General features: G+C 34.2%; 4 protein-coding genes and 1 long non-coding RNA gene across 16 annotated transcripts; 2 read left to right on the forward strand and 3 right to left on the reverse strand.

Moving 5' to 3' along the window:
* Positions 1–2,285: 2,285 nt before the first annotated feature.
* Positions 2,286–29,216, reverse strand: LOC110611796 (probable ADP-ribosylation factor GTPase-activating protein AGD14). Of its 8 annotated transcripts, none has more exons than XM_021752276.2 (16): positions 28,972–29,214; positions 28,466–28,572; positions 27,765–27,809; positions 10,161–10,205; positions 9,742–9,803; positions 9,480–9,567; positions 9,315–9,376; positions 9,141–9,237; positions 8,538–8,990; positions 6,400–7,038; positions 6,150–6,314; positions 5,956–6,063; positions 5,766–5,846; positions 4,745–4,919; positions 4,620–4,662; positions 2,286–2,761 (listed from the first exon to the last, which is right to left on the reverse strand). In XM_021752276.2, exons 2-16 carry the CDS (start codon positions 28,562–28,564, stop codon positions 2,623–2,625), a joined length of 2,301 nt encoding a protein of 766 aa, XP_021607968.1. In that variant the 5' UTR covers positions 28,565–28,572; positions 28,972–29,214; the 3' UTR covers positions 2,286–2,622. The 8 variants fall into 8 exon arrangements, with proteins under 8 accessions (XP_021607968.1, XP_021607969.1, XP_043810789.1 ...); XM_021752277.2 differs by having other exon boundaries at positions 28,466–28,575; XM_043954854.1 differs by lacking the exon at positions 28,972–29,214 and adding an exon at positions 28,666–28,940.
* Positions 29,217–41,666: 12,450 nt separating this feature from the next.
* Positions 41,667–67,909, reverse strand: LOC110610305 (probable ribose-5-phosphate isomerase 4, chloroplastic). 4 transcript variants are annotated; one of them, XR_002487186.2, is made up of 10 exons: positions 67,653–67,909; positions 66,145–66,272; positions 64,642–64,711; positions 60,701–60,805; positions 60,256–60,351; positions 60,116–60,172; positions 54,782–54,899; positions 54,581–54,647; positions 43,507–43,645; positions 41,667–41,963 (listed from the first exon to the last, which is right to left on the reverse strand). XR_002487186.2 is itself a non-coding variant. In XM_021750166.2 (9 exons), exons 1-9 carry the CDS (start codon positions 67,797–67,799, stop codon positions 41,882–41,884), a joined length of 870 nt encoding a protein of 289 aa, XP_021605858.1. In that variant the 5' UTR covers positions 67,800–67,909; the 3' UTR covers positions 41,667–41,881. The 4 variants fall into 4 exon arrangements, 1 of the variants encoding a protein (XP_021605858.1); XR_002487188.2 differs by having other exon boundaries at positions 54,740–54,899; XR_002487187.2 differs by lacking the exon at positions 43,507–43,645 and having other exon boundaries at positions 54,740–54,899.
* A 2,080-nt stretch (positions 67,910–69,989) lies between these two features.
* On the reverse strand, positions 69,990–70,930 carry LOC122723185. The gene is made up of 3 exons (XR_006350131.1): positions 70,880–70,930; positions 70,464–70,706; positions 69,990–70,383 (listed from the first exon to the last, which is right to left on the reverse strand). It is a non-coding gene; the product is annotated as an uncharacterized LOC122723185 (long non-coding RNA).
* Positions 70,931–81,824: 10,894 nt separating this feature from the next.
* Positions 81,825–82,316, forward strand: LOC110610458 (protein BOLA1, chloroplastic). Its single transcript, XM_021750386.2, has one exon. It carries the CDS (start codon positions 81,969–81,971, stop codon positions 82,284–82,286), a length of 318 nt encoding a protein of 105 aa, XP_021606078.1. The 5' UTR covers positions 81,825–81,968; the 3' UTR covers positions 82,287–82,316.
* A 45,908-nt stretch (positions 82,317–128,224) lies between these two features.
* LOC110610880 lies at positions 128,225–129,694 on the forward strand. Of its 2 annotated transcripts, none has more exons than XM_043954601.1 (2): positions 128,225–128,470; positions 128,610–129,694. In XM_043954601.1, exon 2 carries the CDS (start codon positions 128,662–128,664, stop codon positions 129,523–129,525), a length of 864 nt encoding a protein of 287 aa, XP_043810536.1. In that variant the 5' UTR covers positions 128,225–128,470; positions 128,610–128,661; the 3' UTR covers positions 129,526–129,694. The 2 variants fall into 2 exon arrangements, with proteins under 2 accessions (XP_043810536.1, XP_043810537.1); XM_043954602.1 differs by having other exon boundaries at positions 128,251–128,514.
* The last annotated feature ends 14,485 nt before the right edge of the window (positions 129,695–144,179 follow it).

The raw sequence follows: 144,179 nt of genomic DNA on the forward strand, positions 1-144,179 counted from the left end.
GCCACTCTCTTTTAACACATGTGGACGCGTAATACAATCTTAGATTGCGTAATGCCTGTATGGCTAAATTGCACTTAGGCTAATTTTATTATTTTGATATTTTAGTATTTTGTGAAATTTGTTGTAAAATAATTTGGTATAAATTAGAAGCCAAATTCGTGCAGTCCATTTAGGAAAAAAATTTCTCCTTAGGAAAATGATCTTTAATGTAATACATTTCCACACTGGAATTAAGGTTTCGAAACTATAAAAATACTCTTAAAGTGATAGCCATAGGAGAATAAAGAGAGACGATATTATGAATAATATTTTGATTCTTTTTCATTATTTTGCAACTTATCAAAGTTCTACCTTATAGTATTCTAATATGGATCTTTTCCATACTTAATTAATTTATTAAGAATTTCTTGTAGTGTTCTCAATCCAAAATGTCTTGATTATCTATATTTGTAATCACATTGGTTGGTTAGGGGTGTAGCAGAGCAATCTTCGCTCCATAATTTTCGTTTCTAATCATATTGGTTGGCTAGGAGTGTGGTAGAGCAACCTCTTAAAGATATCTTTGCCTCACTCGTTGTCAATTTGTGTGACGTTATTTTTTATCACATGTTGATCATGGGTTCTGCATCAGTTGGTATTAGAGTACAGTGATAGATTAATTTCTATTTATCTATTTTTATTTGTTTTGTAATTTTTTATTTTTTTCGGTTTATTTTATTATTTTGTTATTTCAGTTTATCTTATATTCTCTCTTAAAAAAACATAAAACAAAATTTTCGGTTATATTTATGTAAAATAAAGAAAAAAAATATTTCAGTTGTATAGGATTTGAAAAAAAAAGTGAGTGAAAAAAAACAAAAGAAAAAGAAGAGTGAAGAAAACAAAATCATTTTAGTGGTTTGATTAAAAAAAAGAAAGGCAAGATTTCAAATAGTGCTTCAATCGCACATTAATGTTGTTAATAATTGCACTTACAGATTAATCTGGTTGTAAATGTATCTGAGTAAATTTGAGAGATTTTCTCAATACCCAATTCTTATTTCAATATTATTTGAAGAGAACGAGGAGATTAAGTCATGGAATATGAAGTCTCCTAAATTTTAGGATCTCTTATAGAGTAAAAAAATATATATATAAATTGTGTTATATTAATTTATATAATCTGAAAATTTTTTCTATTACTATATAATTGAATATAATTTAAAATTTTCATTTGTTATTATAAATTTTTAATTTATGTTTTTTTCATTAGATATAAATAAATATTATTATTTTTTAAAATATTATTGTTTTAAATTTTAAATTATTTTATTTGAAAATATTTTAATATTATTTATAAAAATAAAAGCATTAGTTTTAATAAAAAAATAATATTATTTATTTAATAACAGTTAAACCTTAATTAAACCACGATCGAATTTTAAACTCTTAATTCTTTACCTCCACCAGTTCATTAACCGTGCCGAGTTTAAAAACCTTGGTTAAAATAATATAATATAGAATAATATTAAAATTGCAAAACCAGTCCAAATACACAAGTAAAAGTCCAGCTTAGACTTACCCAACCGGAGTAGAAGCCCACAGCTCTATATCTTGAAACCCGAATCTAAGCTGATACAATAGCAAAGAAGGGATCAATATTGCCGCTTTTATCGACCAGTGAGGAGTATTTGTCTTAAATTTTAAGCTGATCAAAAGAGACACTTATGTGGCCAGTAAAAATAATTCTTCTTAATTGATCTCAAGAAAGACAATTATTTTCTTCCAAAGGACGAATCCTACTCTATAACTAAAAATATGCGATGCATCTAGTATATTCTATAATTTACGACTGACAAACCCAGCTCTTATAGAAAAAAACCATATTGGTTTGGCTTCACTTCTAATGAAAAAAAAACTGCTAAAGGATAATTAATTGGATTGTTCAAATTATTTTATTAAAAAAAATATTTTGCTAGAAAACGTATCATTGGAGAAATTTTTTTGTTTAATATATAGAAACGACACCGTTATGAAATCCCAAGTTTAGAAAGATCTCTGAAATTTGCCCTACTTTTGCATGGGAGGTAGCCTGCAAACACTACAGGGCTCAGCTAGTAGATAGGTCGGCTAAGGTCGTTGAGGGCAGAAGCAAAGGAGTAGCATCAGCAAATGAGATTAGAACAATGTCCCAAAAAAAAACAAATAAAAAAAAAAAAAAGTAAAAAATGGAGATCCACCCATGAACGGCAACAGAATGATGCAAATATCACATTATAGTTAAAATTCTAGAATGAAAAATCATCTCAATTAAGAAAATATATGCATAAAAACTGTTTGTAATTGTTCCACAAGCTTTTCGGACTCAAACAGCTCACTACAACACCAAGAAATTACAGAATCATACAAGAAAATATAAACATGTCTACCCTTATAATTTATAAAACTGCTCACTCCCTCTCAAATCAATTTTCAAGGTTGATATGGACATTTGACCCTAGCACTTCATAAACATGTGCACTGTTTAATTTGGCTGTGATGATTCAAGTTAAATAATAAAACCAAAACTTTCCGCCCAGCAAATTTGAAGGAGGCAACAAGTTGAAGCTCTATAATGAGGACACCAATGCGTTTTATATGTGCTCATCCAAAAGGGTTACCTCCAACTGCAGAGAAAGGCGACGAGGTAGCAGGGGCTGTGAATCTACCAGCCAACTGTTGATCCATATTTATGGAACCTAAAGCACCTCCCTCGGTGCCAAATCCTCCTACTCCCTGGGGCCTGCAAAAAAATTTTAAGAAAATGTGAATAATGTATATGGAGACTTTAATAAGTAGCATTCAAGACTATTTTTTGAAGTTGAATTATACAGAAACCTACACAGTAAAAAAAAAAAAGGAAAATGACTATTTAGTCCCTGCGATATGAAAAAACTCATTAGTTAATCCTCAATTTTAAAAAATGCCTTAAAACATTATTGAGATTTTAAAAAGTTTACTAATTAATTACTCCATTAATTTCAGCCGTTAAGTATTTCATAAAAGTATAAAATGAAAAAGTAATTATTAGATATTTTTATAAAACTGAAGAACCAATTAATTAATTTTTCCATACCATAGGGATTATATTCTAACCACCTAAAATTTTATTATAATTAAAATATTATTTTATTGATATTATGTTTTTGAGAATTTTTAATTTTAAATTATTAAATGAGTCATAGATTTGATAAATTTCTTTCATACTATTTATTCATGATTATATCATTTTCATGTTTAAACTATTGATTTTATTAATTCCTCATTCTAAAAGAGAATTGATGCGGAACCCTATGGCACAAGCCTCAAACCCACTGAATACGAAATCCAAAGATTTGATAAACCCAACTCCTATGGCACCTCAAATTTAGAGAAGCTGAAACACCAATGATCGAAGGATTTAGATGAAAATCCGACAAACGTCACAACGAATAGTTGATAAGTTAGCCAAGATTCCTGATGCAATTGATGAAAACAAATCATCACTCTCACTCAAAACAATACACGCCAAAGGTCTGAAAAAAATTCTGAAAATTTAAATTCAAAATTGCCTCTTACAAGTGTTTCTTATATAAGGAGAGAAAATAAAACCCTAAGACACTCTTTTTAGGTCTGGTCGAATTACACACAAGACCCAAGTCCAATTACAAGCTAAAATAACACATCAAATACATAAGTATTAAAACATAACCCCAAAACATGGCCCAACACTCTAAAACTTAACAGATAAAATATGACCAGAATACAAGCCCAAATAAAGCTAAAATAAAACAAGTGTTTAAATAATCAAACATAGTAAGCCCATCGTAACAAAGCCGAATCTTCACTTTAGCCTTTCTTGATCTTCACTTTAGACTTCTTTTTGTGTAGTTTTAGTTCATAGATTTGATTAGGCTCCCTAAGTCTATGATTGCAAATGTTGCACCAAATTTGCCCCATGTGAGTTGAAGCACACCCCAAATATATATGGATCATATGAATATGATTTTGAACTGTTTTTAGATCAATTTGAATGATGTAAGTTTACTCCACACCATTATTAGAAATTTTTTCTATTGGATCCGTATTAAGAATGGCATAAAAACTTTTTTTTTGTTATTTTATTAGTTATTATTTTGTTGGTAAATAATGTATTGTAAACGTAATGATGTTTTATTATAATTATATTATTTTAAAGTAGTTTTAAAATTTGGTAACACTTAATTAGTTTGCAGATTTACTATTTCATTCTATCGTATTATTTATTATGCATGAGTATTTTCGTGGTCTTAATTTTTTTAATTTTAATATCTTGAATTCCATTGTTTTAAAAAAATCATTTACATATTTTAAGTGATTATGTAATAAATAAATTTAGAGAGTTAACTAAATTTTTCAAAAATATAATTCATAACACAAAGGGTTTTTTTGTGAGATAAAGTAAGTAACAATGTAAATCAAAATTGAATTTGAGATTAAGATAGAACAAAGAGAGAATATTTGCAGCCAGAGAACAACTCAAATCAGATGACAATAAAGGGGGAGGAGGGAAGGTAACTAGCTAATTTTCAGGCTGTAAAATACTATTCAAATAGCAGATACACTTTCAAAGGAGTACTTACCCAGAAAGCGTCATGTTACTTGATACTTGTCCCATATATGGCCCTGAGATTTAAAGGACAAAATTAAGGACATGGCAAGAGTGAAGAACAGTAAATAAAGGGAATTTTACAAGATGTGATTTTACTTGGTGGCATAGCTGGTGCATAAGATGGGGGCTGGGAAGGCAGTGCTGATGGATGAGGCAACGACTGGGACGGCGTCCATGCTGATGAGGGAGCACCAAGACTTGAGGTGTGCTGTAAGCCTGAAGATGGTGGCATATTTGGGAGAGCACCTTGCAGAGATGCCATGGAAGGAAACTGCATCAGAAGGAACACAAGTCATGAAAGCTAGAAATCTAACAAATCCGGGCAATCTATATTAATTGCAACTGACAAAAATCATAGGCCCCATTTCGTTATTAATTAAGAAGACCAAAACAAAATGTCAAACTAAGCAATCTTTCTGTCTGTCAAGTTCAAGTAATTATGTCCACTCATATGTGATAAATCTTTAGAAATGCATACTTGCATACTTGTACTTTACTTTAACATTTTTTCGTATCAAGACGTCTCAACTTTAATCGTGACCTAATACACACCTAAATCTTAAAAGAACATTACTTTTAAATACCTAAACTTTAAAAATATATTATTTTAAACACTTAAACTTTAAAAAGTATATACTTTTAAACACAACTTTAAAACTATGGATTTGAAAAATTACTTTTAAATATAACTTTAAAATCATGGATTTAACCATAGATTTGAGAAAATACTTTTTAACACAACTTTAAAACCATGGATTTCGCAAAATTGAGTTTAAAAGTAACACTCTTTAAAGTTTAGATACTTATTAGGTCATAATTAAAGTTGAGGTATTTAACAGGTAAAAATAGTAAAATATAGGTATGCAAGTATGCATTTAGCTTGAATCTTTATGTTAATCCACTGCTAGTTGCTATTGTTCTTTCCACCAATTTCCATATGCCAACTATCATACACCATGTAGGCATAATATTTAATTTCATGACTTCGTCAACATGTTACATAAGTACTTACTTTTCAATTTTTTTCCTAAGCAAAATAAAATGGCAAAAATATTGAATCAAACAAGACCAAAGAAGTTGAGAAATGCATTTAAGAGAAAATCAATTAATCACATACGGTATGGCCTTGGACAGAAGATGGCTCACTGAGATCAAATGGGTTTGTTGACTTGGATGGCTGGATAAAAGTAGGCATGGGCTGCAGTAAACAGATTTATAATTGTAAGTAATGTGACAAAAAATGGTGCATGCAAGCCTGCAAAACAAGACAAACTCATTGATTTGTCATGGTTGGTTGATGAACACACCGCCGCAGCATTACTGTATTGCATAGCAAACCCCATACCACGGGATGGACCAGTTTGCCACCCTGGAAAAGCTGCAGGGAAAGATGGATAGGTTGCAGCAAAAAGATCCTGCACATTATTCAGGATCTGTAAGGGCACGCATTATCAGATGGATCGCCACAAGATATGAAAGAAATCACTATCAGGTCCATTACCGCAGGCAGTTCTTTTCTTCCATTCGATTTTACTTCCATAGCTGGTGGCTGTGATATACCAGCCGAAGCAATCCCTGAGGCAGGTGTAGAGATGACTTGAGGCGGTCCAACAGATGTTTTACTCAAAGCTGCTTGCACATTGGGTGCCACTGACAAATTCCATGGCTGCCCAAAAGGATCCAGAGCAATGCCATAAACAACTATCATTTGACAACATAGATGCCGTACAATATTAAGAAAACCACTGTACCTGATTAGTTGAAGCTCCATCAAATGGCAGTGTAAATTGTTGAGTAGACTGACCACTAGAAGAAGGGAATAGTAATGGCTGCTGATGCTGCACACTAGGCCGCCATTGTCCTGTTTCACTAACTTTGACAAATGAAGTACCACCATTGACAGGTATTACAGATGCCAACCCTGGGGCAGCTTCTGAAACACCACCGGGATGAAACATTATAGCACAAGTGGGCAATATATGTGCATTCCCAGCTGGCGCAGTAGGTAGAGCAGTTGTACTTGGCAAATTTACTGCATTGACTACAGATACTGGAGCACCAGTACCACTAGGCATTCCAGATATGTGACCAGGTACAGATGCTGGCACCGACAATTGGGAGAGAACAGACTCCAATGGATTTGCATTTGAAGAAGCTTGAGATACCTTAACCTCAGGTGCAAAATCAAAAGAAGCCCAATTGTTATCATTTGTTGCACTTGCAGGTTGTGCAATGGATTGAGACACAATTGTTTGTTGTGCTTGAGGAACTGCAGTAGTAATGGGCTGTTCTGGATCAGCATCAAAATCAATTAAGCTTGCAGCACTCTCCACTTTAACTTCTGTCAGATTCCCATAGTTGGATCCCAAGCTGCTAGACGATGCAGTTCTCTACAAATAAAATGCAACAAAAAGGTTACACCACCATTTTCCTCCAATCCAGAGAGAGCAAGAGAAAGATTAAGAAAAGAGAAATGAAGCAGGGATTGCCAATTGCAGATTCTTATACAACAGGGATCAAAACGCAACAATCAGAGCTACATATACAAAATGTTTGAACAGAAAAAGGATATACAGATAAATTAAATACCAAATTCTACTATTTTGTTTTTTTTGTGCAAGTGAGAGAGAATTAACTGGTCCACTAATACTTAAAAATCACAATAAGCAATACAAATACGAAACAAATTACTACTTACAAGCATGGACAATTAAAGCACAAGGTCAAAGGTAACCAGTAAAAGTATGTCTTGAGTTTTTCTTCTTACTTCTTTTAAAGTTGTTTCAAACTTATTACTTTCTCAGCCATCCTAGCGAAAACCAAATAATGCATCTGTTGTTGAAGATTTATAAAGTCAGTGGATGTTCCCAAAATAATATGGGTTCTCTCATTCAATATAGATGTTTGTTAGTATTCCAGCCTTACTTCTCATTTCAGGGCCTGCCTACATGAATGCTTATAGCCAGTATGAGAACACAAGTAAGCAAACTGGCCTTTTGTAAATCAAGTTGTTCATGTTGTCATGGAGATTCTCAGAGAAGTTTCCAAATAGAAAAATCACGCCCCCACTTTCCAATTACGGCATTAGACTTGGTCATTTTAATTGATATCCACCCCCTGAGGGGGTTCTTTCTTTTCTTTTTGGTTGAATAATTCCCCTGGTGATAGGAACTAATTATTTTTTCCAGTTCATCTGTTATTTTTATGCTTTTATTTGCCTCATTTCAAATGTGTCATTTGTTCATTTTGAATTTTGGAGATCTAAATTGCACTTAGATTTTTAAACTGTGTGTGAATGCTTAGATTCTAATTTAAGTTACACGTTTGAGCAACTTGATTAATGTTCTCAGTGGTTACGATCTCAATGATACTGAGAAGCAAATTTAGAAAATTAAAAGTACTGTGGTCTCAAGAAAAGCTGAAGTCCATGCTTATAGTAACCTGGAATACTGATTTTTGGAAACAACCAACCCCTGAATTTTTATATTTCTTCTCACTTATGATTGGGTCCTATTACATTTTGGTGCAGTTCAGTTAAAAAAAAAAAGTGAAATTCAGTGTTTTAGTTCCACAAAGTTTCTTACAAACTGAACAGATGCTCTACCCTAACTCAAATGATGTGATGTGGAACATAAATTGCTGCCAAACAAATTGGCACATTAACTGGCAAGAAACCAACCAGAACATGGATCAATCCAGTAAACAGCTACATGTTGTGTTGTATGCCACAAGGCAATGTCTTTGCAATTTCAAGATTGTTTTTTATGAAGATTCACCAGCTAGAAATCCATAAAAAGTTGAAAACAGGAAATATCTATCCGAAAAGAGGCAGAGACGAGAACACAAGTTTAATAGTCATACAAGCAAATGAATGAAAGAAAAGTTCTACCTGTGTCAGGGCAGAGCCATTGGCAGCTCTTACAGAATTGGTCTTAGGAGGTTCACTTATTCGAAGAGGCACTACATTATCTCCCAAAATTTCTCTAACAGGCCGTACAATAGGGGGACTAGAAGCCCCTGGATCTTTCAGCCGCTCAGGTGACCTGCGTTCCATCTTTGAATCTCCATCAGATGCTCTGCAGTCATCAGCCCTCTTTCCATTTCCAAATCTATCCTCCCGACGCCAATCATTAACCATCTCAGCACGAGCAGGACTTGTCTCGTAACCATTATACCGTCGATTTTCTTGATCATATCCAGGACTTCTCTCATCATAACCATATCTAGAATTTCTATCATCACTTCTTCCACCAGGACTAGACATTTCACTGTGTCGGCGTTCATATGTATCTCCATATGGTGGACTTCGTGACCCTCCTTGGTACAAGTCCTCTTTGTCACCCTGCATGATGTTTCATTAATCAGAAGATTGAAAATTTAATTAGAGATATAAACATTTAAGATCAATTTAAGAAATATTAAAAAGCACTCCAAGTTAATCCCAGCTATAAATGAATGAATAAAACACCAGCAGGATAAATGGCGATCTTACCAACTTTAGACCTGAAGGCTTTCCACAGTTTCTCTCACCAGTGTATCTTCTGTCCACATAGACATGTTTAATAAAGTCCCGAAGCCTGTCAGCATTACTGGAAGCAAAAGGACGAATCAGAAATGCAATCATTATTAAAATATAAGGTGAAATACATTATAAACGAGTAACAACCTGCCATCTGGGGCAGAATGATGCTGTGGGTCCCATTCTTTGAGATAAATGTCTCTTGCACGCTGTGAATGAAAGATAGAAGTTGGTCAAAGTTCAAGACTGAATAGGTAACTCCCAGAATACACAAGGCAAGCATCCAAAGCACCTGTAGGAGGGGTAACACACCTTGTTTCCTCCTCCTTGCAGAGCAATAACTTCTTGTGAATTAAATTTAGCCATTGATACTGATTTTACTCGGTGTGTAAACTCCCGACTACAAATAATGTCAAAAGGTTATGACAGTGCATACAACTTGATAGCTCTCACCAACACATAGAATGGAGAAACATTTCAAGAAATACTCTAAAAAAAATGAAGATAATCATAGAAGAGAAAGACAAGCTTCTGAAAAGAAATAGGAAGATTATGTAAACATATTCATACTTACTGTATTCCACTACAGTTGGTGCAAACAAAAGTCCAGAAATTTGTGCAAACATACTGTGGTCCCTGCACAGCAAAAAAAAAAAATTATCACCATATCAACAAATTAAAAGCCAGCTTTTTTCTAGTAAAATGGTAGCACATCAACTCCAAGTTTCATGATATGAGTATCTTGACCACTTAGTTATTACTTCAAAAAATTATGCAGTTAATACCAACAAAATTTTGCTTCAGATCATTTGTAATAGGGAAGAAGCATAAGAGCTCATTTTTCCATAGTTTGCAATGGTGTAATGCACTACAAATAGAAATTCAGATAAACTGGCCACAATTTTTTTTCCAGATCCACATCTATTCAGTCAATCAAATAACCACATTAACTACAGCAATCTATGATCTAGAACAACACTTAGAAAACATAACCTCAAATCCCTGTATCTCTATGACAGCAAAAAATTGCAACAAAACCTGAAATGCACGAGAAACCTTACTTAGTCCAACATTAAGGAGAAAAAATTGGCCTAAATTTTTTCCCCTTAATGCAAAACAGTTTTTACAGCAAATAAAAGAGAAAAAACCACTGATATTCTTCCAAGACAACAAATCAGTACAACCATAATCAAAGCTTCCGTTTCAATTTCTGTTAAATTTGGGTCAGGATTAACTTACCCCAAAAAAGCTAGCTCTTTTTTTTTTTTTTTAACAATTGGTCTATGTAACTATTTATACACAAAAAATTATATCTAAACAGAAAGCAAATAATCAAATAATAATTACAGAGATAATTAAGGATCCTAATCAAATCAAATCATATCCTTAGAATCAGTTAGGATCAGCAAATAAATCAACACTCCCCCCTCAAGTTGGTGCAAAAATGTCGCACATGCCCAACTTGCAAATCAGATTATGGTAGGTCTTGTTGTTAAGCTCTTTAGTAAACACATCCGCAAGTTGCCCAGTAGAAGTCACGTGAACTAGGCTCAAGACACCGTCTGTTAATTTTTCTTTAATGAAGTGCCAATCAATTTCAATATGCTTCGTCCGGTCATGTTGGACTGAATTTTGTGCTATAGTTATAGTAGTTTTATTGTCACAATACAAAGTTATCTTATCTCTCTGGAGCAACCTCAACTCCTCCAATAACTTCTGTAACCATAAGAGTTCACACACACCTTAGGTCATTACTCTGTATTCTGCTTCAGCACTTGACCGATCAACAACATTTTGTTTTTTGCTCCTCCAGATGATAAGGTTCCCTCCCACAACTGTGCAGAAGCCAGAGCTGGATCTCCTGTCATCGAGAGATCCTGCCCAATCTGCATCTGTAAAAACTTCAACTCGGAGGTGACCATGTTTGGAGTAAAGAAGCCCTTTTCCTGGCGCAGACTTTAGGTATTTTAAGATGCGAAGTACAGCCTGCATATTAGCCTCGCGAGGGTCATGCATGAATTGGCTGACTAAACTGACAGCATAAGTTATATCCGGTCGAGTGTGTGAGAGATAAATTAACCTTCCTACCAATCTTTGGTATCTTCCAATATCCACGGACTCACCAGTTTCTGCTTCCAGCTTGTAATTACTTTCAATGGGAGATTCTGCAGGTTTACACCCCATCATACCAGTTTCTTAGCAAAAGATCCAGAGTGTACTTTCTTTGGGAGAAGAAAAATCCTTTTTCTGATCTAGCCACCTCGATACCTAGGAAATATTGTAGTTTTCCTAAATCTTTAATTTCAAATTCCTAAGCCAACAACCTCTTTAGCTGAGCCATTTCCTCTGTCATTGTCTTTCACCGCTATATCATCAACATATACAATAAGAAGGGTGATCTTACCCTTGTGATGTTTGATAAATAGAGTGTGATAAGCATTACTTTGTTGGTAACCAAAGAACATTAGGGCTCTGCTAAACCTGTCAAACCAAGCTCTGGGAGATTGTTTTAGCCCATACAAAGCCTTTTTTAATCTGCACACCTTTCCTTTTGTCTTCTCATCAGCGAATCCAGGAGGAATTTCCATGAACACTTTTTCCTCTAAATCTCCATAGAGAAAAGCATTCTTCACATCAAATTATTGCAAGTCCTAGTCCAAGTTGGCTGGGCAGGATAACGGAACTCTGATTGAGTTTATTTTTGCAACTGGAGCAAATGTCTCTTGATAGTCCACTCCGGTTTAGGTGAATCCTTTAGCAACCAATCTAGCCTTAAACTGTTCAATTGTTCCATCAGCTTTGTGTTTCATCATGAACACCCATTTACAGCCAACAAGTTTCTTCCCAAGTGGGAGAGTGACAAGCTCTCAGGTCTCATTTTTAGCCAATACTTTCATCTCTTCAATCATTACTTCCTTCCATTTAGGATCTGCAAGAGCTTTCTTCCAATCCTGTGGAATAGACACAGAGGAAATAGACAAGGCAAAGGCTCTATATGAAGGAGACAAGGCAAAGGCTCTATATGAAGGAGACAAGGCAAAGGCTCTATAGGAAGGAGACAAGGATTCATAAGAAACAAAGTTAGAAATAGGGTGTTTAATACAGAATCTGACCCTTTTCTTTGTGCAATAGGTTTATCTAAGTCATTGGAGCATTCAAGAGTTGTGGGTAACTCACCAGAAGAAGATTCTTGACTCTAAGTAGACTGCATAATGGCTTCTTCTGCCTTGTCTCTCTTCAAATACCTTCTCAAATCTGGCTTGTCCAAACGATCAATTCTCTCTCCCTGATTGGACATCTCCCTCTGTCTACTAGAACTCAAACTTTCTAGTTGAACCATATCATTTAGAATCACAGAATTCGGGATCACCTCTTCTTGCTCATTATTCTCCCCCTGAAAAGGTGAGCGGATGGTACTGAAGTAGGGTTCAGTTTCTCGGAAGGTAACATCCATGATGTAAGCACAACCAACAACACCAAAAATGCTGAGCTAGCATTGCCTCAAGGACCAATTACAAGGTTGAGATCCAAGAGGTTGAAGGAAGCACTTCAAGGATTCATGAAGGAATATGTTGAAGCTTTGCAAGTTCATTTTGAAGTTGAAGAACAATCTGGTCATTCCAAGTCAATTAGGTCGAATGTGTCCTTATTGACGATTCAAATTTCGTATTTATAGTGGGTAGTTATTTAATGGTGGGAAGTTAACTAATAGTGGATAGTTATCCAGTAGTGGATAGTGGCATAGATCATGGATACATGCAGAGTAGTGGGTAGTGGCATAGATCATGATTCCATGCATAGTAGTGGGAAGTGGCAAAGATCATGGGTCTTTATTTAGGTTTTTACTTATTATTATTATTTTTTAATTAGGCTAGACTGCCCTAGGTATATAAAACATCTCTTATCTCCCTCTGTCTACTAGAACTCAAACTTTCTAGTTGAATCATATCATTCAGAATCACAGAATTCGGGATCACCTCTTCTTGCTCATTATTCTCCCCCTAAAGAGGTGAGCGGGTGGTATTGAAGTAGGGTTCAGTTTCTCGGAAGGTAACATCCATGATGTAAGCACAACCAACAACTCCAAAAATGATGAGTTAGCATTGCCTCAAGGACCAATTACAAGGTTGAGATCCAAGAGGTTGAAGGAAGCACTTCAAGGATTCATGAAGGAATATGTTGAAGCTTTGCAAGTTCATTTTGAAGTTGAAGAACAATCTGGCCATTCCAAGTCAATTAGGTCGAATGTGTCCATATTGACGATTCAAATTTTGTATTTATAGTGGGTAGTTATTTAATAGTGGGTAGTTAACTAGTAGTGGATAGTTATCCAGTAGTGGATAGTGGCATAGATCATGGATGCATGCAGAGTAGTGTGTAGTGGCATAGATCATGGTTCCATGCATAGTAGTTGGAAGTGGCAAAGATCATGGATCTTTATTTAGGTTTTTACTTATTATTATTATTATTATTATTTTTAATTAGGCTAGGTTGCCCTAGGTATATAAAGCATCTCTTTTTCCATATTGTGGACAGAGATTATCAATTATTCAATACAATTGTGTTACGTGATTCTTCTATGAGAGCTTAAGAGAGATCTTGGTTCTTGACATTGCATCACGAATAAAGTTTGATACTAGCTTGTATAGTTCTTATTCTTGCTGCTCTTAAAATCAATCAGTTATAAGTGTTCTTAATTGCATGTTAATTAAGGGTGCTTTAGATTGGGAAATTATTTTTCTGAACTAAGTTCTTTTTACTAAGGTATGTGTCATTTCAGTCTCTAATAGGCTGGGGTTCCGCATCAATTGGTATCAGAGCTAAGCTTAGTAATAATTTCTTAACTATCCTTTGTGTCTTTGTATTCAATTTTGTTCATTATTGGCCGAAAATATCACTTTGGTTATTTGGTGTATTTTCTTCAATTTTTCGTGATATTTCCGTTTGGGATACCTATTAGAGTCGAATCCATTGTTTAGTTGCTGTTCAAATCGAATTTTACCCTAAAAACTTGTTTAGGTGGAATTACTATCTTTAGTGAGTTGATTTGTGCTTTCTGCCCTAATTCGTATGGTCCTATTCTAATACTCTTAGAATAGTATTTCTAGTGTTCTACTTCTATGCATATAAAAAAAATACCAAAAAGAAGAAAAAAAAAAAGAAAAAGAATTTCTGCAACTTGGAGTCAATTGTTCAAACTTCATTTTGATATTAATACCTACTGATATAAATCATATTTCATATACCTTAAACATATTTCTGGGCTTGGGATTCGAAATACATGTTTGGGGTAGGTTTAGGACAAATTTGGGTAATATTTTCACAAAACAGTTGTACTTAATACTTGCTGTTTTAAGTGTCTATTTTGTTTGCTTGCTTTGAATTGTTTTTATTGAGTCAATATTAACATCAGTTAACCTAGGATCGCATGCTTAGGGAAAACTTCGTGTTAAGCACATCCGTCTTGTCAATTTTTTATTCTTAGTTTGTCAATTTGGTGTCTTTCTGTCTATTGGTTCCTTACACTTAGTTTGACAAATTGCACATTGTTGAACATCTAATTACACTTAGTACACGAAATTTCACTTTTGTGTGCTAAATCAATCCGTTTGTTCATTTTGGTCAGTTTGCATCTAGTGTTGTTTCCTATCTTTTCTTGTTAGGTCTTTCTTTGCTTTCCTTGTTATTTGAATCATACAAGCTTGGCTTATTGAGTTTTTATTCTGAAGTGCACTATTGAGATACCAAGTGAGTGCTTGAAAGTTAAACACGTGAGTTGAGAGAATTGTGAATTTTTCTATAATGTCTGGGCATAATACTGGTGATACTTCTAACCCTACATTTGATCTTAAAGTTATGTATGAAGCTTTCATGGATAGCTTTCAGAAGCTAAATTTGAGAATGGATAACCTTGAGGACAACCTTAGATCTTCAAAGGGCAAGTCCAATAAGGGGGATGATGATACACACGATCCATCATATGAAGAGGAAAATGAGGCACAACCAACCCCTTTCCGAGCTAGAAGGTTCAATGATCGTGTACCCTATGTAGAGAACAATATAAACTCCATAAAGATGAAGATTCCAAGCTTCAATGGTAAGGCTGATGTTGATGCCTATTTAGAGTGGGAGCATAAAGTGGAGATAGTTTTTAACTGTCAAAGCTATTCCGACGATAAAAAGGTAAAACTTGCTGCCCTTGAGTTTTCAGATTATGCACTAATATGGTGGGATGAGCTTGTGAAATCTAGGAGAAGGAATGGAGAGTTACCCATTGCTAGTTGGGAAGAGATGAAGCGAATCATGAGGAAGAAATATGTGCCTACTTATTACCATAGAGATCTCCATCATCAGTTGCAAAGATTAACCCAGGGATCAAAAACTGTTGATGAGTATCATAAAGAGATAGAATTGCTTCTGATCAAAGCAAACATAGTGGAGGAGGAAGACCAGACTATGGCTCGTTTCTTTGGTGGTCTAAACAAGGAAATTGCTGATGTGATTGATTTGCAACCATATGTTGATTTGGAAGACTTGGTGAACATTGCCATTAAGGTGGAAAGACAAAGAGGCCGAAATAGATGGGGGAGTAACAGGGCTGCTCAAAACTCCAATAGCAAATGGGGTTCCAAATGGAACACCAAGACTGATCCTAAAAGGTTTCATAAGTCTTCAACTCAAAAAGGCATGTTACCTTCCAAAGAAATATCCAACTCTCATGATAAAAATGAATCAGCCCCTAAATCTAATAGAACTAGAGACATTCAGTACTTTAAATGTAAAGAGCGTGGGTATTATGCCAATGAGTGTGTTAATAAACGTGCCACGATAGTGAGGGGAGATGAGATAGTCTCCGAAATTGATTTTGATTTTGATGAAATACCACATTTAGAAGATTGTTCTGATGTAGAGATAGATGAGTATTCTATTCAGGGAGAGTCCTTAGTGATATTAAGTACTTTAAATGTTTCTATTAAATAAGAGGGACTTGAACAGCGAGAAACCATCTTTCACACTCGTTGTTTGATAGGTGTTAAAGTATGTTGCATGATAATAGATTCGGGTAGTCAAATTAATTGTGCTAGTACTATTTTAGTTGATAAATTAGGACTAGAAACTATTAAACACCCTAATCCTTACAAACTTCAGTGGTTGAATGATAGTGGCGAGGCACAGGTAACCAAGCAACGTAAAGTGTCATTTTCTATTGGCAAGTATGTAGATGAGGTTACTTGTGATATTGTACCCATGCAGGCTAGACATATTTTGTTGGGTAGACCATGGCAATTTGATAGGCATGTCATTCATGATGGGTATAGTAATGGGTTTTCTTTTACGTTCCTTGGTGTAAAGCATATACTTGTACTATTATCTCCTAAAGATGTATATGCAGATCAAGCGAAATTACAACAACCTGCTAAATTGGGTAAGCGAGGTGAGACAAGTAAAAAGAATGAGGGAAAAGAGGCCAGAAGTAAAAAAAAGGTTTCAAATGGCCCAAAGGAGAGTGACTGCACAGGAAAGGATAAAAATGAGAGGTGAGCAGGAGAAAAAACGTTAGTAAGTGTGGAGGTAAAAGGAGAGCTGAGTAAGAAGAGCGAAGAATTCAGCAAGTCTTCCTTTTATTGTAAAGAGAGAGAGTTGAAAAAAGCATACTTAAGGAAGAGAGCTTTGATTATGTTGCATTTTAGTTCCAATTTTATGATTGAGACTAACCCTACTAATAAATTGCCTAGTTCTTTTTCTAAGCTGTTGTAGGATTTTACGGATGTATTTCTTGAGAAGGAACTATCTAGGTTGCCGCTCATTAGGGGAATATAACACCAGATCAATTTTGTCCCTAGAGCTCAGATTCCAAACCGTCCAGCTTACCGGAGTAATCCTGAGGAGACGAAGGAATTGCAAAAGCAAGTTGATGAGTTGCTAGCTAAGGGACATATCAGGGAGAGCCTTAGTCCATGCGCAGTACCTGTTTTATTGGTTCCAAAGAAAGATGGAACAATGCGCATGTGTGTTGATTGTCGTGCAATCAACAAAATCACTGTAAAGTATCACCATCCTATTCCTAGATTAGATGATATGCTTGAAGAGTTATGTGGTGCTATTTTCTTTACCAAAATTGATTTGAAAAGCGGTTATCATCAAATTAGGATGAAGCTAGATGATGAGTGGAAAACTGCCTTTAAGACTAAATATGATTTATATGAATGGTTAGTGATGCCTTTTGGCTTAACTAATGCACCTAGCACATTTATGAGATTAATGAACCATGTTTTGCATGATTACCTAGGTATGTTTGTGGTTGTGTATTTTGATGATATATTGATTTATAGCCGAAGCTTGGATGATCATATTAGGCATGTTGAACTTGTTCTACAAAAGTTGCGTGAACATGAATTGTATGCTAATCTTAAGAAATGCACATTTTGTACTGATAGTGTCATATTCCTAGGATTTATTGTTAGTTCACGTGGAGTTGAGGTAGATACTGAAAAGGTTAAGGCTATCTAAGATTGGCCTACACCTAAGAATGCTAATGAGGTGAGATCCTTTCATGGATTAGCAAGCTTCTATAGGAGGTTTGTTAGAGATTTTTGCACTATTGCTGCACCTCTAAATGAGATCATTAAAAAGGTTTTAGGGTTTAAATGGGGTAAAGAACATGAACTTGCATTTAACACATTAAAAGAAAAACTTACTACTGCTCCTATTTTGAGGTTACCTAATTTTTCTAAAACCTTTGAAATCGAATGTGATACTTCTGGGATTGTTATTGGTGCTGTTCTTATGCAGGAAGGCCGACCCATAGCATATTTCAGTGAGAAGCTAGGCGGCACACATTTGAACTATTCCACCTATGACAAAGAGTTTTATGCACTGATTAGGGCTCTTGAGGTTTGGGAACACTACTTGCTGCCTAATGAGTTCGTGATTCATACCGACCATCAGTCTCTCAAACACTTGAAGGGACAAGGTAAGTTGAACAAGCGGCATGGTAAGTGGGTTGAGTATCTCGAAATCTTCCCTTATGTGATTAAATACAAGCAAGGTAAAGAGAATGTGGTAGCTGATGCATTATCTAGACCTTATGCATTGACTTCCATGCTTAGTTCTAAGTTGTTAGGGTTTTGAGCATTTGACAAACATGTATGAGAATTGTTGAATCCCACATCGGTTGTGGAAAGGGGTAATGTGCCCCTTATATGGGCCACAGGCACTCCTCCCCTTGAGCAGCTTTTGGGGTGAGTTAGGCCTAGCCTAAATTTAACAAGAATGATACTGATTTTTCTGATGTATTTAAGGCATGTGAACACGGGGCGTTTAACAAGTTTTATTTGCATGATGGGTTTCTTTTTAGGGGGAAGCAAATATGCATACCTAATTATTCAGTGCGTGAGTTGCTTGTTAGAGAAACGCATTCATGAGGGTTAATGGGACATTTTGGAGTGCAAAAGACTTTAGACATGTTGAATGAACACTTTTATTGGCCTAATATGCGAAAATATGTAGAGAAAATTTGTGCTCAATGCTTTGCATGTAAACAGGCTAAATCTAAGTCCTTGCCACATGAGTTGTATACTCCTTTGCCTGTACCTACTGAACCTTGGACTGATATCTCTATGGATTTTGTGATAGGTTTACTTAGGACAAAACGAGGTAGAGATTCAGTGTTTGTTGTTATAGATCGCTTTAGTAAGATGACACATTTTATTCCATGTCATAAAACTGATGATACAACAAACATAGCTGATTTGTTTTTGTTGACTTATTTACTAATTCTAGCTGATTCTAGGGATTTGATTTGATCTGATTAGGATCCTTAATTATCTCTGTAATTATTATTTGATTATTTGCTTCCTGTTTAGATATGATTCTCTGTGTATAAATAGTCATGTAGACCAATTGTAAAGATTAAGAGTGAAATACAAGAATACTCAAAATTTTCTCCAAAATTCTTTATGGTATTAGAGCCTTTTCCTGATTTTTTGGGTCCAAATTCAATTTTTCCTCTTTAGGGTTTCAAAACCCTAGATCTACCTTTTTGGTACTAATCCATTTAGGAGCCTCTCATTCTCTCACCGCCGGCACTAGGAGAACTGCTGGACTGCCGCCAGCCGATCGACCAGCTCCGACGCCGGAAAAGCCTGCGCGTGAGGGTCACACGCCACCCCTTCCCGGCGCGTGACCCATCGTCTGTCATTGCTTTGCTGCTTTGATCACTCCGGCGACGATTCCAATCATCTTTCCGGCCTTCCCGTGCTGCTACCCGATCTTTTTGGTGAATTGATTGGGCTCTCTTGTGTGTACAACCTTGGATACCTCCTATTCTGTCACAGTTTATAAACCTTTACCATGGCAGAAGGTAAAAGGGTGTTAATGACAGAAGGTCAAAGGGTGTCGATAGCAGAAGGTAAAAGAGCCTCGATTCCTAACTCTGATTACTCATTCTTTAGTGCCACATCTGACTTTGTAAAGTCAGGTAATGCTTCATCTCTTCATAATATTCCATGGATTATCGATTCTGGAGCGAATAGACACATGACAAGTTCTTCTAAAGGTTTTCTCAATTATTTTCCTTCCGTAACCAAAGATAGTGTCAAAATTGCTGATGGCTCTTTTACTCCCATATCCGGAACAGGTTCTGTTATTTGCACATCCAATATTAAATTATCATCTGTCCTCCATGTTCCCCACTTTCCTGTCAACCTTTTATGTGTTAGTGCTATCACTAATGCCCTTAATTGTAAAATTGAATTCTTTCCTGATCATTGTGTTATTCAGGATCTTCACACAGGAAAGAGGATTGGCAATGGTAGACTGCATGATGGCTTATATATGTTGGAGGGTGATCTAGGTTCTTCGATATCTCAAGCCTGTTTTAGAGAAAATAAGGATGTCAATCAGGAAATAATACAGTGGCACAGACGGTTAGGGCATCCATCATTCTTTGCCTTAGAAAAACTTTATCCTAATTTGTTTGCTAAAACTCAGTTTGATTCTCTATTTTGTGATGCTTGTGAGTATGCTAAACACACTAGAACATCCTATCCTTTGAGTCATAATAAAAGTCAAATTCCTTTTGCGACTATTCATTCTGATGTTTGGGGGCCTACTCAAACTGTCTCCTTTGTCTGGTAATCGATGGTTTGTCACCTTTATTGATTGTTGCACTCGAATGACTTGGGTCTATTTGATTAAAGCTAAAAGTGATGTCTTTTCTTGTTTTCAATCCTTTCATAAGATGGTTTGTACTCAATTTGATACTAAGGTGAAAATTTTGAGAACTGACAATGGAAGAGAATACATGGATAGTAGCTTTTCTGCTTATTTGGAGAGTAATGGGATAATACACCAGACTAGTTGTCCTTATACTAGTGCTCAAAATGGCATTGCTGAGAGGAAAAATAGGCATTTATTGGAGATAGCTCGATCTCTTATGTTCACCATGAATCTACCCAAAGCATATTGGGGAGATGCAATTCTTGCATCTGCTTATCTTATCAATAGAATGCCTCTCAAGACCCTTAACTTTATGAGTCCTTTGGCAGTTCTACAAGGGAAGAATTCATACGTTGTTCCACCAAAAGTATTTGGGTGTATTTGCTTTGTCCATACTAGGACGACAGGAAAACTGGATCCCAAGGCCCTTAAATGTGTGTTTGTTGGGTATTCTCCAACACAGAAGGGATACAAGTGTTATCATCCTCCCTCTAGGAAATACTTCGTTAGTATGGATGTTACCTTCCGAGAAACTGAACCCTACTTCAGTACCACCCACTCACCTCTTCAGGGAGAGAATAATGAGCAAGAAGAGGTGATCCCGAATTCTGTGATTCTGAATGATATGGTTCAACTAGAAAGTTTGAGTTCTAGTAGACAAGGGGAGATGTCCAATCAGGGAGAGAGAACTGGTCGTTTGGACAAGCCAGATTTGAGAAGGTATTCAAGGAGAGACAAGGCAGAAGAAGCCATTATGCAGTCTACTCAGAGTCAAGAATCTTCTTCTGGTGAGTTACACACAACTCTTTCTTCTGGTGAGTTACCCACAACTCTTGAATGTTTCAATGACTTAGATAAACCTATTGCACAAAGAAAATGGGTCAGATCTTGCACTAAACACCCTATTTCTAACTTTGTTTCTTATGAATCTTTATCTCCTTCCTATAGAGCCTTTGCCTTGTCTATTTCCTCTGTGTCTATTCCACAGGATTTGAAGAAAGCTCTTGCAGATCCTAAATGGAAGAAAGCAATGATTGAAGAGATGAAAGTATTGGCTAAAAATGAGACTTGGGAGCTTGTCACTCTCCCACCTAAGAAGAAACTCGTTGGCTGTAAATGGGTGTTCACAGTGAAACATAAAGCTGATGGCACAATTGAACGGTTTAAAGCCAGATTGGTTGCTAAAGGATTCACCCAAACCTATGGAGTGGATTACCAAGAGACATTTGCCCCGGTTGCAAAAATGAACTCAATCAGAGTTTTGTTATCTTGCGCAGCCAACTTGGACTGGGACTTGCAACAGTTTGATGTGAAGAATGCTTTCCTCCATGGAGATTTAGAGGAAGAAGTGTTCATGGAAATTCCTCTTGGGTTCACTGAAATTCCTCTTGGGTTCACTGATGAGAAGACACAAGGAAAGGTGCGCAGGTTAAAAAAGGCTTTGTATGGGCTAAAACAATCTCCCAGAGCTTGGTTTGACAGGTTTAGCAGAGCCATGATGTCTTTTGGTTACCAACAAAGCAATGCTGATCACACTCTGTTTATCAAACATCATAAGGGTAAGATCACCCTTCTTATTGTGTATGTTGATGATATAGTGGTGACAGGTGATGACAAAGAGGAAATGGCTCAACTAAAGAGGTTGTTGGCCCACGAATTTGAAATCAAATATCTGGAAAAACTGCAATATTTTCTAGGTATCGAGGTGGCTAGATCAGAAAAATGAATTTTCGTCTCCCAAAGAAAGTATATTATGGATCTTTTGGAAGAAACTGGTATGATGGGGTGTAAACCAGCAGAATCTCCCATTGAAAGTAATCACAAGCTGAAAGCAGGAACTGGTGAGTCCGTGGATATTGGAAGATATCAGAGATTGGTAGGAAGGTTGATTTATCTCTCACACACTCGACCGGATATAGCCTATGCTATTAGCTTAGTCAGTCAATTCATGCATGACCCTCGCGAGACTCATATGCAAGCTGTACTTCGCATCTTGAGATACCTAAAGTCTGCGCTAGGGAAAGGGCTTCGTTACTCCAAACATGGTCACCTCCGAATTGAAATTTTTACAGATACAGATTAGGCAGGATCTCTCGATGACAGGAGATCCACCTCTGGCTACTGCACAATTGTGGGGGGGAACCTTGTCACCTGGAGGAGCAAAAAACAAAGTGTTGTTGCTCGGTCAAGTGCGGAAGCAGAATACAGAGCAATGGCCCAAGGAGTATGTGAACTCTTATGGTTGCAGAAGTTATTGGAAGAGTTGAGATTGTCCGAGAGAGACAAGATAACCTTGTATTGTGACAATAAAGCTGCTATAAGTATAGCACAAAATCTAGTCCAACATGACCGAACCAAGCACATTGAAATTGATCGGCACTTTATTAAAGAAAAATTAACAGACGGTGTCTTGAGCCTAGTTCATGTGACTTCTACGGGGCAACTTGCGGATGTGTTTACTAAAGGGCTTAACAACAAGATCTACCATAATCTGATTTGCAAGTTGGGCATGTGTGACATCTTCGCACCAACTTGCGGATGTGTTGACTTATTTACTAATCCTAGATGATTCTAGGGATTTGATTTGATCTGATTAGGATCCTTAATCATCTCTGTAATTATTATTTGATTATTTGCTTCCTGTTTAGATATGATTCTCTGTGTATAAATAGTCATGTAGACCAATTGTAAAGATTAAGAGTGAAATACAAGAATACTCAAAATTTTCCCCAAAATTCTTCAGTTTTTCAGGGAAGTAGTCCATTTGCATGGTATACCTAGGACTATTGTTTCTGATAGAGATTCTAAGTTCCTTAGTCATTTCTGGCGTGTTTTGTGGGGGAAATTGGGTACTAAACTTTTATTTTCTATTACTTGTCATCCACAAACAAATAGTCAAACTAAAGTCGTTAATAGGACTTTAGGAACTATGTTTCGTGCTATTGTGGGTAGGAACTTGAAAACTTGGGAAAAATATTTGCCATATGTTGAATTTGCTTATAATCGCGCTGTCCATTCTTCTACTGGTTATTCACCTTTTGAGATTGTGTATGATTTTAATCCATTATCAGTAGTAGATTTAATGCCTTTACCTTTGAACGAGTTGTCTAATTTAGATGGAAAAGCGAAGGCTGAAATGGTTAAATCAATACACATGAAAGCGCGTGAGCATATTGAGAAGCGTAACAGGATGTATGAGAAACAGGCCAATAAAGGTCGCAAGAAAGTTGTATTCAGACCAGGTAATTGGATTTGGATCCATATGCGAAAGAAAAGGTTTCCGAATCAAAGGAAATCAAAACTCGATGCACGAAGGGATGGATCATATCAAGTGCTGCAACGGATCAATGACAACGCATACATAATTAATCTGCTCGGTGAGTTTGGTATAAGTGCTACCTTTAATGTTTCTGATTTGTCTCCTTTTGATTTTGGTACAGATTCGAGGACGAATCCTTTTCAAGAGGGAGGAGATGATGTAAGCACAACCAACAACACCAAAAATGATGAGCTAGCATTGCCTCAAGGACCAATTACAAGGTTGAGATCCAAGAGGTTGAAGGAAGCACTTCAAGGATCCATGAAGGAATATGTTGAAACTTTGCAAGTTCATTTTGAAGTTGAAGAACAATCTGGCAATTCCCAAGTCAATTAGGCCGAATGTGTCCTTATTGACGATTCAAATTTTGTATTTATAGTGGGTAGTTAAACAGTAGTGGATAGTTATCCAGTAGTGGGTAGTTATCCAGTAGTGGGTAGTTATCCAGTAGTGGGTAGTTATCCAGTAGTGGGTAGTTATCCAGTAGTGGGTAGTTATCCAGTAGTGGATAGTTATCCAGTAGTGGATAGTGGCATAGATCATGGATGCATGCAGAGTAGTGGGTGGTGGCATAGATGATGGTTCCATGCATAGTAGTGGGAAGTGGCAAAGATCATAGGTCTTTATTTAGGTTTTTACTTATTATTATTATTATTATTATTATTTTTAATTAGGCTAGGCTGCCTTAGGTATATAAAGCATCTCCTTTTCCATATTATGGACAGAGATTATCAATTATTCAATATAATTGCGTTACGCGATTATTCTATAAGAGCTTAAGAGAGATTTTGGTTCTTGACATTACATCACGAATAAGGTATAATACTAACTTGTATGATTCTTATTCTTGCTGCTCTTAAAATCAATCAGTTATAAGTGTTCATAATTGCATGTTAATTAAGGGTGCTTTAGATTGGGGAATTATTTTTCTAAGGGAAAATTACTTTTTAGTCCCTGAGGTTTAACGTAATTAACACTCTTAGAAAGCATCAAAGAGAAAAAAAAAAAAGGAATTTCACATTAAGAGAAGGGTATTTCTGGAAAAAATTATCACCTCTCACTTTTGACTCTTTGACTAAACGGTTTAAATGGACGGAAGGACTACGAATTTGAACGGAAGAAAAAGTGAGGGACTTAAGTGTTGGGTCGCCAAAATAGAGGGACAGAAGTGTTAATTACGTTAAACCTGAGGGACTAAGAAGTAATTTTCCCTTTTTCTAAACTAAGTTCTTTTTACTAGGGTATGTGTCGTTTTAGTCTCTAATAGGCTGGGGTTCCGCATCAATCCATATTGACGATGATAACATTTGTATCGCTTCTGTGTTGGAGAATACCCAACAAACACATATTTAAAGGCCTTGGGATCCAATTTCCCTGCCGTCTTAGTATGGATAAAGCAAACACACCCAAATACTTTTGGTGGAACAACGTATGAATTCTTCCCTTGTAGAACCGCCAAAGGACTCATAAAATCAAGGGTCTTGAGAGACATTCTATTGATAAGGTAAGCAGATGCAAAAATTGCATCTCCCCAATATGCTTTGGGTAGATTCATGGTGAACATAAGCGTAGATGCCTATTTTTCCTCTCAGCAACGCCATTTTCAGCACTAGTATAAGGACAACTAGTCTGGTGTACTATCTCATTAATCTATGATCAGTCCAAATTTAGACCATTTTATCTTATTGTTATTGATGTTAATTTACACTTTTTCTGCCTAATTTTGTAGTTTTGATCTTATTTTGCAGAAAATGGTATAAAGAGGTAATTTGGAGAAAATGCCCTTGAAACTGCCTAAAATGGAACAAAGGAGAGCAAGCATGCCAAGTTGCAACTGAAGAGAAGATAAACAAGGAAAGTAATTTGAAATTCAAATTTCAAATCTCCAAGAGCATTCAAAATTCAAGATTCAGCTTATTAAGGAAAGTGCTAAATAAGGAAAGTGGCAAATAAGGAAAGTGCAAAACAATTTGAAATTCAAATCTTCAAAAATCCCTTTCCTTATTGAAGAAGCCAAATCTCTAGAAGATGCACATTCAAATTTGAAATTCAAATTCAGCTTGTCAAGGAAGCCAAAGAAGACACACTTGCCCCCAAATCTTGCACATTCAAAATTCAAAATTCAAAAGAGAGGTTCCACCTCATCAATGCTCACATGAGCGGCGAGGGAAGGACTTGGGCAGCAAGCTAATCATACTTGGGCAGCAAGAAAGACCTAAGGCAGCACATAAACTCTATAAAAAGCCACCTTAAGGAGTCGGCCTCTCTCTCCACGCCTACTCCTCCATTCGGCCACACAAGGGTAGCAGCACCACCTCTCCTCCAAGGCTTCGGTCACTCATCTTCTTCTTCTTTTCTTTATTTTTTTTGTTTTATTTTAGTCATGAGTGGCTGAAATCTTTAATTCTAGTTGAAGATTAGGTGAAACTTTGGTTGTTTTATGGATTGGGAGACTTGATCATACATTGTTCATTTTTTGATTATTCAATATTTATGCAATTTCATGCTTGATTCCATTATTGCTTTGTTGTTTAGATCTACGTTGATTCTTGATTGCAAAGTAATAATTTGTTAGTTTGAGTAGTTTAAGTCCGTAATTGCTTGGATTATTCAAACATAAGAACACTTGGTGTAAAAACTAAAGAGATTGCATAATTTAGCAATATCATCATGCGTTTGCGTGGCTAGAATTAGATCTCTCTATCTCTTAATGCAATTGACAGTTGTTTTGATGCCAAAGGCCCAAGGACGTTCCTTGGCAACTTGTTGATTAGTGATCAATTAGAGGACGTTCCCTAATTGATTTATGCCTAAGGAGAGACATGGTGGTGAGAAGCGTCTGCCATCTCCATAACTAATTTATTGAATCAAACAAAAGGACCTAAGTATCAATGGTCAATCCCAACAACTGAAGTGAATCCAATTCTTCAACTAGAGCTTTCTTATTATTGATTTCTCTTTGTTTTTATTATTCGCTTACTTTATTGCTTTCTTTATTAGCTTAACTGAATCAATCTCAAAACCCCCCTTTTACTTTTATTGTCAATTTATTCCGCTTTCAGTTTAATTTGCTTTCAATTCTTTTGCTTTCAGTTTATTCTCTTGGTTTTGATAAGAAAGATAGGTAAGTTTTCAATTTCCTGTGGATTCGATCCTTTCACCACTATCTGCAGTAGTAATATTGTTGATAACTGAAAAGGTTATTTTTGACACCACTATCTACAGTTGTAAGATTGTTGATAACCAGAAATATTATTTTTGACCGGCTTCGACAATCGCACAGTCACTCTCCAAATAAGCAGAAAAGCTACTATTCATGTATTCTCTTCCATTGTCAGTTCTCAAAATTTTCACTGTAGTATCAAATTGAGTACAAACCATCTTATGAGAGGATTGAAAACAAAAGAAGACATCTCTTTTAGCTTTAATCAAATAGACCCAATTCATTCGAGTGCAACAATCAATAAATTTGGACCATGTTAAATTTGAGCCAGGCCTAACTCACCTCAAAAGCTAGCTCAAAGGGGAGGAGTGCCTATGGCTCATATAAGAGGCACATTACCCCTTTCCACAACCGATGTAGAATTCAACACACCCCTCACGCCCAAAATTCGCCCAGAACTTTTACTGGTGCGTGGTGCGTGACATATTTATATGAGGCCCAACATTGGATGGGAAAGCTCTGATACCATGTTAAATTTAGGTGAAACTTAACTCACCCCAAAAGCTAGCTCTTTTTTTTTTTTTTACAATTGATCTATATGACTATTTATACACAAAGAATTATATCTAAATAGAAAGCAAATAATTAAATAATAATTACATAGATAATTAAGGATCCTGATCAAATCAAATCATATCCCTAGAATTAGTTAAGATCAGCAAATAAGTCAACAATTTCATTAAAAGCTTTATCCTATTTGGGACATCATGAAATAATTACTTGATTCAAATCCACTTCATCAATAGTTGCAATAAAATAAAAATAGCCTAAATCAGGAAGCATACAACATCAAAGTATTACTCTATTATCTAGAACAACACTTAGAAAACATAACCTCAAATCCCTGTATCTCTATGACAGCAAAAAATTGCAACAAAACCTGAAATGTACGAGAAAACTTACTTAGTCCAACATTAAGGAGAAAAAATTGACTTAAATTTTTTCCCCTTAATGCAAAACAGTTTTTACAGCAAATAAAAGAGAAAAAACCACTGATATTCTTCCAAGACAACAAATCAGTACAACCATAATCAAAGCTTCCGTTTCAATTTCATTAAAAGCTTTATCCTATTTGGGACATCATGAAATAATTACTTGATTCAAATCCACTTCATCAATAGTTGCAATAAAATAAAAGTAGCCTAAATCAGGAAGCATACAACATCAAAGTATTACTCTATTCTCATTCTATAAAAAGGTGCAACACCCCTTGCTCAAGCCTACAGCCTAACTATGCAGTAGAGCAAAAACCCTCATCACTATCACACTGAATTTTTATTTCAATTAGATCCAAGAAGTCAATGAATACGTAATTCATAATTAATTCCGGTTATTCACATGTCCAGTGCTTCCCCTTTCAAAAGCTATCCACATAAATAAATCAACCGACTCATGGGTACTTCAGTTATTTCAAGAAGCACCAATGAAGCTTCAGGTTTGAGGTGCACATAGCTCCGATGCGTTGATAGTTCTGTAACATAGACACGCTACAATGCAGGGAAGTAGAAAGAAGAGAAAAGCAATGAAAACACTCACCAGACCGTTACAGTTAATGCATCTGCGATTCTCGGGGAGTTTCAAAAGTCCCCGAATTATACGTTCATTCTTCTCGTCTTCTTTCACTCGACTGGCCATTCCACTGCCTGCTTCATTTAACCCCACAAACGAAAAGTCACAATCTATCAAAAGCAAATAGAGAGCTACTACAGAAACTTAAATTGATTTGAAAGCGATACCAAAAAATCAACTAAACGTGAAATTGAGTTATATGCGAAAAGCCAAATGTTTTATCATTCTGACCGAGTTTTCATGGACTAAGCAAAATAAGCATATAAAATTCAAACATGACAATAATAGTTGGCCTTTTACTACAGTAACTTGCAACCAAACGAAGCACCAACGAAACGACAGGAAAACTACAATTCAAAAACATAAAACGACGGATCCGAGGAATCAAAACTGGCAAAACAAAGTGAAAAACTCAAAGAGTCCGTTTGGAATCCAAGAAAAAGAACAAGTACAAAAACGGAAATTAAACTGACCGGAATTTGTGTTATATGCACTATAAGCTTAGTATAAATAGAGATCCACCGTTTAGACTCTCTCTCTCTCTCTCTCTCTCTCTCTCTCTCTCTCTCTTGCTTGCTGTCTTTAATTTGGAAAACAGAGTTGCAGGAAACAAAAGGCGGAGAAAGACGGAAAGATTTGCAGATCTTTCAGGAGTTGGAAACTATAAGAGGCTTTTGTACAGCTAGGAGCTAAAACAAAGTCTACTTTTCCCAAAAATGTAGATTGAGAATAAGATTTAAAAAATTAGAATAAATTACTTTTTCAATTCGCATTATTTCATAATCCATAATTCGTTTCCTGATTCCCAAATTTAATGATTTAAATTTTATATTTTAACTTTATTAAATTAAAATTTGATATAATTAAAATATAAAAACTAAATATAGATTCCATTTCAAATAACTCTTTTTGTAATTAAATAATTTCAATATATTCTCACAAAATTATATATAATTTTAATTTATTTTATAATAAATTTTTATCATTTTAAATAAAATAATTAATAAAAAATCAATTGAATTAAATTATTTATAGAATTCTTAATTTCAACAGGCGATAGATTTTTTTTTTTTGAAAAATTAATGAGTATATATGTATTAATGTTGTTTTCGTATCGTAACTCAGAAATTAAAGGCAAGCTATCAAAAAATAATAATTAAAACAAAGAAAAGTATTGTGGTATCGGACACAGGGAAACAGTACCTGTCCCAACGGGTGTAATGAGCGTGGGTGGCCTTTTTTTTTTTTTCCAATGGTCTTATTTCGTTCAAAGTTACAGTCACAGAAACTGGTCTGAGGTCTGACAAGGCGACTGCGCCAGTCTGTTTTCATACTTAATTGCCCCATCCTTTTTCCATAATTACGCATTAGGTTTTGATTTCTGCTGCTAATAGCAATCTTGCTACTGTCTGTTTGAGACCACGGATGATTTTTCATTTTGATGACTATGTTTTAAAAAATAAAAAAATTACAATTTTGTTAGTCAAACTTGTCTTTTTATTAAACTTTCCGGTTACATAGCAATCGCTCTAAAATAATTTATGAAATAACTCATGAACTGTTACCACAAGATACGGGTCACATGGCAAAAATATGATAAGCGAAAAGCTTATTTTCGCCACATGAAAGGGAGAGTTGAACACTTTAATACTCGAATTATCGTTAAGACTTATCTCCTAATAGGCTGAGTTTTGGTACAAAGTTACTATTATTAGACACATTATCATTTTACTTATGATCACGGGATCACCAATCTATTAGCTGGCGATATCTATTATCGAGCAGGCAGCCACATCATTGCGGGATTTTCAGAAGACACTATATTTATTTTTATTTTTTTACAGTATAAAAGAAAAAGAATTCCAGAGTTAAAGGTACACTATCTCTAATACCACTCAAACTCTAAGTAATCAATTATGTTCTCTCTATTCTTCAAGATACTGACTTAAGCGTCGGAGTAGCTATCGTGGGCATCCACCACCACCTCACGTTTCCTCTCCTGCAGGTTCTAGCCAATCACGGCACAATGTCGCTTCAACCACGTCATCAATTTAATTTCAGCAATATCATTTGGTTCCGTTGCTGAAAAATCCATTGGATTCTCTCTAATCATTTGGGTTAGCAATAGGCTCGCATCCCTTTTCTCTTTCTAAAGAAGGAACTTTTCTTCTCTCTTCCTGGAAATGGTTGCAATTGTATATGTTATCATCGAAGGACCTAACAAGGATAAAGAAAAAAATAAGCGGGTAGCAGAAGATGTCCTATTTGTCCATTAAGAACCACAGACCAGGCAAGAGTAAGGTTCAACCCCACAAACAAGGTGACTGGATTATTCCAAAATGATCCGCTAGTCATCAAGATCCTCCTAAACTGGTACGAGGTAAGAAAGGTACTGGTGGATATAGACAGTTCAATTAACCTTCTTATCCTAATTGTTTTTAACTGTTAATGCATTTGCCTTAAGCCATTATCTTGGACTTTTTTATATGTCATTTTGGTTATAAATAAAAGCGGTATTATTATTACTATTATTTGTTTGCATGTTAGATAATAATGATTAAACATTCCTAGTTACTTATTATTATGGTGATGATAATAAAATATGATTAGTATAATTATTGATTGATAATTGTAACGACCCGAAATCGGACCGCTACCGGCGCTAGGATCCAGATCGACTTAAGGTCGCCGGGACCCGTAGCAAGCCTAACATACAACCTGTCATACATGATGAATCCCATACATGATCATACATTTACATAAAAACTTTAAACTTTTACATCTACCAAGCTTGACTTGTGCATGCACTGAAACTGAATACAAAAAAAACCCCACACTAGAGCCCTCATCAAATGCTCTAGTTGGGTCAACATTACATACATCAAGCTTGATTTACATCATATTAATAAAATATTACATAAAGATCATGTATCAAAAGGGATTAACCAAACACTCTAGGGTCAAGCACAATACTAATCCTCAATACAATTCTATACAATATCTTACATTACATTATCTTTCATGTCCACAACTAACTATTACATATATAACACTTTTACTCTTGCTGACTTCCCGATCTATCCTGAACCTGTAAAGTCATGCACTTTCGGGGGCAGGGTTCGGCGGCCGAAAGTCTGTCCAGAGCCGAAAGTCACCAACCTTCAGCGGCAGGTTCGGCTGCCGAAACTCCACTCCAGAGCTGAAAGTCCAAACTTTCGGGGGCAAGTTTAGGCGGCCAAACCACTTCCACAGGCAGGTTCGGTGGCCGAACATGGCTTCGGCTGCCGAACCCGAGTTCTTCCAGAATGGCAGAACTCAAGCCTCTCACACACATTCAGCCAACCAAACCTTCTCAACACACATCCAACTATGCTAAAACATGCATATACACATTCTTAAGCATATAGTGGCTTAAAACTAGCCTATACCCCAACAACATTAACATAGCAACACATTTAACATGCATTTAACCTTAAACTACCATAAACCCTATCATTTTTTACAACTAGCTTAATCATGCATCTTTACCCCATAACCCTTCATAAAACTTGCTTAAAACATCAAAGAAGGTTAGGATCGACGCTTATTTCTTGAAGATCGAGAGAAGGCGTGACCCAACTTGGAGATTTGGGGAAAATAAGTTCCAGAGGTCTCCAAGCTTCACAACTTCGATTTTGAGCTTAAAACTTCAAAATAAGATGAAAGCTTGTTAAAAGCTTGAAAGATTTGAAGGAAAACATCAAAACTAACCATGGAAGGGTATGGACTCACCTTTGTCCAAAAATAGAGAAGAAAACTCGTCCATTTTCGGACATGGGGCCTTTTATAGGTGGCTGGACAGACCACATTCGGAGGCCAAAGGTGCTCCCTAAACTTCACCATGTTCAGCGGCCGAACCTGGCTTTCCTTCCTTGGTGCTTTTCTTTCAAAAACTCAATTTCTTTCTTACTTAAAACCTTAAAACACATGAAAACATTTTAGAAAAACATGATTTTACTCTTCTAGGGGGTTCCGACATCCGAGATTCTGCCGGAAAGCAGGAGTTCTGATGCCGGTGTCTAGCCGGGTATTACAATAATCATGAGATGATTAAGTATATGTTGATATAATTCAATAATCATATACTTGTTAGAGAACAAAGTATTGGATGGACTCGCATTGAGATCACTACATGGGTTATTGTCATAAGTGAACCTCAAAGTAGTTATGTCATAATCCTTTGACTTGAGATTGTCATAGTTTCCAACATAATGACTGTTATATTTTGACATAACCAAACATTGTTTTTAATCGGATAATCATAAAGGTTATAATTGAGCAGAATAGAAATTATGTAGAGGATATTGAACAATTAAGATAAAATTTGTCCTTCTCTTTGAGAGAGATATCTTTTGGGCCCCTCGATAAGTGAAACTGAGAAATGCATTGTCGTGCTCAAATGATTTGATAGTGTGATCAATATCATTTGATTTTATCAGTCTACTTAGAGATCGAGAAATCATAAGTTTGAACATTATGAGTTTGACATTGACCATGACTTATGTTCAAACTTAATATCGTGTGATAAAGGGATTAATACATATTCTATTTATTAGGTTTTATCAGACTATCGATTCTCATATTAATTGGATAGTCATAATGTCTTGCTAAAAACCGTTAATGATTTATGGGTCTTGTGGGATTGGGCCTATTACCAATTAATGTGAGCCTATTGAGTCACACACAAAAGAACGTCGTTGATGTGTTATGTCATATTAATGGGCTAAAAGCTCATTAGTATAATTAATAATAATAAAAATGTTATTATTATTAATATTAATTATTTATTATTCTAAGATAATAATATTTAAAAGATCTGCAGTCTATCTGTAACGGTTACAGATAAAAGATTTTTCGGTTCTTCTTTTCAAAACAAACTATCACGTAAGATATTTGAGTATCTGCGAGATTGTGATAGTTGGTTATGAACATAACTCTTTTACGAAAAGAAGTGTGGAAAATCAAAAGACTGAAAAACGAATAAAACTTCTTCTGCGAATTGTGGGAGTAAGGTTTTGGAGAAATTGTTTTTCTGAGTTGCAGATTGGGGAGCACATAACTTATCTATCTTTAAGAGAGCTAGCACTCTAGAAGGATAAAAGACGTTCATGTGGATACCATTGAGGATGTTCGTTTCAAAAGCAGCACCATCAGCCCGTAATAGTATCTTCTCGTCGAGTCTAACTGGTTAGTCTCTTATCCTTACTTTCGAAATAAACAAAGCACTCAGATCCTGTGAAGAAAACCCATAGATTTTTATTTTTCGCTATGTGTTTTGGGTTGTAGTAATCTCTGAGTTTCCTAACAATGGTATCAGAGCCAACCTATGCTCGGGAGTACCTGGATAGAGGGGTTTGCTGTGGTAGAGCTGAAAAAAGGACTCCGGGTTGTCTTGGGAGGTGAACCTCCCTTGGGAGGATGTCCCTTTAGGCTGCAATGATCTGCCCCAGCTAAGCTTCTCTGAGCAGGTCGGCTATCTTCGACTGACTTCTGTTAAGCAGAAGTATGATGTCGAGAAATGCATGTTTGTGTCCAGTCTCCAAGACTGCAGGGATGTGGATATTTTTACTTTGTTTGATTACTTTGTTTTTCCCTCCTTAGTTTTCTTTGAATGCCTTCCTAACCTATTTTGGTTTTCTGCAGCTTTCAAAATTCTAATGGACAAAATCAAGCCTCCCAAGAATTTTGCTCTGTCCCGGGAGAGCATAAGGGCGGCACTGGACGCCTTCCGGGCTGGGCAGTCAGTGGCTGATGCTACTCAGGAGGTGGCCCAAGTCATCTCCTCCAGGTCAGTGGACCGGACCGTTCCTCTTGTCTCGACCTCGCGGCCAAGCACTACAGATCATCGCTCGGGGGCTTCAAAGACCTCGGGTCGTAGCCGGTCTCATTTGTCTTCCAAGTCTTCCACGGTTCCGAAGTCCAAGCCGACCTCGGTGCCGTCGTCCCAGGAGTTGCTCGCCATCGAGGAGTCCCCCGAGGATACTTTGCCTGGAGGGGGTGAGGCTAGTTTTGTTGCTGAAGGATAGCCAGCAAGTGAACGCACTTGGAGGATTCAACAGCCAGCCTAGACATGATCCATATTCTAACACCTACAATCCAGGTTGGAGGGACCACCCAAATTTCAGTTATGCAAGGGCTAACAATTACCAGAACTATCAAAGAAATCAAGCCCAACCAGCACCTCAAAGTTCCAATACTAGTCTTGATGAGGTAGTGAAGACTTTGCAAAGTATCCAACAGCAGATGGGACAAATGGCCACTTCCATAAGCAAGCTTGAATCCCGAGGTAAGTTACCTTCTCAAACTCAAGATAATCCTAGACAGAATGTAAATGCTATCATATTGAGAAGTGGGAAAAAGCTCTAGGATGCCAAAACTGATGAAAGAAATTCACAAGAGCAAAGACAGGCCGCTGCAAAGAAGCAGTCGGAACAACTTCCGTCCAACCCAACTGGACGCACCACACCTACGCACACACAGAATGCATATCAGAAGGTAAGTTTCAAAATTCCACCTCCTTTCCCAAAAAGATTTGAAAAGTCAAAAAGAAAAAGAAGAAAAAGAGATCCTTGAGACCTTCAGGAGAGTGGAAATCAACATACCTCTGCTAGATGCTGTAAAACAAATTCCCAGGTACGCAAAATTTCTGAAAAAACTGTGTACCAATAGACGGAAGCTTGCTGAGAGAGAAAAAATAAGTGTAGGTGAGGTTGTTACTGCTGTGATAAAAAGAGAACTTCCAACCAAATGCAAAGATAAAGGAATGTTTGCTATTTCTTACAAAATTGGCAATGTTGGGATAAAGAAAGCTATGTGTGATCTAGGTGCATCCATTAATGTTATGCCTCTTACTATTTATAATTCTTTGAATGCAGGTGCACTGAAAGACACCAGAGTAGTGATTCAATTGGCTGACAGATCTATGGTGTATCCAAAAGGAGTTCTAGAAGATGTTCTAGTATAAGTAGATGAACTTGTCTTTCCAATAGACTTTTATGTGATTGATACAAAGAAAGACAATGGTAACACTACTTCAGACATCCTACTTGGACGTCCTTTCTTAAGCACAGCCAGAACTAAGATAGATATGCATGATGGCACATTGACCATAGAATTTGAAGGGGAAGTGATTAAATTCAATGTTTATGATGCCATGAAATATCTCCATGATTTGTCCCCTGTTTATGGTTTAGATATCATTGATTGTTTGAGACAGGAAGTTTTTGATATGAATCGAGATGATATACTAAACAATGACCTTTGCAGGAAAGAGAGCCAGAAAGAGCCAGAACTGAAAGAAACAGTCTACAGCATCCAGCAGTTGAGCTGCAGACAACCGCAGGAAGAACAGAAGCTGATCGCACCTGTTCAGGATGGATCACAGAGCCAGACGCAGGACCAATCGCAGGAAGAGCAGAGCCAATCACACGAAGCCGAGGCACCAAGTGCGCCACCTCAGCTGGGATCACAAAACCAATCGCAGGAAGCTCATGAACCATGCACACCTCCTCAGCTCAATCCGCGGACAGTCCATGCGCAGAAAGAATCTCCCATGCAGCAGTTTCTAGAATTTGAAGAAAGTGAGAATGGCTTCTTTGAGCAAATCTTCCATGCACAAACTAATGAGCTATGGTATGCTGACATTGTGAACTACCTAGCCACAGGTAACTTACTGTAATACCCGGCTAGAGTCCGACATCGGAATTCTACGTTCCGATGGAGTTTCGGATGTCGGACGTTTCTAGAAGGGTGAGATTTATGTTTTTCTCAAATGTTTTGGTAATTATTTTACTATTCTACTCACTGGGCTATAGAGCTCATCCCACTCCCTTAACCCCAGTCTTGCAGGTTCAATGTACAGTGTACAGGGAAGGTTCAGCAAAGTGCAGAAAAAGAAAAGAGAAGTGTAATAGTGTAGAGTGGACATGTAATGTTAACGAGATGTAATAGTTATGTTTTCAGTTACAGATGTGCTTGACTTAGTAGTTTGTGTTGTAAATCTATGGTTATGTACATGGTCTGTCTATGTATATGTTTTACTGAGTATGTGAAAAACCAGGCTTAACAGGTATGAGTTTAACCCATCTAGAGCAAGCTCTAGTCAGGGGTACAGAGTACAGAGTACAGAGTACAGAGATAGTGCATGCACAGGTTAAGCCTTGGTTCAGAAAAGAGTTTTTATTTTCACAGAAAATGTATGATCATGTATGAGATTTACAGGTACACAGAGAGTATAGCAGGCTTGCTACGGGTTCTGGCGGCCTTACGCCGACCTGAATCCTAGCGCCGGTGACGGTCCATTTTGGGGTCGTTACACTTACCTTCTGATATGCCCAAGCACACAAAAGACAAAATAAAGAGTAGTGCAAAATACTATGTTTGGGATGAACCATACCTGTGGAAACACTATGCCGATCAAATGATAAGGAGATGCATTCCAGATCAAGAGATAGCCTCAGTGCTCACATTCTGCCATTCATACAGTTGTGGTGGTTATTTTGGACCAAGAAAGACAGCTCATAAAATACTTGAAAGTGGCCTGTTTTGGCCCACTATTTTTCGAGATGCCTTTTTGTTTTGCAGATCATGTGCGAGATGCCAACATACTGGAAATCTGAGCAACATAAATCAAATGCCACAGAATCCCATCATGGTCTATGAGGTATTTGATGTATGAGGCATAGACTTCACGGGCCATTCCCACCATCCTTTGGATACACTTACATCATCCTTGCGATGGATTATGTGTCCAAATGGGTAGAAGCTAAAGCAACGAAAACTGATGATGCAAAAGCGGTAGTGGACTTTGTGAAGACCAACATCTTTGCCAGGCATGGAGTACCCAAGGCAATCATCATTGATAGAGGGACTCACTTTTGCAACAAGGTAGTGGAAAACCTTCTCAAAAAGCACAATGTAATACATAGAACATCCACAGCCTACCACCCTCAAACAAATGGGCAAGCTGAAGTGTCTAACAGAGAAATTAAAGCCATTCTGGAAAAGACAGTGTCCCCCAACAGAAAAGACTGGAGCACACGATTGGAAGATGCCTTATGGGCATACAGGATAGCCTACAAGACCCCCATAGGTATGTCTCCTTCCAGATTGGTCTATGGGAAAGCCTGTCATCTTCCAGTTGAGCTTGAACACAAGGCTTACTGGGCAGTCAAGAATTGCAACATGGATCTCAGGGAAGCTGGCCACCATCGCAAATTGTAACTGCAAGAGCTAGAAGAGATAAGATGAGATGCATATGAGACTTCTTGGAACTACAAAGCCAAAACCAAAGCCTCCCATGATAATCAGATTTCAAGAAAACAATTTGAGGTTGGTGATAAAAGTCTTACTCTTTGATTCTCACCTGAAATTGTTTCCAAAAAAACTACGATCTAGGTGGATTGGACCATTCATGGTGGAACATGCTTATCCCCATGGGGCAGTAGACATCCGAAGCATAGAGACAGGAAAGATCTTCAAGGTGAATGGGCATCGTCTGAAACCATACTATGAAGGATTCGCAATGCAAGTGGTGGAAGAAATTCCACTACACCATCTCTCTCAGTCTGCCTAGTTGTTCACACCATGCAACACCACACCAGGGGAGTACTCAGTTTCCTTTGAACTTTAATTTTTCCTATACATTGAGGACAATGCATGAATTAGGTGTGGGTGCATATCTCTGAACTTTTATTTTTAATTATTTTTGCTTTCAGTTTTAGTTTGAATTATTTATTATATTTTAAAATTAATATAATTTATTTTTAGTTACTGAAAAACAAAATATGTAATTGAAATGAATTTAATAAATGAAAGAGAGAGTATATTAAAGAGAAATTTTGCCACTAAAACTATAAAGTGAATATGTCATTTTATTTTGATAGAATCTTTTTGATTCACTTGATCATCTATTATAATCTTTTTTTTAATTAAGTTTTTTTTTTATTATCATTTCTTTCATTGTTTCTATTCTCTCCATACTATCTTAATGTATATTATATATAAAGAATACATGCTATTAAGAAAAATTAATTATATACTAATTTTAACTTAAGAAAACTTTTATAAATGAGTGGCTTTTATTTGTAAATTTAGATAAAAATAAAAAAATACATATAAAATTATAAAAGTTTATCGTTTTGATATTAATTTTTAAATAATAAATATAAGAAATTTAAATTTAATTAAATATTATTAATTTTATATAATAAAATTATTTATGCACATATAACCATAAAATCTTAAATTGAAAAAACGAGACACTGTGATAACAGAAATAGAAATCGAAGAGAAAAGAAAAGAAATGGAAATAAAAAAGAAATAAAAAGACTGGTCAACTTAAATTATTAGTTATTAGAAAATATTAATATGATAAATATTAAGTTATTTAATTATTTTTTATATTTAATAAGGGCAAATGAAAGTAATCCACATACATATAAAATATAATGGTATTAATATGATTGAAAGCTAATTTTTTTATAAAAAATTTAGATTAAAATTAAATAAAAATTGAGAATTAAAGGTTTTTTTTTTAATTGTTGAAAAAATTGAATTCAAACACCGAAATGGTCGATTGGAACAAATAAAAATATGCCAATAAGCATGTGATAATCAATAATTTTATAAAATTTCATCAAAATAAAATGTTAATCTTATAAATTAAGATGTCAATAAATGGCAGAGGAAAAAAAATTATTTCTATGGAAAGTATTTTATATATATTTTAGTTAAGAGTTTTATTTTTCATTGATTTTTTGTCTTAAATTTTATTAACAGATTTTTTAGAAATTAATTTAATATTGATACCAATATTTTTAATATTTTCTTAATATTTATATGATATATTTATAATAATATTTATTTTCTACATAATGATAAAAAAAAAAATTAAAAAGGGACCATCAATAAATTAAGACTTTTATATTAATGGACTATTTTGACATTTTATATCCTAAACATTCATTAAGACATTATACATTTTTCTTATGCCATTAACTTTATATATTTAATAAAATTTACACAATATGAATGTAATTTTATTTTATGGCAACTATAATACATCCATTTAACGAAAAAAAATCATGATACATGTATTAATAGTTTTGATAATAATAAAAAATATATGTTAAAAAAAATTTTATGATTTATGATTTTTTATTTTATAAAAAATATTTTTAATATTTGGATATTTAAAAATTTAATGAAAAATATTTTTTTTAAATTAAATTATTTTAAAGAAATTGATTTTTCTTAACGGAGAAAGTTATTTTTTAAATTTTAAAAATCTTATTAAGTTTTTATATATAAATTTATTAATATATTTTATTTTAATATTTAAATTAAATAATAGAAAATAAATTATCTTATTAAAAAATATTTTTATAAAAAATATTTTCTAAATATAAATTATTTTTTATAAATAAAAGGAGACTTAGTTTATTAAATGTGAAATTATTGTTGATAATTAAAAATTATGTCATTTTCGTATTCGTATTAAATAATAATAATAATAATAATAATAATAATAATAATAATTATTATTATTATTATTATTATTATTATTATTATATTTTATTATATAACCAAAAAATTTAAGAAAATACATAACTCAATCTTTATCATTTTAATGATAACTAATTTAATCTCTAAAATTTCATTCCGTTAACAAAATACTCCTACTAGAATTCGCTATTAGATTATAACAATTTAATTCTTCAAATTTCACTGTTTAATAATTTATAACAATTTATATCATAAAAATTTTAATATATATAACAATTTAGCTTTTTAATTTGAATTAATTTAATCAATTTACTGTTGAATAATTTAACAATAGAATCATTTTATTAATAAAATAAAAATTTAAGAATTAAATTATTTACTCTTAAAAAAAAGAGAAACTAAATTGTGAGTTTTAGTAATAGTAAATTACCTTAATACTTATTACATTATCAGCTATGGAACTCAATCTAATGGTATGTAAATTAAAACTTAATAATACTTTTATTAAATCATTATTTGTTGGAAAAAATTACTTTTTAGTCTATGAGATTTAACGTAACTAACACTTCTGTCCCTCTATTTTGGCGACCCAACACTTAAATCCCTCACTTTCTCTTTCGTCCAAATTCCTAGTCCTTCCATCCAAAATAGCCGTTTGGGACATGTGAATTGACAAAATTAACCCTCACTAAAAGTCTAGCTATTTCAAAATCACGAAACCCAAATCCAAACCAATACTTCTTCATTGTAGATGCTTCTTTATTGTAGATTCCGCTTCTTCACTGTCGATTCCTCCTCCTCCTCTTCTTCTTCTTCTTCTTCAACTCTCCATCTCCAAATCACTGTAAGCCTCCTCACCATAACTCCTATCCTTTCTGCAACAAATCTCTCTCTGTTTCTGTAAGAGTTCACTCTCTCATCTCTCTATTGACCCTTTAAGAAAAGATTTTGCAACTCTCAAATAATGCTTTAGGAAGAAGAAAGATGAAAAAAAAAAAAAAGGAAAATTAACAATGTCAAGAGAAAATAGAGAAAATATGAGGAAGAAGAAAGATGGAAAAGAGAAAAAAAAAGAAGGAAAATCAGCAATGTCAAAAGAAAATAGAGGAAATATGAGGGAGAAAAAAGATGAAAAATAGATAAAAAAAAAAGAGAATCAATAATGGGTAAAAGAAAATAGAGAAGATATGAAAGAGAAGAATGATGAGAAACTTCATATTGAGAGGGTTATTTTTGGAAAAAATTCTCTCCTTTCACCTTTGACTCTTTGACTAAACGGTTATTTTGGATGAAAGGATTACGAATTTGGACGGAAGAGAAAGTGAGGGACTTAAGTGTTGGGTCGCCAAAATAGAGGGATAGAAGTGTTAATTACGTTAAATCTCAGGGAATAAAAAGTAATTTTCCCTTATTGTTGCTTATAGTGATATTGAAATTAAGTATAGTAATAAACTGAATTAGAAAATAGTCACATATCAAAAGAAATATCAGAAACATTATTAAGGGAAAATAAACTAATTACAATAAGAAATGAGTCAGGTCCTTAAAATAGTACACACCTGGGCTTTTTATTGCTCCATCTTTTAATGGTAAACACCCCAAGTTAAGGTATGGGACTTATCAAAACATACCAATCTTGAATATTTTAAATTATAAAAGAAACTTGAAGATTAGTGCAATCAACTCAATAACATGCCAAAATTGTTAATATCAATCATTATTAAATAAAAAAAAAAAAAAAAAAAGAAAGAAAAGCACGCAGTTCACTTTCTTATAAATTATAACTCTTTGCTTCTCCCTTATAAATTGGTAATAATTTCTACAATACATAGTACTTACTCAGAGGATAACTCGCATTGCATCTGTTGGAGGATTGTCGATAATGCAAAGCTCATTATCAGAAGCAATCACCGCAATGGATCTGCAGCCATCCAGTAACAATATAAAAGAGAAATACATAAAGTATCAAACTATTTTTGGAGAAAGAATTTGCAAACGGAAACTGAATAGAAGTAATTAATACATGAGGAACTGAAGTGTTCATTCTCAAACAAGATGAAACGAAAAATAGAGAGAGAGACAGCTATATAGAAAATGTATAAATAGTATCAAACCATTTTTGGAAAAATTTGTACACTAAAAAACTGAATACAAGTAATACATGAGGAACCAGAGAGAGAGAGAGATGTATAAAACAAACACCACCAAGAGTGAGAGCACAGACAGCAAGTCTTGTATTTTGTTGCATTCCCAAGTATCATTAACCTCCAAGTTTCACATGATTTTATAACTTTAAGCTATGTCAAGGTTTAGGGTTGGAAATCTTTGACGTGATTAGTTTATACGATTCATCACGTAGTTTAGCAAGTTAGGCATAAACAGATTCACGTCACAAAATGGGACTCATGAAAATTTTAGGTACAAACAGGTTAACTTGCGCAACCCCAATTAATATGAATAACCTGTTTAAGATATTTTTATAGACGAATTATGAAATATATGAAATTATTTGAAACTCAGTGTGTTATTATATATAAATATGATTCCTTGTACATCTATATTTTCAAAAATCACTGATACGAGCATGAAGAGTAAAGTTCTTCAACAACAAAATGTGTAAGGAAGCTGTAACACTTTGCAAGAATACCCATCAAAAGGTTTCAAATGGGAAATCAAGGTGTTTTAAGAAAGATCCAGTCAGTCATGATGACTACTATCTTTGGAAAGCAAGAAAATATGCAAGGAAAGATGTTCAGAGTACAACTCCAACAAAAAGTATTGCAATCAAGAGGAACAATCCATAACACTGCTTTACATGCATTGTCTCGTATTATACACTAATGCCACATGAAACTCTCACATACAACATTGCTAAGAACATGGCTTAGATAAACCCTTGAGGTGGCTCTACCCCACCCTTACTCAATAACTGTGAATAGAAATGAAAATTATCAAGTCATGATGATTGCTTTTCAACAAATTGAGGTACACGCGAGCTCTAAAAATCTTCAAACATGTTAGTTGCGAAACTCGAAACCAACTTCTGAATAATCCAATATCAAATTATCATAGGTAAAAGAAAATATATTCGAGATGAAAACTATGTTTGGAAAGAATGAGAACATTCACGAAATATTGTTCACGATACTTCGCAAACAAGCAAGGGATAGGACGATCAAGTTTGGAATGCATGGCACCCACCAAAGTACTTGAAAATCAACTAAAAGAGTACAGAGAAAGCAAGAAGCTACAATACATGAATTCCAACTCATTCAGAGTGTGCACCACCTGTTTTGGCTATATAACCCATTTAAACCGAAATGCACTTAGACCCATTTAAGTGTAAGGAAGCTCAGAGATCACTGCAACCCAAAATTACGCAGCGGAAAAGTAAAAGATTTTTGTTTCCCCTTTCAGAATCCGAGTACTTCATTTAATTCGAAAGGAAGGATAAAGAGACAAACTTTTTAGACTTGACGAAAAGAAACTGTTACGGACTGATGGTGCTGCTTCTGAAACGAATACTCTCAATGGTATCCACTCGAACATTTCCATCTGGAGTGCTAACTCTCTCAATAGATGGATTAGCTATGTGCTCCCAATCTGCAATCCAGAAAAACAATCACGAAAAAAACTACCTCATGCAATTCAAAGAAGATGTTTTATGTTCACTCGCTTTCTCTCAGTCTTTTCGTTTTCTCACACATCTTTTTGTAAAAGAGTTGTGTTCATAACTACCGTCACAGTATCGCAGATACTAATATATCTATGCGATAAGTCCTTTTCAAAAGAAAACGAAAGGATCTTTTATCTGTAATAGTTACAAATAGGCTGCAGATCTTTTAAATATTATTATCTTATAATAATAACAAAAAAGTATGATTAATAATAATAATATCTTTATTATTATTAATTATACTAATGGGCTCTTAACCCATTAATATGACATAGTATATCAATGACATTCTTTTGTGTGTAACCCAATAGACTCATATTAATTGGCAATAGGCCCAGTCCAACAAGATTCATAAATCATAAGTGACCTCTAGCAAGACATTATGACTATCCAATTAATATGAGGATCGATAGTCCGATAAAGCCTAATAAACATAACATGTATTAATCCCTTTGTCACACGATATCTAGTTTGAACATAAGGCATGGTTAATATCAAAATTATAATGTTCAAACTTATGATTTCTCGATCTCTTAATAGACTGATAAAACCAAATGATTTCATTTGAGTACGGCCATGCATTTCTTAGTCTCACTTGTTGATATCCTCAAAAAGATGGACAAATTCTATCTTGATTATTTGATATCCTCTACATAATTTCTATTATGCTCAATCAAACTTTTATGATTATCCGATTAAAGACAAAGTTTGGTTAAGTCAAAACATAACAGTCCTTATGTTGGAAACTATGACAATTTCAAGTCAAAGGATTAAAACATAACTATCTTGAGATTCACTTATGACAAAAACTCATATAGTGATCGCAATGTGAGTCCATCCAATATTTTGTTCTCTAACAAGTATATATGATTATTAATTTATATCAACATACACATAATCATCTCATGATTATCAATCAATAATCATACTAGTAATATTTTATTATTATCATCATAATAATAAGTAACCAAGGATGTTAATCATTATTATATAACATGCAAATAAATAATAATGATAATAAAATTTTTTTTATTAATAAACAAAATGACATATAAAAAGGTCCAAGATAATGGTCTAGGGCAAATACACTAATATTAAGCCCAAATGCACTTAGACACATTTTGTTATTTTAAAATTTTAATATTTTACTAGACTTATTTTTAATTAATTAGGCTCAATTTAAATGGCTAAATTTGTGCAGTCCATAAGGAGAAAAGATTCTCCTAGTCCAACTAGGAAAAAAATCTTTATTGTAATCCTTGTTGAGAAAGGTTTGACTGTTTGACCAAGAATCCTTTCTACATTGGATTTAATCTTTTTTTCACTAGAATTAGGATTTTAAAATGCTATAAAAACACCTCTAAGTGGCAGCCACAAATTTAAAACTTATTTTGTAATCAATATTATTCTCCTTGGTTAATAAAATTCTAGAGAATTTTGTTTAACATTGTTTTGCATTAAGAATTGGTATCTTATCGAGGTTAGTAATTTTGAAATAATTCTATTCTTGTTTTATTGTTCGACTATCTATGTTCTTATTTATTCATTATTCAAGGGTATAATAGAACACTTAAGAATTAATTTTAATGTGTGACTTGATATTATTGTATGTTAGGATTTTAGATTGCATTGTTAATTTGGGATTCCGCATCAATTGGTATAAGAGCATAAGTCGTAGATAAATTTTAATTTATTTATCTTTATTATTATCTTGTTTAATTTCAATTTCATAATTATAGTTATCAGTAATTCGTTTCTTATTTCGGCAGCTTGTTTATTGTTTCGTCTTGCTATGTTTCCATCTCAATGCGTGTTATCACAAGTTTTAGTAAAAAAAAAAAAGAGAAAGATTCAAATCTGAAAAATTTCATAAAAAAGGAAGAAGGAAATTGTTCTTGAAATTTATGATTGAGATTGAAGGCAAGAAAAAGTATAACTTTGCAATCTGTTTGGCATAAGTCTTGGCCAAAATTGCTAGTTTTAGTTGTTCAAATTCTTACAAGTCTAAAGTTATTGTTGTTACATTTTTTTTTATTATTTAGGATATCATTACTTAATATCTACTGCTGCAATTTTATTAGTTTTGTTTTTGTAGGTTGCTTCCAAAGTGCAACGCTCATAAGTTAAACAATTGACAGGAAAAAGGCTTGAGTGTTGAGTTCATAAGAGGGTAAAAGCCAATATATAAATGAAAACGAGTGAAAACACCTTTCGAGAGAAACACGTGACAGAGCATGTGAGGATCAACTTTTGTTTTCTTTTGCTTGTGTGTTTGAATTTGTTTCAGGATGAAAAGCAAAGAAAGAAGACATGATTGTAGGAACCTCAACAAATCTTTTCAAAAATACTTGTGAAATTTTAACGATTTTATGAATATCTTGGAAAGAGCCATCCATAAAGAGAATGAAAGAACCACCAATAATAATGTAGATCAATTTGAAAATAGCAAAGAAGGTGCATCGGAATCCAAATATTGTCATATGGAAGAAAGCCAAGAAAGATGAAATAGAAAGCCCTTTAGTAGGTCAAATCTAAGTTAGACAATATTTGAGAATACTTGTCGTTCCAAACAGCTAAGCAACATCCTTCATCTTTCAACATTGCTCACTCCGATAATTCCTTTGCTTGTCTAAGTCTTCATCCATTGCTCCATGGATCCTAGACTTTGGTGCTTCTATCACATCTCTGATAATCACAATCTTTTTCTCTACTCTTGTTTCACCTTCCACACCATCTAAAGTCACATTAGCTACAAACTCAAGTTTCGACCGGCGAGTTGGCCTCACGCGCCGCCACAACAACCTATCGCAGCTACACGCGCCGACGCGTGAAGGCGCGTCCCTGCTCCGTCGCTGCTTCGGTCACCATCGTCGGAGTAGCCGCACTGTCCCCTTGTCAGATCTGAGATTTGTTTGACCATTCAAGTGTTGGGTGGAGATGTTTTGGTACTGTTCATATTCGGGTATTGTTCTGATTCTATGTTTATTTTTATTGCTTTGGGTTGGTTGTCCTTATGGCTAAAGTTAAAACCACCATAACTGATATGATTCCTGTGATGACTAAAATCACAGAACACAAATTAAATGGATCTAATTTTTTGGATCAGAGTAAGACTATTCGTATTTATTTGCGAAGTATTGAAATGGATGATCATCTTACCAAGGATCCTCCAACTGATGAAACTCATAGAAATTGGATGAGTGATGATGCTCAATTGTTTCTGCAGATCCGAAATTCTATTCATAGTGAGATGATTAGTCTTATTAATCACTGTGAATTTGTAAAAAGTTAATGGAGTATTTGGAATTTCTATATTATGGCAAAGGGAATATTTTCCGTATTTATGATGTGTGTAAGGTATTTTACCGAGCTGAGAAAAATGATAGAACTTTGACATCCTATTTTATGGATTTTAAAAGAGTTTACGAAGAACTTAATGTATTGATACCTTTTAGTACAGATGTAAAAGCTCAAACTCAATAAGATCAACGAGAGCAAATGGCTGTTATGAGCTTTCTTGCAGGTCTCCCTCTAGAATTTGAGATAGCTAAAACTCATATTCTTTCTGATTCTGAAATATCATCGTTATATGATGTGTTCACTAGGGTGTTGCGTACAGAGTCTCTAATTCCTTTACACCCCACTAGTGCCCTTGTTAGTCGCAATGACAGCGGCAGACTGAATAATAGAGGTGGGCAAAGAGGAGGTTTTAATGGTGGTAAAGGATCTCAGCATTCTAGGGAAATAAGTTCTACTTCTGACTCAAGAGGAATCATTTGTTATTACTGTCGCGAACCTGGACATACTAAGAAGACATGTTAAAAATTACAGAATAAGAATCAGCGCACACAAATGGCGCATATGGCAGTTGAGACCTCTTCAGATCAGGGAATTTTGATATCCGCAGATGAGTATGCACAATTCATCCAATACAATACATCTTTGAAATCCTCTAACTCCTCTATCACTGCAATTGACGAGTCAGGTAACTCTATTGCATGTTTTGTGTCTTCATCCTCCAAATGGGTTATTGATTCTGGTGCTACCGATCATATGTTAGGTAATTCTACCCTTTTGTCCAATCTTGAGTCTCATGCATCGTCTTCTTATATTACTCTTGTTGATGTGTCAACTTAACCCCTTCTCTTTCTATATCCTCTGTGTTATGTCTCCCTAAGTTCGCGTTTAATTTGCTTTCCGTTAGTAAACTCACTCGTGCATTGAATTATTGTGTCTCATTCTTTTCTGATCACTGTATTTTTCATGATTTTTCGACGAAACAGATTATTAGTAGAGGGCGTGAGTCAAAGGGTCTTTACGTCTTGGATCAGCAACTACCTAGATCTTTTGCATGTTCCACGTTGATGCGGAACCCAGGATCAACATGTGATCAAAAACCCCGTCATACAACTTAACAAAGAACAAGATAAAGATATCTTCCAGAAGGTTGCTCTACTACACCCCTAACCAACCAATATGATTAGAAACATAGATAATCAAGCGAAGGTTGCTCTACCACACCTCTAACCAACCAATGTGATTAGAAACATAGATAATCAAACGAAGGTTGCTCTACTACACCCCTAACCAACCAATGTGATTAGAAACATAGATAATCAAACGAAGGTTGCTCTACTACACCCCTAACCAACCAATGTGATAAAAAATATAGATAATCAAGCGATTTCAGCTTCGAGAACGCTACAAGAAATTCTTGATAAGTTAACTAAGCATGGAGGAGATCCATATTAGAACACCACAAGGTTAAACCTCGATAAGTTGCTAAATAATGGAGAAGAACCAAATATTGTTCATAAAATCATCTTTATTCATTGGCTTCTTATGGCTGCCACCTTAAGAGTGTTTTTATAGCCTTCAAACCCTAATTCTATTGTAGGAAGCTGTAATTACAATATAGGAAGGGTATTTAGTCAAATAGTCAAACCTGGATTACATTAAAAATCATTTTCCTAAATTATCTTGGAGAAATCTCCTTCCTAAATGGGCTTTATGCGTTTTATGCTGAAATCCAAACCCAATTCAATATTTCCATTCGTATATTGCCAAGTGATAATGCTAAAGAGTATCTCTCTAGGAAATTTCAATCTTATTTGTTACAAAAAGGGATTCTTCATCAGTCCTCTTGTATTGACACTCCTTCACAAAATGGAGTTGCCGAAAGAAAAAATCGACATCTTCTTGAAGTAGCCAGAGCCCTCTTATTCCAAATGAAAGTATCTAAATGTTTTTGGGCTGATGTTGTATCCACTACTTGTTTTTTTATCAATCGCATGCCTTCCTCCATCCTTCATGGTGATATCCCTTATAACATTTTGTTTCCCACTAAATCTTTGTTTCCTATTGAGCCACGTCTCTTTGGTTGTACTTGTTTTATTCGTGATTTTCGTCCACAGGTTACTAAATTGGATCCCAAATCACTCAAATGTGTCTTCCTTGGCTACTCTCAACGTCAGAAAGAGTATCGTTGTTTTTCTCTGATCTGAATCAGTATCTTGTGTCTGCGGATGTCACATTCTTTCAGTCCACTCCGTTTTTTTCGCCATCATCTGTTTATAACACTCAGGGGGAGGAAGATGACATCTTGTTATACATTGTTCGCTCTTTGTCTTCTCAGACTACTCCTATACCTTCCGCTCATGTGCTAGGTCGCCCTCCCATCTTTCATGTGTATTCTAGACGCTTAAAGGACTCTAACTCCGCTCTGCTACCCGCTTCTTCGTCGATAGATCCTGCTCCAACTGATCCTTCACTGTCTGATTTGGATTTGCCTATTGCTCTTCGCAAAGGTAAACGTACTTGCACTTATCCTATTTCATCTTGTGTCTCTTATGATCAATTATCCTCTTCTTCTCGTTATTTTGCCACTGCTTTGGATTCTATTTCAGTTCTCAAAATTCTTATTGAGGTTTTGTCCCATCCTGGTTGGCGTGCTGCAATGGAAGAGGAAATGATGGCTCTTGACTCTAATGGGACTTGGGAGTTGATGTCCTTGCCTCCAGGAAAGTAGGCTATTGGGTGCAAATGAGTGTTTGCAGTGAAAGTAAATCTTGATGGATCTGTTGCTCGCCTCAAGGCCCGTTTAGTGGCCAAAGGTTATGCACAAACTTATAGAGTTGACTATTTTGATACATTCTCTCCAGTTGCCAAACTCGCATCTGTCCGATTGTTTATTTCCTTGACAGCTACACATGATTGGCCTTTATATCAACTGGATATTAAAAATACTTTTCTTCATGGTGACCTTCAGGAGGAGGTTTATATTGAGTAACCACCTGGTTTTGTTGCTCAAGGGGAGTCAGGCAAGGTTTGTAGATTTTGAAAATCTCTTTATGGCTTGAAACAGAGTCCTCGGGCATGGTTCGACAGGTTTAGTGAGGTAGTCCAACAGTTTGAAATGAAGATGAGTAAGTGTGATCACTCAGTGTTTTATAGAAATTCTGATAGTGGAGTAATTCTGCTTGTAGTATATGTGGATGATATCGTTATCACAGGAAGTGACGTTGCTAGCATTACATCCCTAAAAGAATTTTTTAAAACACAATTTCATACAAAGGATTTGGGCTCCTTGAAATATTTCTTCGGAATCGAAGTTATGCGGTGTAAGAAAGGCATCTTCTTATCTCAAAGAAAAATATGTTCTTGATTTGTTGGCAGAAACAAGAAAACTAGGTGCTGAGCCTTGTAATGCCCCAATGACCCTAACCTTCAACTTACCACAGAAGACAGTGAGCCATTTGCAGATCCTGAAAGGTATATAAAATTAGTTGGTAAGCTGAATTATTTGACGGTGACTCATCCTGATATTGCATATTCAGTGAGTGGTAAGTCAGTTTATGTCCTCCTCCAGTGGGATGCTCTGGGACAGATTCTTTGTTACCTTAAAGTGGCCCAGGGCGAGGCCTATTCTATGGTAACCATGGGCACTCAAATATTGAATGTTTTTCTGATACTGATTGGGCAGGCTCGAAGGTTGATAGGAGGTCAACTACTGGATATTGTGTTTTTGTGGGAAGTAACATGGTCTCATGGAAAAGTAAGAAGCAAAATGTGGTCTTCCGTTCTAGTGCTAAATCTGAATATCGAGCCATGACACAAGCCGTTAGTGAAGTCTTGTGGGTACGTCAACTATTGGAAGAAGTTGGGTTCACAAATTCGGTGCCTGCTAAGTTGTGGTGTGATAATTAAGCAGCTATCCATATTGCCTCCAATCCAGTATTTCATGAGAGAACTAAACACATAGAGATTAATTGTCATTTTGTTCGTGAAAAGGTCTAACAAAAGATAATATCAACAGGACATATCCGAACTAGAAAACAACTAGGAGATATCTTCATTAAAACTCTAAATAGGACTCGAGTTGATTATATATGTAACAAGTTGGGCATGATTAACATCTATGCTCCAATTTGTGGGGGAGTATTATAGGTTATAAAAAATAAATATGTTAATATAGAAAGTAAATATTGATAGATGTGTCAGTTGTTTAATCTTAGGGATTGTATGATCATAGGTTTGATTTTCCTTCCTATTTAGATACAGTCTCTCATGTATAAATAGGTTGTAATCTTTGTAAAATACAACAAATATTATCTTTCTAAATTCCTGAATAGGGAGAGCCACTTAAAGATCTTACTAGATACAGAAGATTAGCTGGCAAGCTCAATTATCTCACTATCACGCGATTAGATATTTTTTTTGCTGTAAGTGTGGTTAATCAATTACTTCAAACTCCATTCAGTAGTTACTGGGATGCAGTCATTCGCATTCTTACATATATCAAAGGAGCTTTAGGACAGGGTCTACTCTATGAGGACAAGGATCACTCAAAAATTGTTGGCTATTCTAATACAGATTGGGCAGGTTCTCCTTTAGATAGACGATCTACTTCAGGATATTATATTATAATGGGAGGGAATTTTATATCCTGAAAAAGTAAAAAACAGGAAAGTGGTTGCAAGATCAAGTGCAGAAGCAGAATATCGAGCTATGGTTTTGGCAATATACGAACTCATTTGGTTGAAGCAACTCCTTCAGGAATTGAAATATAGCGATACTGGTCAAATAAAGCTGAAATGTGATAATCAAGTTGCCCTCCATATTGCATCAAATCCAGCTTTTCATCTAGTTTTTCATGAGAGAATGAAACTTCGAATATATTGGTAACAAGCTTGAAGCATATAACATATACGTTCCAGCTTGAGAAGGAATGTTGAGATACTTTCTGTAAATAGCCTAAATTTGTAGTGATTATGTACATAATTAGGGATATGATTATGTGATACGATTGAGATATAATTAGGCTATAATTAAGAAATTAATTTATTTTCTTATCTAGTATATATTCTTATAAGTAGTATATATATCCCAATTGGTTTAAGGAAAATCATCATGCATTTTTCTCTTAAAGCTTTTGCTTCTCTATTCTTTTTTTCCATCACCGTTTTTTACTATTATAAATAAAATATTATGAATGTTATAGTAAAATACAAAAATTTTATTCATATAATAATAATACTTTTTATATAATAAATTTATACAACATATCATTTTTTTTTAAAAAAATTATTATAGTACATTTATAAAATAGATTCTAGGTAAAATAAAGTGTATTAATAATTAATTTAATTAGTTATTTATAATCTAAAAGATATTATTAATGTTTTAGTATTTATTTATTTTACTTATAAATATTTTTTTAAAATAATAAAAGATTATTATTTGCAAAGTTTTACTCTTGATAAAAAAATGTTAATACTTGTTTATTTTAATATTTTTAATAGTATTAAAATTTAAATTATTATAAATAAAAATTAATGTATCAAAATTATTTAAAATTAATAAAATGATCATATTAGAAAATAACTTTTATACGAATTTAGTTTATCAAATATAAAGTTAATTACTAAAAATTATTAGCGACAAATATTTTGTTGGTAAAGATCATAACTTACACGCATTATAAACAAAATTTGTTTAGCAACAACACATCGTCTCTAACCTTTTTATTAGTGACAAATTCAAATAGCGTCACTAAACAGCCATTCTTTATGATTTTTTAAATATGAATTTCTTTTATTTTAGTTATTGTTTTAATTTTATTTTTGACTATAATAAAATTTTAATGTAGTAGAATTAAATAGTAATATAAGTTCTTAATAATTTTAGTTAAATATTAGTACAAATATTTAACAATTTTAGTTTAAATAAAACACAATATAATTATATGATTAAATTAAATAATTTCAAAATAAAAATAAATTTATAATGTTTATAAACAAGTTGAGGTATTTTTGGCAATGTAAATATTTTTCCTCCATTTCCACTTCTACATATTATAAAATTACAGAATATTTGAAACATTTGAGAATTTTGACATGACTAATTAAAAGGCTGAACAAGAGTTGGCCATTTTCATATGATATTTAGAAGTTGATATTACATTATTGTAACATGACATGAATTGCTAGCTGTAGTCAAGGTAGCTAGAAACCTACTTGCAATTAAAATTAGATGAATATATAATAAGCAATTTCGAACAAGATATGGAGTCAAAAGCACTGAATCAGAATAGAGCAAAAATTTGGTAATTGTTAAATTTGGGCCACGCCTAACTCACCTCAAAAGCTAGCTCAAGGGAGGAGTGCCTATGACCCATATAAGGGGCACATTACCCCTTTCCACAACCGATGTGGGATTCCACACACTCCCTCACGCCCAGAATTTTTACTGATGCGTGGCATATTTATAGGGCGCCCAACATCGGATGGGGAGGCTCTGATACCATGTTAAATTTGGGCCAAGCCTAACTCACCTCAAAAGCTAGCTCAAGGGGGAGGAGTGCCTATGACCCATATAAGGGGCACATTACCCCTTTCCATAACCGATGTGGGATTCAACAGTAATAATATACAAGATCAGAAAATTGGATAAGTGAGAAACTAGTAAATAGCTAAATAGGAAAAATAAAGGGAATAAATTAATAAAAAAGATTATAATTCTGTCATTTAAAGCGCTAATCTCAAAAGGTTTTCAGATAATTCAATATTAAAAAGTAATCCATGTCAGTAACTTGCACAGCTTATATGAAAAGTGTTTCATACCAAATTTAGTTGATTTCAGAATACGATTAAAATGAAAATAAATTAAAAAAGAAAAAAGAAACTGTGATTTTCACATACGAAAATTCATATAAATATCATATAAATGATGCATGGAATTTAATGCAATGCAATAAGATTAATTTCTAAACTCGAACACATTTCAAATCCAATTATATACTATTCAAACTCTATTGATAGAGTTAAATTGAATCGGATATCCAAAAATACCCAATCCATTGCCAAACTGAATTGCTACTATTCAAGCTAAAATGTGATTTGGTGCTTAAGATTAGTAAAAAAAGATAACCAGGTCAAGGCCATGAGGCTATTTGAAATTGGTGGATTACCAAGATTTGTATAGTGTGTTTGCTCAATTGTTTTTGGTTTAGGCACCTTTTCTCATGGAATATTAGTTGTTGAAATAGGTAGGGTAGCATCTCCAGATAAGCATCCAGTACCTATGCTTGTTCACTAGTTCTAAAGATAACATCATGTACCCAGACAAAGTTTAACATTGTTAATCCCAAAATTATCATGATATGACAACCTTTCAACAGGGATGATGGATTCAAAATTGACCCAAATCATTTATATGTTCACCATAGAAAAGTCTGTCCTTTATTTCATGCCTATCCTTTCTTCTATCTGAGAACATGGTCTATCCCACAAGTTATCTCAAGAAACAAAGCATCCATATATATGAAAATATTTAAGAATTTCAAAGGAAGTATTGAAACTCACGGGAATTTGTAAACGATTCCATGATCGACAACTCCATTGACTTTATCAAGGCTTTCAGCTACTTCAGCTGCAACCAATGAATTACAGACTTAAGAGTCATGGAAAATGTATCTTAAAGCACAAGGAAAGAGATTAAAAGGGGAAAATAAGCTATCTTACATGGAGATCAAAACAAGAAAACAGCATGATCTTTAGACATACCAAGACTTTGTATTGGAGAAGTAAAGATGACATCAAGAACATTGTGACCTTCTCTAGTGATGAGAGGGAAGTCACCCCCCAGTGGACCTGCTTGGCCTATAGATGATCTCCTCCATACCTTAAATTATCAAACAAAAGATAAAAGAAGCAAGTGCTCTTAGAATTCAATTGAGGGATCAAACAAAAGTTAAAACAACGATAAGCTCTGAATTTTACTTTAACCTCTATTAATTTTCTAGGAATTGCAAATAAGGCCACGGTTGAGTGCGCAAGCACATTTTAAAATGTTATAGTGTGAACAAAATATGTTCCTATTGACTTATTTGCTGATCCTAACTAATTCTAGAGATATAATTTGATTTAATTAGGATCCTTAATTATCTCTGTAATTATTATTTGATTATTTGCTTCCTATTTAGATATAATTCTTTATGTATAAATAGTCATATAAACCAATTGTAAAGATTAAGAGATGAACAAGCAAATCAAGATCATTTTGGCCACAGGAAAAAAAGTATCAGAATAATCAATGCCATATATTTGTGCATAGCCTTTAGCAACAAGATGAGCCTTTAATTCTTGCTACGGAACCATTTGGATTGACTTTGATGGCAAAACCTATTTATAGCCCACAGCCTTCTTGCCAAAGGGTAAATTAACTAGTTTCCAAGTATGATTTTCATCTAGAGTCTTGATCTCCTCAAACATTGCATCACGTCATCTAAGATGGGCCAGGGCCTCTTTAACTATCTTAGGTAAAGAAATGGAATCTAGAGATAATTAAGGAGGTAGAAAAAAGAGACAAGTGATCATAAAAAAGAAAATTAGCAACAGAATAGATAGACTTACACTCTCATTTACCTTTAAAAAGACTAATTGGGAGGTCAAGGTCACTTAGTGGTGGATCCGATGATGAAAAATATTATGGTGTAGGACATGTAATATCAGATACTAGTCTCCGAGAGTAAACTTGAACATCGGACGGATTAGCAGGAAGCTGAGTACTAGGAGGAATATTACCATCAGATTGTGCAGTAGAAGGCACGCTCAAAGAGTTCCCACTATCAGATATGATTCTATAGATAGTCACTCATCATCATCCTCTTGACCAGTAGAGATTTATGGAAGAGGATAAAAAGGAATTGCTCGGAAAAGACTACATCTATTGAGACCAGATATTTGTTGAGATCTAGAAAGTAATACTGATATCCTTTCTAAAGGCGAGAATATCCTAAAAAACACACTTCAAAACTTTAAGATCAAGTTTAGTCACATGGGGTCTAATATCCCGAACATAGCAAATGCTACCAAAAAGACGTGGTTCCAGAGAAAATAATAGCTTCTTAAGAAAAAGGACATCATAAGGAGTATTACAGTTGAGGACTGTGGAGGGTATGCGGTTAATGAGGAAGAATGCAGTAGAGACAACATTAGCTCAGAATTGCTTAGGAACTTGCATTTGAAACCATAGAGCTCGAGCAGTCTCAAGAAGATGTCGATTCTTTCTTTCAGCTACCCTATTTTGAACGGGTGTATCAACACATGATTGGTGAAGAATACCATGTTGAGTCATATAAGTCTGGAATGGTTCTGACATATATTTTTTAGCATTGTCGCGTTGCAAAATTTGCATAGCAACTTTAAATTGAGTCTTGATTTCAGCACAAAAGGCAGAGAAATGAGAAAACACTTCTGAGCGATGCTTCGTAAAATAAATCCAAGTCATTCTAGAAAAATCATCCATAAAAGTGACAAAATATCTAAATCGAGTCTTAGATCCAACCAGACATGGTCCCCAAACATCCGAATAAACTAATTAAAAAGGAGAATCGACTTGTTTATTGACTCTAGGACTTAAAGAGCTTCGATGATGTTTGGCAAAATAATATGACTTACACTCCACTAAAGATACCTCATGAAATTGAGGACATAGCTTCTTCAAAACTGGTAAAGAATGATGTCTCAATCGAAAATGTGCTTCGAACGGAGACATGACACTAGAGCAAGCAACAGACTGAGACACCCATTCATCTAAAATGTAGAGACCCCCAGAGACATATTATTTACGAATAATCTGCTTCGTCACAAAATTTTGAATGAGACAACGATCAGGAAAAAAGGAGAAACAATTTAGGTCTTCTATAAGTTTACTCGTAGAAATTAAATTAAAAACAAGATTATGTAAATTTACCACAGATAATAGGGTAATAGAAGAAGTAGGTTTAACAGTCCCAGACCTCTCAATATTATATGTTGATCCATCAGCTATGGCAACAGAAAATGGTGTTTTATGAGATCGAACGCCGGCAAAAAGATGAGGATTACCTGTTATGTGATTTGTGGCACCAGAATCAATTACCCATTTGTGTAAAGAGGATATAAGACAAGTTTTACCTGTCTCGGCAATAGTAGCTACAAGAGTGGACTTACTACTTGTATCCATGTTAAGATTCACAACAAGAAGAGTACCACACAAAAGATCAAATGTTCAGACCCAAACAAGACACAATAACTGCCTTCAAATAGGAACAAAAAGTACAGACCCAAACAATAGCCAGCACAATACCAAAAATAGAACAGAAAGATATTGTACTACTCGGAAGAAAGATCCTGTAATTGGCAAAGCCCGATGACGGAAAAGGTACCGGAGGATGGCCGAAAATGTCGAGGCAATGCCAGAGATGAAACGGGAGGTCCAACAAACGTCCCACGCGCCTCCACTTGCCAACGCGTGAAATCTGCAGCAGAAACAATGAACGGCGCATGAGACCCACTCGCTTGCCGCCCAGTCACCAGTCTTTGAGGATTGGCCGAAAATCATCTTGCGGTTCTTCCTAGGGTGGTGGTGAGACAAGATATTCACCGGAAGAGGTGATTCAAACAAAACAGCATCCTTCTCTAAGGAGACCTAGAAAAAAAAAAAACCTAGAACAAATCCGAAAAACCTAAAGCCAGAATAAGCCAAGAGGCTCTGTTACCATGTAACAAAACAAGGAACAATTGGACAATATTGTGTGTCTTCTCTATTGAAGTAAGTGTATTTATATACAGATTACAAGACCTTGTTAAGACAACTCCTAAAAATCCTCTATCAATCAATTAGTATCAATTAGTCTATGATTATATAATCTCTTTTAATTATGTACAGATTATCTCCACATTCTAACACTATGAAGTCGACTATTCTGACACTTTCTCCTGTGTGGCCAAAATGATCTCGATTCGTTTGTTCATTTTCTTAGCTGCTTCTCAGCATTAGCCTTTACACCAGCTCAATATCAAGAATACTTTTTTTCATGGTGACCTCCAAAAGGAGGTATATATGGAGCAACCATCTAGATTTATTGCTCAAATGGAGTATGGAAAAGTATGTCATTTGAAGACATCTTTATATGGTTTAAAGTAGAGTCCTCGTGCTTGGTTTGGCAAGTTCAATGAAATTGTTCAAGAATTTGAGTTGAAAAAGAGCAAATTTAACAACTTAGTCTTGTATAAATATTCAGATATTGGTATTATTCGCTTTGTTTTGTATGTTCATGGTATTGTCATTACAAGAAATAATTATGGAAGGATCTCTTCTCTCAAATCCTTCTTGCATGCAAGTTTTCATATCAAAGACTTGGACCAATTTAAATATTTCTTAGGAGTAAAAGTCTTGAGGAGTAAAAAGAGATTTTTTATTGTCTCAAAGGAAGTATGTCCTCGACTTACTTGCAGAAGCTGGAAAGTTGGAAATTGAACCCTATAGCACACCAATGATTCCTAATGTATGTTTCATGTAAGATGACGGAGACCCCTATGATTGATTACCTAGAGAGGTAGAGGAGGCTGGTTAGAAAGCTGAACTACCTTACTAGGAGGACTCGGCCAAATATTTCTTTTGTAATAAATGTTATAAGCTAGTTCATTTATACACCTATAGTGAAACATTGGACCGCTCTAGAACAAATTCTATGTTATCTAAAAGGGATTCCTAGACTCGGTATACTCTAGTTGAGTATTTTTCGGATGCTGATTGGACAGGATCCAAAAGTGATAGAAGATCCACTATAGACTACCATGTGTTTGTTGGAGGAAACCTAATGTCTTGGAAAAGTAAGAAGCAGCATGTGGTATCTAGATCCAGTACTGAGTCATAATATAGGACCATGACTCAAACCACTTGTGAGATTTTGTGGATAAATCATCTGCTGAAAGAAGTTGGTGTGGTTATTATGTCTCCCGCAAAACTTTAGCGTGATAATCAGACTGTTGTTCACATTGCCTCCAATCTAGTATACCATGTACGAACTAAACATATTGAAATTGATTGTCATTTTATGAGTGAGAAGATTCAAGAAAATTTAATTTGTAGCAGTTATATAAAGACAGGAGAACAACTGGATGATTTGTTCACCAAGATATTAAATAAGTCTAGAATAGAATATCTTTATAACAAGTTGGGCATGATAAACATATATGCCCCAGGTTGAAAAGGAGTGCTATAGTGTGAACATAATCTATACATAATTAGAATAGACTGCAAAATCATAGGGCTAATTGATGCTAATCGATAGACAAAGGATTTTTGGGAGAATGATTTGTAATTTTAACAAAACCTTGTAATCTGTATGTAGACACTCTTGATCAATAGAAAATACATCAATTAAGTCCTACAAATCTAGTTTTACACAGAACCACTTTACTCAAAGTCACAACTAAATAATATAACTGGAAATTGGAGGTGTTAATAAATTATGTATGTTTTTCTTCTATGGTATAGTAATAAAACATTGTTACTTAAATAAACACAGTTCTTCACAACAGCTCTATTAATATTCAGCTAATGTTTTTCCAGAAAGTTTATTTCTAGATGTGATATAAAAAAAAGGATATCTTCTGGTGCCTACATAAGCAAATATTCGTCATCCTTGTTTCCTTGTTAAATACTTTTAGCTTATCATTCGAGTAAAATTCCATGATTCCTTAATTAAGGCCTGCTTGAAAGGTCCCTTTGCCACAAGCATATATACCATTACAAACAAAATAAAAAGCATGTAATGTCAGACTGACGAATCTGACAATATCTTGAGTCTAAATTTGCAAAACGGCACTAGACTAACTACACTTGTGAGCTTGCTACCACAGCAGACAAGAAACATAAGATAGACCAAATATGAAACTCTTAGATCTGCTACAGTGGAATGTGAAGAAATTATTGGCTCATTGTTTATGGAGTTCAATATTGTGGGATTTCAACTATGACCACGCAACTTATATGTATATATATATATATATACTAACAAAAAGGTAATCAGTTAAATTCCACTGCCACACATGCCTTGACATTCATACCTCCGCATCACCTAAAAACATATCATCAATCTCTTCAGCAGTTTCCATCCAGTTCAGCTGAAATAAAAAATTTAGCTGATTAGGAAATTGATCTCTCATTCTGAAGCTAACGCTTTGCATTAAAATTTTCTGTTGCTTACAGATTGAACAACAACTGGAATGGAACCATCTAATGTGCCTTTGTACTGCTTTTCTGTTACCATGAATACATGTTTATCGGCTGCATTGAGAATTGACTGAAAGACAAAAAGTGAAAAGGGAAACTTATTGTTGACACTATCAGATGAGAAAACAACCTTGATGCATCAAATGAAAATTTTTTCACAAATGAAAACTTGACTATCAAATTGACAAAAACAATTCTCCAAAATGTCCATGAAATAGTTGAAGTTCTAAAATTCCACAATAACAGGACACACAACAGCACACTCGCCTTGTCTTGAATGATTGACTGCTCACCTTGCAAGTTTTGAAGCCCAATGAAAATACTCAACTATCAAATTTATACATATGATACTCAAAGATGACCAAAATCGTTTGGGTCCTGAAATTCCACAAAAACAGGATATACAACAACACCCTCACCTTCTCTTGAATGATTGACTCCTCACCTTGCATGTTTTGGCGACCAATGATGCCAATTAGTGTCTTTTGTTCTATAATATCAGCATCATCAAATGCAAAATCAATCTACATAAAAGCAATGTAAAGTTAAACAGCGGTAAGTTTCATGAGAAGTATAGTGTTACAACGGGAACATAATCTGTACATAATTGGAATAGACTGCAAAATCATAGGGCTAATTAATACTAATTGATAGATAAAAGATTTTTAGAAGAATAATTTGCTGCCTTAACAAAGCCCTGTAATCTATATATAAACACTCTTATTCAATAGAGAATATAACAACTATTTTCTTACAAATCTAGATTGTTACATGGTATCAGAGCCTGTAATTCTTTGAGATTGATTTTTTGATATTGTTCACCAATACTGTTCAAGATGTTACTGGATTGGGTCTCATTCAAATCTAATTTTCGGTGTTTTAGAAATTTAAAAAATGGTCATTGATATAAAATCTATGATTGCCAAAGGAGGATGGAAAAATAATAATTGTGGTTGAAATACTGCTGCTCAGTATCAGGACCTACTCAAAAGGACCACTTCAGTCACTACTATAGTTGAGACGAGTAAAACATGCTTTATTTCCTTCTCAAATAAATGGATCATTGATTCTAGTGATGGATCATATGACAAGTAACCCCATACATTCTCTAGTTTCCAATCACATAAGACACACCTTCTCCTGTAACCTTAACTAATGGGTCACAATATAATGTTGAGAGTTCTAGAACTGTTAAGCTCACTCCTTCCATCACTTTATCATCCGTGTTAAGTTTATCCAATCTTGCCTTACCAAAAATCTAAATAGTTATGACTCTTTCTTCCCTAATCACTGTTTTTTTCAAGACCTTACGACAAAGAAAAGTATTGGTAAAGGACATGTATCTGATGGTCTCTACATTTTGGATGTATGGGTGCCTCAGTCAATTGCTTGTTCTAGTGTAATCTCTCCATTTGAAGTACATAGTCAGTTAGGACATCCTTCTCTAACACTTTTGAAAATCAAAAAAGTTGTAACCAAGTTTCGTAATGTAACTTCATTGAAATGTGAGTCTTGTCGTTTTGCAAAATACCATCGTATCTCTCTTAGTTCTAGAATCAATAAACGGGCTAAATTTGCATTTGAACTAGTTCATTCAGACATTTGGAGACCCTATCCTGTTGGATTTAAAACTGGATTAAAGTATTTATTACTTTTGTGAATGATTTTTCTTGAATGACCTGGATTTACTTTAAGAAAAATCACTCTGAGGTGCTTTCTCACTTTTCTGCCTTTTGTGTTGAAACTAAGAATCAATTTAATGTTTCTGTGCATATATTGAGGAGTGATAATGCCAAAGAATACAGGTCAGGATCATTTTAAATTTTTATAACACATGGTATTTTTCACCAACCGTCATGTGTTGATACACCTGCTCAAAATGGAGTGGCTGAAAGGAAGAATAGGCATTTTCTTGAGACTACTCGAGCTCTGTTATTCCAAATGCAAGTTCCTAAGCGATTTGGGCTGACTCTGTCTCTACCGCATGTTTTCTCATTAATCATATGTCGTCTACAGTGCTTAATGGTAATACTCCATATAGTGGCTCATCTATAGGATCACATCAAATAATGAGATCTTCACTAGTGTGTCTTCTCCGGCGCAACTTGTTGAAGGTGTTCCTCCTAGTATTTAGTCGTCTGCCAAACCACCAATGGTTCAAGTTTATTCTAAAAGACAGAAACCCATTATACATGTCCTGTACCGGAATTTTCTTTGCCATTGGATCCACCACCAAGTGACCTTGATCTCCCCATTAATTTTTGTAAAAGTAATATTCTGCTGCTAACTTTCTTTGTTATGATCACTTGTCTCCCTCGCTCCTTAATTGCCTCTCTAGATTTTATTTCCTTACCTAAGACAGTTAAAGAGGCTCTATCTTATTCTGGATGGTGTAATACAATGCTTGAGGAGATTAAAGCTCTATATGATAATTATACTTGAGAACTAGTTAATTTACCCTAAAGCAAGAAGGCTATGGGATGTAAATGGATTTTTGCAATCAAAGTCAATCCAGATAGTTCTATGGTAAGGCTTAAGACTCGTCTTGTTGCTAAAGGATATGCACAAACCTATGAAGTAGATTATTATGACACTTTTTCTCTTGTGATCAAAATGACATCGGTTTACTTGTTCATTTCCTTAGCTGCTTCTTAACATTGGGACTTTACACCAGTTAGATGTCAAAAATACCTTTTTACATGGTGACCTCCAAGAAGAAATGTATATGGAGCAACCACCCGAGTTTGTTGCTCAAGGGGGGGTATGGAGAAGTCTGTCATTTGAAGAAATTTTTGTATGATTTGAAACAGAGCCCTCATGCTTGGTTTGGCAAGTTCAATGATGATGTTCAAAAATTTAAATTAAAAAAAAAAAAAAGCAAGTGTGACCATTCAGTCTTCTATAGACATTCAGATACTAGTATTATTCTCCTTATTGTGTATGTTGATGATATTGTTATTACAGGAAATGATTATGCAGGGATATGAAAAGACTTAGAATAGCTTAAGTATTTCTTGGGAGTAGAAGTTTTGAGAAGTAAAAATGGAATTTTGTTGTCTCAAATAAAGTATGTCTTTGACTTGCTGAAACTAGGAAGTTGGAAGCTAAACCCTATAGCACACTAATGATTCCTAATGTATATGTCTCACGAAGGATGATGGAGACATTATGATGATACAGAGAGATATAAGAAGTTGGTTGGAAAGCTGAACTACCTTTCGGTAATGACTTGAATAGATATTGCTTTTGCAATAAGTGTTGCAAGTCAATTCATGTCCACACCTATAGTAAAACATTGGGCCGCTCTAGAATAAATTTTATGTTATCTAAAAGGGACTCCTGAACTCAATATACTCTACAATGATCATAGACATACTACAGTTGAGTGCTTTTCAAATTCTGATTAAGCGAGATCGAAAAGTGATAGAAGATCCACTACAGGCTACTGTGTATTTATTGGAGGAAATCTAATGTCTTAGAAAAGTAAAAAGCAGAGTGTGGTATCCAAATCCAGTACCAAATCAAAACATGGGGTCATGGCTTAATCAATTTGTGAGATTCTAGGGATAAGTCATCTGCTGAAAGAAGTTGGTATGGATGTTGCGTCATGCACAAATCATTAGTGTGATAATCAGGATGCTCTTCACGTTACCTCCAATCCAGTATGCCATGAACGGACTAAGCATATTGAAATTGATTGTCATTTTATCTGGAAGAAAATTTAATTTCAACTAGTTATGTGAAGATAAGAGAGCAACTGATTGATTTATTCATCAAGTTATTAAATGAGCCTAGAATAGAATATCCTTATAACAAGTTGGGCATGATAAATATTTAGCTTCAGCTTGAAGGGGAATGTTAGAGTATGAATATAATCTATATATAATTAGAATAGATTGCAAAATCATAGGGCTAATTTGATACTAATTAATAGATAGAGAATTTTTAGGAGAATAATTTGCTACCTCAATAAATCCTTGTAATCTGTATATAAACACCCTTATTTCAATAGAGAATACAATAACTATTTTTCTACAAATCTAGTTTGTTACATATAGTCAAAATCATGCAAGAATTGGGAAGTTCGAATGACATATCTAGAGCTAGTACAACAAATTCCAGCACGAATTTGTATTTTATTCTCAATTCTCAAGAGATTTTGTCTTTTCATAGTAATTTGTAACCAGGGATAACCAAAATTCCAAAATATTCCCATCCAATCTAGCTTTTGCTTCAGCATATTTATTTGCAATGCATCGACATTTTACTGCATGGTCATTCACATAAAAATGCAAGCATCTAGAACTTGAAATGTTCAAAACCAAGAAAAATTTAACAGATGATTAGAATTTAAGCACACTTGAGAACCATCTTCATATTTCTCTAATGGAATGCCTGCCTTAGCTGCTTCATTTGCACTTGCTACCGACCTACATAAAAGTGAAAGAAAGCTATACATTTAAAAGTACAAAGGAAGGGAGCAGTGAAAAGCTTAAATGGTAGTCAAATACAAAAAGGGCAACAGAAGTACAAGTGCCATCTGGAATATCTAATGATTAATATATATATTGGGACATTCAGAATTTCAGCACCGATGAAACTTATTTAGTTAGGGATAGTAACAAGAACAGTTATTCCATATATTTTGGTATCGAAAATAAAAAAACTACCACATCTGTGTACAAGTGATTTTCGTAGGAAGAAGGAAAAACAAAATGGGATAACCGGATGAGTAAAAAAGAACTGAACTCTGCTACTTATTCTTCATTTATTAAAACTTAAAAGGTCAGATAAATTCAACAAGTGGCAAACATCTTATTTGAAATGCAAACTTTTGGGAAAATGTCAAAAGCTTACCATGTGTCTGTTTCGCATTATTATTAAATTTTGTTGCTGCTGGTTTGAAAAGCACTGATCAATATTGTTGTTTAAAAACCAAGTTAGTTGTTTGGTAATAAAATAGAAAACTGAGGTTAAGTAAAAAAAGCTATTTGTTATGTATTTGGCTAAAATCACCAATTAAAATGTTGCTATGAGCAACAAGGATAAAAAAGACAATAATTACAAACATATTACTTTAATTTATTAACAATTCAATTTATTTTATTCCCATTAAATTTTTATAATTATATTCAATTTATATAACAAAAAATATTTACTTTTAAATATTTTAAATTGATGAAATATTAATAAACATCAATAAAATTTTTCACCAATATATATTGAATAATTATCAAGCTAATTTCTCGTTTTTTAAATTAACTCTTTATTTAATTACTAAAAACATACTTTATTAATGAGGAAATAGAAAAGAAAAAATGGCTTATATATTGATTTAAATGACTTGTGAAATAGCTGAGAGTAATTTTGTTTATGTATTAAAATAAAATCTGCTGTTGTGTCATCATTGAAAACGTTGTTTTTGGAAAAGCATGGAAAATGCTGTTTACCTAAACCTGGGTTGGAAATATCCAAAATGAGTCTGCAAATTTAATCAAACAGCTTGCTGATAAACTTTTTGATAATGAGTTATGTTACACCATACACCAGGTTAGCTTTTTTTGTAATGAGTTATGTTACACCTTGTCACATATATATAATTTTCTTATGGCCATTATTGTGGAAATATAATTATGATATCAGTCAAAATAGTACTTGCAGAGAATAGAGAAAAATCATAATTACTATAACGAAGAAAATAAAACTACAGACCCTTGAGGGGAAAAATGCTAAACCATACAGTAATAACTTTACCTTTTAGTAAACTTTTTGTAATGCTGCAGAGAAAGTCATGGGCACATGGGATATTAGAACACAAAGAAAGAACTTTCATTATTGATGGCATGGGAGAATCCAAACTCACATGGGTATGCCTACTATATCTTTTAAAGCACCAGCATGAAGTAGATGGCCCAAATACTGTATAGCCATACCAGAAGCACGTCCAGACCCTAATCCAATAACCATGCCACTTTTTATGTACGTATCAACCTACAAAATTGGGTAAATTCCGGTAATTAACCAGCACCAACAATTATATGAACATGGAGTTAAAATTAATAGCATGAGAAAGGTGGATGACAAATAAAATCAGTTACTTTGGCAAATCTCCTAATGCTACAAAGCTTAAGTCTATTATTTCCCACCAATATCTCTTCCCCGCCTCCCCCCCCCCTTTACCTTCTATTTAATTTTCCCTTTTTCTCTTCCATCCTCATCCTATGGATCATAATTGTAGATTTCCTCTGAACTAAGAACACAATATCATTAGAAAACCACAAATTATCAAATCCAATATATACTGAATGGCTGTAGAAAGCCTGTTTTTGAAGTGAATCATCTGTTATCTAACAATGTGATTAAATATTTATTTCAAAACAAAAAACTGAAACATTTTAGATAAGATGAGTGGGTATTTTAGAAACATGTAAACAACCCTAGAATAATAAAATATCCAAAAAGGAAAATTTATATACAGATTCAGAAGTAGGGGCAAACAACTGGAATCAACTAAAATTTGACAGAAAATTCATCAATAAGTTAACATTCTTATGAAAATTATTGAAAAAAGTAAAAGCAATAATAAAAGTTCATAAAAAAATGAACAATTAGTACAGTTTCTCCCAATTTTGCAGCAAATGCAGAGGAAAAGAAAATGAGTGAATGAACAAAAGAAGGGGGAAAATCTGTTTTGCTTGAAAATGACTAAGAAAAGCCACTTGGAACAGTAATCAGGCCAGTCAGGAGTTAAAATCCTTGCTTGAAGCTCCCGCTCCCTGAAACCAAAAATAAAAAGGGAAGTTCCCCGCTACCTCTTTGACCCTAAAGAGGATTTTTTCCTCCCCATCTTTCTAATAACCATTGCTTAATCTGCTATCATGCTAAATAACATCATTTAATTGTCATTCTATGATAAATGGACATCATGAAACAAGATGAAACTAATGATAATAAAATTATAATGGATTTCTTTGTCCCTGAAGTCAAAACCACTAATTCAAATGTTCCTGAACTTTTTGCGGAAATAATAATATACACGAGTGTGTGGAAAATTAACATTTACGAGAAAATAAAGAACATCATGTTCATCCAATGGTCATCATATTACTCTCCATCACATTGTTAATTTCACTTCTTCCCATTGCAACCATCTAAACTACCTCTATTTGTCTCGGTACCTCACACCTCTTAGATTTCAATTCGTAATTTAAACCTGTATTTATTCCAGCCAAACCCATACTGAAAACAAGATATAAAAAAAAAAATCAGAGGACCAGATAATCATATCAAAGAATGGAAACCCACTAGTGGGTGTTAAATAAGAAGCCACATTGAGGAAAAGAAGCAAAGAACTGGAGAATAATAACATACAGTATGCTTGGCTGCATGGAGGAGAGTGGTTGCCCTAGCGATGGGGAAACAAATTGCTGTACTGCGTCTTCTTGGACATGAAGTTGAATTGCCACTGAAAGAAGTGGGAGAAATAGAGTATACAAGTGATGAAATTAGTGAAGACATTCTTATCTCTTTCTCTTGGTTCTTCTACTCAGTATCTCTCATAACGTTAACACAACAGATTTCTGTCCACTCAACTCACGAAAAAGGAAAAATTATATTATACACTTAGCTATTTCAGACTAACTTTCATCCACATCTATTCAATTTTGAGCAAGTTTTCAAGTTGGTGACTCAATTTTAATTTATATTTTAAATTTCTTTCAGGTTAAATTTAATTATCATTAAAATGCTTGTAGCTGTCATTAATGAATTTTGATAAAAATGAAATTTTAAAAATTAAAAAAAATAATTTTTTATATGATACCATAAGATTTCACTAACTCCGAATTACTATTTTCAATGTTTGAAATTTATAAAATAAAAAATAAATATATTTTTATATTTCAAATGTAAAATTTAATAAAAAAATAAATTAAATTAAATTAAATTCTTATAAAATTTTTAATTTTAAATGAGAGAATATGAATTTCATTTTATTATTTTTATTTTAATTATTAAATATATACTTTAATTCTTTAACATTGAAATGTTTTAATAATTAATTTATTTTAATTTTTTGTTTTGGCATCAGTCTCTATATCATAAATTAAATATTAAAATAAATAAATAAATATCAAATACTAACCTATAATTGATAAATTTTTTAAAATATTTTTTTATAAATATTATTCATTTTAATTTTTAATTATATTTTTAAATATTATTATTGATTTTATTAATTATTATAAGCCAATATAAAAAAAATAATTTAAAACTTCTATTTAATTAAATATTATTTAATATTAATTTTGAAAGATTAAAATAGATTTAGACAATTTTAAAATATCCTCTTTTTTACTTATTTATTTAATTATATTATTTTGGGTAATTTACGATTTAGTCCCTGGGTATTGCCATTATTAACAAGTCAGTCCCTGTATTTTCAGAAACCTATTAAAACGTCCTTATATAATTAAAACGTTAACAAATCAGTCCTTCCATCCACTATTACCCTCTTTTCCGTTAAAAATAAGATGAAAAGGAGAGAGAATATTTTAAAAATCCAATTTTACCCTTTTCAATCCCTATTAAGCAGAAATGTATGGGTGGGTTTGCCATAACAGTCCGATTACAACCCTAGAAGCAACCTCTCATCATCTCTCAGCAGACAATCCTCCCTTTACTCTCTCACCTCCAATTTTACCCTTTTAAGCATACTCCATCATCTCTCGGCAGACTATCTTCAACATTGATCAAGCACTGAAAGGATCCCACCTCCGTTTCGTTCATAATAGCCGACGATCAAGCACCTAAAGGATTCATTCTATCTTTGCGAGAATGTCTGGCATCAGCGGATCGATGGGAAGCTGGGATGGTGGTTACATGAATGTGAATTGCTGCTGTGGAAAAAGAGCGGGGGTTCGCATATCTGAATCTGCTAGTAATCCAAACAAGTTGTATTATTACTGTCGAGATAACAAATGTGGGTCATTTCTTGGGTGGTGCATTCCAACAAATGTGAACTCTCCAACATCAAACAGTATAGGTAAAGGGTTAGAGGTATTCAAGGCCAACTTATCAAGAACGATTGCAGAGATTAAAGAAGAGTTGCTGAAGATTAATGAAGAGACCAAAAAATTACATGTAAAGCTGCAAAAAATTGAAGCTATTTTGAACCAGATGAAGAATTGTATGATAATTATATTGTTACTCTTGATAGTGTTTGCTGTAAAAACACCATAAAAAGTTGTTTAGATGCATTATATAAAGCTGCAGGAGATAGAAGTTATGTTGAACCAGATTGTAGTATATTCTTTATGTATGAATGAATTCTGTACTATTTATCTAAGTTAGATGAGTGGAATTTTAGCATGTTAGTTTCTTGTAAGTGAATGGTTAAAATGAAGGACCAAACAGTTGTACTGATTCAAAACTGGAGGACCTAATAGTTTCGAAATTTAATATATAAGGACTAAAAAATTGTAAACGTTAAAACTTAAAGAACGAAGAAATTTTAAATACTTAAATAAATGGACTTAGAAGTTGTAAAATTAAAAGTAATAGAAGAGTGATGATAATGTTACATTTATCCAACTGTAACTTAATATCAAGTACAAACAAATTTTATAAATGCACAATGAATAAAATTGGAGCTGAGCAAATGAAATTAAAGGCATAACTTTATTAATATGTCCTTTTTGTTCAAATATGTATTACAAAATGAGACTTTACAAAATCAGACTTGATCATTACAATGTCATACATCTATTACTGCCATTTTAATGATCAAGTAAGGCCAATATTTGTAGCACTGTACCAATATCTATGATAAACTCTCAAAAAAGAATCTGTGCACAGATTTACAATATTTCCAAATAGACAAAAAGCTCAATCCAATGCCCCAAAATACATGTTTTCCCAAAATGTACAAATTATATCCCATCAACTAACAACATTCTCAAAAAGATCATTGGATATTCCAAAGGCTCCTTTAGATAGTTGGTCCACCACTTGATCCCACTTGATTAGTATTAACCCCTCTTGAAGTCCCCGCACTTGATGCAGTAGTGTGTTTTCTCTTCTTTTGACTTGCAGCCATATTTGCCTACAATTAGAGAAATACATAAAAAGGTTAAAAAGGTTAAAATAGATTCATTATATGCAAGCAAACAAAGGTATAGTTACCCCAACAGCAGCATATTGACAACTTCTCTTATTGTGGCTTGTTTGTAAGCACCTAGCACAAGTGACAGTTGTTGTCCTCCTTCCTCTTGCTGGTGGTTCACTCTCATCTCTCTTTCTAGCCTTCCTTGGCCTTCCTGGTTGCCTCCTCAAAGGAGGTGGCAACATTGATGGGTGTTCATTATCAGGTTCAAGCTCAGTTTGAGGAACAGGATGTATGGCACCTGCATAAACTCTTGAATAGCACTGCACAGTATAATATTCATGGCAATTTATGACTATGTTTGTACAACTCAAAAGTCAACATTAAATCATCATCATTTTCTACACTCATCCCACTACCAGTAACAAACGAAACAAATGATGCAGCTATATTAAACAACTTATAAACATCAAACAACAAGGATATGTACGAATACCTTGCAATAGGGACATTATATAAAGAATCGGTTTTGTTTTCATATGTCAACACCACAATAAATCTCTCTTCCACAGCCATGTTTTCAAACCTGCACACATGAATCACACATTCTTTAATTAGTCAAAATCTCCTGAAAAAAAAAATACACTAAAACTATCAGTAACAGTAAGTGGTACCCACATGTTTTACTATAATACAAATATTATGATCACACATCCAAAGAAAAAAAAAATAAAAGAAAGCACAAAAAGTTACCTTTCCCCAGTTGTTTGACAGAAACCAACAAAATCGGGACCACAACTTCTCTTCGACAGAACCCAACTTATCTTCGATAAAAACCAACAAAATCGAGACCACAACTTCTCTTCGACAGAACCCAACTTCTCTTCGATAAAAACCAACAAAATCGAGAAGAGAGGATTTAGGGAAGAAGATGGAAGTTAGAGATTTGAGAAGAGAAGTTATCGACTTGGGAGAAGACAGAAAGTTAGGGATTTAGGAAGAGAGAGGTTATCGATTTGGGAAGAAAAGAGAAATTAGGGATTTCGAAACAGAGGTTTTCATTTTCGGGAGAAGAGAGAGAGAGGATAGGGATTTGAGAAGAGAAATTATCGATTTGGGGAAAAGTTACACTAAGGTTATTTTGGTCTTTTCATCTTATTTTTAACGGAAAAGAGGGTAATAGTGGATGGAAGGACTGATTTGTTAACGTTTTGATTATATAAGGACGTTTTAATAGGTTTCTGAAAATACAGGGACTGACTTGTTAATAATGGCAATACCCAGGGACTAAATCGTAAATTACCCTATTATTTTTTGTGATGAAAAGAGATAGTGAAATTAAATTAGAAGAAAGGGAAAGAAATGATGTTTTTAATTATAAAAGCCTGTAAACTTGTCATTGCTGGTTATCCCTTTAATAATACTAAAATTGAAGTTGAAAAAATTTTAAAAAATTAAATTAAGTATGTATGTTTAAATCCCACATTTTGTGATATAAGAGATTTAAACGCTTGTCTCCTTAATGTCACATGGCGCATTTGAGCACTGCCCTGTGCAGCACTTAGACAAGCCCCAACGAGGTTATAGCCTGTCAAATTCAGCTTATCAAGAAGTTTTGCCATACTGACTAGTTTCGCCCTGCCTTGGGCTCATCAGGGGAGCGGCTTCAGCCCCGACTAGGATGTACAAGAATGATGATCCCACACACAACGGCCCTTCGAGCAATTGTCCACCCAATCTTTACGGCAACATCTTCCCCAATATGGTGTCACGCAGGAGCGGAGGGAAGGTACGGCAAGGGGGGCACGTGCCGTACCGGCGACCGGAAAATACTTTGAAGGGGGATGAAGGTGCCGCAGCGGCGTAGCCGATGCCCTACCAAAGGGAAGCTCCTGGCTCCGCCACTGGTGTCACGCATCCCAAAGAATTATGCACGTAACATTAAGCTAATTTTTTGAAGTGGATTAATTATGTCTCAAATTTAATATGGTAAGGGATATCGGTTTGGGATAGAATCCTCTCTTGAACATTTTTGAAATGAGTTAGACTGGACTCCGATTTATGATTGTTGAAAATTCTAAATCGAACTGAAAAATCATATCCAACTAAATCAAAACTGAATCAAATTTAAATCTGTTCTAGTTCTAATTCTTAATAAAAAAAACTGTATCAAAATTATACCCAAAAATGGATTATATATATATATTAATAAATTTAATGGTATTATATTACATTATATAATTTTAATAATATATTTCATATCTCATATAATTTTAATATAATCTTATAAATTATATTACTAGAATTATATAATTCTATTTAAAGAATTTAAAATAGCATATTATAGAAAACCATAAATAAGTAAATATATAAATAAAATAGTTAATATATGAGTTATTAGATATTTAACCTATAGAAATTTAGTTTATTGTGTGTATACACTTTTTTTTTTATTTCAATTCATTATGTATATATATACTTTTTTTATTATTTTTATATTTAAAATTATCTAACTACTTTTATAAAATAAATTATTCATATAATTTAAATATATCTATATCTCTTAACTATTAAATAATATTAATAATATTATAAAATAATTATATTCAAATTAATTTTTAAATATTTCTAACAATATAATTTAAATAATTTAATTAATTTATTATAATTTATTCTGTCTAAATAGGTTGTACATATGTATCTTTATGTATATATACATCTATTATTTTATTTTTAATTGTATTAATTACTTTAACCGAATCACATATTAATAATATAATATATTTTTATATAAATTACAGAGGTATCTTTTAATTAAAATTATATAATTGATAATTATATATAAAATAATAAAATATTATTATTAAGAATTATATATAATATATTTTAATATTAATATTATTATTGTTTAAATATTATTATTATTATTTTAATATTAGTTATTTACTAGTTTAAAATAAATTTAAGAATATTGTAATTTTATTTAAAAAATTAAGATTTAAATTGAAAATTAAAACTAAAATTAAACTTAAAAAATAACAAAAATAAGAATCAGAACTATATTTAAATTATTTAGAACCTTACCGAAATTATACCAAAATTTTATTTCAAATATAATTCTTAAAAATTAAAAAACTAAAAATGTGATATCGATTTTGATTCTTTAAAAAAAATTATTAAAATCAAATCGAATAATTCTATTAGAAACCACTTAGATATAGGTTCAAAAACACTAAAGGAGTGAGCATAATATCAATTTAAATAAAAAGAAAGTCGCATCAAATCAAATTAGAATTTTGGTTTGATTTATTCATTAATTTGATTTAATTTTATTTTAATTTTTTGAAATTCAATTTTAGTTTGCTTTAAAAACATATTAAAATTAAATTAAATTAATATAGGATAATTATAAAAAAATTACCTTGTAGTTTGGCTTTTTTTAAATAGAGTCTTAATTTAATTTGTGATAAAAAAATCACATATTTTTATTGTATTAACAAAATGAAGTTACCATAAATAAATACTGATGTGATATTTAAAAATTAATTTAAAATATATTTTAATTAAGATAAATTATATTTTAATTTTTAAAGTTTTATAAAACATATACTGTAGTCATATATTTATTAAATTTAGCTATAAAATTTTGTTTTATAATAAAATAGTCCCTTTAATTATAAGTTATCCCAGTATTCTTAAAAATTAATCCCTAAATATTATAATTATTTATAAATAAGTAATTATATTTTTTACAAATTAATTTCACAGGTTTACTAAATTTAATATTTTATAGTTAGAGATAAATTAATAAAATAAAAATTAAATCAAGAATTTTGACACAATATGCATCTAAATTCAAATTCAAGTTTAAAGAGTCCTTTCTCATTTAACTTTTCCTTTCTCAATGATTTTTTTTATTTAAGCAGGACAAAAGGAAAATATCAGTTTTTATTTAATTTTTATTTTATTATTTTTCATACATAAAATATTAAAATTTAATAAATAAAGAGATTAATTTATAAATATAAAAATTTATTAATAATAACAATATTTAAAGATTCATCTATAAAAATATAAGAATTAATTTTAATTAAAAATATCAAGTTTAAATTAAGGAATTATTCTATTTATAAAAAATAATTGATTAAATTTAAAAATACAGAAATTAAAATATAGCTTTCACTTAATATTAGAGAGTAAATTGTAATTTACTTGTAATATTTAACGGTATTAGAGCAAAATCTTTTGCTAACGGTATAAAATTACAACTTAAAGCAAAATTTTTTGCTAACGGTATAAAATTACAATATTTTTTTATTACAAATTAAAGTAGAGAAACTTATTTAAAAATGTATTAAATCACATGGTAATTTTTTTTATAATTATTTCTATACCACTTAAGAAAAGATTTAGCAGATGGTTAGTTATATCTTGGTGGTTAAAATTTTCCAACCATCCAATGGTTCAATCATTGGCAGCCAACTCTTTTTTCCCCTTAAAAATTAACTCTTCAGAAATCATAGCCATCCATTTAGATATCTCAATCCATCATATTTGTAAAATAAATTTATCTCTTGGCATTCAACACTAGCCTTGTTCATCAAACACCGTGCCACTCTCCTTCTTTTGTCTTCTTTTCCTCCTCCTCTATCCATTGCTTTCTTCTTGAACATTCTACTATTATTTTCTATTGATTGTTTTCTTTTTCTTCTTTACTAATTTATTTCTTCTTCTCTTCTTGCCAATGTCAATTTCTCTCTGATTTAGCTAGAAAACAGAATTGTGTTGCGATCGGCTAGACCTGCAAGAAGGATAACGTGAGTTGGTGAGTGCCCACGACAGCCACTCTGACGCTCAAGTCAATATACTAAAAAGTAGAGAGAATATAATGAATTGCTTAGAACTTGAATAGTGTAAGAGAATAACATACTTTTGCCTCTATGATCCTTCTCCTTTTATACTGGAAGAAAATGGAGATAAATATAATATTCCTTGATAATCTGGTGATGATGTGGTCGGCTGCTTGATAAAGGATATCCCCAGCTAATAGTTTGATGATCCCATGATTACAGGCGTAATGTTGGACTGTTTCTGATAATGATAACTTTGTGCTGAGACTCGTCTTATCCAGGGGAGGGTGAGTTTGGTGATGAACCGGGTGTTAAGGTGTCAGGATCTTTCTTTCCTCGGGTGGGACTGAGTTACTCACTTAACAGATTTTTGCCATGTAATCCTATTCTGTGGTGATAGCTCATGGCCTACTTTGGGTGACTCCTATATAGCATCAGAGGTCCCCTCGCTGGTCTTCGATTCTTCAGATTCAAAGGTGACGGTTTCACGATCTGGAGCATGTGGCCCTTTAAGATTGATCTTTCTCTGCTCATGCCATTTTGCATACTTTGTCCTTCAATGATGGTTGTTTTGTTTCTCGAGCTACATTTAAAGTGTATGAAGGCAAGTCTTCGATTCTCCATGGACCCTTTTTTGTTGAAGCCCTTCGTTTTCACAGACTTGCAATCGCCCAGCTGCATCCCAACAGTTGGAGAATTCTGGTGGCTTTCTAATTTGTTTGCTTTAATAACAACATCGATCCGAGCATGGCTCTTTTCTCCTAGCTGTATCAGCTGAGTACCCGTAAAAATGAAGAGTTCTAATTTTTTAGCGTCTGAAAAAAATAATGTTTAACTAGATACCTTCTTCCATAAAATGATGGAAAACAAGTTTTTTGTTCTCTATCACAGGACGTCCGGGGGTTTTGGGCACCTCTAAACAAGTTGAAACCTGTGAGTGGAGTTGAGGAAGGATGGATTCCCGCCACGAAAGGACGAGGATGAGGCTCTAAACTTTCTTTTGACGATGGCTAAGTCCCCAAAGAAAATGGATATCACCAAAACGGTCAGGAATATCGTTTTGTCTTGGCAAAGTCATCTCTAAGAGAGTCAAACTCGAGGTCCTCACCCGCTTAGCCTTTCTAGCCTTGGGGAGAGTACTTCCTTGGCTATAAATCATGGTATCTTTCTTTCTACCTTCTTTTAAATTTCAAATTGCTTTACTTACTTACTTTTAACTTTTTGTAGATATGGCTGGGTCAAGAAGCAGATTCATTGAGGCGACGTGTGCTACTCGTGAGGGCAAAGCTATCGTTGGGAAAAATGGTCCCCCTTCTAAGCGTGCTCGCTAAACAAAAAAAGTAATCATGTTTCCTCCTCCTCCCTCACCTATAGTAGAAGAGTCAGCTCACCTTTAGCCCGAGTCTTCTGCCATGGGTGCTGACTGTGCGGTTGTCAAAGCCGGTAAAAAATAACCTTTTCAGTTATCAACAATCTTATAACTGCAGATAGTGGTGAAAGGATCGAATCCACAGGGAATTGATACTAACCTATTTTCCTTATCAAGACCAAGAAAATAAACTGAAAGCAAAATAAACTGAAGGTAAATAAACTAAAAGTAAAATAAAGGGGGGTGTTTGAGATTGATTCAATTAAACTAATGATGAAAGCAATAAAGTAAAGCAAATAATAAAAGTAAAGGAATTCAAATATGAGAAAAGCTCTAGTTGAAAATTTGGATCCACTTCAGTTGTTGGGATTGATCATTGATACTTAGGTTCCTTTGTTTGATTCAATAAATTAGTTATGGAGATGGAAGACGCTTCTCACCACCATATCTCTCCTTAAGCATAAATTAATTAGGGAACGTCCTCTAACCAATAACTAATCAACAAGTTGCCAAGGAACGTCCTTGGGCCTTTGGCATCTAACAACTGTCAATTGCATTAAGAAATAGAGAGACCTAATTCTAGCTATCCAAACGCAAGGTGATATCACTAGATCATGCAATTTCCTTAGTTTTTACACCAAGAGTTACTTGTGTTTGAATAATCCAAGCAATTACGGACTTAAAACTATCCAAACTAACAAATTATTACCTTGCAATCAAGATTCAATTGGCCTTATTGATCTAAATAACAAAGCAACAATGGAATTAAGCATGAAATTGCATAAATATTGAAAAAATAAAAGATAAATAATGTATGTTCAGATCTCCCAATCCATAAAACAACTAAAGTTTCAACCAATCTTCAACTAATCTTCAACTAGAAATAAAGGTTTCAGCCACTCATGACTGAAACAAAACCAAAAATAAAGAAAGAGATGAAGAAGAGATGTGGCCACTTGCAATCCCGTATGTATGTCCAAGGGAGAGTAAAAAAAGCATGGGGAGGCTCCTTATGTGTCTTTTTATAGACGAAAGTGTTGCCCTAGGTCTCCTTGCTGCCCAAGCGTTGTCCTTACTGCCCAATGCACATTAATGAGGTGGAGCCTCTCTTTTGAATTTTGAATTTTGAATGTGCAAGACTTGGGGGGCAAGTATGTCTTCTTTGACTTCCTTAACAAGCTGAATTTGAATTTCAAATTTGAATGTGCATCTTCTTTGGCTTCTTCAATAAGGAAAAGGATTCTTGAAGATTTGAATTTCAAATTGCTCTACTGACTGCACTTTCCTTATTTGCAACTTTCCTTATTTAGCACTTTCCTTAATAAGCTGAATCTTGAATTTGAATGCTCTTGGAGATTTGAAATTTGAATTTCAAATTACTAACCTTATTTATCTCCTCTGAAGTTGCAACTTGGCATGCTTGCTCTCCTTTGTTCCATTTAAGGCAGTTTTAAGGGTATTTTCTCCAAATTACCTCTTTACACCATTTTCTGCAAAATAAGATCAAAATAACAAAATTAGGCAGAAAAAGTGTAAATTAGAATCAATAACATCATGATAAAATAGTCTAAATTTGGACTGATCAGGCACCTCTGAGTTTGCCCCTGTTCCCAAGCCTTCTATTGCCGTCCATGCTCCTTCCGAGCCTGTTCCTGTGAACGTGGGGGTTGACTCCTCATGGCCCCCTAGCATCCAATGTCTGGCCTTGGCATTGACCTAGACGCCTTGTCTCCTTGACGATCCCTCCCTAGCCATCCTGTTAACTAAGAACACTTTAAGGCCCAGGGACTGTTGCTATTTGAATGAGCTTGAAACGGACGATCTTTTTGATAATGTCATACTCTGCTCTGAAGAGTGCCCTCTGTTTCTTCATGGCCAAGGAGCGTAATAGAGTCTTGAGGTGGGAGTTTGGTACTTAGGAAACAGACAGGAGGTTCTTGGCAGAGGAATGCTTGAGACTGAAAACTTGGGTTGATGAGGTGGAAGGCACTATGAAAGAGACCTTGGAGTCAGTGGATAAGCTCCAAGCTGATCTAAGTGATGCCAATGCTTCCAACCTGGTCCTTGAGAATCGAGCAAAGACTGTAGAGAATCAAGTGGTCATACTTCAGCGCCAAGTTCAGAAGCTGCAGTCTCAGGCTGAAGAGGCTCGAGTTGCCTCTACCAAGATCGTCGAGCTTGAAGCAGAGCTTTGAGAGACCGTGGCCCAAGGTGAGAAGATGTTCATTCAAGGCCAAAATTCTTAAGAAGGAGCTTTTCAGGCATTTCCCTATAGAGGACTTCTCTTGGATCAACGACATCTTCCCTGAGGAGGATGAAGGCGAGGAAGGAATGACTGAAGACAACCCTCATAACCCGGCTTCAATAGTTAATGATGAATCTATGTTAGAAGCTCGGGAGGGCGACGATGAGGTTCTTGGGATGATCTTTTATGAGTTTGTTTCCACGATCCAATGTCCAGATGGCCTTGTGGCCTTGTTTAGTGGGTCCAACACTCGGATGGCCTTGTGGCCTTTGATGAATGTTCTTTAATCTCTTTTGAAGAAGGCAACCTCAACGTTCCTTGTCACTGAAGAACACAATATATGAAAAATAACTCGTTAACTGTTATTAATAAAATTTTCTTATATTACACATATTCCAAGGATAGAGAATGACTCGGCCATCTAGTTTGGTCAGCTTATAAGACCCTAGGAGATTAACCCTTAGGACCCTAGGTGGTCCTTTCCAGATTTCACCCAACCTACCAGACTCGGCATTTGTTACATCTGTTCTTTTGAGGATTGAGTCTCCGTTGTTGGGTCCTTCTGAATAACCCTTACAAATTCTTTGTCATGGGTAGTTTCATGGGTAGGGTCCCTCTGGTTCAGGTCTCCTTTCTTTTTTCTAGCAAACTTTTAAAATGTATCGTTCCCTATTAACCTCTCGATCTCGTCTTTCAATTGTTGGCACCTCTCGATCTCGTCTTTCAATTGTTGGCATTCCTTTGTTACATGTCCGTGGACTTTATGAAAATGGTAGTATCTCGTCCTGTCTCACCTTCCGGCTTTCTTAGGGTTGAGTTTGAGAGGCCATCTGATCTTTTTGTCATTTTTCTTCATTCACATTATAATATGTAATCGTGAGTCATTCAGTAGGGTATAATTCTCATACTTACCTCGGTCCTTCCTTCCTCAAGAGACTGGGTATTTTTTATGGTCTCCCTCATATCCTTGCCTTTTTGGCTTTTAGACTTACTTTTGGCTTGCCTTCTTGTCCTTCCCTTTGGACCATGTCTGGGTTGCCCCTATCTGAGTCTTTAAGGTGTCAACAGAGACTGCCTCTCTTCCTCTAGGAGCTACGAATGATGCCTCCTTCTAAGTTTTGTATTGCTCAAAAATAGCCTGCAACCTTTTGACATACTAGAGTATTTGCTCAATGCTCATATCATTGGGTTCTGCTTTGCTGACCCTAAAGAGTGTGCTTTGTCTATTGCCAGGAGTGGAAGAAATGATAAGGCCTTCATTAGTAGTAACCTTAGCAGCAGCTTGTGAACAACCGGCCATTTTGAGAGAAAGAAAATAAAGATTTCCTTTTATGAGAAAAGGAATAATAAATTGGTGTTAATCCAAAAGAATAGAGAGAATTCAATGGGTTTTCCCGACAATGGAACCAAATGATGTGGCCAGAAAACAGACCTATACTATGATTGGCTAGACTTGCAAGAAGGAGAACGTGAGGTGGTGGGTACCCATGACAGTCACTCCAACACTCAAGTCAGTATACTGAAGAATAGAGAGAATGCAATGAATTGCTTAGAACTTGAATAGTATAAGAGAATAGTAGACATTTGCCTCTGCAATCCTTCTCCTTTTATATTATAAGAAGATGGAGATAAATATAGCATTTCTTAATAATCCGATGATGATATGGCCGACTGTTTGATAAAGGATATCGCTAGCTAATAATTTGGTAATTATGTGATTACAAGCGTAATGTTAGACTATTCCTAATAATGGTAATTTTGTGTTCAGACTCGTCTTATCCAGGGAAAGGTGAGTCTTAATAATGAATCGGGTGTTAAGGTGCCCAGATCTTCCTTTCCTTGGATGGGACTGAGTTACTCACTTAACAAATCCTTGCCACGTGGCCCTACTTTATGGTGATAGTTCATGGCCTAATTTGAGTGACTCTTTGTATTCAATTATTGGATTTTATATGAGTTCTATAATAAGAAAAAAGGAAGATTTACAATTTAATATCTGAGTATTGTCATTATTAACAAGTCAGTCCTTACATTTTCAGAAACTTATTAAGACTTCCTTATCTTTTCTCTTTGTCAACGAAATAGTCCTTCCGTTTATTTCTACAATTAAAAATATAGCAAAAGACCAAATTATCCCATTTTATAATTTAGTTATTAAGTATTGCCATTATTAACAAGTCTGTCTCTGCATATTTAGAAATCTAATAAAATTTCCTTACCTTTTCTCTGTATCAATGAAATAGTTCTTACGTCTATTTCTACAGTTAAAAATATAGCAAAAGATCAAATTACCCCCCTTCTTCTCCTTCTTCTTCTTCGATTTATTTTTTATTTCCTTTTCTTCTTTTTTATCATTATCTCCTTCTTATTTTTCTTTTTTGAGAATGAGGAGAAGGACGAACTATTTCATTGACGAGAGAAATGATAAAGACATTTTAATAGATCTAAGAAAAGATAATGACGTTTTAATAGATATGAAAAAAAATAAGGATGTTTTAATATATTTCTGAAAATGTAAAGACTGATTTATTAGTAATGACAATACTTAGGGACTAACAAGAATTTTTATTTGAGAGCAAATTGAGTTTTAAAATTTTTTTATCTCATTCTTCTTCTATTTTTAATGAAAAAAGGATATAAATACTATTTCCTTGACCGAAAAAAAAAATGTTTTAATAGGTTTCTGAAAATATAATAACTTACTTGTTAATAATTATAATATTCAGAATTAAATAATGAATTTTCCAATGAAAATAACAAAAAGGAGAGATGAAGGGGGGATAAAAAAGGAGATAAATTCATAAGAGAATACTAATTTAGTCGATAAGAATTTTTTTTCTCTTTTTAAAATATTAAAATTAGTCAAGGTAATGACCATATTAGATAGAGGCATTGAGGAATTAAGATGTTTAATCTTAAAAATAAAAAGATCATTTCGTTATTAGTGATAAAATGTGCGGATGAAATTGTAGTTTTCTTTAATAAGATATAAAAATCTGGTGGTAACTTGTCCAATTTCTCACTGCTCGATATGCTTGCAGGGTTGCGGATGTTTTGATTTGTGGGTTTAAGACTTTAAAAAATCGAAAGGCAAGAGTAGAATAGAAATTGAATTGAAGACATGGGTTCACGAGGAGCCAACATGCTAATATCGAGGGCAAACAGAATGAAAACGAAGCTGCAATCTGTTTTGGAAGCTACCACAATAGAACTCGAGGACGTCTCGCATCAGCACGCTGGTCACGCTGCCGTCAAGCCCAATAATGTCGAGACCCATTTCAATTTGAAGATTGTTTCTCCTAAATTCAGTGGTCACACCCTCGTCAAGCGCCACCGCATGGTCTATGATGCACTTGCGGATGAGCTTCAATCTGGATTGCATGCTCTCTCTATTGTGGCCAAGACTCCCCAGGAGGAAGAAGCTGCTTCTCACAGATGACCACTCGTTACGGCTACTGTTTGGATAGAGGTTAGACTACTTCTATTTTCTTTTTTCCTCCATTGGGATTTTGTATGTTTTTTTTTTAAATTTTAGTCGCTGTTATACATTTCAAATCTCAATTATCATATATGAAATGAAATGCGATGATCTCAATGAATACTATGATTTTGGGTTTTAGGGCAGGTGTGACTGATTTGTGATCTGGTTTTTGGTTCTTTTTGGTCAATTTCAATTTTATTTTCGAAAGAATATGTACAAAGACATGGCAAATTTACAAGTAAGATTGAAAATTTTCAACTTGATTTTCTCTGGTAGGCACCTTAATCACTTGTTTTAATCTATTTTTTTGTGCCTTCTTCACAACGTTGATTTATAGAATTGTCTGAGCTGAAACTCTTTCTCAGTGTTTGTAAGGCGTGCAATTTGGAGTTTGCTACTCTATCAAAAGTTATGTGCTCATCAAATGACATTATATACTGTAGTAATAGATGGTTATCATTAAGATTTAAGAGAATATAGTAGAGTTGATTAGTTATTTTCCTCATGGCATGCTTTACTGTAACTACTGTCATTAAAAAAAGGGAGTGTTCAAATGCATAATACTTGCTGCTTGTTGATAGTGGAGCCAGAAATTTTTGTTTATGCTTCATCTGCTCATATAAAGATATCAAGTGCAATCTTCAAGATAATATGTTTGTTGGAAACTTTGAGTATGAAAAGGAACATGTAGAAAATGAAATTCACACGAAAGTTTAGCTACATCTTTTTCTTCTATAATCAAAATGTCATTTTCATATTACAAATTTAAGTGATCAGTTCAAGTGCAAATAGGAATAGAAAAATAGTAAGTTTTAAAGAGGGAAAACTTGGAAGTATTTTGTTATCAGTAAGTTCAGAGAGAGAGAGAGAGAGAGAGAATTGCAATCTAGTTGTTTCACTCTTCTGCTCTTTCATGTCGGTTATCTCTTTCTTTCTTTCTTTTTTTGTTTTGTTGGTTTTGATAGGAGTAACTTTATAGGAGAAGCTCTAATGATCAATTTGCTATCTTGAAATTTTGGTGGGCTTTATGAATACAAATTTTTGCATTTCTAAATTTAATGTATGTTGGTAAACTAAAATTTTAGTGGAGCATCAAATCAAATTATGTATTGTTTAAAAAAAATTTCCTTAGTGTCTATCAAGATCCCCCCCCTTTTTTTTTAAATTTAGTTGAGCATTTACTTCCATTCTTGTACCTAGTTCCACCCGTCTCTATAGCCTCCTAGTCATAAGCCAGCTTGTTAACAATATGTTTAACAGAGGACATATATGCTTGATTAGTTGATTGGTTAATTTAAGGAAAAAAAAAATGGTCCTTTGCTTGCTGTATAAAACTTCACATATTCTGGGCAAAGTGTAGAATCTTAGTTGTCAAATCGAAATTTGATTTGAGAATCAAATAATATATTAATTAAACATAGTATATGTTCTAAAAAATAAGTAAAAAAAGTATATCATAAAGACATATTATTTATGTAATTAGAAATATGCTTTATACTAGAATTAGATTATATATTTTCATTTTATAAATTATAAACTCTTGAAAAATAGAGAATGATTATTATTATGCATGTGTTGAAACTTTCATTTAAAATTGATCAGTAAAAAAATGATAAACGGAATAGAAAAATGTAGCTGGAATTTTGAAAGGCGGTTTCTGACCTGGGCTTGTCTGCAACTCCACACTAGCAAAGCTCATTTGACAAAGGTCTGATATCAATTTGTCAAGAATAAGAATTGAGAATTGGAAAAAGGGATGAGAGACAAGAAGAAACAAAGATGAGAAGAAGAATGGGTCTATGTGAGAAGAGATCAAGAGAATAGACAGATTGAGATGAGATAAGAAAATAGAGTAGAGAGAGAGAGTGAGAGTGAGAGAGACAGAGAAGGAATTATCCTATATTCTCACAGCTCCTATCCTCTTATTATTATTATTATTTTAACCTCTCTTGCCTTCACCTAGGGTGTTAATATTATTCATTATCCCAAATATTCTCTATGTAACGGTCAGCTGTCTGTTTGTGGGAAATCGTCCCACATTACGGCAAATCAAAATTATATAAAATAGGTAGCACGAAACTATTAAATAACTTGAGTTAACTATTTTGGGTCAAGTGGAAGTGGATTCAAAAATTATTTGGGTCAGTTTGGGCCGGACTGTTTCAATTGGTATCAGAGCCACCTTGGGTCAGACAAATTGTGCAAAACTAGTAGACCTGCGAGGAAAGGGCTACCCGTGTGAGACGAGGTGGAGCCGCTCGAGGTACTAGCGAACCACAATATCCGAGGGTCCGGTCCTGGTTTAGCAATTGTATTCGATTTAGCTACCCGTGTGAGATGAGGTGGAGTTGCCCGAGGTACTAGCGAACCACAATATCCGAGGGTCTGGTTCTGATTTAGCAATTGTATTCGATTTAGTTGCAATGAGGACGTCACAAATTTAGCGAGACCGAGTGTAACAGTCAGCTGTCTGCTTGTGGAAAATCGTCCCACATCGGCGGATTACGGCCTGAGGTACTAGCGAACCACAATACCCGAGAGTCTGGTCCTAGTTTAGCAATTGTATTCGATTTAGTTGCGACGAGGACGTTACAAATTTAGCGAGACCGAGTGTAATGGTCAGCTGTCTGCTTGTGGAAAATCGTCCCACATCGGCGGATTACGGCAAATTGAAATTGTAGATAAAAGTTAGCCCGAAATTACTAAATAACTTGGATTAACCATTTTGAGATAAGTGGAAGTGGGTCTAAAAGTTATTTGGGCCAGTTTGGGCCGAGCTGTTTCACTCCGTTTCTTGTTTTTTTGTTGAGTTTTTGTGGTTATTTACTCATTTTGATGATCGTGTTTAAGCACAGTGAAGGAATCATCTGTTGTTATTTATTTATTTATTCTTGTGTTGTAACCAAATGCCACTGGATATCATCTCTCTTCTCAGTCTTGAGGTAATTGGATGTTTAGAAATCTAATCATCTGCTTGCTTGCTTGTTTCTGCTTCAAAAACTTATTGATCACAGTTGTGTCTAGTCCTCATTCGCACAATTCATTTCTAGCCAAGGGTTTGATTCTTGGATAGTTGGATTCTACAAATTCTACTAGCTAGACTGAGGTCATACGCTAAATCGGGCACACAAATGACGTGTGATAGCTACACAATGACAGTGTCATCAATCGGGCTCAGTTTGACCAAATTGAAAAAGATTTTTGTTTTTTGGGTGTTGATTTGGGGTGGGGGGGGAGGGATGCACTGATTGGACAACAATTAAGAATAATGGCCTAATTGACTTTTGAGGTAAAGGTTAAGGGGGCTGCAAGGGCTTTTGGCCTTTATGAAATAACATTAAGAAATAAAAATATTGATGCAAGATAATAATGGATATGTTTTTTATTTTTTTTTATTTTTTTTATGTTATATATGTAAAATGTGGGTGAGAATCCTTTTTTTTTTCCTCAGTAAATAATTACTTGGGTTGTTTAGAGTGTCAATGTAATTTGCATTTGATTAACATTTTGTTATAATATGAATTTGAGTAATTTTGCTTCTTTGTTTTGGGAAATTAACTATTTAGTTTATATGGTTTAGTGAAACTAGCTGCTTAAGTCCTTTTATTTTTAAGAAATACACTAAATAGTCCTCGTCTTTTCAGGGTGTTAATCATTTAGTTCCTGTATTTTCAAATTGGTAACTATTTAGTTCCTCTGTTTGTTTAACCTGTCAACAATGTATGGAATGACTGAAATGCCCTTCTTTCTAATTAGTATATGTAATTTCAAAACATAACTATTCAATTCCTGTAATTTTAAAATCATAATTATTCAATCCTTGTAATTTCAAAATCATAATTGTTTTATCCTTATAATTTTAAAATAACAACTATTTAGTTTCTGCAATTCATAAGAGGAACTAAATAGTTAATAGTTTGATAATAGAGGGACCAAGTAGTTAGTTTCATTACACCACAGGGACTAAATAATAATTTTTCCTTTTTTTTTTTTTGCTTTTTCCCTCGTAAACATAATAGCATTAGCTGCAACAGTTACATGTGACACCCTAAAATAGTCAGATAACAACCTTGCTGCACCATTTCTTGTTAAGTTGTGTAGAACTTCCATTCAATTGGATAGGCATTTTAGAATTACCTAAGGCAGCTATTGCACCTACTCCATGTTATAGCTCCTCCATTCTTTTCATTCCTTTGTATGAGACAGAAATTCAAAGTGGTAATTTTGTAAACTCCGATCTATGTAATGGGGTATTTGATAGAGAATAGGAATTTAAGCAAAATTAACAGATAAGAAAGGAAAAGAAATTGTATTGATGAGCAGAGAATTGCCAAACAAATCCAGGAGAATAAGCTCTCCCCTGAGCAGGAATAATTTCCAGCTCCCAAGACACAAGAAAAATACTCGATAACCTCCCATTTTGTCTTATTCCTATATATATATATATGGCTATTAGTAATATTTCTGCATGAGTCAATGCCTCGATATAACTAACTTTGACCCTCTTGATTCTCTGGCCTTTTCTTTGATCTTCTCGAATATACTATCCACACGCCTTTGGCCCTACCCTTTAGTTGCTCATATGTAACATTGCCATCGTCTTGAAAATCAGCCTTGTGCTGAAGGCAAAAATCTGGAAACTGCCCGTTAATGTCTGCATCATCTAACCAAGTCGTATCTTCCATAGATTGGTCGTGCCATTTGATCAAACTCTGAGAAACAGTTGGCCATTTATATTAATTACTCTGCGATCCAAAACCTTCTCAAGAAATAGAGGCGATGGTGCATCAACATCTAATTCTGAAGGTAGCTGGTTGGTGGATGCATGATCACCAATCATTTTTTTAAGTTTAAGACACATGAAAAACAGGATGGACGTTGGCTTCCAAAGGCAACCCCAGTTTATAAGCTACTGAACTAATGCGACTAATAATTTTGAAAGGGCCATAGTATCGGGGAGCTAGTCTATGAGCAATCCGGAAAGAAACTGATTGTTGTCTGTGGGGTCGCAATTTAACAAGCACCAAGTCACCCACCTGGAAAACATCTATGCTTTTCTTATCAGCTTGGTCCTTCATAGCAGATTGGGTTTTCTGAAGGTTAAATTGGAGCTGACGAAGGATCTCATCTCTATCTAACAAAACTTGAGACACAATGGCCACCGTTGTTTTACCCGGTAAGAAGTGGAGTCTTATCGGAGTAGTGTGGGGGGTGGTCTGTTGTAAATCACATGATACGGAGTCTGTTGAATTGCACTGTGGAATCTGGTATTGTATCAATATTCCGCCCAATGAAGCCAATGTACCCAACTTTTTGTATCAATATTCCGCCCAATGAAGCCAATGTACCCAACTTTTTGATTGTTCTGAAGTAAAACAATGTAGATATTGCTCCAAACTCTTATTTTTTTGTGATCTCCATTTGGCCATTCATATGTGGATAGTATGCCGAGCTCATCTTGAGTCTCATGCCCATGAGATGGAAATTTCAGTACAAAAGTGGCTGAGAAAGATGGATCACGATCACTAACAATTGTCGTCGGCACCCCATAAAGTTGAACAACTTCCTTTACAAACAATTCGACTACTACAAATATACAATCAATTCCATTAGATTTGGATAATCCCATGACAAAATCCATGAAAATATACTCCCATTTACTATGAGGAATTGGCAAGGGATGCAACAACCCAACAGGAGACATAGCTGCAATATTATTTTTTTTGACAAACCACATAGAAAGCAACAAATTTTTGAACGAATTTCATCATACCACGCCAATATAATCCTGTTGCCAGCCGTTGATAGTTGCAAAAGGCACCAGAATGACCCCTGTGGAGTGGTATGGAATTCTGAGATCAATTTGGGCACCCAAGGTGAAGAAGCAGGAATGACTAATCGGCCTTTGTAAAAGAGATGTTACTGGATGAGAGAAAAATGGGGATAATTTTGAGAACGAGATTACATTGTTGAGATTATAGGCTGTAATTCTGGATTAGCATGAACAACCATCTCCAATTCCTCTAATTTGAGCCAATGTGGATGTGTCATGGCAAAACAAATTGAATCCGAATCCTCCTGCCTAGACAATGCATCTAGACAATGCATCTGTTGCTTGATTAATGTGTCTAGTCTTGTATTCCATCACAAATTTATAACCTAGCAATTTGGTGATCCAACTCTGTTGAGCTGGCGTGATAATTTTCTGTTCTAAGAGGTGGCGAAGGCTTTTGTGATAAGTTCGAACAATGAGCTTAGGATCCAACAAGTAAGACCGCCAATGATTGATAGCAAGCGCAAGAGCCATAAGTTCCTTTTCGTAGGCAGAGTTAGAAAGAGTTCTAGCTAATAAAGCTTTACTGTAATAAGCAATGGGTTTCCCCTATTGCATCAACACTGATCCTACTCCACATCCACATCCTGATGCATCACATTCGACATCAGAAGTTTGTTGAAAATATGGCATCACTAAAACTGGAGCAGTGATGATGGCAGATTTCAACTTGTTAAAAGTGTTTTGAGCAGTAGAATCCCAGACAAAATGCTGTTGACTATCCTTAGCCTTGAGCCTATTCTGAGGCTGTGCAAATCGACTGAACAAGACGATGATAGTAGCCGGTGAGTCCATGGTTTTAAATAACGGATTTTGGGGGGCCGTTACCCGTTATCCCGTTATATAATGGCCCCTCCTGATTTGTAGGCGTAATGGCCATTACGGCCGTTACGCAACGGTAACGACCGTTACCAATAATTAAAATATCTTTTGCTCCATTCTCATTTTCATTAGTTTCTATATTTTTCAGCAACTTCAAAAACTATATTTTTTAAGTTTTCTCTTCCCTTTCTCTTTCAAATTTCAATCTTTCCTGCATATTTCTCATATAAACTTAGATCCATTATAAACGACTTTATTTCCAAGCTTATTTCTTCTAAAAAGTTAGTTAAATTTAATCTATTTTAATTTTTAATTGTTGTTTTTTTTTCCTTTTTATTTGTAAGTTTTTGTGGATTAAAGTGTTAGTTTTGAGTTAAAATTATATTTTGAGCTATTAGTTTACTCGATCTATAAAGATTATGTTGATTTTTCTTATTTTAAACTATATGATGTTTAATCTATATTTTATATATTTATATTTATTATGCATTTGTATACATTGTTCTAAATTAAATCTAATTAATATCATGTTATTTATGAACTTTACAAATTTTTTAAAAAAATTTGCGTAGCACCAGACCATTACCGTTACGTTACGGCCGTTATAGGTCTGTTTCCGTTACCTGCGACTACGATCGCGAACGTGGCCGCGACCGTGATTTAAAACCATGGGTGAGTCCCAAAAGTCCCCTATCAGCCTTGACTAAAGAAGAAACCGGCCAACGTAAAATTGCCGAGATCTTATCCGGATCCATGGACACTCCTCCGGTAAAAATCAAATGGCCCAAATAAGAGATGGACTGTTTACCAAAAGAACATTTTTCATGTTGGCTACCAAGTAATTAAAAGATAATAGTGTAAGGACCTGATCAACATGAAATAAGTGATCCTTCTAAGAATGACCGTAGACCAGTATGTTGTGGACAAGAACAAAGCGGCGAAGAAAAGGCCAAAATATGTCATTCATTGTGGCCTGAAATGTTGTTGGCGCATTGGTCAAACCAAATGATATCACAAGAAATTCATAGTGCCTGGAGTGGGTGCAGAATGCTATATTAGGAATATCCTCAGGCTTCATATGGATTTGGTGGCACCTAGTTCGTAAATCGATCTTAGAGAAGTACTTGGCATTATAGAGTTCATCCAGTAGTTCCTGGATAATTGGAATGGGATATCGATAAGGAATTGTGGCTTTATTTAACTGTCGAAAATCCACTAAAAAATGCTAGCTACCATCCTTCTTGCAGACCAACAATACTGGGCTGGAAAAAGGAGAAGAACTAGAACATGCAGACCAACAATACTGGGCTGGAGAAAGGAGAAGACATATAATACCAGCAGCCAACATATCCGAAACCAACCATTCTATTTCATTCTTTTGATAATGGCTGTATCAATAGGGCTTAACTGAGATAGCCTTCACCCCAGATTATAAAGGAATGGTATAGTTAGAAGGTCGGCATGGGGGCAATTCATGTGGTTCAGCAAAAACAACAGAAATGGAATGGATCCGTATCATTCTCTCATTTTTTAGAAAAGATTCATCATCAAATCTTGCTCATGTTCATATCAGGAATGGAAGTTTTAGGAACTAATGTATCTTCAAAGACCTCATCTTAAATAGGTGGTGTTGCTCCAACCCAGATGGCTGGTTTCAGGATGGCTATGTTCTGGCTCGCCCATTCCAAGCCAGGAGTTGAATCAAGAGACTCAGTCGAAAGTTGGAGTTTCTTTGCCCATTCCAAATGTGAGATTCACCTGCCTGTTTAGATGTGGGATGTGTCCCGCATCCAAGCAGGCAGGTGAATCTCACACTCTCCCCTGCTAAACTTGTGACGTCCTCGTCACAACTGAATCGAATACAATTGCTAAATCAGGATTGGACCCTTAAGTATTGTAGTTCGCTAGTACCTCGGGCGGCTCCACCTCATCTCTCACGGCTACAGCCCTTTCCTCGCAGGTCCACTAGCTCTACATAATTTATCTGACCTAGGGTGGCTCTGATACCATGTAGAAGAATAATATTTTGTTATTGTATTTCACAATAGATATTACAACCTATTTATATATGAGAGGCGATATCTAAACAGGAAGAAAAATCAAACCTATAATTATACAATCTCTAAGATTAAGCACTATTCCTATATTAACATATTTACTTCCTATAACCTATAATAGGTGGAAATAACATGAAACTCTTTTCATGGATGTTCTCATCAACAACTTGCACATCAAGAATAAAAGAATTAGGCATAATAATGTTAGTCATAGAATGATCATGTGGATGTGACTCATTCTCCTTTACAACTTCTAAAACAGCCCCATTCGCTTCCTCCACCTCATCAGTCATGTCCTTCCCATGTCTATCATCATTCACAACCTCTTTTTTAAGCTCAATAATGGAATTTTCAGCAGCAATTTCACTAACTTAATGCATTACAACTTCCTCTTCATAACCATGAAGCTCCTCAAATAACATGGCTTTTCTAATACTATATGTAATTTCCTTATCCATCTATTGCAACGCTGAATACAATATTTAAAGTTATTTATTACAAAATCAAGTATAAGATAGAAAACATTTTCCTTAATCTCCATCTCAAGTTCCTCTTTATCATCTTCATGCTTATTCAAAATCATGGTTAAAAACAAAAATAGAAATCACAAGAAAAAATAGAGTTAATAGTAAAGCACCCCTCACGTATTTGTACTCTTTTACCACTCTTTGCAATTTCTCCAATTGAACTTCAGAACTTAGGCTAATCAACCAACATAAAGGAAATATTTAGAGACAAAGAATAAAACTCTAGCAAAGAAAAGTAAGCTTAAACACACTAGAAAGAAGACGCAAGATAAAATGGATGGTAGCACAAAGACAAAATTGTGTACTACTTGATTATATCAACATAGAGTGTGAACACAATCAAATAATACTCTAAAAGTGTGAAGGAAACAAAAATGACAAGAGTAAAAAAAAATTCTGCAAACAAGAATTGAGAAATAGACAATTTAAGCCAAAATATAAGAAGTTGAATTACTACAAAGCAAATCAAATATTGAACCTAAATATTTCTACCAACAAAACAAGAAAACAATAATACTTAAATTAATTACATAAATCAGAATTCTCATATATAATTAATTTTGAAGTCAAATTAATTATTTTGTGCCAAAAAAATTTATTTTAAAACAAGAGACAGTTAATTCAAACAGCCCTTAAAACAATAAGAATCTGAAAATTAGGGCACTTGAAGAAACTTCAAGTGCTAATTCAACAAGAAGAAGGATTCCTCAAGATACGCTTAGGGTTACCTCAAAGTCTTACTTCAACAAGAACAAGGAAAACAAATTCAGTAAGGAAAAAGATTCCTTCAAACACGCCTAGGATTACCTCAAGTCCTACTTTCAACAAGGATACGAAAAATAAATCCAACAAAGAGAAGGATTTCTCCAAAACACATTTAGGATTCTCTTTCTTGTTCTTCCTCTTTTCCTTTTCTTTTAATTTTCTGTTTTTTTTTATATGGAATCCAAATTGACCAATAAAAAAAATTAACCAATCTAACAACTAAAATTGAATCAACAAATACTCAAACAAGTTTAGATCCTAAACAAATTAAACTAGTACAAGACCGAGACTCTAAAATTCAAAAACAAAAGAAAACTTAAATATAAATCCCTAAACTATGATAAATCAGAAGTAATCTTAACCTTTAGTTCTGATACCAATTTACGCAGATCCATGTAGATCAAGTCCAAAAACTCTATGACAAGATGGAAAAGACCAATAATAAACTCCCCTCTATGGCACCCTACCTAAAGGACAACAAGAACACCAATAATTGACGATTGGAGAAACAAGATAAACGCCACAATTGAATTGATAAGTTTATATTGTTTTTTGATGCAACTGGAAGAATGCAATCTCATACTTTCACAATAACAAAAATACACAAATAGCATGAATAATTCTGAATTTTGATTAAAGAAGTTTTCCTAAACAAAGAGAAAACTTAAGCTTAAATCCTAAACCTAATTCTAATCCTAAGAGAATAAGGAAAAATTAGCCCTAATGTGTCTCTATCAAGGGCTGGCCGAAAACTTGCTTGGCCCAACACCCTATAAAGGTCCATCTAATATATATTGAACTTAAATAACATCAACATAAGACTCAAAGCGAGGGCGGCACATAAGGTCCAAAATTAGATTCTAACAACTAAACTAATAATACTAAAGCAAATAAGATAATATAAGCTTAATCCAAATAAATGAGCTTACAAAATACATCATTAAGTCCCAAATAACATGTGTAACACGTACCCCAAAGTTGCCCATGAGTTGTGGACATGCCTTGCACATGCTCCTTAAGTTACATATGCATTGCACATATTTGTTCAAATCTGTCCATTTGGTTTAATGGATTTGTACACCTTCTAATTAGGCTCAATGGACTTGAATTTTCACTAAAGCCTTTCTTGATATTCACTTTAGGCTTTCTATTGTGTAGTTTTGACACAGACTTGATTATGCTCCTTAAACTCATAATTATAAGTGTTGCACTAAATCTGTTCCATATGAATTGAAGCACGTCCTAAGTGTGTTTGAATCATATGAATATGATTTTGAACTCCTTTTAGACTCATTTGAATGATATAAGATTACTCTACACTATTATTGCAAATCTGCCCTATTGGATCTGTATCATTTTTTCTTTGATATGGAACCCAAATGAATTAATTTGACAACTAAAATTAAATCAATAAACACTTAAACAAGTTTAGACCATAAACAAATTACACTAGCACAAGACTAAGACACTCGAATTCAAAAACACAAGAAAATTCAAATTTAGAGGCTCAAGGGACCTAAGTAAGCTCTTCCGGTGTATGATGGGAGAATTTCTAAACTAAGATAAGTCAGAATTTACCTTAACCTTTAGCTTTGATACTAATTGACGCGGAACTATGTGGATCAAGCCCAATAACTTTATAACAAGATGTAATAGTTCCAAAGCTCAATAATAAACTCTTCTCTATGGCATCCTATGCAAAAGACAATAAGAAAACCAATAGTTGAGGATTAGAGAAATAAGACAAATGCCACAATTGAATTGATACGTTTACCTTGATTCTTGATACAATTGGAAGAATGTAATCTCATACTCTCACAATAACAAAGGCATTTAAATAGCATAAATAGTTTTGAATTTTGATTAAAGAAGTTCTTCTTGAACAAAGAGAAAACTTAATCTTAAATACTAAAACCTAATCCTAATCTTAAGAGAATAAGTAAAAACTAGCTCTAATGTGCCTCTATTAAGGGCTGGCTGAAAACTTGCTTGGCCTAACACCCTATAAAGGTTTATCTAATGTATATCGGACTTACATGACATCAACATAAAGCCCATAAAGCAAGGCGGCACATAAGGTCCAAAATTAGGTCTAAACAACTAAACTAGCAATATTAAAGCAAATAAGAAAGCATAAGGTTAACCCAAATAAAATAGACTTATAAAATACATCATTAAGGCCCAAATAGCATGTATAACACGTTCCTCAAGACTGCCCATGAGTTGTGCACATGCGTTGCACATGCTCCTTAAGTTGTACAGTTGCACATGCATTGCATATGTTTATTCAAATCTACCCACTTGGTTTGATGTATTTGTATACCTTCTAATTAGGCCCTGTTGAATCTCATATCGGTTTGGAATAATGTGTGTTTATAAGGGTTTTAGGCATTTTTCCTCTTGAGCTAGGTTCTGAGGTGAATTAGACTTGACTCAAATTTAACATGATATCAAAACCTCTCATCCGATATTAAGCTTTTTATAAATATGTCACGCTTAGAATTATTCTGAGTGTGAGGGGTGTGTTGAATTCCACATCGATTTGGGATAGGGGTAATATGCCTCTTATAATGGTCTGAGGCACTCCTCCCCCTTGAGCTAGCTTTTGGGGTGAGTTAGGCCTGAACCAATTTTAACAGGCCCAATGGACTTGAATCTTCACAAAAACTTTGGCTTCTTCTGTGTAGTTTTGGCCCATAGGCTTGATTATACTCCTTAAGTCTATAATTGCAAGTGTTGCACCAAATCTGCTCATATGAATAATGAATTGAAACACACCCTAAGTGTATTTGGATCATATGAATATGACTTTGAACTCTTTTTTTATCTATTTGAATGATATAAGATTGTTCCACACCATTGTTGCAAATCTGCCCTATTAGATCCGTATCAAAAAGTTCGGGTTGGGGGAAATTCATGTGGTTCAACAACAAAAATAGCAGAGTGTTTGTTGAGTAAGGAAGACATCTATTGTGATTGGGTAGGAGTGAGAATTGGGCCCTCTGGAAGTGTTGTCTGCATCCGCGATTGACACATCCAAAGAACAATCCCATACACAATTCTAATGAGCTTTTGAAGAGCATGCTTGGAAACTGGAGAGTACAATAAAGAAAGATTACCGGTCAAGGTAATTTTCTATTTGTGATATACAAAACGCATAGTGAGATTTTGCCAATTCATTTTGACATTTCCCAATGTCCCGAGCCATGAAATACCCAGAACAATATTAGCACTGCCTAAAAGAAAAACATAACAATTTGGAGCAATGGTAAGAGAACTCAAATTGATTGCAAAATTGGGGCATAATTCAGAAGATTCCAAACATCTTCCATCCCTGAGCTTCTCACGAAAAGGAGATTTCTGATGAACCGGAAGACCCAATTGTTGTACCAATTTATAAGAAACAAAACAATGACTAACCCCATTATCCTCCATCAAAACTTTGAGCATTTGGAACATTATTGAACAACTTCATCGTCTCGGGTTGAGAGATACTACCCACAGAATACAGAAGAAGCCTCATTTGTGAAAAGTGTGAATCAATCACCGATGTCGACAAAGGAGTAGAGTTCGACTCATCAAGGACAGTTAAGTGGTTATCATCCAACCAAATCATCCTCTACTACAATCTCCATGTGAAGTGATATATTAGGACATTGGTGAAGAGGGGAAAAAGGTTGTTTGCATTTGAAAAAGGTTGTTTGCATTTGAAATAGAGACCCTTAGCACGAAGGTCCTGCAACTCTTGATGAGTGAGGTGGTGTGTATTTCGATTGCATGGTGTAGGCTTAGAAGGAAATGGAGATTTGGTGGAAGATGTGGAAGAGAAAGCGGATTTGGTCTGTGGAAGAAGTTTATCGGGCAGTTTTGGTAAAGCAAGGAATGGGCTTTCGTGTGTTGAAGGACAAGAAGGTGGTGGGCCGCTGGGAGATGGGTTTAGACGGTGGATAAGAAGGTTTGAGGAGCCCAGTGCTAAACAACTCCCTTTCAACTTCATGAGTGACATTTGTGATATATTGGTGGTGTCATGACTCTGAAACCACACGCGAATCTCCTCCTCCAAGCCATTAAGCAAATAGCCCATATAGTGAGATCAGAGATCTGAGGTACCTGAGCAGCACAAGTCAGAAACTGATCGATATAGACCACCACTGAATCTGTCTGTTGCACGGCTGCCAACTTTTCAAAAGGGCTCATCAAAGCATTAAGACTATAACGATGCAATAATTCAGCAGAAAATTGATCCCAAGTCAGATTTGGAATGCGTTGGCGGAGCCACAGAAGCCAATGGAGAGCCCCATCTTCCATACGTATAAGTGCCATCATTACCTTGAGTTTAGGACGAGTGCCATTTAATTCGAAGTATTGCTTGGTGCAAGCCAGCCACACCACTGGAATGTCCAGTTTCTTTGCCGTTGGAGCATCCTCTGTGAGATGAAGAGTGCACGGTGGATCCCATGCGGCCAGGAGTGAGTTGGGTAGAAACTTAACCTTCATCCATGATTGTTTTCTCTTTAGCCAAGGTATGTAAAAGACTTTCAATAGAAGAAAGCTTGGAGGTCACCTGTTCATTATCCACCTTAAGTTTTGTAAATCCATCTTCCAGCAATGCTAAATTCCTCTCTATGGCTTCCGCTCTGCTGTCCATTCTGGTGCGAGGCATTTGCTGGCAGGTCAAACCAAAGTGATAGCGAATAGGAATTTAAGCAAAATTAACAGAGAAGGAAGGAAAAGGAATTGTATTGATGAACTCAGAATTGCCAAACAAATCCAGGAGAATAAGCTCTCTTCCAGTTCCCAAGACACAAGAAAAATACCTGATAACCTCCCATTTTGTCTTATTCCTATATATATATATATATATATATATATATATAGCTATTAGTGATATTTCTGCATGAGTCATGCCCCGAGATAATTAACTCTGACCCTCTTGAATCTCTGGCCTTTTCTTTGATCTTCTCGAATGTATACTATCCACATGCCCTTGGCCCTACCCTTCGGATGCTTATATGTAACAGTATTCCTCCTTAACTCTAGCTTCTTATGGAACCAATATCTGGTTTCATCTATCAGAACTATTAATCAATAAGAAGTGTGGATTATTGGAGCCTACAAACAATAGTTTTCAAAAATATATAATCCGTGTAAAAAAATTACAAAGTCGTAATATAGAAGACATTGTTGGGAATTGGATAAAATGTTGTAAGATGTTAAGCGTTTTGCATGAGTTGAAAAAAGGAAAAGAAATTGTGTTATTGGGATTCAAAATTCAAATATTGGTGTGGGTTCTCTCTATAGTTTAAAATGAATGCATTTTTTATTGCTCTCCTCTCTCCCCCTCTGTCCTCAAAGATGCTCATCTTTCTTTGTTTTTTAAAACTGTCTTGGTTTTTGCGTTTCTCCTTTTTACTTCTCTAATTGTAGGTTTGCTTTTTGTTTATTGATTTTTGAGTGAAAAGCTCATAATAAGAATTAGACTTCTGATTAGATTACTTTTGCCTATACAATTAAAAAACTTTAATCTTGCCAGACGAGATGCGTAGAATATTCAAAATATTCAATTGTAGGCAGAATATTTTAGTTCCCTTTTGCTATTGCTTTAGCTCAATTTGTCCATATAATATGAACCAGTCTCTTCAATTTCAAAACATATTCCAACAGAAATTCTGAATGTCACTGCAGATTGTCAATGGTGATATTTGTTTGGATAGCAGAAGCGAAGAGAGTCGGCACAAGTGAGCAAGCAAATTTTCCTGTAATGAATGGGATAAATAAGGTTCTCCTTTCACTATTAAGATTTTTGTTCGTGTCATTAGAGAGTATTATTGAATTGAAAAGAAGTCTCTGGTTGGTGAAGGACAGACATGGTCCACAGATACTATGTAGCTTTGTTGGTTGGATCATAACTAGTTTGGTGGCTAAACAATGGAGTGTGATTTAAGAAGTATTTCTGCACGTACACATACATTTCATCTTTGCATTCATCAACCGATCTACGTATAGATTATGTTGTTTCATTTTTATCCATTCCTTTTTGTGATAAAAGTTGGGTGAGGAGAGAAGAAGAGGGGGAAGTTTACAAGAGGAAGATAAATTCTCTGTTGCCTCCTTTGGGAAGTGGTGAAGACCCTTTTCTTCAGACCCCTTTCGCTTTCTCTCTTTTTTAGCTGAGTGTGTAGAGTTTTATTTGCATATCATCTTGGTTTGTCCATAATTAAAAATTGAATATTCTATTTTCAGATTTGTGTTAAAATTTTTAGGAGATAAATAATTAATTATCTAAAATTCCACTAAATATACTGAAAAGTATTTACAAAAGAAGAAAATCAATAATAACAAGTATGTTTATAATGTGGTTATAAGCAAGTACACGTGTAAGATTAGACTTAGAAAATGAACATGTGTACATATTCAATCTTATGTGTAATGTAAATTCACCAAGCAATAACATATATAACTTTAATTCTATTGCGAAGCACTTGTTTACGATCATTGGCTGCTTCTGTTTGATTTTGAAGTAAGATTTTAGACTATCTTAAGATATAATTGGACTAAGATTTCTCATGAATCTAATTACTCTAATTTATGTTATGAATTTTTTTATTTACAGACTGTCTTAAAGTATGATACTTTGTCCAAATTTAGCATTAGGTTTTAACCTATCAAAAAATTTTATTTTAAAAAATCTACATACATAATTGAGCTTAGGTGTTCCTATAAAATTTTAGCTCTAACTTTTAGGGTCCATCTGGTTCTGGTCTCACATCATTTTACTAAGTGAAAGTCTAATTAATAATCTTTCAAAATTATTCTTTCAATTCTGTATTTAGTTTCTTTGCTTAAACCTTCCTAAAATTATTTAACATCCCAAGTAATACTTTTTACACACCAAAAGGAAAATTTCAAACATTCAAATACAAGGTCTAATTTAAGATATCCAAAGAAAAATAATTGAAAAATAGAAAATACATAAAACACCAAAATTATTTCAAAGGGCGGGCACATCTTTTCTTTTTTCCTTTAGCCTTTTGAAGTTCCTTTCTCCTTTTAAACTTTCTCTTTACCAAAAATATATATAAAAAAAGCATTTCACTTTAAATTTCATTATAAAAGAGCTTAAAAACATGTAAAAGCGTGATTTCCTAACCTAATCTTCCATAAACTTCACTTTCTCTCACTTACCTCCTTTGAACACCAAACTTCTCACTTTGATTTCTTCTTGTTTATGGTTCCTTGCTAAAACTTTAATTTAAGAAGAAGTTTGGAGTGAAAGAGCTATTGATTTCATTGAAAAAATGGATGGAAATGATAGAAATGAAGAAAGAAAAAACCTAGGCTTCCATGGTTAAGGTTTGACCAAGATAGGAACAAATGGAAGATGACTTATTTTCTTTTTATTTTCATCTTTTTATTTTATTTTATTTTATTATTATTATTTTTTTATAAATAGATGGCTAGGATAAAGAGACAATGAAAAATTAAGAGGGAAGATTGATTTTATTCATAAAAGTTCGTTATTTATACTTTGACCTACTATTCTTCTTTAATAGTTCAATTGGATCATATTTTACTTTAATAATTATATATTGACTTACTCAACTTATGCCTTTTAATCTTAGAAGTCCATGTCACATAGCTTACATATAATCTTTTATTTAATTAAGTTCTATATGAATTACTTACTTTGTCTTGAAGATATAGGATGTTACACTCCACCCTATATCTCTTTTTATTTTATCTCACAAATAGTTGAGTTCCTGAGAAAGAAGAAGGGATGAATAAAAATTACGAGACAGATGAAAAGAGAGGGACAGATAGAGCGACTCTCCTTCTCTCCCTTCTCTTGGTGTCTTTTATCACTCATGCCTCCCTTTCTTTCTTAATATATGTGCATATGTTTAAAATCTTTAACTGACCTTTAGAGTCTAGACTTTCAAACTTTTACACAAAGGTCACAAAATGAAAAGATGCAAAAATACCTTTCTTACATGGCATTAATGTTAGATGTGGAGTTGACATTCGCAAAAAGGCTAATGTTGCTAATCACTCCTCCACTGCAAGAAAGTTAAATCTCTAAACTGCACGAAAATTATTTTATACCCTGAAGAGTCAAAGCACAAAATTTTAGTAGCAAAGTGAAAGTTATCAATGCAACTAATGGTTCATATCTATCAATTTTGATATAAAGGATCTATGTCAAGTTGATAGGGATTAAATATTGAAAAATGATGACAACATTGCATTAACTCAATGTTACTACATATGGGTGCACAAATTTTTTATACTGGTTAGGATCTCGTATTTTTATAATATTACTATGGCATCAAGATATTTTATTTACTTAGTGAAACTTGAAGGAAAGTAGGAATCACCACCCTAATGAGAACATAGATAAAAGTGAAAGATGTGGTTGAGTGATTTTCTCCTAGCAAATGTCTACTATTTTTTCATAATCCATGACCCAATAGTTGAGATTTGAAATAGTGGGTACAACAGAGATAAGGTGTTAGGAACTATTCTCACTCGAAATATATTGCTGAGAACTAGCACCAATCATTTTATATATTCTATATTAATGTATTAATTAGGAAATCCCTTACAAGCATTATGCATTCTAATTACATGCTCATGAATCACACAAACACTTATTTTAGACATATCCATTTAGCCTAGCATGTTAAATATCTACTTAATCTTTAGGTGAGATGGTTACCAAGTTGCTCTATGAATTCTAAGTCTATTACATGCCGTGATTCAATTTGTATTTAAGAGTGGGCTCCTAGCATGCATGGTTTCTAAGTTCAACTCAGCACATAGCAATAAAGTATTCACTAAGTTTATAAGCATGCATCTAAGTTCACTTTTATGGTGATTTTCTCCTAAGGTCTTTACTACTTAGTCATTTTCGTGCCAAAGTGTGAAACAACCCTTAAACATTCCAACCATATTTCTATCATGTAAACCTTTTTTTTTTAAATTACCAAGTGAATTATCTAAGTTACTAATTTCATTTTCATGTATATTTGGTGAGGCAAAAGTAAACAGAATATCCAAAGAATGGGATGAGGAGAAAGTCTTTACTACTTAGTCATTTTCATGCCGAAGTGTGAAACAACCCGTAAACATTCCAACCATATTTCTATCATGTAAACTTTTTTTTTTTTTAAATTACCAAGTGAATTATCTAGGTTACTAATTTCACTTTCACGTATATTTGGTGAGGCAAAAGTAAACAAAACATCCAAAGAATGGGAGGAGGAGAAAAGAATTACAATCCCAATCCTATTATAACTAAAAAAAAAGGAGAAAAGAATTAATTACATAACCAAAATTAATTAAAATGATTAAAATAAAATAATTAAAATTAAGCCTAAACTATTACAAGACCTTTTGAGCTTATTACCCTTTGCAAAGGGTTTTAATGTGCTCTTTTGGGCCTCCATATGAAATTGGGCTTCATCATGGACTTTTAGAGTTGATTCATTGGTCCACCAAAGGAAGTCATCAACACTAAAGAGGAGAGAGGGGGCATTGGCCATAGAGAAAGAATGGGCAAGAACATGCTTTCTCCCTTTGTGGGTATATGAATTCTCCATAACTGGTTAGGGTCTCGTCTTTCCATAACACTACTAGGGGATTCAAATATTTTAGCACTCGATGAAGAATAGAGAAAATGAGTCACTACCAAGATGAAAGCAGGGAACAAAAGCAGGGAACAAACAAAGGGACGTAATTGGGCAACCTACCCTTAGCAAGGGTTCACTATCCTTCTTAATCCATAACTTAATGGTCTAGTTTCTAGATAGGATACAAGAGAGGAAAGGTGTTGGACACTATTCTTCCTTGGATTTTATCTAAAAACTAGTACCAGCCCCTACATTGTTGCTTATATTATGTGATACGGATTCAATAGAGTAAATTTCTAACAATGGTGTGGAGTAAATTTATATCATTCAAATGGATCTAAAAGGAGTTCAAAATCATATTCATATGATCCATATACATTTGAGGCGTTCTTCAACTCATATAGGGAAGATGTGGTACAACACTTACAATCATAGGCTTAGGGAGCCTAATCAAACCCATGGACCAAAACTACATAAAGGCAAGTCTAAAGTGAAGATCAAGAAAGGTTTTTGTGAAGATTCAGCTTTGTCATGATGGGCTTGCTATGTTTTATTATTTAAACACTTGCTTTAATTTTGGCTTTCTTTGGACTTGTATTCTGACTATATTTTATCTTTTAAGTTTTAGAGTGTTGGGTCCTGTCTTGAGCTTATGTTTTAATACTTAACGTGTTATTTTAGTGTGTGATTGTGTTTAGGCCTTATGTGTGGTTTGGCCAGGCCTAAGAAAAGTGTCTTAGGGTTTTATTTATTTTCTCCTTACTATATAAGGATAAGAAATACTTGTAGGAGGCAGCTTTAAATTTAAATTTTCAGAATTCTTTTTCATGCCTTTGGCATGTATTGCTTTGAGTGAGAGAGGATTTGCTTTCATCAATTGCACCAAGAATCTTGGCTAACTTATCAACTATTCATTTTGGCGTTTGTCGGATTTCTCATCTAAATCCTTCGATCATTAATGTTTCAGCTTCTCTAAGTGTAGGGTGCCATAGGAGGTGAGTTTATCAAATCTTTAGATTTCATATCTACTTGTGCGTGTGGGTTTGAGACTTGTGCTATAGGGTTCCACGTCATTGTGTTATGTCTTTAAGTATTTATTGGGAAATCCCTTTTAGGTAATATGCAATCTAATTATTACATGTGCATTGATCATACAAAACACCCATTTTATACGCATCCATTAGGCTAAACATGTCAAGTTTCTACTTTAACTTAATGTGACGGAGTTATCAAGTTGCCCTAATTAATCATGTTCTTATGCTCATTTTATACTATTGACTAATTTGCAACAGAGAGGAACCTAATAATGTAATTTCTTAATTTATATTTAGCACATAGCAAAAAAAAAAAAAAAGGCCTCACTAGATTTCTAGTATGCATCGTTAAAGTTCAATTTTATGGTCATCTTACCCTAAGGTCATTACTACTTAGTCATTTTCATGCCAAAATATAAATCATCCCTAAGTATACATAACCATGTTTTTATCATACAAAAGTTGCTTTTAAATTATTAAATGAGTTTCCTAATTTACTAATTTAATTACATGCATATTACGTGAGGTGCATAAAGTCATCCAAAGAAACGGAAGGAGAAATGAATTAACCAAATCCAAATCTTAAGCTAAAGAAAGAGGAAGAAGAATAGAACTAACCCCAATGGCAATAAGAAAGGAGAGGAGAAAAGAATCAAATTACAAACCCATAAAATAAAATTTAATAACTAAGCCTAGCAAAAGGTCTTCAAAACACTCCAATGGTTCTCCATATGCAAATAGATTTTCACTATATGCTCTATAAGTCCAATAAAGAAATAAACTTACTCACCAAAATAAGAAGTGCTATTTGGCCAAGGGAGAAGAATTAACAGAGCGAGTTCTTCTTTCTTTCTTCAAGTTTTCTTACCACAATCTAAATTACCATAATTGAAAAAGATAAAATAGGAAATAAATAAACAAAAAGGGAAGAAAATAAATCCAAAAAAGGAAAAATAAGAAGTGCTATTTCGCCAAGGTAGAAGAATTAACAAAGCGAATTCTTCTTTCTTTCTTCAAGTTTTCTTACCACAATCTAAAGTACCATAATTGAAAAAGACAAAATAGGAAATAAATAAACCAAAAAGGGAAGAAAATAAATCCAAAAAAGGAAAGAAATTAACACAAGGTAAGAAAATAATTCAAACACAAAAAGTAATAAATTAATTATAGAAAGAAATATTTTTAATTAAGGTAAAAAATAATTTTAAAAAAGTAGGAAATATTTTTTATTTTTTACTTTAGCTAAGAAATTTATTTTAATATGTAAAAGAGATATTTACAAACAGATAAGCAATAAAATTAGATAAGGAAGGAAATTATAGAAATATGGAAAGAAAATAACTTAAATATAGCATGGAAAAGAAAAATTAAAATATAGTAAGAGATAAATAAAAATATGACAAAAATAAATTAAATAAGGTAAGAAATTATAAGAATTAAGGAAGTTACAATAATTAAATAACCTATTCACATCTGAATCTAAGAAAAGTAAATCTAAGAGAACAAAAAAGAAAGTGATGTAACACAATAATTACTCAAAATGAGCCATGAGCTGTCACCATAAGATAGGGCTACATGACAAGGGTATGATAAGACAATATGTGGTCCCGTCTGAGGAAAGGAAGACCCGGACATTGTAGCACCCGATTCTTCATCAAAACTTGCCATCTCCTGAAGAGGTCGAGTCTTCACATAAAGTTACCGTTAACAGATACAACCCAACAAATCTACGTTACACCTGTAATCACGGAATCACCGATCAATCAACCAGTGGAATTTCTTATCAGTCAACTGGCCATATCATTGCCGAATTTCCAGAAAATACTATAATTAACTCTATCTTCTTACAATATAAAAACTAAAGATCACAGAGAAAAAGTTACACAATTCTTACACAACGACTCTTGTGTTCTAACTAATTCCATACATTCTCCCTTTCTCTTTAGTTTACTAACTTGAGCGTCGAAGTGGCTACCATAGGCGCCAACCACCTCGCATTCTCTTTCTTGCAGGATTGACCAATCACGGTATAGCTCTATTTTGACCACATCATTTGGTTTCATTGCCGAAAAATCCATTGGATTCTCTCTGTTCATTTGGATTAAAACCGGTCTCTTATTTGCTTTCTCTTAAAAAGAAAATCTCTCTTTTCTCTCTCTCGAAATGGCTAGTAATTCACGAGCTGCTGCTAAGGTTGCTACCAATGAGGATACTATCATTTATTCCACTCCTAGTAGTGGATAAAACATACCCTCTAAGGTCAATGAAGCAGAACTCAACAATCTGAGCAGTGAGCAAATGCACCAATAAATAAAAAAGTTATAAGCTACTCTCGAGCAATACAAAACTCAAGGGAAAACATCGTCCATGGCTCCCAGAGGAAGGGAAGAAGCCTCCACTGATCCCCCAAGAGAACTCAAAACTCTTGGCATGTTCTTTCTTAGCCCTAACAACCTTATCTTTAATGTATTCATTAGCATCGAAAAGGTCAACTTCCATAGGTTTAGCAACCTTAACTATTGGATTAACCCTATCAAGCCTTGTTATTAGGTGCTAGTTCCATTGTTCTCTTCCACATGTTGCTTTTCAATAGCCCTAAGAATCCTAGCCTTCATTTCCTTCGGTTTATCGTTCAAGGTCTCATCCAAGGCTGCTTTAATCAAAGCATGGGATTTATCATCAACCATTTAACTTGTTTCTGATATAGTATTGGGGATCTTTCTATTTTTTAAAGTCTACCACCCTCTCTTGTCTAAGCAGTTGGATCGCAAGTGCTATTGGTTCTTTTTGGAGCTATAATGGCTTGCAACACAAAGGGTTAGTATGATGCATGAACAGAGTATGGATATATGTATGCATGTGATGATACTTAATCTTGAACCTTTGCTTAGAACTAAAACTATCTGAACCAGATAGATCGATTCGGTAGTGTTGAATAACCTATACTAAAAGCGCCTTCCTTATCCCTCCAAAACTTGCGTATAAAAGGGTAGGTTTTTTTTTGAACATCTAGCACTTCATATACCATAGATTATGTGCTCCACAATCTGCAATAGTTAGACTGAATTTTTCTCAAAAATTAACATCATCTCCACAATTCGTAGAAGGGGTATTTATATGTTTCAGTCTTTTGTTTTCCCAAAAGAGTTGTGTTCAGAACCCACTATCACAATCTCGCAGATACTCAAATATCTTATGTGATAGAGTCTTTTATCTGTAACAGTTACAGATAGATTTGCAGATCTTTTAAATATTATTATCTTATAATAATAAATAATTAATAATAATAACACTTTATTATTATTAATTAATATTAATAATAATAACACTTTATTATTATTAATTAATATAATAATAACACTTTATTATTATTAATTATATTAATGGGCTTTGGTCCATTAATATGTCATAGCACATCAACAACGTTCTTTTGTGTGTGATCCAATAGGCTCACATTAATTGGCAATAGGTCCAGTCCCACAAGGCCCATAAGTCATAAGTGGCCTCTAACAAGACATTATGACTACCCAACTAATATGAGGATCAATAGTCCGATAAAGCCTAATAAATAGAACATGTATTAATCCATTTGTCACACGATATCTAATAACTAACAACTTATTTTAGTACCCTTAAAATATTTTTTCTAGTGCGATATATTCCTGTGAAGCATTGTTAAAAATTTTAGATTATAAAATTAATGAATATTAATAAACGCTTGCTGATAATCTTTATTAACAACATATTTTAATTTTTTTTATCAGTTTAATTTATCACTTTTACAATTAATTCTCATATGAGAAGTAATTCATATTAAACTTTCCTATAATATTAATTATAAGAATTCACATTAATTAGATGAATCGTAATTTTCAATGTGGTATAGAACTTTAAAAATTACAAGTATATCTTTAATAATATTTTATTTATTAAAAAAATAAGTTATTTTCTATATTTTAATATTTTTATTAAAATTTTCATATATAAATTTATTAATAAAATTAAAATTAAATAATAAAAAATAAATTATTTTTGTAAAAAATATTTTTCATAAAAAAATATTTTAGAGAAAAAATATTTTTCACGAACAATATTTTATACAAATTATTTTTTATAAATAAATAAAGTTTTAGCTGAATTTTATTTAAAGATATTAAAGTTCAACTTAATCTAAACTATTAGCAACTCAAAAATTACCAAAACCATTTAACTTTATATAATTTTGATTCCTAATCTATGTAAAATATATTTTTAATAATAATTTATATTTTAGAATTTAGTAATTCTATAGAATATTTAAATTTTATTATATAAAGTATACAACTCATCATTATTTTCCAAAAACACAGAAAATATCTCTATTACTCTGAAAATAAAGAGAAGTGGCATGATGAAGAGAGGCATTGTGAAGGAAAAAATGGTTTAGCTTTAGAACGAAGAATGAAGCAAATGGGCAGCCCAATCTTCCATTCCAAGCAAACATGATGGGAGATGCCAATTCACGGGAGATGGTGGGACCCATCTAAGCAACGAAAATGTTGATTCCGCCGAAGATGGAGATATTGCGCCGCCAGGTGGAGTCCCACCACTTCCCACTGACGCCTATGCCATCTATGTAACCCCTATTCCCCATCTATTTTGTCTTCTGCCTTTCATACTTATGTGCCTACATTCCATTCTTTTAAATAAATAAATAATTAAAAAATATATATCTATCGAGCATTCACTTTCATCTAGCCGACGCATTCAATCCATTTAATTTAAAATTAAATTAATTAAAAATTAAAATTTTACAATCTATAAAAGTTAAAAGTGAATTTATTTTAGTTAAAAATTAAATTAAATCGATTTAATTTTATTTAATTTGATTTAATTTGATTAATTTAAATTTTTAATAAATTTTTTATTTTTTATATTTTATTTTTAATATTTTAAAATTTAATTAAAATATTTTTATTTTAATATAATCTAATCTCTATATTATTAAAAATAATATATTATTATCATTAATCGGTTCGATTTAATTTTTTTTATTTTTTATTTAATTAAAATCAAATTAAATTGAAATAATTAAAAATTTTAAAATTAAAAATTGAACCGAACCGAATCAAACTGAAATAAATAAAAAATCAAATTGAATTTTTAAATTAATTTAATTCGATTAATTTTTTCGATTTAAATCGAAAATTGCTGATCTTATTTTTAACTATTATTATGTATATATTTAATTAAAAAATATTTTTATTTATTTTCACAGAAAATTAGTGTTCATATAAATATGAATTTTCTTTAATTTTTCTAAAAAATTTATTAAGTAATTAATTATTCAATCTCCCTCATATGACTAAAAAATATTAATTAATTAATTATTTAATTTGTGAAATTTTCTGGCCGACACTCATCCATGATTATTGAAAGGCAAAAATACATATACAGATGTCAAAAATAGGAATTTGCACTCTTTTTAAAGTTTTGAATTCAACTAGATAATTGAGAGTTGAGATGTACAGAGATTTTTTTTTATTTTTTTAAAATTCTCATTATAAAAAAAAGTTAAATTTAAGTTAATGATTTTGTTATATTATAGCTTTTCTAGTACTAACAAACAGAGGAAGATAGGATTTATAGTGACAAGCACTGGCAATAAAATTGAGAGAGCCTTTGGATCAAATAAATTTATATATAAAATGAATTTTAGTGGGTATTTCATTTAAAATAAAGTGTATTTTAAATTTTTGAATTATATCTAAAATAATATGTATATTTTTTTATTTTTAAAATTCAATGAATTAATTTTTATATTTTGACCCTATTAAATGGGAGATTTCTCCATTTAAATTTTTATTAATTATATTTGAAGTAATCAAAATACTTATAGTATTATTTAGTTATTGGATTATATCAAGATTAACACTTATATTTCTAGATTTTTTAAAAAATAAATAATTTAATTTTTATATTTTAAAATTATCAAACTGAAAAAAAAAATTCAGGGCAGGACTTTTAATTAATCAAGTTAAAATATAAATATTAAAATGTCGAGTTTTATAAATAGAAATTATTTTTTATGAAATCATTCAGTATTTGAAATCTACTAATTCGACTAATTTCATATTTATATTGGGTAGTTCTATTAAGAAAGCAAAGTGCTCCATCTCAAAATTTTAAAAGTATTTCATATTCAAAATTCGAATTCAAGACCTCTGATTAAAAGAAAAACGACTAGCAGCATCCATTTCACTCTAGTAGAATTAATTTTGATATATAATTAAGCAATGTAAAAGTAATTTTCTCTTTAATGAGTTATTATATTAACTTATTAAAATAACTAATTTATCATTCAATTGACAAACAAATTATAGAGGAATGACATTACCAAAATTTGAATTCCTTACTTTTTTTTTTTTTTATATTATGAATAGATCATGGCCATATCTTCGATTGATAAATGATTATGCTTTAATTGATTAGAAATAAATTGAATGACAAATCAGTTATGTTAATTAAGTTAATATGGTAATTCGTTTTAAATGAAATAAATGTTAAAATTCCAATAATTTATTTCAATAATAAATTCTATAGCAAACATATATTATTCATTCTTTGAAACAAATACATATATTATTCAATTATGTATAGAAAGTACCTTTTTTTCATAATCAATTTTATTTGAGCCGCAGCTACTTTAATCAATAATTCATAAAGAAAAAAAAAAGTAACTCTTTATGAATTAAAAAGTATAAATTTTTTTTATATACAGGAGGGGAGATCTGAAATCGCGAGTATTGGTTTGCTACTAATAGTACTTATAGTCATAACCTCTATCTATAGGTTTGCTACTCTCCCAAACAGTCAATTGCATAGTTTACTCAATATACACATACTAGCGTAAGTATTGGAGAGGTTCTCAAGCTAACCCACTCGATATTCTCTCTTACTTTGCAAGTCCATATCCAAAGAAATATGATGCCAACAATATTATTGGCGCCGTCTGTGGGGATCAACACAACAATTATATATCTCTTTTATACTTATTTCATTATTTAATTGAGATTGGGATAAAACAAATGATAGTTCATGGCTTGCGCCATCTAACCGAATAAGTTTATTTTTCAAAAAATCTTGAGAATAATATGAGGTTTGCTTATTTATTTTTCCATCTATTTTTTTTTAAATAAAACTAGATGAATAACAAGGTGTTGGTCATCATGGTGAGGAGCTCATGCATGAAATTGTTATTTATTTATATATTCATATTTGTATTGAGAAAGAAAATCTCATTTTTATTTTAATTAATGTTTTTTTAAAAAATAGAATTAATTAACTTGAACACTTAGAAGTTTTGAATTTTAGTTATAGGTCAATTTAATATCACCTTACCATAGTGCCATATAAAAAAAATATAAATGGTGCAATATTTGTTAAAATTCTCTGTTTATGTATTCAAAATAAAAAATAAATTTAAGTGAATTTATTTTAATTATTATTTAACATAATAAGAAGTACCAATTATTTTCTTGGCAAGATGGTCATGTTTACACACCTAAACCAAGTAATTTTATGTGCCTAACAACCGATAGTAAGCAACAATTTTTTTCCCTTTTGTATTTATTTTCTATCCCTAGTTATACTTGTAATACTTGGCTAAATTCTAGTGTCAGGAATTTATTTTTGACGAAATCTTTGTTGGAATTCAGAATATCTGAACCAAAAATCTTAGAAGATTAAAATGAGTTTTTAAAAAGATAATTTTAAATATTTTTCAAAATCTATTATTAAAAAAATGAATTTCAAAATTTTGATGTTCCGCTATCGAACCTACCAGGCTTACCGAACATAAGTTGACAGACCCTCCTATAAAAGGGTTCCAGCCTGAAATGGAGAGAAATCTTTTTCCATTTTTGGGCAGAGGTGAATTTAATGTCATCTGTAATACCTTTGAGTTTTAATCCTTAAAATCCCTCAAATAGTTATTGCTTCTTATTTAATTTTGAAGTTTTAGTTTGGAATTTCAAGATTTTCAAGTTAAGATCTCCTTTACAACATTTTCTCTCCTCCTCCTATAATCTATTGTTAGTGTTGTTTTCTTAAAGAGGTAAGTTTTTAAGCTTTGCTTTTCTGTTGCTCTAAAGAGTTGAAGTAGGATTGCATTTTGTTTTGGGTTGTTGGTTAGGATGCATGCAAGGTTTTGATGATTCTTGAAGTTCATATTTGAATAATGAGAGAATCTCTTTTTGAATAGATGCATGTCAACATTTTATGTAGTTATAATCGTTTTAAAACTTTTGTGATGATATGATATGGTTTTGGCTTTTGCATATGGCTTTGATGTATTTTAGGAAGTTGGATTAAAGTGGCAAAATTGGGTTTGGCTTGAAGCAAAAAATCCAGGTTCGGCTACTGAACTTGCACTTGAGGTAGCCATCTTTAGCTGCCATAAGTGCCTCCAAAGGAATGGACTTTCAAGTTTGTAAGGGACTTTAAGCTGTCGAACCTATCACAGAAAGTCCCCTATATAGTCTTTTTCAGTCTGTTTTCTACGTGTTTTCTAGTATACTTTTAAGGGTTCTTGAGATAGTAATAAGGGTTGTAAAAATTATTTTTAGTCTCTCGTTTAAAGTCCTTCTGTGTAAGATTGGACTTCAGAGACCGTAGATGCTAGCAGTGAGGCAACTACTTTAGAGTAAAGCTTGCGTCATATGTAACAAGATGTATAATGGGCTTGCTATGAGTTTCAGCGACCTTAAGTCGATCTAAACTCTAGCGCCAATAGCAGTCCAATTTTTGAGTCGTTGCAACACTCTTCATTAATTTTATGGCCACATGTCATTATAGGTCATCTCATGCACATTTAGTTATTATAATTTTATATTTTTTATTTTAGTGAGGGTATTATGATTTGCATACTCTAACCATATTAGCTAAAGCATTTTCATGTTATGCTTACACATTCAAAACGTTAAAATTGTAGTAAATGGCTTCACTTGAATTGTGAGATTGTCATTACATATGTTGTCTTTGTAATACCCGGCTAGACTCCGTCGTCGGAATTCCAACCTTTCGACGAAATCTTCATTGAAACCCAGAATCTCGAAGCTGAAATCTCCTTATGAAGGGTAAAATAAGGTTTTTATAAAATGAATTTGAAGATTTTAAGGTTTTAAGAAAGAAAGAAAAGAGTTTTGAAGAAAATAGTTTTAGAAGGAAAAAACCAGGTTCGACCGCCAAACCTTAGGTTCTGCCGCCGAAGGTGGTGCCACCGCAGGACCTCCTCTTTCGGCCCCCGAAGGTGGTTTCATCCTGCCACCTATAAAAAGCCTTCAGTCCGAAGATGATGGAGTTTTCTCTCCATTTTCGGGCATAGGTGAGTCATTGCCCTTCCTTTGGTGATTTTGTTGTTTTTCCTTCAAATCCCTTAAAGAAATTCATGAGTTTTGTCTTGTTTTTGAAGATTTGAGCTTGAATCCAAGTTTTGAAACCTTGGAGACCTCCGGGGACCGTTTTACCTCATCTCCACATTGAGGTTGCTGTCACCTTTAGATCTCCAAGAGGTAAGCCTAGATCTTTGCTTTTACTATGTTTTATATAAGTTTTAAGAAAGGGTTAAGGGTTAAAAATGCATGAAATGGTTAGATCTAATGCTATAGGGTTTGAGTTGGGTTGTTTATGAATGCTTGCTCTTATGAGTTTTTATTGTTGTTTGTTGGGAAATAGACTAGTTTCTATGTCCCTTATGCATGTTTGAGTGAGTATGCATGTTTTTGAGAGGTTTGGTGTGAGGATTTGAGAGTTTTGGTGGCTGAGTTTATAGGGCAGAATCGGGTTCTGCCTTGCTGGAGAACTCAAGTTCGGCCGCCGAAGCAAGGTTCGGCTGCCGAACCTGCTTATAGAGGTAGCCTTTTGGCCGCCTAACCTGCCCCCGAAAGCATGGACTTTTGAATCTGTAAGGGGTTTCGGCCGCCGCCCCCGCCCCCGAAAGTCAGGTGTGGAGTTTAGGCTGCTGAACCTGCCCTCGAAAGTCCCTGACTTTCGGATCTGTGAGGGACCTTCGGCCGCCGAACCTGAAGCCGAAAGTCCCCTGCCTAGCCTTCCTTTGCTTGTTTTATGTGCATATTTTGGTTTGTTTAAGGGGGTTTTTGGGGAGTTGTTTAGAGTCACGTAATAGTTATGTTTGGTCCCTCATTTGAGTCCATCTATGTAGGATCGAACCTGGGAGACCGTAGAGGCCTACAGTGAGATAACTGTGCTAGTTTTAGACAAGCGTCAGCCAGAGGTGAGTAGAACTAAACTAATCTATTGTTTTAAAGTAATCAAACTTTTAAGCATGTTCATGCATCACGAATGTCATATTTATGTATTAGGTTGTTTTGCATTAGAATTCACGAATATGATGCATTGCATAATTTACTATTGGTGTGGATGGATATTGGATGACCCACTAGCCCTCGAGATGATATGATATGATACGGTATGGAAGTTCAGGTGAGGCCCATTCTACACCCCTGGCATTATAGATATGTTATGTTATGTTTAAGCGAAAGTCCTGAGGAGCTCCGTCGAGGGCCGGGCACATTGAATATGTAAAGGGTTATTGATGACAAGTCCATCTTGATGTAAATTGCTTATGTTGCGACGCATTTTATACAAGCATATGTTTATTAAACTGTTTTTTTTATGTTCTGCTCACTAGACTCTTGTAGCTTATCCCTTTCCCCTAACCCCAGGTTTGCAGGGTCAATGATAGCTCGGGAAGTCGGCATATTAGCTGGTATTGTCTGATATAATAGAATAGTGTGGACATGTATTGTTTAATGGATTAGAATTGTGCTTAGCCCTAGTTTTTACCTTTGTAAATCCCTGTTAACATGATCCTTATGTAAAAGTTTTAATTATGAGTTATGTTTGAACCAAGCTTGAGACATGTAATGTTTACCATACTAGAGCATTTGCTGAGGGCTCTATCATGGGTTTTATGTTTTTAGTATAATACATGTACAGGTTGAGCTTGGTTTCATGGAATGTTTAAGTTTTCGTGTTGATGTATGATCATGTATGGGATTTTAACAGGTACACAGGATGAATAGTAGGCTTGCTACGGGTTCCGACGACCTTAAGTCGATATGAATTTTAGAGCCGGTAGCGGTTCGGTTTTCGGGTCGTTACAGAGTGGTATCAGAGCCCTAGGTTCATATGGTCGGACCTAGAGTGTTGGGCTCATAGATGTTATAAAAGGACAAGCACATTAGGAAAAATTATGTCCACTAGAATAGGATGTAAAGTCATGTCTTGATGAATGTATGATGATGTGTAATGCCATGAATGTATGCATATACATTAATGATATGTTATGTATATGTTGTGGGTTTATGTGTATCCACATGAACCATATGATGCTAATGTTTATGTTTGTTGTGTTAAACATTCGGAAACGAATGTTTTTAAGGGGGGAAGAATGTAATACCCGGTTAGACTTCGGAGTCAGAATTCCAATCTTCCGACGGAATCTTCGTTGGAACCCGAAATCTCGAAGTTGGAATCTCCTTACGAAAGGTAAAATAAAGTTTTTATAAAATGAATTTGAAGATTTTAAGGTTTTAAGAAATGAAGAAAATAGTTTTGGAAGAAAATAGTTTTGAAAGGGAAAAACCAGGTTCGGCCGCCAAAGGTGGTGCCGTCGCGGGACCTCCTCTTTCGGTCCCCGAAGATGGTTTCGTCCCGCCACCTATAAGAGACCTTCAGCCCGAAGATGAAGGCTATTTTACTATAATTTTAAAAGTTTTTACTATAATTTTGATTAAATATAAAGATTAAGATTTATATCCAATTAGACAAATTATTTTAGAGATTGGCTAAAATTATAACAAATTTAAAAGTTAAGATTTTGTAATCAAAATTAAAATTTTTTATTATAATTATAATTAAACGTAAATTTTTTAATTTTTACATTCAATAGAAATTTTATATGTAATTAATTATATATTTAAAAAAAATTACTTTTTAATCCCTAAGGTATTTCATAATTAATAAATGTCCTTCTATTTTGAGAACCAAACATTTTAATCTCTAAAATTTAATTACCATTGACATTTTTCTTCTGATTTCATTCAAGAATACTCTATCGTCATTTCTTTCTATCAGAAAAACTTAATCTAAATTCATTAATCTTATCTTTTCCTTCTTCTTTTTTTCTTCCCACAACCCATTCAACCCACAAATTTCATATCTCAAAAACCTATTCAACCCAATAGTAATTTAGGATGAGATGGTGAGGAGTAGAATTGAGTGCACGAGCATTGAGGGTCAGCACCGAGCGGCGAGCGTTGAGGATCAACGTGGAGCGATCGATGTTAGACGAGTGACAAGGATCGCATGGACGATAAAAACATTAGATCAACTGTTGACTATAACATGATGATGATGAATGAATGACAATGGAAAGATGAATAAAATCATATGAATAAACGAGTACTCAGTGAGACATCATTGAGCAATGTCGATGAGAGCGTGTGCATCGAGCGATGCCTTGCCTCTGTGGGTTGTGTGGGTCATGCGTACACGTTGCTTTTGTTTGATTGTCTTCAATGGCATTGTTTTTTTTGAATCTGGATTTATCTCTATTAAGTTTGATAGGATGAAAAATTTTAGTAGTTGAAAGTTTATTTATTTTTGAGATTGTGATTGAGATTTTAATTATTTCTTAATCTGTGAATGGATTTTTGTTACTTCTATTCTTTGATTCTTGCAACATGATTATAAATTCTAAAGTGATTTTGAAGAAATTTTTTATTCTTATAATGCAATTGTTTATTGAAAATTGTTTTGTGTTGCTTCAACTGTGAATGAAAATGAACAAAAAGGGAAAAAAAAAATATTTTGAGTGAAGAGAAAAAAAATGATAGTTTTGTCATTTCTTTCTTCATTAATGATATTTTTTACAGAGAGATCTCTAATTTTAACGAAATTAAATTTGAGGGACTAAAACGTTTGATTCTTAAGAAGAGAATATATTCATTAATTATGCAATAATTTAGAGACTAAAAAAATAATTTTTCATTAAAATCACTCCTCTACATAATTATGTTCTAAAATTCTTTCAAAAATTGAAACGTAATTAATCGATAAAAATTATTTAAATTCTTATGAAGGGAAATTTTTTTCATTCTTTTCTCATTTTTTAATTTAGATCTTATTTAAAATTTAGCTATTAGATATAACTGATAGCTAATTATAACCGCTAGTTGATAACTGATTTTAATTTATATATTTTATGTATTTAGTAAATTATATATTTTGCATGTTTAATAAATTATGATTTACTGTTATTATTAGGATATAAATATATTAATTTATTAGGTTAATGAAATAAATAATTAATTATTAATTTATTCTACAACCTATATAATAATTAAAAATAATTTTTAAAATGTAGTTATTTTTCATGCATATACATAATTTTATAATATAATATTCAATATTATAAGATTTAAAAAAATAATATTGCAACTAGTATAATTATTATTTATAGTATTTTTAATTTATTTATATTGCTTGTAATTTTAAATAATCTATTTTTAATTTAAAAAATTATAATTAATAAATTTTGAAAGATTAATATGATTTAAATAAAAAATAAAATCAAAACAGCTACCAACCAATGAAAAACAACTCTAATTATAAAGCTGATATGAAATACAGTTGATAAACCTCATATCAGCTACATAACAAGTATGAGATGGGTCTCGTACCACTTATCAGACACTTTAGTTTAGCTATTTAGATATGCGTCGTATTCAGTAGCTAAACCAAACAACTTCTTTGCCTCCTTTTCCTTTGTAATTATTTTAAAAGCAATTAATTTATTTTCCGATTATTTTTTTTTTCATATTTACATTTTTTAAAAAAGAAATTCTCATATAAATCAGTTTAAAATGAATTCTGATTATATATATTTAATTTATTTTTATTGATTATTTATTTTCATTTTAAGTAAGAATATATTTTGTTTTCTCTAGTAGAGTTAGTACTTTTAATTGGAGATATATATTGTCTCAAATTTGTGAAGTATTTGAGATATGCACTTTTTTTTTAATATAAAGAAAAACAAAACAAATATGCTATTTTAGTACATAGATAGAATTATACAATGAATGAATTAGCATAGTATATGCAAATTATGGTATGAAAAATTGAGAGAAAGCAAATGAGAGGGAGATTGACGGTGAGGTAGTGGTTAGCGTTGCTTCTAGGACATTTTTTCTTGAAGGTTTCTTTTTTGTGGACTTTTCTTGATGGAGTAAGTTGGGTTGTTATTTTGCTTTGGGTTGTTATTTTGCTTTCTCTATCTTCGGGTGTGGTATGTTGTTTTGGGTTTTGGCCATTTAGACAACTTTTTGTTGGAAAAATAGGATAAAAATAATAAAATCTGAGTTGTGTTGGACACTGTCCTTAAAAATTTATTTTGTAATTCTTCAGTATTAAACAGATTCTTCTCGGATTTAATTTCTAGAATCAAAATAACAAGGATTTATCTCTAATTTATAACCCAGCAGAGAACATAGAGAAGAGAGAATAAAGTAGAAAAATGGGATTGCCTATCTTTGTAAAATGGAGGCTATTTATAGTGGAAAAAATGGGTGTTGTAAACGGTTATAAAAATCTTGAAATAATATAATAAAATTATAACAGTCATATTTAATATTAGATTTAAATATCAAACCTGCAACAGCAAAAAAATCTCATAAATAAAATCTTCAACGACTATAAAATCTTTAACGACCATAAAATCTTTAACGACCATAAAATTTTTAACGACATAAAATCTTTAATGACCATAAAATCTTCAACGACCATAAAATCTTTAATGACTATAAAATCTTTTGAAATCTAAACTAATTTTACAACAATCCCTCACATATATCAAAAGATTTTTCATTGCTGGATTTAGAAATTTAGTGTATATGTTTCGAATCTAGTATCTTTTAGACTATGAACCAAACCTAGACTAATAAGGCTTAACATACAGAGTAATTGATGAAACTTTTGTTCCTATGAACCAAAAACTCTTTTTTGTATACTAATATCTCATCAATCTCATAGCACTCTACAGATCTTGTTGTCAACGCTGTTTTGTGCTAATAGGCCATGTACGTGCCTGGTAGTTCATAAGTGCTCTAGAGATTATGCCATAATCTCATAGAAGCGGCCTCACTCCACACTTATATAGGTGATAACATCAAGTGTATACTGCAATTTATACACCACCCATAAAGGGATATGAATATCATTAAGAGCTTTCATCTCATCCTCTCATTAATGCAGTCTAACACTTCTCACACCATAGGAAGGGACAACGATAAATAGTGCTAACAGAACTAACAAGTGACTTGTTATTATCCATATGAACCTTTTTCATGGGATCTCCAATCACAAAGGTTGGGTTTCATCTCATCCTCTCATTAATGCAGTCTAACACTTCTCACACCATAGGAAGGGACAACGATAAATAGTGCTAACAGAACTAACAAGTGACTTGTTATTACCCATATGAACCTTTTTCATGGGATCTCCAATCACAAAGGTTGGGTTCTATCACTGTTAATTTCAAATTGGCTCAAGTCTCATTCCTCTCGATGTTTCATCTATTAGTTTTCTCCCTAAAGGTTTAGTCAGAGGATCGGTCAAATTCACTTCTGACTTCACATAATCAATGGAAATTGTTCCATCCTTCAGCAGCTGCTTAATAACATTATGTCTCAGACGAATATGTCTATTCTTACCATTGATAGTTTTATTCTTTGCAATGGCTATAATCACTTGGCAATCACTACGGATAGATACAGATGGTGTTGATTTTATTCCTAACGGAATATTTGCTAAGAAGTTTCTTAGCCACTCAGCTTCAGTTCCAGCTAATTCCAGAGCAATAAACTCTGACTCTATAGTGGATTTAGCAATGATATTTTGTTTGGTTGATTTTCATGTAATTGCACCACCTCCTAGAGTTAATACATAACCACTAATGGATTTTATCTCATCTGAATCTGAAATCCAGTTAGCATCACTGTATCCTTCTAATATAGTGAGAAATCCACTATATAAGATACCATAGTTCATGGTACCTCTCAAATATTTCATTAGTCTAACAAATGCAAACCAATGATCGTTATTGGGATTATATGTATACCTACTCAATCTACATACAACATAAGCTATATTAGATCGTGAAAAATTCATTAAATGCAACAGACTTCCAATGATCTGTGCATATTCACATTGAGTAATAGAGTCACCTCTATTTTTCTTTAATTGACAGTTAGGATCATAAGGGATACTCACTGGTTTGACATTGAAATATTCAAACATTTCTTAGAAGCTTCTCAACATAATGCTCTTGTGATAGCATTAAACTATCATTCTTCCTTATGATTCTAACTCCCAAAATCACATTCCCCTCTCCCATATCTTTCATATCAAATTTAGAGGCAGGGAAAGTTTTTGATTTACAAACTATATTGTAACTCGTATAAAAAATAAGCATATCATCCACATATAAACAAATAATCACAAATTCATCATTTATACATTTTGTATATACACACTTATCAACTTCAACAGAGGAAAAAACATCATTCAACAAAATTTGGTCAAATTTCTCATGCCATTATTTGGGGGCTTGTTTTAAACTATATAATGATTTAAAAAGTTTGCAAATTTTATTTTCTTGACCAGAAACAATACAATCATCATGTTGTACTATATAAATTTCTTCTTCCAAGTCTTCATTTAAAAAAAGTTGTTTTAACATTCATTGGATGAATAATAAGTTTATGTATAGAAGCTAAAGCAATTAATATTCTAATAGAAGAAATTATAGCTACAGGAGCAAAAGTATCAAAATAATCTATATTTTATTTTTTAGAAAACCCTTTTGCCACTAGCCTTACTTTATATTTTTCAATTGACCCATCTGAGTTATATTTTTTTTTTGAAAATCCATTTACAACCAATAGGTTTAGCTCCTGGAGACAAGTCTACTAAAGTCCAGGTACCATTTTGAGTAATAGAATCAATTTCAGCTTTAATTGTTTCTTTCCAAAAAGGAGCTTCAAAAGATTTAATAGTTTTAGAAAACTTAAAGGTTCATTTTCAACAAGATAAGTATAAAAGTCATTTCCAAAAGAAGTCTCTTTTCTTTGTCTTTTACTTCTTAAATCTTCATTATTAGTTCCAAAATCATTTTCATAAATATCTTCATTAGGTGCATAGGAAATTTTCTCAAATTTTAAAGGAAAAATATGTTAAAAAAACTCAGCTGTAATACCCGGCTAGACTCCGGTATTGGAATTCCTACCGTCCGGTGGAATCTCGGATGTCGGAGACCTCTAGAAGGGTAAAACCATGTTTTCATAAAATGTTTTAATGTATTTGATGCTTTTAAGTAAAAAGGAAAATGAGTTTTTGCATGAAAATAACCTTGGAGGAAAACCCAGGTTCGGCCGCCGAACATGCAGGCATTTCGGGTGTGCCTTAGGCCCCCGAAGGCATAAGTGAGGGAAGTCCAGGTTCGGCCGCCGAACCTCAAGTTCGGCCGCCGAACATGGCATGCATGCGGAGGCACGTTCGGCCCCCGAACGTGGCCTGGCCAGCCACTATAAAAGGGTCCCTTAGCCGAAATGGGCGAGCTTTTCTCCCCATTTTCGGCCAAGGTGAGCTCTCCGCCGTCCCTCACCAATCTTTGAGTTTTTCCTTCAAATCTTTCACGATTTTCACAAGTTTTCATCTTGTTTTGAAGATTTTCAAGTTTTGAGCAAGTTTTGAGCTTGGAGACCCAAGGAAGTTGAAAATCTCCCATCTCCAAGATTAGGTCGTCTCTCTCTCGATCTTCAAGAGGTAAGAGCCGATCTTAAGCTCATTGCATGTTTTAAGTAAGTTTTATGAAGATCTATGGGGTAGAATGCATGTTAGCTTATGGTTAGGTTTATGAGTTTATGTTGTGTTTTTGAACAATGTGGCTTGCAAATGCATGTTTGATGTGTTGTAGATGGGGTTTTAGATGGTTTGAAGCCCCTAGGAGCTTGTATGCTTGTGTATGTGTGTTGTAGAATAGGTTTATGCATGTTTGGATGGAATGGGAGGCGTATATGCATGGAAGAGCTGAGTTTCTGCCACTAAGGGAGAAACCAGGTTCGGCAGCCGAAGGAACTTTCGGCCGCCGAACATGCTTGTGGAAGCAGCCTTCGGCTGCCGAAGCTTGCCCCCGAAAGGAGACTTTCGTCTCTGTCTGGGAGTTTCGGCCGCCGAACATGCATGAGTTTCGCCTCTGTCTGGGAGTTTCGGCCGCCGAAGGTGCCGCCGAACCTGCCTGACTTTCGGCTCTGGAGGGACTTTCGGCCGCCGAACCTGCCGCCGAAAGTGCCCTGTCCAGCCCTCTTTTGCATGTTTTTCTATGATTGCTTCATGATATTCTAGGGGGTTTTTGGAGAGTAGTTTAGAGTTATATTCATGTATGTTTGGTCCCTCATTTGAGTCCACCTGTGTAGGTTCGGACCCGAGGAATCGAGGACCCCAGCAGTGAGTTCAGCTGCTTCTGAGTCAGTAGAGCTTCAGCCAGAGATGAGTGGAATAACTCTTATGCTTTTAAATAAAGAAATCAGTTTTAGCATGATTCACGCATCATGAATGCCATGAGATATAATAGGGTGTTTGCATTAGACTCACGAATATGTTGCATTGCATAATATGTTTGATGATGTGGATGAATGCTGAATGATCCTTTAGTCCCCATATGTTATGATGATGATGATACGGTACGGAAGACCAGTGAGGCCCATTCTATGCCCATGGCACCATGTAAGAGAAAGACCAGTGAGGCCCATTCTACGCCCCTGGCACAGTTGGACCATGTTATGTTATGTTATGTAAGAGAAAGACCAGCGAGGCCCATTCTACGCCCCTAGCACAGTTGGACCATGTAGGGGACTATTGGTGACAAATTCATCCTTGATGTGATTAGCTGTGATGTGATGCATTTCATGTTATCATATGTTTTAAATGTTTTATTATTCTGCTCACTGGGCTCTTGTAGCTCACCCTCTCCCTTAACCCCCAGGCTTGCAGGTACAGGGTAGACCAGGAGGTCAGTAAGAGTAATGAAGTCTTGTGTATGTAATAGCTAGAATGTGGACATGACAAATTGTATAATAATGTATAGATATGTAATGTAATGATATTGAGGTTTAGAAGTGTGCTTGACCATAGTATATTGTAATCCCTTTTTGATACATGATCTTAATGTTTATTGATGATTATGTTTAACCAACTCAACACATGTTATGCCACCCATTGGGGGCATTGATGAGGTCCCATAGAGGGATCAATGTTTATAGTTATGTTTATGTTCAGTGTATGTACAGGTTGAGTTGGTGTATGAGGAAATGATGAAAGAAAAGTTTTAATTTTTATGTATTTTGTTGATCATGTATGGGATTAAACAGGTTCACAGGATGTATGTTAGGCTGGCTACGGGTCCCGGCGGCCTTAAGACGATCTGGATCCTAGCGCCGGTAGCGGTCCGATTTTCGGGTCGTTACACAGCATTTTTTGTCTCAATTATAGTGTTACAATCAAGTAAATCACTTTTCAAAACAAGAAATCTATATGCAGCACTATGTTCAACGTAACTTATAAACATGCAATAAGAAGTTTTTGAACCTATTTTTTATTGCTTAGGATCAGGAAGATTTATTTTAGCAAGACACCCCACACTTTTATATATTTTAAGTTAAGTGTATAACTTTTCCAAAGTTCATAGGATGTTTTATCAGTTTTCTTATAGGGTATCCTATTTTGTAGATGACAAGCAGATAATAAAGTTTCCCCCCGAAGGTTATTAGGTGAGGAAGAACTTATTAATAAAGCATTCATCATTTTTTTTAATGTTCTATTTTTTCTTTCCGCTACTCCATTGGATTCAGGTGAATAAGGTGGAGTAAATTCATGAATTATTCATTCTTTCTCGCAAAAGTCATTAAATAAGATATATTCTCTACCTCTATCTAATGTAATCCTTTTTATTTTCCTATTTAATTGATTTTCTACTTCAGCTTTATATAATTGAAACATATCAAATGCTTCATCTTTATTTCTAAGCAAATATACTTTAATATATCTAGAATAGTCATCAATAAAAATCACATAATATTTTTTACCACCTCTAGTCATAGTTTGTCTTAAATCCCCTAAGTATGTGTGTATTAAACTAAGCAATTCAGATTCTCCATGTATAGTTGAACATGATTTTTTTTGTTGACTTAGATTCTACACAAATCTCACATTTATTTAAACATATATTACTAGTACCAGATATTATACCAAGATATTGCATTTTTTTTAATATAAGAAGCACTAACATGTCCTAATCTAGCATGACATAAATCAAAATCAAGCAAGTAAGTAGAAGAAGATGCATTTTCATTTGTTATTATAGAAATTAAATTAGATCTTATATTAGGTACATGAAGTACTTCATTAAGTGCCAAGGTCTTGCTAGATGTGAGTTTGAGAAGAACTTTCTCTTTACCAAGGACACTTGCAGTCCTAGAATCACCTAAATACACATATTCTTCTCCTTCCCCCACTGTAGTATAGGAGGTAAATGCATTTATATTTGGACAAATATGCCTAGTAGCACCAGAGTCTACTACCTATTCTTGCACATTAGCTACAAGAAAAGTTTGAAAAATGACCGCAGCAATAATGTCATCTCCTTCAACTAAATTCACTTTTAGTTTAGGAGGATTGTCATTTATCACTCTTTTCATGCACTGAGATGCATGATGATCCGGCTTACCACATAGAAAACAATGTCTTTTCTTTTTAAAGGTGGGATTATTAAACTTAGGTTTGTAATATGGTTTCTTATTTTTGTACCTGTTATTTGATTTGTGCACTTTTCGTTGTACAAGATTTGCTCTTGTAGCCAGCTCTTTACTTTTTGCAGCTTTAAATTCCCTCCTATTTGTATTTTCAATCTTCGAAATGTTAAAAAAAGGTTTGGCATATAGAACAGTAGGCAGAAGAGACACACCATTTGCAGCAGTAGGAAGCGTGGCGGCAGGAAGCGTGGCGGCAGGAAGCGTGGCGGCAGGAAGCACAACAGAAGCAGAGGCAGTGACGATATTTGATTCCATTTGTGTAAAGTTCATAAATCCTTAAGATTATTAGAAAAATAGAATAAAAATAATAAAACTTGAGTCATGTTGGACACTGTTCTTAAGGATTTATTTTGTAATTCTCCAGAATTAAACAGGTTCTTCTGAAATTTAATTTTCAGGATCATAACAAAAAGAATTTATCTCTAATTTATAACCCAGCAGATAATATAGAGAAGAGAGAATAAAGTAGAAAAATGAGATTGCCTATCTTTGTAAAATAGATGCTATTTATAGTAGAAAAAATGGTCGTTGTAAGCGGTTATAAAAATCTTGAAATAATATAATAAAATCATAACGGTCAGATTTAATATTAGATTTAATTATCAAATCTACAACAGTAAAAAATCTCATAAATAAAATATTCAATGACCATAAAATATTCAACGACCATAAAATCTTTAACGATTATAAAATCTTCAACGACTATAAAATTTTTAACGATCATAAAATCTTCAACGACCATAAAATCTTTAATGACTATAAAATCTTTTGAAATCTAAACTAATTTTACAACACTTTTATACACTGACAAAGATTTTATCGATAGGTTAATGTGATTTTGGTCTTTTTGCAATTTAATTTGCTTGGTGAAGGGTTTCTTTCAATATGTATTTGTTGAATGTTGGCTCCTTGGTATATTATGGTCAGTGAGCAATAGTGGTGAACAATACTCAGTTCAAACTGAAAAAATCAATCAAATTAAATTAATTCAAAATTTTAATTTGAGTTTTTATTCGTTTTTATTTGAATTTTATTTTTAAAAATTTTGATTATTTTAATTCAGTTCAATTTTAATAAGACAAAAATCCATGAAACTGAATTGAATTGATTAGTGAACAATAATATATTATTGTTTTATACTATTGAGAAATTAAACCATAATAAAAATTAAAATACTTAATTAAATTTTAAAAAATTAATAATAACATATAAAAAATAGAAAGTTAATTAAAAAATTGAACTGAATCAAACTGATTTTATTCAAATCAATTTTTATCTAACGTGTATATAATTTAATTTTTATAAATATTAAAATTTCAATTTTTAATTTATTTAATTTAATTTAATTTTAAATTAAATCGATTGAATACTCATTTTTCGATATAAGATTGATGGGCCTAGATTGTTGCACTATGTAATCTTATCCTTGAAGGGCTTCGTACTATTGTATTGGGCTTTTAAATGCAAGTTATATTGCATGGTAAAAACATAGAAATATACAATATGAAGAGCAAATCCTTTTACTATTTGTCGATTTTACCTTTTTATAATAACGAGATTGGATAATCATACTTGTTTTTTAATCATGTGATATTTTTTAAAAACAACATATTAAATTAATTTGCATTTAACTGAAAAATAGTATTTTAATAAATTTCTCTTACTAATGACAATTTTAATATTTAAATTTATAATTTCATAGATAAAATTCACCTAAAAATCAATATAAGGTAAACCGATCGAATCATACCGAAGGGAATTTAGCTTTAAAGAGGTCAATTTTAATTCCTTAAAGTTTTTTTTTAGCTTAAATTCGAATTTTACTCATTTTGATCTCAAATTGAATATTAATAAATTCAAGTTTAGTTCGTTTAGTAATCGAGTAATTATAAGTCGAGTTTTTATCGAATTTAATTTTAAATAGTTACGAATAATTTAATTTATGTAAATTTTAATTTAAAATTAAATAATTTTAATTAAATAAATATATATACCAAAACCTTAGAAACTGAGCTCTTAATTTTAAGAATTTAAATATTTACAAACTCTATGAGTAATCAAACTGTGTAAAGTTAAATTTTAAAAATTTAAGTTTGAATATAAAATTTATTTATATTTTGAGGTTAGTTGTCTTATTATATTAAACTCAATCTATTTTAACAAGTTTATTCACGTTCATATTTATAAATTTGAAAAATGAGTTGAATTCACGAGATTTAATGAGTCAAATATTGTAAAATTTAAGTTCAGCTTGTTTACTAAATGATTTTACAAATTAAATTTGAGTTTGATTCGAAAATTTGAATTTAAGTATGATCAAATTTTATCAAGTTGAATTTTGAATAACTTGATTTATTTAAATCCTTAATCTATGGAGTGTTCGAGTTAGATATTTGGAATAGCCGTTAGAAATTGTAAGGTATTTAGTTTATTATTTTCATATAAGTGATTGATGATTAACTTCCCAACAAGTAGTTTATATATTTGGTAAGCTCTTAAAAAAAGCAGCTAAAAGCTTTAGCTAAATAAATTTTAAATAATAAAATTCAATAGAATTTATTTATTTTAAATAAATTAATAATAAATTTAAATTAATTTATTTCTTTCATTATCTTTATTATTTTTAAACCAATTAATTAAAAAGCACTCTATTTGCATTTTAATTTTACTTTTAGTTTAATTGGTTCGATATTTATATTTTAGTACAATTTTAAACTCTCTAAAATTTTAAATTTAATAATTTAACTTACATGCTATATTTATTATTAATATTTTTTTAATTAGTGAATTGACAAAAAAAATCTAATATTTATATCATTTTATATTTTAATTTAAAAATTTATATTTTAAATAAATTAATTCAACATTTATATTTAAATAAATTAGTTCAACATTTATATTTAAATATAATTTTGACTAAATTTTAATATTAAAATTAATGATACAGTAATAATTATAAATATTTTATAATAAATATATTATTTAATTTAAAATAGTAACCTGTATAAAATAATTAAAAATAATATATTATAATTATTGATACAAAACAAAATTTACTGTTAAAACTGTGGATAACCGATAAATTACTATTCTCTTTAGAATTAAATATACCATTTTAGTTAATTATAAATTAATATTATTTTTATATGTAAAATTAATTTATATTTAAAAAATAATAAAATATTACATTTGGGTCATATTTTTATTTTTGAAAATCGATTAAAGTTATATCCAAATATAAATGTTGAACTAATTAATTTAAAATTTAAACGTTTGGACTAAAATATAAAATAATCTAAAAATTAGACTTTTTTAATTGTTTGGTCATTAGTTTATATAAATAATAATAATACACTTGACATGCAAACTAAACTATTAAATTGTCACATGAATTATAAAATTTAAAAGTTTATAAATTTATTAAAATTATATCAAAATATAAAAGTTGAGCGAATTAAAATAAAATTAAAAAATTAAAATTAAAATATAAATATGTATAAATATGTATAAATGTTGAGGTTTTTTAAATCAATCCGCCTTATTTCTATGCTAAATACAAATATTTACTTTATAACTATTTTTTCACATTGAAAATAATTTTTAAACACTATTATGATATTTTTACAATATTTAAAATTTAAATTTTATATAATTTTTTATCATTAAAAAATAAAAAGTATAAATTAAAAGGGACACTATTTTTAAAAAGTTACTAAAATAATATAATAAATTTTTTAATGTTAATTATAATGCATTAAATATTAAATTAAATTAAATTCTAAAGAAAATAATTATTAATTAAGAAAATACAAACAAATTTAAAGTTAAAATTAAAAAAAGTAAAAGATAAAAGAAAAGAAAAAAAAAAGAATTTCCAAGGAATAATTAAATAATTTTAATACAAATAATTTTAAGTGAAATCATTTTTTTATAAAATTTTAATAATTTTTTCAAAATTTATCATTCTAAACAAGAGGCTAATATAAATTAGCTCGTATCTGGTGATAGCTCGTATATATATATATATATATATATATATATATATATATAGTTAAAGTATCATAATTTAGTCCACAAGGTAATGTTGCAGTAGTGAGTTATCCTATCCAGCAGGGAGTAGCAGCTGGTAAAATGTAGTCCAATAAAGTACTTACAGATTTGACTACAAGGAAGACTGTAGTCTGTTCTATTGCATTATTCAATTTGATAGTTGTCGAATGGTTTGAAGACGGCATGATGCATTGGACGGTAAGGATTGAATCAGAAAGATCCAAAGTTGTCGGGAATTTAACCATTTCTCTTTAATAAGATCCTCTCCATTGGCACTAAAGAGATTCACTACTTGGGTGTATACCCAGTTCCTTGCTTCCCGGGTACCTGCGTCCTGTTTCCAGATACCACAGTATTTCATCTCTTTTAAATTCTCTCAAATCAATGCTATTGATCTGATCCCTTTAAAACCAAGAGATTCACTATACGATCTCCCATTTTTCATGGAAAAAAGAAGAAAGATCATTACCCTCTGCAAAATCTCATTCCAAGGTTTCCGGCTTCTTTTATTTTTGGTTTCCATATCCATTTTAAAGGTTTAGAATCAGAGATTTTCTTTGATTTGAGTCTCCTGTTTTTGTCATCTTATAGAAAACCCACAAGTGTTTTTTTTTTTTTTTTTTTTGAACAGATCTCTTTGTTTTTCTCTGAAAACTAGCAAGTGGATTATCTGGCATCCCTCCATGGCCAATCTGTTTGGAAGCTCTGGTTTGAGAAGTAGCAGATTGAAGGGGGCTATTTGGTTTGCAAAGTTGGTGTTTTCATCTGCAGGGATCATATCCACTGTAATTTTGTTCAAAGTGGCAATAGTCCCTTTTGCATTTGATTTTATTCTTTCAGTTTTACCCAGGATTTGGATCTCTTTCCGTAGCTGGCTTTCTCCACCTTACATCTATATCATTCTCAACTTCATCATCATCACCATTGCTGCTTCCTCCACCCTTCATCACCAAAACGACAACCACACAAAACCATCATACTCTACAAAAACCCAATTCATTTCTACCGACAAAAGTCCAAGCATTAGTCTCTGGCAAGACATCGACGTGCAAGAAGATGAAAAAGAAGTTGAGAAATCCATTAATCCACCTCCAGAACCCTGCATCTCCTCTGATTCTGGTAAATCACTGCAGGTGGAAGAAGAGACGATAACAAAGGAGACCCTTATACTACAAGAAGAACCAGCAGAGGACACGCTGGAGGAGACATGGATGTTGATCATGAAAGGACAAGGGAAGATACCGTCAAGAAAGCTGAAGAAGAGCGAGACGTGGGACATCCCTCGTGTGCCAGGAGCGGCGGTGGCCGCGACGGATGATGAAGATAATAATAATAATGAGATTGATCCATTAGCGTGGGCTCGGAAGGAGCTGAGAAAGTCGGAGACTTTCAATGACAGAGCATCGTTAAGGAGGGAGAAATCGATGAGTCAAGAGGAATTGAATCAGAAAGTAGAAGAGTTCATTAGCAAGTTCAATAATGAGATGAGACTTCAGCGACAGGAATCGGATCAGCGTTTCATGGCAATGGTTAATCGTGGTGTTTAATTAGTAAGTAATATGGGTTTGATAGTCCTTCGCATTATAAAATAATAGAAGCTTTGGAAACGTTGAGTTCATACAAAGAATTTCGTAATTATCAAATTAATTTGTATGTGAAATTGTGCATCCATTACATATATATTTTTAATTAATCATAAACGATTATCTATATAAATATTTAATTTAATATTAATTGAATTAGTTTTCTTATCCATATATAAAAGTTTGAAACTAATGAAAATTATGAATTTGGTTTACCAAACCCAATGAAGAGAGAAGAGATCAGAGATGGATAAAGAAATTAATGGAGATTCTGTTAATGTTTATATTTTAAATTATCAATTTTAATTAATACCAAAACATGATACATCTTTTAAATATTAAAAACTGAAAAAGTAAGAAAAGGCTCTTACATAAATTAAGGGGATATTAATAAAAAAAAAAATTAAGAATGCTTCTCATAAAAGGAAAAGAATTAAAGAAATTTTCTAACAGTTATTCTATTTCAGAAAAAAATTAAGGGAAAATTCTAAATAACTAGAAATTACAAAAGTTTTGATCAGAAAAAATAAAGATATGTTGTAATTGGTATTTTATAAAAAATAAAATGTAAGGTGATTAACGTTTATATTAATTATTTTTATATTTAAATTAATAAAAAAATTTAAGAAATTATTCAAAATTTAAAAATTTAAAATTTAAAAGTATTTATATAAGAGAATGTATATTTTTATTTTATAATTATGGCAGTCTCATAATTACAAGGGTTAATAGAAATATATTGAATTGTGTCACCTAACGGTAATTTAATGAAAATATTTAATTTTTTAAAATGAAATAAATTTTAATAAAAAATTGAATGTACTCAAATTTTTCTTGCACGTATATGTATATGGACTTATCAAATATTTATCACGTATAATATAACAATTTATAATTTAATTTGAATAATTATTGAGTAATATTAGTTACAAATTTATTTTAAATTAAATAATTATTAATTAAAATATGCATTTTATGGTTATCTATATACACTTTATTACCAATAAAATTCATAAATCGCTAATTAAGGGTAAATCTAATTGATTTCCTTTTATTTTAAAGTATATAATTATAAAGTAGGTAGAATTTTGATTTTGAGTTTAATCTATTTTTCGTGTATAGTCTATTATTATAATAGATAATTATATTTTCTTCATACAAAATAAATCCATTAACCCATTGAATACCGCATCTAACATCTTTCAATCCAATATAAATTTTAATTAGTTTCAATTAAATTAAAATAAAAAATAAAAAATAAAGATACTTGAAAGCTTCGATTTCTTTCTTCATCTCCAAAAGTCGAGAGCTTTTGCAGCCTTGTGGGGATGCAGAAAAAAAGAGAGGCTCTAAAGCTCTCGACTTTTGAGATTTATTTTCATTTAATTGTAAATCAAAATTTAATTAGATCAGTTAGAGGTTAAATGACGTAGGACGTGACATTTCATTAATCATTAGCTTCTTAACGTCTTTGTTAACCGTAATCGGATTTAGTTTAAAATAGAAACATAAAATTTTGAAATTCAGTTTTTTTTTTTAAATTGTTTTTTTTTATTTTCTTAAATAAAAAGAAAACTTAAAACTTCTTTTCTTGTTTTAAACTATTAAAAGAGTAAAAGATAATATTTTTTAAACTAAATTATTATGAAGTTTTTGATGTTTATCAAAATCAAATATTTGAAACTAAATTAAAATGTCATTATATAGTATATATTTTAAATCAAACTTCCATAAAGTAAACGTTAATAAATTATTTTATCTTTAAATATTTTATTATTTAATTTTATAATTTTAATTATTTATATTATTTAACTAATAATATTATTTAGTATTTTTAACTAAAATTAAAATAATTGTGTCAGTGTTTTCCTTAATATAAATCTAATATTAAGCATTAAAAATTTAATTTTATAAAATATATAAATATGATTAAATATCACATCAATTCGAAAAAACGTAATATGTCTCTTATAAAAGTATTAGACACTGTTATCTATTTAAAAACAAAAGTTTGATGATCCAAAAAAGTTTCCCTCTGTGGTTCGATACTCTCGTTTTTTTCTCTTCCTTAAACTTAACTTTTTCTTTTCCCTTTCCCATGGAAAATGATCTGCATCAATTGATTGTCGAAGCGGCTCATTCCGTCAAAGGTCAGGATAGTCGAAAGCAATAATCGTTCTGTGTTAAAACTGCCGAGGATTCGGCAATCCTTGAACAATTAATGCATTGAAGGATTTGACTGCTAGTTATAAGCCGGACATTTTATTTTTGAAGGAAACAAAATCTCTTAGTTCTCGTATGGAATTTTTTCGTAGTTTTTTACACTTTGATGGTTGCTTCTCAATTAATAGACAAGGATTGGAAGGAGACTGTAATACCCGGCTAGACTCCGGTATCGGAATTCCTACCGTCCGGTGGAATTTGGGTGTCGGAAACCTCTAGAAGGGTAAAAGCATGTTTTTTATAAAATGTTTTCATGTTTTTAATTTTTTAAGTATGATTTTAAATGAGTTTTTGCATGAAAATTCTATAAGGAAAAACCCAGGTTCGGCCGCCGAAACTCACTTTCGGCCGCCGAACATGCATGGACTTTGGGAGGCACGTTAGGCCCCCGAAAGTCTAAGAGAGGGAAGTGCAGGTTCGGCCGCCGAACCTTATGTTCGGCCGCCGAACATTGCATGGATGCGGAGGCACATTCGGCCCCCGAACGTGGCCTGGCCAGCCACTATAAAAGGGTCCCCTTGGTCCGCACGGGCGAGCTTTTTCTCTCCCATTGTCGGCCAAGGTGAGTCTCCACCACTCCTCCCTCGATCTTGAGTGTTTCCTTTAGATCTTTCATGGTTTTAACGAGTTTATAACTTCGTTTTGAAGATTTGTGAGCTTTGAGCAAGTTTTGAGTGCTTGGAGGTTCAAAGAGCTTAATCTCTCCATCTCCAAGCTAGGATCGCTTTCCTCTCGTTTCTTCAAGAGGTAAGGGTCGATCTTGAACCCTTTTTATGTTTTAAACAAGTTTTAAGTAAGATCTATGGGTAGAAATGCATGTTAGGACATATGTTGAGTTTATGGGTTTTGATGATGTTTGAGCAATGTAGCTTGTTTGTGTGTGGTTGAAGTGTTGTAGATGGGGTATAGGCATGTTTGAGACCCCTAGGAACTTGTATGTGTGTTTTAGTTGAGAAATATGCATGATCTATGGTTTTGGGAGGCAGGAGGTTCACTTGAACCAAGTTTCTGCCGTTTGGCAGAAACCAGGTTCGGCAGCCGAAGGGAGTTTCGGCCGCCGAACCCCTCTTGTGAAGGCAGCTTTCGGCTGCCGAAGGTGCCCCCGAAAAGAGACTTTCGTCTCTGTCTGGCACTTTCGGCCGCCGAAGGTGCCGCCGAACCTAGCTGAGTTTCGTCTCTGTCCAGGACTTTCGGCCGCCGAAGGTGCCGCCGAAGGTGCCCTGTTCAGCCATTTCATGCATATTTTCTGTGATGTTTTCATGATGTTTTAGGGGGTTTTTGGGGGATATATATATTAAAGATATGTTTATATGTGTTTGGTCCCTCATTGGAGTCCACCCGTGTAGGTTCGGACCCGAGGAACCAAGGACCCCAGCAGTGAGCCAGCTGCTGAGAGTTTGGCAGAGTCAGCCAGAGGTGAGTGGAACTAAACTTAATTTTTTTTTAAATTAATAAAGTGAATATTTTATCATGTTTCATGCATCATGACTATAATATAGGATGTTTGCATTAGAATCACGAATATGCTACATTGCATTATTATATTGTGGTTGATGAGGAGGGACATTGCACGACTCACTAGTCCTGTGTACGAAGTCCTGTGGTGCCCATAATAGGGCCGGGCAATAGCTCCGATATACGAAGTCCTGTGGTGCCCATAATAGGGCCGGGCAATACGAAGACCTGTGGTGCCCATAATAGGGCCGGGCATGGAGCTGAGGGATTTTTGGGTCGGTCCTTCCATGATGTGAAATGTTTGTGCAATGATGCATTCCATTATAGCATGTTTTAAATATTTTTCTTATAGTTCTACTCACTGGGCATCTAGCTCACCCCTCTCCCCTAACCCCCAGGTTTGCAGGCTCGGGACTGATAGAGAAGAAAAGAAGAGAAAAGTCATATGTATGTAATAGTTAGATTGTGGACATGACAGTTGTATTATGATGAAATGTAAGAATTTTCAGTATGTTATGTAATGAGATTATTGAGGTTAGAATTGTGCTTGACCATAGTGTATTGCTAATCCCTTTTGTTTATGTACATGATCTTATGATATGATGTTTATGCAAAACTAACTCAACACATGATGTATAGCCTTTGAGACTTTGATGAGATCCCACAGAGGGACTTTATTTATGTATATGTTCAGAGTATGCACAGGTTGAGTTGGGGATTGACAGCATGTATAGAAAGAAAAGTTTTAATTGTTATGTATGATGTTGATCATGTATGGGATTAAGCAGGTTTACAGGTATATGTTAGGCTTGCTACGGGTCCCGGCGGCCTTATGCCGATCTGGATCCTAGCGCCGGTAGCGGTCCGATTTTCGGGGCGTTACAGAGTGGTATCAGAGCCCTAGGTTTATATGGTCGGACCTACAGTGTCGGGCTTATAGAGGTTATAGAAGGTCAAGCACAATAGGAAAGGTCATGTCCACTAGGATAGGATGTAGGGTCCTGTCTTGCTATGATGATGTGATATGCCATGACAATATGCATGCGCATAAATGATATGCTATGTTTGCCATGTATGTGATGTAGGTTCATGTGTCTCCACATGAACCATATGATGCTAATGCTTGCGAGTTATGTGCTGTCTTTCAGAGAATAGAATGAGAGGAACTCGTCGATCTGCACGATTGACAGGAGTCCCACCAGAGGATGAGGGCACGAGCGCCCGTCCTCCCACATTGCCTAGGGCAATGTCATGCAGAACAAACAGAGAAAGAGTATCAAGGGACCCTAGAAGGTCTTTTGATACTAGCAGAAGGGGGACAGAAAGAGGAGGAAGTTCTTCAGATGTGAGGGAGGTTATGGAAGAAGATCAGAGAAGGGATGGGAATCTGGATGTTGGCATGTCAGAAGAAGGGACAGGGGAGTCACAAGGAGGCACTCAGGCCTCGGGGTATGGTTTTCCACCCTATTACCCACCCTATGCACAGAGTCCCGGGTATCCGATGGGAAGTACGTCGGATTACTCCAGCTTTAATCCCTACCCTACTCACATGCCTTATCCACCTTTCTATCCACCGTACCCACAGTACCCAGCCTATCCACCCTCATCCTTCCATCCTCACCCAGCAAACCCCACCTCGGGGAATGCTGCATCCCCACCTCCACCTCCTACAGAACCAGTAGCCCCAGTTACTCAACCTCCTAGACCTAGCTCAGCCAGTGGGAGTAAGGTGAAAATGACAGCTTACCTTAAGCTGGATGCTCCTAAATATAAGTCAGGGGATGATCCCTTTGAATACCTGAGAGCAGTGAAGACGATCACTGATGAGCTAGGGGCAGATGATAGAAGAGCCATTGAGATGGCAGGGTTCACCCTGAAGTGCAAAAAGGCAAAGGAATGGTTCAAGTGCTATGTGGACCCGAGACTAGACAGTATGACATGGGAGGAATTTGCCAATGAGTTTGCTGGATGGGCATTTCCAGATAGCTCCAGAGAGCTAAAGATGATTGAGTTTGAGCAACTGAGACAGACAGAAGACATGAGCATAGAGGAGTACACAGATAAATTTCTGGAGCTATTACCCTTCTCAGGGCAAGCTCTAGATACAGATGTGAAGAAGGCCAGGAGGTATGTTATGAAATTACAGTCCAGGTACTCCTCATTGATTCAATCAGCTGAGAGGGAAAGTTTTCACACAGTGGTAGATATGGCTCGAAGAATGGAGGCCAGTGCCATAGTTGAGGGGTCAGTGAAGCAGTCAGTGACCCAGTCTTCAGGGGTTAAGACCCCAGGCAGAGGAGGGCCAGGACCCTCTACTCAGAGTTCAGGTAGTAAGAGATGGAGTAGCGCTAAGAAGCCCAAGAAGAACAAGTTCTGGAACAAGCTGAAATCCGGTCTAGGATTAGGCGGTGGCTCGAGTTCAGGCTCAGATGGTGCAGAATGCCAAAGGTGTGGGAGGCCACACAGGGGAGCCTGTCGCTGGGGGACCAATGCATGTTTCAGATGTGGCCAGGAGGGACACATAGCTCGGGATTGTCCTAGAGCACCTTTCATGGGCCAGCCCCAACAGACAGCTTCGGGTAGTGTGGCACAACCAGCAGCTCCAGCCACAACACAGGGCAGTGGCAGAGGTAGAGGGAGAGGGGCAGCCTCTTCTTCTGGTTCCCGAGGTGAAGGTCCATCAGCTCCAGCCAGGATCTTCACAATGACTCAGCAGGAGGCGAACACATCCAACACCGTGGTGTCAGGTAAACTCATCATTGGGTGTTATAATGTGTATGCATTGATGGACCCTGGTGCATCTCATTCTTTCATCGCTCCGAGGGCAGTTGAAAGGTTAGGGTTGATGGTCTCTGGATTAGAGTGTCCCCTATGGGTCAGTGGACCCAAGTGTGACCCGACAGTGGCAGAGTCAGTCTGCCGGTATTGTCCAGTGTTTGTTGAGGGAAGATGCCTTTCCGCCGACCTTGTGGTTCTAGACTTGACAGATTTTGACGTCATTCTAGGGATGGATTGGCTATCTACCCATGGTGCTACCTTGGACTGCAGGGACAAGGTAGTCAGGTTCAGAGATCAGAACGGGTCAGAGGTTGTCTTCAGAGGAGACAAGAGGGGTACGCCTAGAGGTCTGATATCGGCCCTACAGGCTCGTAGGCTGCTTAGGAAGGGATGTCAGGGGTATGTAGCTCACGTGAGAGAGCTAGATAGTCAGGTCAGGGAGCCAGCCTCAGTGCCAGTTGTCAGAGAATTTCTGGATGTCTTTCCAGAAGAACTTCCAGGACTACCACCTGCTAGGGAGATAGAGTTCGAGATTGAATTGATGCCTGGAACTAGACCGATCTCTATCCCTCCCTACAGGATGGCACCAGCAGAATTGAAGGAACTGAAAGAACAGTTGCAAGATCTGGTAGATAAGGGCTTCATCCGACCGAGTACCTCACCTTGGGGTGCTCCAGTGCTTTTTGTGAGAAAGAAGGATGGATCCCTCAGACTTTGTATCGACTACAGGCAGTTGAACAAGGTCACTACCAAGAACAAGTACCCATTGCCAAGGATCGATGATCTATTCGACCAGCTAGCAGGAGCGGGTTGTTTCTCCAAGATAGATCTGAGATCAGGGTACCATCAGCTGAGGATAAGGGAAGAAGACACACCGAAGACAGCTTTCAGGACCAGATATGGGCACTATGAGTTCCTTGTAATGCCGTTTGGGTTAACTAACGCCCCTGCAGCATTCATGGACCTCATGAACAGAGTATTCAGACCATACCTGGATCACTTCGTTATTGTCTTTATAGACGATATCCTAGTGTATTCCAGGAATGCAGAGGAGCATGCCCAGCATCTGAGGATTGTATTACAGACCTTGAGGGAACATGGCTTGTATGCCAAGTTCTCCAAGTGTGAGTTCTGGTTAAGGAGCATATCATTCTTGGGGCATATAGTGTCAGAGAATGGGATAGAAGTGGACCCCAAGAAGGTTGAAGCTGTGACTAACTGGCCAAGACCCACCTCAGTGACAGAGATCAGAAGCTTCTTGGGTTTGGCTGGTTACTACAGGAGGTTCGTTCAGGACTTCTCTAAGATTGCAGCTCCTTTAACCAGATTAACCAGAAAGAATCAGAGATTCGAGTGGACCGATCAGTGTGAAGAAAGCTTTGAGGAGCTCAAGAAGAGGTTAACTTCAGCACCAGTGTTAGCTCTGCCAAACAGCAATGAGGGTTTCACAGTGTTCTGTGATGCATCCAGAGTAGGCCTGGGTTGTGTGTTGATGCAGAATGGTAGGGTGATCGCTTATGCTTCTAGACAGCTAAAGAGGCATGAGATGAATTACCCCACACACGATCTGGAAATGGCAGCAGTTATCTTTGCCCTCAAGATGTGGAGGCATTACCTCTATGGGGTAAAATGTGAGATCTTCACAGATCATAAGAGCCTGCAGCACATCTTGAACCAGAGAGAGCTGAACTTGAGGCAGAGGAGATGGGTAGAACTGTTGAGTGACTATGATTGCAAGATCCAGTACCATTCGGGTAAGGCTAATGTAGTAGCTGATGCCTTAAGCCGGAAATCACTTGGCAGTCTATCCCACATCACGGCAGAGAGGAGACCGGTGGTGAAGGAATTTTATAAACTCATCAATGAGGGTCTACTGATAGAGTTGTCTGGTACAGGTGCTTTGATTGCGCAGATGAAAGTAACACCCGTGTTTCTGGAGCAGGTGGCTCAGAAACAGCATGAGGACCCAGAGTTAGTAAAGATTGCCAGGACTGTTCAGTCAGGCAAAAACAGTGAGTTCAGATTCGATGATAAGGGGATCCTCCGCTATGGGAATAGACTATGTGTACCAGATGACATCGGGCTAAAAGGAGACATTATGAGAGAGGCTCATAATGCAAGGTACAGTGTTCACCCTGGAGCCACCAAGATGTATCAAGATCTAAAGAAGGTTTATTGGTGGCCAGCTATGAAGAGGGAAGTGGCACAATTCGTGTCAGCCTGCGAAATATGTCAGAGGGTGAAGCTGGAACATCAGAAGCCGGCTGGAATGCTTAACCCACTGCCGATTCCAGAGTGGAAATGGGAGAATATCGCTATGGATTTTGTAGTGGGGTTACCGGCAACATCCAACAGACTAGACTCCATATGGGTGATTGTGGACAGACTCACCAAATCTGCTCACTTCATTCCAGTTAGGAGCAACTACTCTGTGGATAAATTAGCGCAGGTGTATGTTGAGGAGATTGTCAGACTACATGGGGTCCCGGTATCTATAGTGTCAGATAGAGGGCCCCAGTTTACCTCCAAGTTTTGGCGGAGTCTGCAGAGTGCTATGGGTACCAGGTTGGATTTCAGTACTGCCTTCCATCCCCAGACAGATGGACAGTCAGAGAGGACCATCCAGACAATAGAGGATATGCTCAGGATGTGTGTGCTAGATTTTGGCGGTTCTTGGAGGCAACATCTACCCTTGGTGGAGTTCGCCTACAATAACAGCTATCATGCTAGCATCGGGATGGCTCCATATGAAGCTTTGTATGGAAGGAAGTGCAGGTCACCTGTTTGCTGGGAAGAGGTTGGAGAGAGGTCCTTAGCAGGGCCTGAGCTTGTAGAGATCACCAGCAGAGTGGTGCCCATGATCAGAGAAAGGATAAAGACTGCCACAAGCAGGCAGAAGAGTTATACAGACATCCGCAGGAGACAGGTAGAGTTTCAGGAGGGGGATCTAGTATTGCTCAAGGTGTCTCCAATGAAAGGGGTGGTTCGGTTCGGAAAGAAAGGTAAGTTAGCTCCACGGTACATCGGGCCCTTTGAGGTCTTGCAAAAAGTTGGGAACGTATCGTACAAGCTGGACTTGCCTGCTTCTATGGAGAGAATCCATCCGGTTTTCCATGTTTCCATGTTGAGGAAGTTCGTGTCAGATCCGGGCAAGGTTCTTAGTGAGCCTGATGTGGAGATCCAAGAGGATCTCACTTATGTTGAACAACCAGTGCGAATTCTTGACACTCAGATCAAAAAGCTAAGGAACAAGGAAATCCCGATGGTGAAAGTCCTTTGGAACCACCACAATATGGAAGAATGTACTTGGGAGACACGGGAGTCCATGCTCCAGCAATATCCCTATCTCTTTTAAGGTTAGTCTCTATGTGTTTTATATGTATGTTATGTTGTTTTGCTATGCATGTGTTAGTTGAGGAACATTCGGGGACGAATGTTCTTAAGGGGGGGAGAATGTAATACCCGGCTAGACTCCGGTATCGGAATTCCTACCGTCCGGTGGAATTTGGGTGTCGGAAACCTCTAGAAGGGTAAAAGCATGTTTTTTATAAAATGTTTTCATGTTTTTAATGTTTTAAGTATGATTTTAAATGAGTTTTTGCATGAAAATTCTATAAGGAAAAACCCAGGTTCGGCCGCCGAAACTCACTTTCGGCCGCCGAACATGCATGGACTTTGGGAGGCACGTTAGGCCCCCGAAAGTCTAAGAGAGGGAAGTGCAGGTTCGGCCGCCGAACCTTATGTTCGGCCGCCGAACATTGCATGGATGCGGAGGCACATTCGGCCCCCGAACGTGGCCTGGCCAGCCACTATAAAAGGGTCCCCTTGGTCCGCACGTGCGAGCTTTTTCTCTCCCATTGTCGGCCAAGGTGAGTCTCCACCACTCCTCCCTCGATCTTGAGTGTTTCCTTTAGATCTTTCATGGTTTTAACGAGTTTATAACTTCGTTTTGAAGATTTGTGAGCTTTGAGCAAGTTTTGAGTGCTTGGAGGTTCAAAGAGCTTAATCTCTCCATCTCCAAGCTAGGATCGCTTTCCTCTCGTTTCTTCAAGAGGTAAGGGTCGATCTTGAACCCTTTTTATGTTTTAAACAAGTTTTAAGTAAGATCTATGGGTAGAAATGCATGTTAGGACATATGTTGAGTTTATGGGTTTTGATGATGTTTGAGCAATGTAGCTTGTTTGTGTGTGGTTGAAGTGTTGTAGATGGGGTATAGGCATGTTTGAGACCCCTAGGAACTTGTATGTGTGTTTTAGTTGAGAAATATGCATGATCTATGGTTTTGGGAGGCAGGAGGTTCACTTGAACCAAGTTTCTGCCGTTTGGCAGAAACCAGGTTCGGCAGCCGAAGGGAGTTTCGGCCGCCGAACCCCTCTTGTGAAGGCAGCTTTCGGCTGCCGAAGGTGCCCCCGAAAAGAGACTTTCGTCTCTGTCTGGCACTTTCGGCCGCCGAAGGTGCCGCCGAACCTAGCTGAGTTTCGTCTCTGTCCAGGACTTTCGGCCGCCGAAGGTGCCGCCGAAGGTGCCCTGTTCAGCCATTTCATGCATATTTTCTGTGATGTTTTCATGATGTTTTAGGGGGTTTTTGGGGGATATATATATTAAAGATATGTTTATATGTGTTTGGTCCCTCATTGGAGTCCACCCGTGTAGGTTCGGACCCGAGGAACCAAGGACCCCAGCAGTGAGCCAGCTGCTGAGAGTTTGGCAGAGTCAGCCAGAGGTGAGTGGAACTAAACTTAATTTTTTTTTAAATTAATAAAGTGAATATTTTATCATGTTTCATGCATCATGACTATAATATAGGATGTTTGCATTAGAATCACGAATATGCTACATTGCATTATTATATTGTGGTTGATGAGGAGGGACATTGCACGACTCACTAGTCCTGTGTACGAAGTCCTGTGGTGCCCATAATAGGGCCGGGCAATAGCTCCGATATACGAAGTCCTGTGGTGCCCATAATAGGGCCGGGCAATACGAAGACCTGTGGTGCCCATAATAGGGCCGGGCATGGAGCTGAGGGATTTTTGGGTCGGTCCTTCCATGATGTGAAATGTTTGTGCAATGATGCATTCCATTATAGCATGTTTTAAATATTTTTCTTATAGTTCTACTCACTGGGCATCTAGCTCACCCCTCTCCCCTAACCCCCAGGTTTGCAGGCTCGGGACTGATAGAGAAGAAAAGAAGAGAAAAGTCATATGTATGTAATAGTTAGATTGTGGACATGACAGTTGTATTATGATGAAATGTAAGAATTTTCAGTATGTTATGTAATGAGATTATTGAGGTTAGAATTGTGCTTGACCATAGTGTATTGCTAATCCCTTTTGTTTATGTACATGATCTTATGATATGATGTTTATGCAAAACTAACTCAACACATGATGTATAGCCTTTGAGACTTTGATGAGATCCCACAGAGGGACTTTATTTATGTATATGTTCAGAGTATGTACAGGTTGAGTTGGGGATTGACAGCATGTATAGAAAGAAAAGTTTTAATTGTTATGTATGATGTTGATCATGTATGGGATTAAGCAGGTTTACAGGTATATGTTAGGCTTGCTACGGGTCCCGGCGGCCTTATGCCGATCTGGATCCTAGCGCCGGTAGCGGTCCGATTTTCGGGGCGTTACAGAGACCTTTCGTTAATGTGGAAGAGTCATGTGTCTGTTTCTGTGGTTGGTTTTTCTTCAAATTTTATTGATTCATAATATGAAAATTAATAAGGGCAGAAATCATGGTAATTGTGCACTTAAATTGATATTTCTAAGGCTTATGATATGGTAGAGTGGGAGTTTCTAACAGGTATGCTAGAACGAGTTGATTTTTCTACTCAATGGATTAGGTGGTTGACTATGTGCTTTTCGGAAGTTTCTTACAATATCAATTTTAATGGTGATTGGATTGGTCCTATTGTGCCTGGTAGAGGTCTTTGACAGGGAGATCCTATTTCTCCATATCTTTATTTGGTGTGTGCGGAAGGCTTATCGTTACTACTTAAATATGCTGAATCTAGGGGCTGGTTGCAGGGCTGTAAGGCAGGTGCTAAATGCTTAAAGATCTCACATTTATTTTTTGTAGATGATTTTCTGCTTTTTTTAATGCTAGACTGAATGAAGCAGATAGTATTAAATCTATTCTCATTACCTATGCGGCTGCTTCTGGACAAGTGGTGAACTTCAACAAATCTGGCATTTTCTTCAGTCCTAATGTGGTCTTCTCTGTAAGGTCTAATATCAGTAATATCCTGGATGCTCATTCACCATTGAGTCATAGTGCCTATCTGGGGTTACCTTCTCTTATTGGGAGGAACAAAAAAACAATTTTTGGTTTTCTAAAAGAAAGAATGTGGAGGAAGATTAATTCATGGAGCAGCAGATTCCTATCTAGAGCAGGTAGGGAGGTTCTCATAAAATCTGTGTTGCAAGCTATACTTGTATATTGCATGAATATTTTTTTGATTCCCATTACTATTTTGAATGAATTGCATAGAATGGTCAATGGTTTTTGGTGGGGGGTAAAAGAGAAGGGCGGAGGGATATTAATTGGCTAGCGTGGGAGAAGATGTGTAGTAGAAAGAAGGAGGGGGTATGGGGTTTCGAGACTTTAGGAGTTTTAATTTGTCTTTACTTGGCAAACAACTGTGGAGATTCTTAACAAATTATAATACTCTTTGTTATAGAGTGTTTAAAGCAAAGTACTTCCCAAATGGTGATTTATTTTCCGCCAATATAAGTAATGGTGCTAGTTTTGTTTGGAAAAGTGTAATGGCATCAAGGGAGTTGATTCGAAGGGGTACAAGGTGGAGGGTGGGTAATGGAGAGAATATTTTAGTGGCTTCAGCTCCCTGGATTCCTAAGGAGGATACCTTTTTTTGCAGATGATGGCCCCGATTTTATTGAACCACATTTGCGTGTTTGTGATCTTTTTGAAGGTAATGGGAGGGTTTGGAATATTGCTCTTTTAATGGTGTTTTTTCTTCAAGAGATATCATGGCTTCAAGAGATATCATGGCTATTATTAGTATTCCTATTAGTATTACCAATAAGAAAGATTCCTTCTTGTGGCACTTTGATAAAAGAGGTGTGTATACAGTGAAGTCCACATACTTTGTGTGTATGGACTTGCTAGAAAGATGATATTTTAATGTGGGGGATGAGTTGTGGACTAGTTTGTGGAATGTTTCAGTCCCTCCAAAAGTGAAGGATTTCTGTTGGAGAGTTTGTAGAAATATATTGCCTACAAAAGATAACTTAAGGCAAAAGGGTGTGGACGTGGATGCTAGATGTCTTCGGTGCCATGAAGATAAAAGTGTCAATCATATTTTGTTGCATTGTCCTGTGTCCAAGGAAGTTTGGAGGTTAGGGGGAGTGAGAGATTTGCAGCCTAATGATAATTTTTTTAAATTTTTTACTACAAATTTTGAAGTCCCAAGACAAGGTTCCAAAAACTTTTGTAATGGTCTGTGCATAGAGATTATAGTTAGCAAGGAACTCATTATTATGGAAGCAGGTGCAAAATTCAGCAGCTCACCTTTTGGAAGACATCATGCATCATATCTTGGATTGGAAAGTTGCTCAAGGTGCTGGTGCTTTGCATGGAAATACCACTGCTACTTTATATCAAGGCAGGAACTTGTTTTATTCCTCCAACCCTGCTCATGATCCTGAAGCCATTCATCTCCAAATTCATGCGTCATCTTCAACTTTGGACAATTTCAATTGGCTTTGTTAAGTTGATGGGGTTTTGTTTCAAGCTCAAGATTTTATTGGCTACGGTTTTGTTGTGAAAAACTCTGAGAGTATTTTCAACGTGGTGTTTCTGGTTTCTCGGAAGGTAATGGTACTCGGAAGGTAATGGTACGCCGATAATTGTTGAAATTTTAGCTCTCCATCATTGTTTGCTCTTTGCGATGGAATTTTTGCCTTTTAATGGCTACATTCTTATGGACTATTTGCAGGTAGTTCAAACTCTTCAGTCTACATATTTAGACATTTCTGAATTGGTTTTGATTTTGAATGATTGTAAATCTTTGTTAGACTTTAGAACTGATATTTATGTTAGATGGATTCGTCGTCATGCCACCTAACTGCTCATACTTTGACTAGAAAATCTATTAGGTATGATCGTCTCTCCGTTTGGGATTATAT

The sequence above is a fragment of the Manihot esculenta genome, chromosome 3 (genome assembly GCF_001659605.2).
Source record: "Manihot esculenta cultivar AM560-2 chromosome 3, M.esculenta_v8, whole genome shotgun sequence".
Taxonomy (NCBI): Eukaryota; Viridiplantae; Streptophyta; class Magnoliopsida; order Malpighiales; family Euphorbiaceae; genus Manihot; species Manihot esculenta.

Bases quoted from the DNA above. Each gene is read 5' to 3' on its own strand.
- LOC110611796 (XM_021752276.2), bottom strand. From the start codon at position 28,564: ATGGCCAGTCGAGTGAAAGAAGACGAGAAGAATGAACGTATAATTCGG. The intron at 6,315-6,399 runs GTACAGTGGTTT...CCTTTTGGGCAG, and splicing joins ATGGAGCTTCAACTAATCAG to CCATGGAATTTGTCAGTGGC. The intron at 2,762-4,619 runs GTAAGTACTCCT...ATTTTTTTGCAG, and splicing joins AGTAACATGACGCTTTCTGG to GCCCCAGGGAGTAGGAGGAT.
- LOC110610305 (XM_021750166.2), bottom strand. From the start codon at position 67,799: ATGTCTTCACTAATTTCATCACTTGTATACTCTATTTCTCCCACTTCT. The intron at 60,806-64,641 runs GTGTGCTTAAAT...GCTTTTATGTAG, and splicing joins AATATGAAGATGGTTCTCAA to ATTGATTTTGCATTTGATGA. The intron at 41,964-54,580 runs GTGAGTTTCAAT...GGATGGCTGCAG, and splicing joins GGAATCGTTTACAAATTCCC to ATCCATTGCGGTGATTGCTT.
- LOC110610458 (XM_021750386.2), top strand. From the start codon at position 81,969: ATGGGTTCACGAGGAGCCAACATGCTAATATCGAGGGCAAACAGAATG.
- LOC110610880 (XM_043954601.1), top strand. From the start codon at position 128,662: ATGGCCAATCTGTTTGGAAGCTCTGGTTTGAGAAGTAGCAGATTGAAG.